General features: G+C 43.5%; 2 protein-coding genes and 2 long non-coding RNA genes across 11 annotated transcripts; 2 read left to right on the top strand and 2 right to left on the bottom strand.

Moving 5' to 3' along the window:
* The first annotated feature begins 48,565 nt into the window (after window positions 1-48,565).
* LOC102148720 (uncharacterized) lies at window positions 48,566-112,237 on the top strand. 7 transcript variants are annotated; one of them, XR_011436999.1, is made up of 10 exons: window positions 48,596-48,697; window positions 50,169-50,308; window positions 50,862-50,917; window positions 68,974-69,068; window positions 70,898-71,088; window positions 73,593-73,798; window positions 103,492-103,647; window positions 104,895-105,015; window positions 110,196-110,245; window positions 112,175-112,237. It is a non-coding gene; the product is annotated as an uncharacterized lncRNA (long non-coding RNA). The 7 variants fall into 7 exon arrangements; XR_011436998.1 differs by lacking the exons at window positions 110,196-110,245; window positions 112,175-112,237 and adding an exon at window positions 49,785-49,956 and having other exon boundaries at window positions 48,566-48,697; window positions 104,895-108,031; XR_011436994.1 differs by lacking the exon at window positions 112,175-112,237 and having other exon boundaries at window positions 110,196-111,468.
* On the bottom strand, window positions 95,946-102,263 carry LOC138923425 (spermatogenesis-associated protein 31D4-like). 2 transcript variants are annotated; one of them, XM_070262181.1, is made up of 4 exons: window positions 102,024-102,263; window positions 101,232-101,277; window positions 100,576-100,636; window positions 95,946-100,297 (listed from the first exon to the last, which is right to left on the bottom strand). In XM_070262181.1, exons 1-4 carry the CDS (start codon window positions 102,219-102,221, stop codon window positions 97,591-97,593), a joined length of 3,012 nt encoding a protein of 1,003 aa, XP_070118282.1. In that variant the 5' UTR covers window positions 102,222-102,263; the 3' UTR covers window positions 95,946-97,590. The 2 variants fall into 2 exon arrangements, with proteins under 2 accessions (XP_070118282.1, XP_070118283.1); XM_070262182.1 differs by lacking the exon at window positions 100,576-100,636 and having other exon boundaries at window positions 102,024-102,252.
* A 676-nt stretch (window positions 112,238-112,913) lies between the features above and the next one.
* Window positions 112,914-134,752, top strand: LOC138923426 (heparan sulfate glucosamine 3-O-sulfotransferase 4-like). The gene is made up of 4 exons (XM_070262183.1): window positions 112,914-113,565; window positions 132,147-132,160; window positions 133,054-133,468; window positions 134,559-134,752. Exons 1-3 carry the CDS (start codon window positions 113,047-113,049, stop codon window positions 133,286-133,288), a joined length of 768 nt encoding a protein of 255 aa, XP_070118284.1. The 5' UTR covers window positions 112,914-113,046; the 3' UTR covers window positions 133,289-133,468; window positions 134,559-134,752.
* On the bottom strand, window positions 125,306-127,229 carry LOC138923427 (uncharacterized). The gene is made up of 2 exons (XR_011437002.1): window positions 127,091-127,229; window positions 125,306-125,344 (listed from the first exon to the last, which is right to left on the bottom strand). It is a non-coding gene; the product is annotated as an uncharacterized lncRNA (long non-coding RNA).
* Window positions 134,753-144,179: the final 9,427 nt, after the last annotated feature.

Here is a 144,179-nt window from a genome sequence, read left to right as displayed (position 1 = left end):
CAGCAGTAGGGCAGAACCACTAACTTCCCAAGGCTCATGTCTCTAGTATGTGACAAAGCTAATGTCTGAATCCAGGTTTATCTGACGCTTTCTATTGAAACCCAACACAAAAGGGAACCCGTGTTCTTCTTAGCCACGTAATTAAAATATCTAGTCCTCAAAGCAAGCATCCAAGTAGTCTGAGATATGCCAGCGGCTCCTAGTTCTTGCCTTGGTGGTCTGACAGTGACGTCCGTGGTCCCAGAGAGTCAGCATCTTAGGGCTTTGAAGCTAGGCGTGAGAATTGTTCTTGGCTTCCTTCATGGTTTCTCACACAGCGATTTAAGGCTTCAAGGGGACGTCTCTGTAAATGTTAGGTTGTGAGGAAGGAATCCCCGGGCTCGCCAGCTCAAGCGCTTGTAAGGTGCGGGGAGCATTTTGCCTTCACGTTGGCGTGACTGAGGGTAAAGCAGTGCCAGCAGAATGGTGGTTCTTTCTCCACTGCCTGGCTCCGTCTTGCACCCTATGTGGCCCATTCCCAGGCAGGTGCTCCCCCTTGTGGGGTGGATGGCTCTCGCCGTTGTGATTCTTCATATTGTCAGTTGAAGTCCCGACCATATATGCAGGATGGGGTGGGATGCGAGCGACAACCTAAGCTCAAATGGAAGCCCTGCCATCTGAGACCCCTGGCTCTGATTGGCCGGCTTCAGCCATCTGCTCTCCCTGGAACACTCGCTGTTGTGAAGGGAATACGATAAGCTGATTGGCTGAGGCCGGGCTTGGGCGCTCCACGCCAGCTGCACAGGGGCTGCGCATGTCCAAGACACGGTTCCGGTGGGGGGAAATGGGGCTGTAATTGAAAGGATGGGGGGTGGATCCCTGGCTCTTGCGAGACTACCTCATGCCCTAAGGATATCAGTCCTCTCTTGAAATCCCAGTGACACCCACGACAAACACCAGCCCTGGGGAAACGCTGAGGTGGAGCCCCAGCTGTTTCAGGGGTCGCGTGGAAGGAAGCCAGTCTGCTCTAGAAACCCCAACACCGGAGTTCCCGTCGAAGCTGCACTTCCACGCACTGTGACACCTCAGGCACATCTTTTAGTCACTCCGGGCCTCAGCTTCCCTCTTTGTGAAATAGGAATGTTGATCCTGGGTTTGCAGTGCTATTGGTAGGATAGATGGGATACGGGACATAAAACCCCCGGTACCTGTCACACACCGTCCACGCGGTAACCGCCAGCAGATCCAGTGAGCTGCCTGGCTTTGAGTCCTTCTGCTCCTCTTAGTACGTTATTCAACTCCATTAGCTGTATGATATCTTCCTTTTTCCTATTATTACCTTATCATATTTTTCTTTTTGTTCTATGTAGTCTTGTTTGGTATTTTTAATCTTTTAGATTTATTTTTTCAATCTTATTATAACTTATTCTCTCTATTTACCCATTTTATCTTATGTTATCTACATAGCTTACCATTTCTTACGATATTGTAAAGAGAACATGATATACAGTGTTTATTTTCTAGTCACCATTTTTATCTTTCTAAGACTGCCTTTGAGCGAATTTCTTCTATTAGTAAATGCAATTAAGTTGATCCTACTTATTTATTTTTTAACCAATATTCGTTTCTTTAAATATGTTATTTGTTTTTAATGCTGGGTCTAAATACTTGGTGATTATCTGTTGTAATAATGGCACTGGAACTCTAAGCTGTACCCAGATACCCCAGCAACATTTAACAATATTACATTAGAGCCCTTTGCAATTAAAAAAATAAATAAAAGTACTTTAATAGCCAAGATCTTATTTTCGTCTCACAAAAGCTCTGCCAGGAAGAAGAGAAAAAATTAAAGTTCAGAAAAGTACACCCTCTTGACTCAAATTGCATAGCTGAATGGTGGAAGCAGAATTCTCTTTCTTTTGACTCAGAGCCCATTGTTCTTTCCATGTTAACATGTTCTTTTGCTTCAGGACCATGCACCTGTTGAATAAAGCCAAATCCTTGGGAACTGGACTTCACTGTTTTTTTCAGGACAATTGAAATATCATTTCCATTAAATTTCCCAGAATGTTCTTCACTAATCAAAGACAGTGTAGAGTTCACAGCAGGCTGAGGATGTGTCAGGTGTCACAGCAGATTCTTGAGTGAATTATACTATTTTCCTCCAGCTAAGAGTGTTTTACCAGGAAACAGGGCCTTGTAGAAAGATCATGACCTTTGGAGTCAAGAAGAAAGACGTTTATATCTTGGCTTTATCATTTCTTAGCTCTGTGGTGACTCGGTTAATCAAGACATTTTCCATACCAGGGACAGCAGCCCAATGTAAAGTGATTTAAGTAAATAGAGGAATTTATCAGTCTATGTATATGCAGAGTTCAAAGGTAGCATTTGCTAGGTCTCGTGCCTATCTCTGAACCAATCTCTGTGTCCAGGGAGGGAAACACAGTGATTGGCTCTGCCTCAGCCATGTGCACATGCCTGGATGCACAAGGACTCAGAATGGGGGTGGATAGTTTCTCAAAGAGAAATCAAGAGTCCTGAAAGGAGAGAACAGTCAGGAAGCTTCATCAAGAAAGTTATCACAATGACCTTGAGCAAATTATTTCACCTTGCTGAGCCTTAGTCTCCTTATTTATGAGACAGGAAGAATGACATACTTACTCTGCTTGTGGTTTGGATGAGATGTCAAAAATATTTTGCATGTAGTAGGTGAACAATAAGTTGGAGTTTTCTTACTCTCTTCTGATGCTTCCACCTCCATTTTTCCCAGACTCTTCCAGGAGTATGTATTGGAACAGCAATGGTGTGTCACCTTAGTAAGAAGCATAGTTGCTTTAGTTGATTTGTTCTTCCTCCTTATAAAAAATGGTATATTTGTAGATAAGATGGAGCAGGAGATAATCAGTAAAAATAATGATACAGGAAATTCTTTCCTTGCTGAGAACCAAAAAGGAAATGTGATCCGAGACCAGATAAGATTTGGGATGAAAATGCTTTCTAATTGTTGTTTATAGCAATTCTCTGCAGACATTGGTGGTGGTAACATTCTACCCTGATACCTTCCTAGGTTCTCAGGAGAATCCTTAATTTGTTGTATGACTGATTGCTTTATACCTGTCCTCTTCTACCAGAGGGCTGGGATAAGACTGAGGACAAGAGAAAGTGCTAGGAGAGAATAGAGCTGTTTTGTGTGGTTTAAATATCTAGAGAGATGCATATAATTTAAAATTATAACATAGGATTTAACTATATTATTTTTTCTTTACATTTAGATTTTTAATCTATCTAAAATTTTCTTTACATTTAGATTTTTAATCTATCTAAAATTTAATATACAGTATAAAGTAACAGATTTCATTTTTTTCTCAGATAAAAGGCAGTTGTGCCAACACTATTTGTTAAATAAAAGTATGCTTTGGTTACTGGCATTTTTCATTATTTACAATTGTCATCTATAATGCAATTTATCTCAAGGTTCACCCCATCTATTTATTTATTTATGTTAATACCGCATTGTTTTTATTATGATAATTTCATTATATGTTGTAATACCTTCAAGGCATGTCATTCCTCACTATTCTTCTTTATTGTATTTTTGGTTATTTGGGGAAATTAGTTCTCCAAATGAAAATTACCATCATTTTATAAAATTGACAAAAGTTTGGTATCCAAATTGAAATTTTATTGAATTAATATGATAATTTTCAAATAGTTGATATTTTAATACGTTGTCATGCCATCCATGGACATTTATCTTCCCACTTACTGTATCTACATTCATATTCTTAAATACAATTTTATAGATTTCTTCATTTAATTCCCATATCTTTGCGTTTAATGCATTTCTAAATATTTCCTAGCTTTTATCATGTTTATGAATATGTTTTTCCCATTTTTATTTCTGAGTGCTCAATTCAGAAATGTTTTGATTTTTGTGTATTTATATTACATCCAGTCACTTTATCAAATTAAAATGTTTTTGTTTTTTTTGAGGAAGATTAGCCCTGAGCTAACTGCTGCTAAAATGGTTTTTGTCTGTAGACTCTTAGACTTTCTATATTTATAATCGTATCAGCAAAGATAAAAAAATTTTCTCTTCTTTTACAATAGTTCAGCAATCATTTATTTTTCTTGTCTTATTGTATTTTATAAAACCTCCCCCAAAATGAAAAATAATGCTTGTGTGCAGAGCATCTTTACCTTGTTCTTGATGTCAATGAAATGGTTTTTGAGAGTTTAAGGAGAGCAGTCATGATGTCCATGTGCCATTTCAATTTCATAATTAACAGTTCCTTTACTCGTATCTCATAAGACATGTTTTAAGGTTGAATCAGGTAGAAATCTTATGGCGGCAAATGGCAGAAACTCAACTTAAACTAGGTAAAGAACATTTGTAAATTCAAATAACTGAAATGTTCATGTTGGCTTCAGGAAAGATTGGACCAAGGTTCTCATTAATGACATCAGGAACCTGTCTCTCTCCATCTGTGATATTTTCTCCACTGGCTTCATGGCCACACTGTCCTCTAGTAACCCCAGACTTACGTCCCGTCAATGCAGCAAGCCAAACAGAAAGTGCACATTTTCCTAATAGTTCCAACTGAAGTCCTGACCTGATTTGGTGATCATGAGCCTCAAAACTAATCAGTCGCTTTTGCCCAGAGGCTAAAACTGTGAAGGGACATGCCTGGATTATATGCCTATTGCTCTGGCTGATTTTAAGGCCCAGAACATGGGCTAAGAATGGGGATGGGAGAGATGATTCCCTAAGGAAAAATGAAGTGTTGTTCCCTAAAGAATGAGAATCGGCAAAACAACACGTTCCACCGAGTGACTCCTCATTATCCTAGTCTTCCTCTGGATATGTTCTCTCTCTTTTTAAGAAATTAATATTCCTTTAAAACTGAGTACTATATTAAAGTGTACTGACCAGAACACTGTGGAGGGAGACTATCATCTTCTTCTTTCTAGACAGTATACTTTTGCAGTATAACCTAAGATTCTTCACGTTTTTGCTAACCACATCATATTTCTGAGTCCTTTTGAGTTAGTGTTGAATAACTGACATCACAGATGTGACTACTTTCCTGGTCTTATCTACCAAACTTTAGTACCATATTTGGTATTTTTAGAATCAGCTCCATCACTCCAGATTATTGGACTATTTTCCATTCCTAGTCTGACATTTAGTCCTTTTTTCATTCTTTTCAGGCTTGTGTCATTTGATGAATATTTATTTCCTCCATGTATTCATCCCTCCGAGCCTTTGCCCTCCAGATTCCCATTGTCTGGGATGAAAGTCCCTCTCCCATCCATTTGATGAATCCATAGTCTAATTTTGAGAACTAGAAAAATGCTCCTGCTGAAGTGCCCTGATAAGTTTTTAATATTTCTCTGTGAGCATTTATCACATTATGCTTTAAAAGAATGTTCTATAACAGATTAAATGACATAAGACTTTTCTATTTCTTGAAGATTTGACAGAATTCACTTCTGAAGCTTTCTAGGCATGTATTTTTTCTTGCAAGATTGGATTGCCTCTGTGTCTGAGACTCTTTCTCCATTCTTCGATATTGAGAATTTGAATTTTGTTCTTCTTCTCTTTATTAAGTGAACAGATTTTTTTTTTTTCCCAGAAAACCATGTTTGGAGTTGTATTCATCATTTCAACTTCTTTTTTTCTATTTCATAATCGGGTAATTTCTGCTTTGATCTTTGGAAAGTGCTGCCATCTGTTTTCCTTGAGTTAGGTATAATTTATTTTCATTTGTATAATTTAAAATTCATAACATTTAGAACTATGAATTTTCCTCTGAGACCTCCTTTGATACATCCTAGGGGTTCTCAGGAATTCATATTGAACTTTCTGTTTAAAGTATAATTTTAAATAATTATGTACTTACATCTTCTACCTGACTAATCATGAGCAAAGCTGAACAGTGTTTACAGAAATATGTGAACGCAGAATCTAAGAAATGTTCATCTGTTCTGTAGATAAATGTGCACAACGTTGAAGAGTAAGTGTGTGTATTATCATCTGAGTCTGTTACCATGCTTGGACTTCAGCAACACAGGCAGTATGAAAAAAGAGCATCAAGTCAGATTCTTGCAGTTGACAAGTTAGCTTAATCCACACAGGAATTTACCCACTCATGCAACTGAAAAGTCCTGGCTAATGAAGGATTCAGGCATGACGTAATCAGCTGCTTAAATGATGTCATCACATATCTCGTGCTCTCTTTTTCTCTTTCACACACACTTCAAGTTGTAGCTATGTTTTCCCTTATTATCCTCTCTCTCTGTATTGTAATAAGCTGCCCTTCCTCTACAGATCCACACATGCACTCCTTATAATTCACAAGGCTTGAGGAAAAGAGGTACGTCCTGTGAAGTCCGGAGAAAGCCCAGGACAGCTCAACTTGGGATATGTGCCCATCCTTGCATTTCTGTGGCTAAGGAGAGGAAGGACCTTGATTGGCCATTCCTGGTCCCTGATGATATCTCTAGAACCACAGAAGTGGGATCTACCCCATGGAAAAAATGAAGATTGAGCAGCATTAGTAAGGAATTCAGGGTTGGGGGGGCGTTCCCCAAAGGAATGGATGTTGGACAGGCAAACAGATTCCATAATGGTTGATCCCTAGGTGTTCAGTCAGACAGGGTTCATGGGTAATATCAAAAGGAGGAATGTGTGGACTCTAGGAAGAGTCAAAATTTAGAGACCTTGAATGCCACATTGAAAATATCTGGGCTTCCTAGACATGTCACCCTAAGGAGGACAGGGTTTTACTTATGTGGCATCCAGTCGGGGAATGGTTCATTTAAATCTCATCATGAGGAAACATCAGACAAACCCAAATGAGGAAAGTTCCATTTAAAAGAAAAAAATGGACTCTACAAAAAAAAGGTCAATGTCATAAAAGATAAAGAAAGGTTGTAGGAATGTTCCAGATTAAAGGAAACCAAAGAGACACAGCAACTAAATGCAATCTGTGATCTACTACGTCCTGTACTAGAAGGAAGAAAACTGCAATAAGGGACTTTATTGGGTCAATTGACGATATTGGAATTCAGACGGTAGATTAGATAAAAGTATTGAATCAGTGTTAAATTTAGTGAAGAGGATAACTGGACAGTGGTGACATAAAAACACCTCTTATTCTCAGAAATACACACTGAACTATTAAAGGTAAAAGGCCGTGATATATACGACATACTCTAAAGTGGTTCTGGAAAATAATTGTGTGGTGTGTCTGAATATTTACATAGAGCAAATGATAACATAAAATGTTAGCAATAGGTAAATCTGAGTAAAGCATATACAGGTATTCTTCATAATATTTTTATTCTTTCAACTTTTCTGTAAGTTTTAAATTATTTCCAAATAGAACGTTTAAAAATATATTGGGATTTGTCTTTCTTTAGGCAATAGCAAAGTAATTGAAGTTTTTCAACAAGCTTGTGATATACGATACATTTTTAAATCTATTTCAAAAGACACTGCAATTAAGGTCAACTCAGCCCTGATTCAGAACGCGATTGATTTCATCTTGTTGGCAGAGATATCACACCATGCTCTTATTGGTTGTTTGAGGGCATTTTAAAGGGAATTCAGGAAAGGGTTTCCTCACTGCTTGTATCTGCTGTGCCCTTTTCTCTAAAAATCGAAAACACCTTTTAAAGAGAGATTGTGCTGTTTACGATGGTGAGGGCACATTAGAATGGAGATGACCTGGAGGTGGGAGGGTATTTAGTGGGCTCTTGGCAATAGTTCTGCCGAGAAACAATGAGGGGAAGAAAAGAGAGACCGTCTCTGGGAGATATTTAAGGGAGTGTTGTCAGGACTTAGTAACTAATTGAACATGGATGCCGGTGCAAGGATGATGAAAAAGCCAAGTCGTCTGCTGTCGAATCCTGAGTGAATGATAATGCCGTTAGCGGAACTGAAATAGAGGTAGAGAAGTGGGTGGATGGAGCTTCTGGAGCAACGTGGAAGAGAATGAGGTTGTTTTGGCGTTGTTGCCATAAGGGATTTCCAGTTGCACGTATTGAGTAGGAGATTGGAATGAGAGGTATGGTGTTGAGAAGAAGAGTCAAGACGCCCTGTGAAGTTTGTGGGTCCTCAGGGCGTAGGTGGTCATAAAGCCTTGGGGACGGCTGGAATTCCTCAGGAAAAGTGGAGGCATGAAAAAGGAGAGGACTCTGGGATCATTGTTTTTTATGGATCACTCCAGAGCTCCTGGGACAATAAAAATTTACCACGCTTGAAATATATCTCATGAAGCCAAGTGGGACAAGTTGGGCAAAGTCCTAGTTTGTTTATTATCGAGGAAATAACTCAGAAATAGTGGAAGAGGTTAAGACTTAAATTCCTTGCTGACCAGAAATCTGAGTAGCTGGCAAATCCAGGCGAATGGTGGAAAGGTGGGCCTAGGTGTTGGGGGCTATCCAGAAATAAGAGCTGTTGAACACATGCCTTTAGAAAGAACACAAGAATTGGATTATTCCGTTTCCAGAGAAAGGACTTTAGCTGCCCAAATGCATCGCTAGAGTTCCTTACTTGAAAACGAGTCACAGAAGTGTTTATTAAGGCTTTTACACAAATAGTCTTTCTCTGCTTGTCAGGTTCCCATCAGTAAAGATTTCCGGGTAGACGAGATAGTTGACTGGTTAAGTCTCTCTCCGACAAAAGGGACAGAAATCCACCTCCAACTGACTTAAACGAGTGTGTTGACTCACGGAACTCACCACCAGGGATTGTACAGTATAATGTTTAAACTTTTAGGCTCTGGAACCTGACACCCTGAGTTAGAATCTTTGCTCCACTACTTACTTATCCAAACAGTTTTCTCATCAGGAAAGCAAAGACAATTATAGTACCTACGTCATAAGGCTGCATGAGGGTTAATTGATTTAATATCAGTAAATCTCTTAGAACAGGGTCTGACAGAGAGTAACTGCTAGTAAGCGTTGGCTAATTTTATCCCGGAGTAACTGGTGTTCCAACAATGCCCTGCAGGAATCTGCCTCTGCTAGTTTTTGGACTGGCTCTCCTGTTGACATTGATCTCAGGCAAGCTCTCCCCTGCGCAAAGACCACCACCAGAAGCTGCAGTCTCGATGCTACCGGGTTAGCAATCCCGGCAGAAGGAATGTGTCTTTTGCTTAATATTTCCAGCAAAAGTTCCGAGGGGCCGGCTCCGTGGCTGAGTGGTTAAGTTCGCGCGCTCTGCTGCGGCTGCCCAGGGTTCGGATCCTGGGCGCAGACATGGCACTGCTCGTCAGGCTACGTTGAGGCAGCATCCCACATCCCACAACTAGAAGGACCTGCAACTAAGATATACAACTGTGTACAGGGGCGGTTTGGGGAGATAAAGCAGGAAAAAAAAAGATTGGCATCAGTTGTTAGCCCAGGTGCCAATCCTTAAAAAAAATTAAAAAAAAAAAAGATTGGCAACAGTTGTTAGCCCAGGTGCCAATCTTTAAAAGAAAAAAAAAGTTCCGGGGGTGACTTTCACTGGAACTAGGTAAAAAGGCCATCTCTGAACTGGTCACTATGGGCAGTGGAATGAACTAGACTAATGTTCCCTCTGGAGCCAAACACTGTGTTTGCTTCTCTTTCATATTGCAGGTATTTTCATCGTGACACTTGAGAGGGTAGGTTGGAAGCGGATGAAGGGATGGCCTGGCAGTGCAGGACGAGAAAAGTAGACTTTTAACCAATCCTGCCGTATTTAGCTTTATGCCATGCACTCACCTCTTGCAAGTGCCTGGTACCCCCAAGTCCCAGGCCTTCCATGTTCCTTTGGAACAAATTTGCTTGCTCCTTTTTCGTGTCTGCCAGTGTGGGTGCTTAGTTCCAGCTTTTTCCATCCTGCCAAGTCAGTTTTGTCACCCACTCTTGTCCCCTCTCAAGTTCTGTTTATCCGTCTATATTTACGCTACTTAACGTATATTTACAGTCATGTTAGTGGACTTTCTGGAGAGAAAGGAGAAGAATGCACCTGTTTATTGCACCTTGTAATCTTGATGCCCTACAGAAAGTTTTCTTAAGGCGGTGATTCCTGCCGTGCTGACAAATACTGTTCTTGAGTTTAACGGTTTCCCTCAATAAGATGTGTTGGATAAATAGGAGACTATGGATTCTGCCTGCTTCCCTGAGCAGTGAGGACGCTTCTTTCTCTACCATTGATAGGAGGCACAGCAGAACTATGCTTTAAGAGCAGCTGGTGAAGAAACTGGTTAGTAAGTACCCTTAAAGATGCTGTGGTAAGGACAGCATTTGGTAGAGAGATGTACAATGGTTAAGATCATGTGTCCAGTCTTATTAATCATAAATAAAGGTAAAAGAGCCCTTAAATGAGATCTGTGGGGAAACTCAACACAAGAAGCAGATGCTTAACTTCTGCGGGCACTTCTGGAAGCATCCATTTCATGGCCAATGTCTCTGCGTTACATATGCAACAGTGTTTCTAGGTGCCAACACCTTGGGCCAGCATGTGGGATATGAAGGTGAATAAAACAGAGCATCCACTGGGGTTTTGTTTCCCATTAGAAGGACTAAAATATTTTGGTAAAATGTGATGCCTGCCAAAATAGTAAAATGCCCACTGTGGGATATGACATATAGCATGTTATACAGAATAAATTAAAATACCTGGTCAAAGTGATTTCCTGATTACGTTTTTACAGACTCTTCAGTCAGTGGTTTCTACCTGAACTGGGAAGATATTTCTGTTTTTTTGTCCATAAGCATCAGCTCAGTGCCTATGGTTAATGTTCAGAGTTAACCCATTTTTATTATAATGCCTGTGGTTTTTGAATTTGTTGTTGTTACTTAATATCCGAGCTCATCTTCCCATTTAATGTCTTTTCTTTCAAGCATAAAATTTCCCCGCCTATGCTGAAATAGCATTTTAAAGAAAAAGGGTTCCCATATGAGTGTGTATTTTTAGGGCTAAAAGCAAAGATCCTGTTAAGGTGAATACAAAAACTCCACTCTCTAAGTTAGCCTTGGGGCTGGTTAAGACCCAGAAGGTGGCAGGTAGAAGGAAGTGCTCAGGCCGGTTTGGGAAATCAATGGGAAAGTGTAAAAGTGGAATTTCTTAATAATACCCCATCCTGAAAACTAAGGTGACTTTGTTTTTACTCAATAATATAATGAGTTTTATTTTGAGTGATGCTGGATTTAATGGCTAAATCAATATGTGTATTTAGCGTTGGGCTTTATTTCCACAGTAAGTGACAGGAGATAAGCAGCCTTAGAGTGTGTTAATTGGTTTGTGTTTAGCATTTAGGCTAATCAGCAGTAGCAGAGGTGCCCCGGGCCACTTCGGGCCTGGTAATGGGCTTTATCTAAACCAGGCTTTGTTTACATTATTGACTGGAGTTGAATTGCTCCTGTTTCTCAGACACTTGAACGTTAAGCTGGATTTGCAAGTGTAACTCAAGAATTAGCCCAGGTCTGGAACAAGGCAAACCAAATGAAAAGCAAGTATCATGCCATCCCTGGCATAGGACAGCTGTGAGGGGTAATAAGAGCTGGAGAAGACTTAGCTGGGTGAAGAAAACTTTAAACCAGTCATCAGAGCTCGAGGGACCACATTTGAAACCAGGATTTCTCAAATTCAGCACTATTGCCGCTTGGGGCTGGATAATTCTTTGGTGGGGGTTATCCTGTGCATGGGGGGGGATGTTTAGAAGCATCCCTGGCCTCCTTCCAGCAGAGGAGAGTAGCACTCCTGCCCCAAGTTTTGACAAACAAGTGTCTCCAGACATTGCCGACTATCTCCTGGGAGCCAGCATCACACTGGATTGAGAACCACTGGGTTAAATGAGGCTCAGATATAGCTTTGGTCCCTGCAGAGGTAGGCATGTATGTATGTGTGTATTTCTATTAGATGCTAGAATTTTAATAGTTTGGAGATTTCACGTAATTATCTGCATTTTGGGGTTCTCCTGAAATATGAGGAGATCTTGCCTCAGTGTCACATGGTAATTACCAACAGGAGGTGGTTAGTAGCTGTCCCTTTTCAAAAAGACACATGCTGTCCAGGCCCCCCTCTGCTGTGTCTCTCCCAGGCTGCTTCTCTCATTTGCCTGCACTGGCTCCTGGAGGCATTTGCTTTTCTAACTCCTGCTTTAACTTTTGCACTTTTGGAAGCTTATCCCTCCACGCCAGGAGGATTTGGGATCAGATGGAACTGAACTTGGGTCTTGGCTTGACCATTAACCGCTTTTGAGACTTCTCTGTGTCTCAGTTTCCTTATCTGTTGTATGGTTTAGCCTCAGGAGCATCTGCAAAATGGGAATGTTAACATATTCAATTTAGAGAAGTTAGAGACTTAAAAGGGACCATATCTGAAAGCCCTAGAACTTAATAAATGTTGCTCCCCTCTCTCATTTTTTCAAATGCCCCTGGGCTTCTGTTCCAAAGGTGCACAGACTCATAAGATTAGGCCATTTCCTCCCTTTCTCATTTGCATCTTTTCAGGCACTGGCCACCGGAGCCTCTATCCATCAGCTGACAATGGCCATCAGGGCCACCACACTTTGTTTTTATGAACTATGAGGGGAAATGGGGGTTTATGAGGCAATATCAAGGGAAGCTGCTTCAACACTACTTTTCTCTCTTTCCCCTCAAGGACAAACGTCTGGGGACCAAGGCAGTTAGATACGGTGCCCCCGTTACACACACACACACACACACACACACACACACACACACATCAAGCAGGAAGTCAGGAATTCAGTACACGCAGCCATGGATTCAGACTCAGCTGGCGTCTGTGAATTAGCTCCTAGGACCTTGAGGTCCTGAGTAATTTCTCCTGTACTGTCTCACATGGCAGCTTCCGTCCTGCTGATGGTCAGAGAAAGTGGGACATTCTGAGTTAGTTTCGCTGGTGCTTTACTGGCCTTTACGCAGCTCCTTAAACCGTGGGGTCTTGTCCTGGAGTCTTTGCACATGCTGTTCCCTCTGTCTCACGTGTGCCTCTCCTCTCCCCCAAACCCTCTATCTAGTTACTTGTTCCCTTCCTTCAGCTCTCTGCTCAATTGTGAATTCCTCAGGGAAATGTCTTCTGATCACCTGATTCTGTTAGTTTGTTTCATGGCCTCATGCTCCTCCTCTCAAAGCATCTGTCATTGTTACGCTGTAGTCTCTTTAATAAGTATTTGTCTTCCCCAATAGACTTGCACTTCTCTCAGGTCAAAGGCCATATCTGATTTTGCACACTTTTATATCCTTAGCTCCCAGCATAGTGCCTAGAACATATTAGGTGCTCAATAAATATTTGTCAAGTGAATGAGAGAATAGGTTTTCCTGGAGTAGCAATCTCCAGATTCCAGTGGCTTAACACAGCAAAGGGGTCTTTCCCCTTCAGGCACGCTTCTTGTCCACAGCAGTAGGCTCCAGCCTCTGCCACATGTCATCCTTGTTCAGATCTGTAGGCAGAGGCAGCCTCTGCCATCTGGACTGTTGCATGGTCAGTGTGGCCAAATGTGCACCAGCTTTTAAATAGCCTTCCACCCAGAAGTGACATATTTCACTTCTACTCACATTGTATGGGCTAAAGCAGGTCACATGTTCTTGCCTAACCTCAGTGGGGTGGGAAGTGCAATGCTCCTGTGTAAAAACCAGTTTAACCATCTTGGCTATAAGACCTGTGTGAACTACAGCCACTGACCTTGGGGAATCAACTCTGCCAAGTCAGCCTTTCATTTTAGCTTAATTTATCCTGGCAGCGTGGGCCACATCTCCCTTGTTCTTAGGAAGCCCACATTAGCATCCATTCTTCCATTCCTTCAACTAACATTTTCAGAAACTGCATTCTGGGCCAGGCCCAAGGTGAGCAATGAGGCCAAAGATGAGTAAGGCGTGGTCCCTGCCTTCAAGAGGTCTATAGACTAGTATGGGTGGGAGTCTTTAATGTGTTTATAGTCTAAGTGGCTTTACAGTGTGGAAAGTGTAATTTTTAAATATAGTTTTGTTTGTTAAGGTAGGGCTTTTAAATTGAGGTTCAAGGAAACCTGGCAATCTCTGGATATATTCTTGGATGTCTATCACTGTCAAGTCTGAGAAGTATTCGTCTAGGGGGATATTTACATGGAATCAATTAAATGCAACAAAGTCTGATGACTTCACAAAGACACATTGTGTATAGTGCTGAGGGAATACTCAAGAGGGAATGACTAATTCTGCCTGTGGGAAGTGAAAGAAGCCTTCACAGAGGAGAGATTGTCTGAACTGGGTATTGAAGAAGAAGGCAGAATGACTAGATAACTTGTTAGAAGAGAGAGTATGTTTTGGAGCTGATAGCTGATTCCTAGTCTGGGATTTGCCATTGATCAGCTACATGATATTAAACAATTCTCTTAATCTCTCTAAACCCGGGTTTCTCTTCTGTAAGAATGGACTTGACAACACTCCCTGTTGTGAGAACGGTTAGCACACATACCACATTCACAGCTATCATTACCAGCTTGAGAAGGAAAAAAGAGTCCAAGTATGGAGGTACGTGTGCATTGGCAGAAAGCTAAGACACAGCTTGGCATGGTTAGGAAAGTGGAAGTAGTTTAATGTGACTAGAGCTATGGATTGCTAACTCAAATTCCTCCAGGGCCCAGGCAGGTAAGATCAACAAGTGAAACCAGAGAATAAAGATGGGTGGAGACTATGGCAAACTGGAGAGCCCACCTATTGCCTGAAAACATTGAAATTTAACTGTTTAAAACACACGAGCAGGTACAATAAATCATGACTTCAGGCTGGGTTTGGCTGGTGGACTGCCAATAACAGCCTGATAACAGGTATGTGTGTGGTCATGAGTGTGTGTGCTTGTGTGCGTGTGCATGCAGAAAACGGGCTTGGAATGGAGACAATGTGAGGGATTATGATAGAAAGGGAGGCAAAATTACAAGGGCTATATGAGATTGAGATCTGAGTTACAGAAGTGAGGATATGAAATCTATAGATTCCAGGCTTCCCTTCCCATGTGTTATTCAAACCAAAATTAATGAAAGCCGGGCCAGGGTCAAAGAGCCTTTGGAGTTTCTGAAAGAGATTGAGAGGGCTGTAAAGTTGGAGAACAGAGTAGATTCTAGACCTGAATAATCAGTTAATGCCTTTTTAATGATTGTGAAGGAGATATGTACAAGTTCCAAGTCAACCTCAAGGATTAATTAACCAAGGCAACAGGGCCTGTGTCTCAGCAGATAAACCAGCAGAGAGTGGCTTGCAGACAAGCCCTTTTTACCGTCAAACAGGAAGACACAGATTCACGTCTTACCTCCTCTCACGTGGCATCTGCGGAAAGGACTCAGCATTTTCCTGTCAAAGTGTATGAGTTTGAGGAGCAGGGAGAGGAGAAATGATATGCAAGAACACTAAAAAGAATGGAAGGTTTGTTCCTCATCCAATGAGCCAAATCTAATAAAGAAAGCTCCAGGGAGAAGAAAATCAAGATTCAGGCAGCTGAGAAAACCTGGTTAGCGGAATCTTTTCTAAGCGCTATTGAAGATTTCCTGAAATTTGTAATTACACTACCATAGCTTTTTGTTTCTCAGAAGCCACTAATATTTTTTCCATTGTTTATGAAAATGTCCAGGTACCCTAGCAATAAATTTTGTACATCACAGCCTCGGCTGACATGTCCCTGTTGGGAAGACAAGCTGAAAAGCATGAGACAGTTAAATGGAATTTCGAGGCTTGAAATAGTACATTATAATTTTGCCCTTGTCTCTACCCCTGCACTCCAGGAGGTATAGAGGCTGGGCCACATTCTTTATATTCCCTGTGCCTGTTCAAGGGCCGGGAACCTGGCAGGTGTTTGATCAATGCTTGTTGAATAAATAAATTTATTAAATAAGAAATTCACAGTAAAAGCCCAAGTGTGTTTGGAGAGGTCGCAACAAAGAGACCAGATCTTAGATTGGAGCTATTGTTAAAACGTGCAGTTCAGCAGAGTGGTCGGGGGCAAGGTCATCGAGAGCCAACTGCCCAGTTCCTATTCCTAGTTTTACCACTTAAAAGCTGTGTGAATTTGGGCAATTCACTTAAGACACTTGCCTCAGTTTCCTCTTCTATCAAAATGGTGAAGAGAACGTTATCTCCCTCAGGAGGTTGTTGTGAGCATCACATACATTAGTTGATATTAAATCTATGGGAAGCACACAATAGAATTCAATCAGTATTATTCCTGGGGTGTTTTCTGGTGACATTCAACACACATTTATGCAGATACCTAAAAGATCCTTGAATTTTCATTTAAGTGCCAGGTACTGAGTTCATTAATTTTGTAGGCTTAATTTTCTTTAATCCTTGATGACTGTGTTTTTCTGTACTTCAAATATGCCAAACTTGTTCCTACCTAAGGACCTTTGCACAAATGATTCTCCTCAGGTGTTCTCGAAGGGCTCTGTTGAAAAGAACATCCACTCCTACTGTCCCTTTCTCTTCTCTTACCTGCTTCATTTCCTTGGTGGCATTTTTCATCATCTGAAGTTGTTCATTTGTGGTCCATCTCTCCTACTGGAATGTGAACTCCCTAAGGGCAGGGACCTCGTGTTGTTCACTGCTGTACCCTGGGGGCCAGTTCAGTGCCTGGCACATGGTGGGCACTCCCTGAATACTTAGTGAATGGACGAATGAAAGTTCTGTCATCACCATTTTACACATGAGGACAGCATGTCTCAAAAAGGTGAAGTCACTTGCCCACTATATATAAGCAAAGGGACAGAATTAGGGTTTATACTCATGATTCCGAGGTCCGGGCTATTTCCACCACACCTATGTGACTTAATGTGTTGGAAACTACTCCTGGCTGTTACAGTGAGCTAAAGCTCTTGAACACAGCCCTTCCCCCAAACGAGCTATGCTGAGCCACCAGAGAAAAGATTTTTAAGACAAAATTAATAAAATTGATGGTTAAATATAGATGACCCTATTACACCTGTACTTGGAGTTAGCCAAACGGGAGGTTAAGGATATAGTCTTCTAGATGCCCAGTCTGCCCAAGATTTCTGACTCCAGCCACAAGTTCAGGGATCCTCAGGGCCACTCTCACTTCAGACCAGCTGGTTACAAATTTTGGGGTTCCCACAACTACCCTCGGGTGCAATATTTCACCAGAATGACTCTCAGAGCTCAGGAAAGTGCTATACTTATGATTGTGCTTTATTAAAGCAAAAAGATACACATCAGAACCAGCCAAAGGAAGAGGCGTATAGGGCAGAATCAGGCAGGCAGTTCCAAATGCAGAGCTTCTGTCCTCCTCAGAGATGCCTCATCCTCCGGACATCAAGTGTGGCCATTCGCATGTGGTATTGCCAAGGCAGGATGTTCCTCCAAGCTTTGTTGTCCAGAGTTTTCATTGAGGCTCCATGACTTCGGCATGACTGATTGAATGATTGCCCATGTGGTTGAGCTCCATCTCCAGCCCTCCTCCCCTCCACCCACGTCAGGCTGCTGCTGCAAAGCTCAAAGCCTCTGAGCACAGGGTTGGTCTTTGTGGTCCGGGCAGGGCCAGCCTCCTCTCAGGCAGTTGGGTAACAGTTTATAAACTATCTCTGGGCCTGCTTTGAGGAACTTCATTAGCATAAACTATTCGGGTGCGGCCCCTCATGAATAACAGAGACATTCCAGTCACTCAGGAAATTCTCCCAAGAGCGAGGACAAAGGTCAGACCTCTCTCTAGAGGCCAAATTCCTTACTCCTCAAGCTGCCTCTCCAATTTTTTGGATTTAAGTTAAACCAACATTTCTCAGCTAAGAGTTCTTGGAATCCCACCCAGGGACATTGTCAGGTAGGAGAGACGTTTTTGGTTGTCACAACTGTGGTGGGAGGTGGTGCGACTGTTACCAAAATATGAACAGACCGATTTTGCCCTCTACACGCTGTCTTACTCCTGCAAACATAGCAACTCTGATGAGGCTGTCCTTATAGGTAAGGATATAGGAATCTGCCTACAAATGTGGTAGTCAGACCAGGCCCCAAATATCAGATTCTGTTCACCTAGACATGCTCTAGGTCAGAGCAGCTCACAGGTGTGAGTACGGCTGGTATATACTACATCATTCTAGAAGCTACGTGGACAGGGCGTTAAATAACACTGAGTCACATAATTAGGACATTACTCACATTTTACTTCTCTTTCTGTCTGATTTTGCCAAGGAGAGTGTCTGAGTTTGGGGCTAATGTATCTTTAACACCTCTCTATTGTTAGCTTACCTCCTTGTTTTTTATAAAGAAAGAGTGGTTTTCGACTTGGACCCTTTATCGACAATATCTACGTAAAATTTTAAAGTGTACTTCGTTTCTGTTTCTGATATATTTGTGCTTACCATCTATTTTTGGCAAATGATAACAGTTATGTTAAGTTTCCTTATACATATAATTTCTCTCAAGAAGTACAAGTTCTAATTTAAATGAGAGCTTTTTATGTAAAAGTCATTCAATTGAAAGACGATATTAAGTAAATGTGGTAGAAACTTGTGGTGCTCACTCATATCTGGTCCTCCCTTTGGGCATCCAAGGGGACTCTGTCCCGTTTTCCTGCAGGTAAACAGGGCTGGGACATTAGTCCTGGCTCAGAGGCAGGCTGAGGCAGGGAGTAGCCCGCGTGATCTCCCCACTGTCACTCAGCCACCATCCACCCAGAAGCCATGTGCTGAGAGGACCGTAAGCACTTTCTGGTGGAGACTCCCTGAGGTGGGGGCAGAGCACAGCTTCTGCCAGCCAACACTGGGCACGTGGCATGAGCAAGAAGTAGGCATTGTCTGCATTAGACAATTGACACCTGAGGATTCGTTTGTTATTACAACATAGCCTAGCTCTCTTTGCAACACAGAAATTAGTACCAGGAGTGGGGTGATTTTATAACAACAACTGAAAATATGCAGCATTAGCTTAGCAGTTGGAAGATGAGGCGCCTGGAAACTGCTGTCAGAGGCCACTGGCATGGTTCTCCCTGGTGGGCAGCAGCAAACATTTGGTCACACTGTCCCTTGTGATAACTTGGGAGGCAGACCATGCACCTGATTGACTGATGGCTCTAAGAAAGAATTGGAAAATAAGATACTAGGAGTGTGTGTTGGCTGCATGTGGCAATATATTGTGTGAAAGCAATGAGCTAGGAAAAAATTTGTCAGTTTGTAGTCAGAAATAAAAAATAAATGAATAAAGAGATTCCAGCAATTGTTTGCATAATCATAGTCATAGAACAGGAGGTATGTAGTTCTGGCCAAAACGGAAACCCTTCATGGCAGCGCTGTCCGGAGCTGACTCTTTCTGTTGAGGAGTTACTGTTTAAATGAAGTCCCCTGTGTCAGGAGGGCACGTCTCCAGGATCAGTCATCAGCAGAATCATGGAGTTCATGTGAAATCAGAACTAGGGTTCTTCAAGTTGGAAAGAGTCTTCAAGGAACTCCCTTGATGAATAAGGCTAAGATATAGGTTTAGGATATTTAATGCTGAAGGGCTGAGGGAGGCAAGAGCCTTGAGAAGAAAACACAATTTGGAAGGAAAGGCAGGCTCCATGGATGGTACCCAAGGGAGATTGGGACAGTCAGGATTGTGCTGAGAAGGACTGTCAGGAGGGAGCAGAGAGGGACTTCTGACATGAATTTTCAGAAGTCAGGGAGCAGCACCAGGATTCTAGAATGTGTTTTCTAAGGTAGGATTATGGGTGAGTTAGACAGCTGAGTCAAAAAGATACGCCAAAATGGCTCCTTGCACACATCTCCACTAGAGAGTTGATCACATGGCATTCCTCTTCCAGGCTCACTTGTTATTCGACCTCTCTAGTTTGGGTGCTGTTTGAGAGCAGAGCTAAGGTCGTTGTCTCTATGCCCAGTGCCCAGCACGGGACCTAACCTAGGAGAGTGGGACTACGTTAAGATTTCATAGATGAATGACTAAATGAGTGAAAGTGGATAAAGGGAAATATAAGTTGAGCAAGCAGCAGAGTTGGGGACCAGGGTTTATGTCTTGGTCAACAGGACGAGGAGTTGCAGAGAGAAGACTGGTCAGAACTGACAGTAAGGAACCAGAAGACTGGATGTTAGGACCCTCACTCATTCTTTCATTTATTCAGTCATTCAACAAACATTTTCTGTGCACTAGCTATGCTCCCGGCATGTTGCTGTGCTCTGGGGGGATCCTGGTGAGCAAAAGAGACATAATAATTGCCCTCAAAGTGCTTACAGCCTAGAAGACTCTATTTTACAAATGAGGAAACTGAGTCCTAGAGAGGGAAGGGTAATACAGCCAGCTATTGACAAGGTCAGGAAAGGACACAATATCCTGACCTCTGCTTTTAAGTATTAGAAACTACACCAAAGACTGCAACTAGTGCCCCAGGAGCCATATCTGCTCCTCAAAAACATTGTATTTGGCTCACATAGTGTTTGGAAAATTGGGAAATTTAGACATACATCAAGTTTTCGACTTTCTCTTGAAAATCAGAAGATCTGGCAATGCTGGGCCCATGCTTCCTCGTGGCGAAAAACTGACAGGAGCTGAATAGCAAGCAGGTGTTTACTTTCAACACAGTCATCCCATCTCCATTCCCTTTGTGGCGCCACCTGTCTCCCGTAGTTATGTGACTTTGCAACCCCTGCTCCACACTATCTTTAATTTCCACATCTTGGTGCTAAGGATTCTTCCAGCCGTCTAACAAAGGGTGGCAAACATCACATTCTTATCCTGCAAGTGGAAGCTGCCAGCTACTCAACTTTTCTTTCTCATCCTATCTCCCCTCCCTCTTGCCTCTCAAGCCTGACTTCTACTCGAGCATAGGAGCAAAATGGAGGGGTGAGCTGACCAGGGATTCTCTCCCCTCCAAAATATAGCAAAAGATTGGAAGAACTGAATTTCAGAGAATAAACATAATGCCAGCTCGTTAGAGACCTACAGTACCAAGAAGGTGGAGATCATAAACCTTGCTTACACCTTCAGAGGCGCTGGAACGGTAGAGAGAACATCGCTCCCTCCCCTAGAGTCTGCAATTGCTGCGGCGCAGGTCGGGAAGGAGTGGGGGAGGGGCCGCGCGACCGGGGGATCATCCAGGACTCCTGCTGCTGATTCAGTGGAGACCCGCTGACCAGGGCGGGGGGGGGAAGCTTCCATCCGCGGGGACCCCATAAATCAAGGGCCTTGGGAGACCAGAGAACAGAACAGATCTGAACCCAGACCGACGAGTGTGAGTAACAGCCTCTCCCCTCCGGCAATGCCAGTGGGCGCAGCCATCTTGCCCCAAGGCGGAGAGCTCATAACACGCGGATCTTGACCCCCATCTAGTGGCGACAGGCTGTAACTGCAACTGAATTCTACCACCATGCCAAAAAACCGCTCCTCTACCATCCAGCAATTTATAAAAGCCCCAGACCAGAAGGAAAACAATAAAAACACAGAATTAAGTCCTGAGGACTTGGAATTAGGTAAACTAAGTGATAATGAATTCAGAGCAGCTATAATCAAAAAACTCAATGAGGTAGAGAGAAAGATAGAGAAACAAGCCGAGTTCTGGAGTTGTTTTACAAAAGAGATTGAAATCATAAAGAAGAATCAAACGGAATTACTTGAGATGAAAAACACAATGGACCAGATAAAACAGAATACGGATTCCCTGAATGCCCGTGTAGACAATATAGAGGAGAAAATTAGCATAATCGAAGGTAGTCTGAATGGCGCCAGACAGAGGAAGAAAGAGAACTATGAATTAAAAAAAATGTGGAAAATCTCCGAGAGATAATGGATTCAATGAGGAGTAAGAACATAAGGATCATAGGAATTCCCGAGAATATGGAAAAGGAAAATGGAGCAGAAAGTGTGCTTAACGAAATTATTGAAGAGAACTTCCCAAATCTAGGGATCAACGGAGAAATGTGTGTAGAGGAGGGTTTTAGCTCTCCTAGATTTGTCAATGTAAAAAGACCTACTGCAAGGCACATAGTAGTAAAGTTGACAAATAGGAAAGATAAGTAGAGAATACTCAGGGAAGTAAAGGAAAAAAAGAGAATAATCTATAAAGGAACCCCTATCAGACTGTCAGTGGATTTCTCTACAGAAAACCTACAAGCTAGGAGAGAATGGAGTGACATATTCAAAGCTTTAAATGATAAAAATCTTCAGCCAAGAATACTCTATCCAGCAAGAATTTCCTTCAGCTATGAGGGAGAAATTAAATCTTTTCCAGACAAATAAAAGTTAAGGGAATTTGTAAGTAAAAGCCCTCCATTACAAGAAATCCTCAAGAAGGCTCTCATACCTGAAAAAAGAAAAAAGGGAGAAAGGGGACACAATCCACAGACTAGAGAGACCGATGGATAGAACCAGAACAGGATAGCAAATATTCAATTATAGCATTAGGGTCAAAATAAGGAAACTACCAAAACAAGGATGATCTTAGCACTCTAACTACAAATTAGTAAGACGAGTTGGAATAAAAAATGAAAATAATTATTTAGGAGGGGAAGAGCAAAGGGTCTAAATCAGTATTGGTCAAGTAGGTAAGAGACTGCCAGAGAATAGACTATATTATACACGAGATTCTAAATACAAACTTCAAGGTAGACACTAAAATAAAGTACAGAACAGAGTCACAAATCATACATAAGGAAAAATCTAAGAAACCCAGCATAAGAAATTGCAGTATTAAATGGGTAGTCTAAAGCAAACAGGAAAAGAAACACAGGAAAACAAGATAATGAGCGACAGATTAACAGCATTAAGTCCACATGCATCAGTAATCACTCTCAATGTGAACGGATTGAACTCTCCAATAAAAAAGACACAGAGTGGCAAAATGGATTAAAGAACAAGATCCAACAATTTGTTGCCTCCAGGAAACACACCTCAGCCCCAAGGACAAACACAGACTCAGGGTGAAGGGGTGGAGGACAATACTTCAAGCAAATAGCAAGGAAAAAAAGGCAAGTGTTGCAATTCTCGTATCAGACCAAGTGGATTTCAAAATAAGACAGGTAAAGAGAGACACAGAGGGACAATATATAATGATCAAAGGGACACTTCATCAAGAAGAAATAACGCTTATAAATATCTATGCGCCCAACACAGGAGCACCAAGATTCATAAAGCAACTATTAACAGACCTAAAGGAAGATGTTAAAAACAACACAATAATAGTAGGGAACCACAACACCCCACTCACATCAATGGACAGATCATCCAGACAGAAAATCAACAGGGAAATAGTGGAGCTAAATGAAAAACAAACAATTGGACTTAATAGACATATATAGATCACTCCACCCTGAAAGAGCTGAATACACATTCTTCTCAAGTGCACATGGAACATTCTCTAGGATAGACCATACGTTGGGAAACAAGGCAAGCCTCTACAAATTTAAAAAAATTGAAATAATAACAAGCATCTTCTCAGATCATAGTGTTATAAGGCTAGAAATTAATTACAAGAAAAAAGCTGAGAAAGGCACAAAGATTTGGAGACTAAACAACACACTACTGAACAAGCAATGGATCATTGACGAAATTAAAGAAGAAATAAAAAAATACCTGGAAACAAGTGAAAATGATAGCATGCCATACCAACTCATATGGGATAGAGGAAAAGCTGTGTTAAGAGGAAAATTCATTGCAATACAGGCACACCTTAACAAACAAGAAAAATCCCAAATAAGCAACCTTAAAGCACACCTAACTGAACTAGAGAAAAAAGAACAAATGAAGCCCAAAGTCAGCAGAAGGAGAGAAATAATAAAAATCAGAACAGAAATAAACACTATTGAAACAACAAAGGCAGTAGGAAGGATCAATGAGACAAAGAGCTGGTTTTTTGAGAAGATAAATAAAATTGACAAACCACTAGCCAGACTTACAAAGAAAAAAAGGGAGAAAGCTCAAATAAACAAAATCAGAAATGAGCGAGGAGAAATAACAACAGACTCTGCAGAAATACAACAGATTATAAGAGAATACTACAAAAAACTATATGCCAACAGAATGGATAACCTAGAGGAAATGGATAAATTCTTGGACTCCTACAATCTCCCAAAGCTCACTCAAGAAGAGGCAGACAATTTGAACAGACCAATCACAAGGAAAAAGATTGAAACAGTAATCAAAAACATCCCAAAGAATAAAACCCCAGGACCAGATGGCTTTCCTGGGGAATTCGACCAAACTTTCAGAGAGGATTTAATACCTATCCTTTTCAAGCTATTTCAAAAAATTAGGGAAGATGGAACACTTCCTAACACATTCTATGAGGCCAACATCATGCTGATGCCAAAACCTGACAAGGACACCACGAAAAAAGAGAACTACAGGCCAATATCACTGATGAACATAGATGCAAAAATTCTAAACAAAATTTTGGCAACCAGAATTCAGCAATTCATCAAAAGAATCATACATCATGATCAAGTGGGATTCATACCAGGGACACAGGGATGGTTCAACATCCACAAATCAATCAACGTGATACACCACATCAACAAACTGAGGAATAAAAACCACATGATCATATCAATAGATGCAGAGAAGGCATTTGACAAGAGCCAACAGCCATTTGTGATAAAAACTCTGAACAAAATGGGCATAGAAGGAAACTACCTCAACATAATAAAGGCCATACACGACAAACCCATAGCCAACATCATACTCAGTGGGCAAAAACTGAACCCCATCCCCCTGAAAACAGAAACAAGACAAGGATGCCCTCTATCACCACTCTTATTTAACATAGTACTGGAGGTCCTGGCCAGAGCAATCAGGCAAGAAAAAGGAATAAAAGGAATCCAAATAGGGAGGGAAGAAGTGAAACTCTCGCTGTTTGCAGACGACATGATCTTATATATAGAAAACCCCAAAGAATCCATTGGAAAACTGTTAGAAGTAATCAACAACTACAGCAAAGTTGCAGGGTATAAAATCAATTTGCATAAATCAAGCCTGACTTCTAAACAGTGATAGGAATGTCCAGGGGTCCTGTGGTCTTCACACATCCCTCCATCCCCAGATCCCGAGGCACGGCGTTGGTGTGTGAGGAAGGGCACCATCATCTGTCCTGTCATAGGGCACCATCATTTTTATATCCTAATCCTTCTGGTCTCTGAGTTCATTCATTATGTATGCAAAAATGGTAATATGCTGGTACTTTAATGCTCTTAAGCATAAATATTATTAAAACAAGTACCTTTTTTTCATCCCTAATTGAATGGTTTGGTTTATTATTGCTTTATAGTAGTGACTTTCCATTTCCATTTTCTATAGAGTGCCTGATTTTACCAGGAGGGCACCCAGAATCAGGAGGGCTGGCTGTACTAATTGCCTTCATTGTAAGAGCAGCTAGCATTCAGGCACCAGAGCGATAATGTTCCTGGGACCAGAGTGACAACACACAAGGAGGGAGGTGGATCCGTCTGGCTCCTGGGGATCCAGTATGCCATTTCTTATCAAAACAGATCCTGGATCTGCAAAATCTTTTCCTCAGTGGTGACAGTTTGAACATTAACATGGATCAAGGGTTATTTATATCAGTTTGTACATTTAATCAGGTTTTTTTTGCAGTTTTCAGCGAGATGTAAACTCTATCTCTGTCCAAGGTGTTTGGTTCAAATCAGCTGAGAGAGAGAATAATCAAGATTTATGATTCTCATTCTGACTCCCATCACACAGTCACTGCAATTGCTACTTTCCAGCTGCACCCTCCCCCCGCCATCCCCAGTCTGACTGACACCCACTTCACTTTCTCTCCAGCAAGTGATTTAATGTCCATCTTGAAAACTGTCAAAACGCTTCTGGTGCTCCAGATAACAGCTGTGTGGTTTCTGTGGTCCCCCGACACCCCGCCTCCAATTACACCCAGCTCCCACCAATCTTCCCTTCCAAAGGCTATGGACATCTGAAGCCAGGGCATGGGGGCTTCTGAGAGTGGGTGTCAAGCCCAGAGCACACGGTGGCAGTCACCTTTGACAGGTGGTAGTGGAATCAACCAGGTGACTTGAGTCAAACCAGGATAACTTCCTCTCGCTTGATCTTGGCCTGAGTGGAGGGTAAATGTGCAAAACAGAGACATTCTAAGGCCACAGCCCCTGCTTCTATTTAAAGAAGTGCTGCTCTTCATGAAGCGTCAGGAATTATAGATACACTAAGAGCCATTGGCACCCTCTGCTGTGTCTGCGCTACCCAGGCGAGAGTCAAGGTCCTAAGAGAGGGAGATCTGACACGGGTTACTTCCACAGGCAAGCTGGGCTCATCTGAAAGGGTAGGGCTGTGGGAGCCCTATGACTGAGGCTTTGCATTTCTAAGCACTCCAGCTTGCATCAGAACCATCTGGAGGGCATGGCAAACAGATTGCTGGGCCCCACCCCAAAACTTCAGGTCTGGGGCGGGACCTGATGAATTGCATTTCTAAGGGGCTCCCAGAGAGCGGAATCTGCGCTTACCTAGACCTTCAAATGATCCATGTCCACATTAAAGGGGGAGAGTTTCCGCTAAGAACACAAAGTCTGGACCCACGTTGCCTGGGTTCACACCCTATCTCTACACTTATGGGTTTTGTTATCTTTGGTGAATTACTTAACCTGTCTATGCATCAGTTTCCATGTCTGTACAATGGTGTTGGTGAAGATGGCCCTTGCCTCGTAAAGGAATAGATGTGTTCACATATGTAAAGCTCTTACAACAGTGCCCAGCATGTGACAAGCACTCATTAAACGTAGTTGTTAATATTTATCTGAGTGTCTGGAGCTTTAATACTTTGAAGTAGACCTTGTGTAAGGACGTGAATATCCATCAGGTATTCAAATCTATGTCTGTCAGGTATACGTCTGAGATCGTTGCGAACTCACACATTTGTGAATTTAATTTTAGCAGACTTGGACAACTTTTCAGCCTATGGACCAAAATGGTCTGGCAAATTTCTATTGTTCCATGTGGTGATTTAAAAAAATAGTTGCCAACTTTTGAATATGGGGAGATTTTTATGTCGCCTAATATCTGGATTTTCAGCTTCCTTAGAAACATTAAAAGATCTGGCCACTCTGGCTCTTCATTCCCACCGAGCAGTGACCAGCCGGGGGTGGGCAGCAGCCTCCGTCATTAGACGGATGGGATGGGCATTTTTTCCCATTTACCTCTGTGTCTATCACTGCCTGTTGTCTTACAAGCAGCCCACTTTCATCATTTGCATGATGTGTCTAGCGCCTATAGACGTTTGAGTTAGCAGTGCCTGCACTTTATTATATGAGTTTCACTGACAGTGATATAAAGTGGCCATTCCTGAGTCTGCAGCAGAAACCCACAGAGCTGCAAGGCAGTGCTCGAGGCCTCTGAACACAACCCATGGAGGTTCTCATCTCAGTAAAACTGGGAATACACACCTCACGGGTGAATCTCGGCTGGATTCAAGAAAGCCAAATCTAAATGTGTTAGTGGGAGGTGAGTTCTAACGGTACTGATTTCTACTCTTTATCTACTGTTCCCACAGGACTAATACTGAGCAATGGGCAAGGGGACATGTTTATAATTGCAGCCCTCTAAGTCTGGGGTCAGCACACGTTTTCTGGAAAGCACAGATAGTAAAGATTTTTAGGCTTTAGGGGCTAAGAGGCCTCCTGCTCTAAACCTTTGTAGCATGAAGGCAGTGACAGAGTATACGTAAAGGAAGGCGCGTGGCTGCATTCACACGCTCTACGAAACAGGCAGCACGTCAGACCTGGCCTGTGGATCTCAGTTTGTTCATCCGCTCTAAGTCGATAAGAAGGCCCTGTTTGCAGAGTCCTTTCTAGTCTATGAAAATGCTTTCTAAATCACTGTGGTCATTTCAGTGCACATACCTCTTGGTATTTTTTCTTTTTCGTTATCTCACTTTATTTCTCAAGCATTTTCCTATGTTTTTAAAACATCTTAATGATTTTCATGGTTTATGGCTACAGATTATATCATATTGATGTAAGATTTGTGCCACGTGCTTCCCTATAAAGACAATGTATATCCATGGGTCATATGTATGCGGACCAGATATATATATGTGGGTTTTTCTCCTGCCTCAAACATTGGCACAGCTGTTTTGATAAGAGGAAAGGTATTTAAATGAACAGAAGGACAGAATTTTAAAAAACAATTTTTTTTAAGATTTTATTTTTTTTCCTTTTTCTCCCCAAAGCCCTACAGTACATAGTTGTATATTCTTCGTTGTGGGTCCTTCTAGTTGTGGCATGTGGGACACTGCCTCAGCATGGTTTGATGAGCAGTGCCATGTCCGTGCCCAGGATTCGAGCCAACGAAACACTGGGCTGCCTGCAGTGGAGTGCGTGAACTTAACCACTCGGCCACGGTTCCAGCCCCTAAAAAACAATTTTGATTGCATTGAAAGTCTAATATGCGTAATAAAGGAGCCATCGGACTTCCTAGTTGATATGGCTCAATAGAGCAGAATGAACATGAGGTTTGCAGCTGGACACGTGAAAGTCTGCACCCTGGCTTTGTCACTTACAAGTCGTGTGATCTCAGCCAGTTGTTCAACCTGAGTCTCCATGTCTTCATCTGAAAATGCTTTTCCTGCAAGGTCATTCTTGGTATTAGAGGCAGTGTATAGAAAACACTTGGCTCAGTGCATGGTATCCAGAAGGTGTCTATAAATGAGATCTCTGAGTATTATCATAGGTCGCTCAGTGTTATATCATGACCCAATTTAATAGTCCATCTTCCCTTTAGAACTATGACACAGTCACATGTAAGAAGAGCGCCCTAGAACTATTTTGTCTGTTTTTGTTTTTTTAAAACACGTCTTGTTTCACATAGTGCTTCATGGTTTATAAAACACTCTCAATACCTCTTTAATTGATCTTCGTATAATCCTAGCCTTAGCCAATTGACAGAATATAATCTAGCACAGGCCGCAAGTCAAGTGCAGCATTCTCATTTTTGTGGGTAAACCAAAGGCCAGATTATCTTAGTGACCTGCTTAGAGTTGTGTGGCCAGCTAGGAGCTTATCTGTAGGATACGACTTATCTTGATTTTGTGGACCCCCCTTTCCCCTTCCATTAGTAGTAAAGTTGCTAATGGGTAAGATTCTAATTTTATTTTTTTACTTAATTCCATCCTATCCATTCCAGACTGTGGGGTTCATGTTGCTCTTTTATAGATTTGCGGAGAATAAAGATGACACTCCTAAGCCACCTCTGATATACGAAACTACGTATAGTGTTGCTTTTTAACAAAAAGGTCAAATTTTTCCAACAGGAAAGTACTACCCTATCACCTGGTGTTCAGATCGACCCCACTTGTGGGTGTGGTTGGTCACCAGGTTTCTCTGATTGTCTCACTACCTGTTACTATTTCATTCTTACCCCGAGTTCCACATCTAATATCCAAAATGCTCCCCAGGACTCAAAGTGGTCTTTGGTCACCTGGCGATGTGCCATTGGGTCTTCAACTGTTAGCTAGCAAAGAGAGGGTGATGAAGTCAACTCTTTAGCAAGAGTTTAAGGCTAGGATTGACTACTACTGCCTCTGTAGTATGGATGGATGTCACATGCAGGATGGGCAATCACAGGGAATCAAGTTTCCTAAGTAATGAAAGGCTTAGAAACAACAGTTTTTGTTGATAAACTTCCTTATCTCTCCTTACGTTTACAGCCAGGACCAATTCTTTGATTTCAAAAACTGCTATATTAGAGCTTCATCAGAAAGCGTGCTTTTAGCCACACGTAACAAAGAGCTTTGATTCTTTCAGCTTACTCAATAAGAACAGTTCGTTACTGCACATAAGGAGAAGTTGGAAGGTAGGGTGGCACTAAGGTTGGATAATTCAGCAGCTCAATGATGTCACGGGTGATCTGGTTATTCTTGGCTTTCTCCTCTCCTGTTGTGATAGGTCAGTTTTCTGTACAAGCTAGCTTTTCTTCATGGTCGTGAAGTAGATTCAGCAATATTAGGCATCACACCCAGAATCAACACCATCCAAAAGAACAAGAATGTGAAAAACAAGATATGACACCACATTTCTGGTGCCATTTTTTTTTTTTTTTTTGTCAGAGAGGAAACCTTTCTTGGAAGCCACCCAGCTGATTTCTGCTCAAGTCTGTTCTCCAGAATTGGGTCACATAGCTCCCCTGCATGAATCACTGGCAAGAGAAATGGGATCATCATAATTGTTTTGGATTAATCAGATGTGTCCTCTAAGGCAGATGGGGAAATGGACACTGGTGCTCAAGCCATCAAAGAAGGAGCCACAAGAACCTGCTGCCAAGGGCAAAGGGGGGAGTAGATGTCATTATGGGTCACTTCAATGATAAATGACAAACCTTTTTATGTGCATACATCTGTGGGCTAAGCATTTAGAAAATATCCTGCGACACATGATAGAATCCTTACTCCTAAGTCATTGTCTTCCCTCCTCGTTCAAAGGGCCCCTGTTTATAAATTTCTACTGCCTGAGTCCCAACTATAGACCTTTGGAATATGAAAAAATACCCTTTTTAATTTCAGAAGTAAAATCTGTTTTACCTTTTCAAAAGTGAAAGTCAAACTCTGAGCTGGAGAATATTTGCATGCAGCCATGCCGTCGGGGAACTATAGAGAGGTCCATTCTTAAGAGGTAGTGTGGCTTTCATTGGCCGGTAATTGAAACACTACCTACTGAGTGCTTACTGTTCAGTCTAACAGCCCAGCTTAATATTTCCTCTTCCAAGAAGACTTCCTTAGTTCACCCAGTCTGAGGTCCTGTTTCCAGTTCTCTGTGAACATTGTCTTCTCTGTAGTCTAGTTATTTAGGTCCACGTTTACCTCCTCCTTGCTGACTAGTCTGTGAGCTCCTCTGGATCTGGGCCTCAATCTCATTCTGTTTCTCCAAACTGTGGTGCAGAGCTGGACATAGGAATATGCAGCAATATTTCTATATGTTGATAAATGAATGAATACGTGACTGAATCAGCAGAGGAGTTAGCTGAGAACAACTTAATAACACTACTGCCAATCACGCCACTACTAATTGTTAACACCCATGAAGCACGTTACCAATATGCTGGGTGCTTAAGAGTCGCATCCTTATGAACTGGGCATTCCTTTATTACACGATGAAGAAACTGAGGCTTAGGAGAGGTTTGATACTTGCTCGAGTTGACACATCTGGTAACACGAGGGCCTGGGCCTAAACTCAGTTATGCCTGACTCCACGGTCTTAAGCACTTTGCACATCTAAGGATGTGGTTGGATTATGTTCCATCACATGGGAAAGAAACGACCTGGATAACAGAGTCTTCTTAATTTTGGTCTAAATGGACTAAATAGGGTAAAAGAGTGAGTGGGTGTGAACTTGGGGTTCTGTTTTTAAACCCCCTTAAAAATTGTGATAATTGAATAGAAAACTCTGATGCCTTGAATGGATGTGTTTGGTTATCAAGGAGAGAAGCTTCTCAATCTGCTTGTTGAGTGCAGCGTGGAGGCCTGGTCCCTGGGATAGCCCAGGGATGAGGTGGCCTCGGCAGCAACAACAGTTTGTTAAGAAGTTCAGGCTACCTGGCGTCTCCAGTTGGGTTTCCTCTCTAGGCTTTGGGAAGATGTTCATGGCACTGGATGGTTGTTGACATGTGTTGATTCCATCTCTCAGCAAAGCCTAACTGGTCCAGGTCCTTTTTACAATCCAGGCACAAAACCGTCTGAAGTCGGGATTAGACACAGAAGCCCTGAGCTGTGGGCAGGAGGCACAGTAGCAGACTGTGTAAGAACATGGGCTTTGGTGTCAGAGGATCTCAGCTTTGAGCCCCGGGACTCCACAAATGTTATGCATTAGTTGTCATTTCATTATTATTCTGATCTTGACATGGTTACTAATTCCTAGAACTTGATCAAGTCATTCTTGGCCTTACAGATTTAGTTTCCTCAGCTGGAACTTGGGCATGACAATACTCAGTTCCCAGAATTGTCATGAAGAAAAAATGAGATAAGGGAGGTGACGTTGTAGCTCAGGGAGACCAGGGGCAGGCCTGGCTTTGTGGGCATGTGGCCTGTGCAGTTGCCACAGTAGGAGAGCTCCACGCTTGGTTTAATGATCTACTGTCGCCATCTTGAAATTCTTAATAATTTCTGAACAGGGGTCCTCACGTTTTCATTTTGCACTGGGCCCCACGAAGTCTGTAGCTGCTCTGCCTGGAGATCCCCTGGACATGTTACATCACCAGTCCCAGGAGGAGAAAGATGCTCCCCAGAAGGAGCTGGCCAGGGAGGGGCTCTTCCTGGTTGGGAGAGCACCGTTTCCACATCTGGTGTCAAAAGGATTGAGTGATCATCTGGCCCATTTTTTGGGGAACCAGGATGTGCTCTTCCTTACCCCTGGACCTTTGCACACCCTTTCCTCTTGCCAGTAACACTTTTCCCCTGCATGCCTGTCAAGACTGAACTCTTAGTCCTCCACATCTTTTGCTCTTTATGAGAAAAGACCTTTCAAACTTGCGAGCAAGTGGCATGATAGTATAGTCCTGGGGACGTTTGGGAATCTAGGCTTTCTTTAATGCAAGATTAATTTGTGTCTCATCTTTGAGGAGTGAGTAGACATAGTGGGGAGGAATTGGACCCAGCACCAGCCAGCCTGGGTTCACATCCCAGCTCTGCCCCTTCCTAGCTCCATGACTTTGGGGGAGTTTCATAAACACTCAATCCTTCAGTCTCCTCATCTGTAAGAAGGAAATAATACTAAAATTACCTACATTCATAGGTCAGCTAGGAGGAGCAGATGAACCCATGCAGACACAGCAGCTGGAGCCATGCCTTTGCAGAGTGGGTACTCTTGTCCATAAGCTAGAATTATGATGCTTTTCCACGCTCTGTGACCTGATTAACTGAAAGACCTTTAGAATTAGTAAGAACCAGTTTGCAACTGCCCCTGGGAACTTGCTAGCTGTGCGAACCCAGGCACAAGCTGTTATATCTTGATCTTACCCCTTCAATCATAGGAATTCTGGGAGTAAGACCTGCGATCAGCTGCAAGAGGTAGGATGTAAGGGAAGGAGCATAGGTTCGGGTCTTAGAAGCCAGCACGTACATTTCATCTCTTCTCTTTATCAGCTGTGTGAAATTCCAAGTTATGAAAACTTCCAGAACCTTATTTTTCTCTTTTAAAATGGGGGTAGCAGTATCATTTAGAGAGGTGCTCCTCCACAAAAGAACACGAGTTCCACAAGGAGAGGGGTTTGCTTGCTTTGTTCTTTGCTGCATCCCTCGGACAGTGCCTAGCACTCAGGAAATGCAAAATAAATATTTGAAGGAAGGGATTGTTGAGAGAATTAAATAGCATGATTTATGTAAAGTACCTAGCATGGAGACAGGCCCCTACATAGCAGACGCTCAGGAAAGCAGTGGCTGTGGATATTTTCAAGTCAGGTGGGTGGGAACACTGTGGGTCTAGCCAAGGGCTCCATTCGGAGCAGGACTGCCTGTCCCTGCTCCTGCCCAGGCGTGCTGCTGGGATTGAGAAGAGGGATCTGCCAAAGCAAGGATGAGCAGAGTTGCTGAAGTGAAAACCAGGTGCATGGACCTCTCCAGCAGAACGAGGGGAAGCAGATGGCTCTAGGTCACGTGGCAGTTTCCACTTACGCAGCAGCAGGAAGAATGCCCCCCGACTCCGTCAGGCAGAGATGAGGCTCTCATCTCACTCTTTTCTATCAGAGTAAGCTTAGAATCGTGGTAGAGCTTAGCTTACCTGAGGAAGGTGTTTGTATTCCAGCCAGGGAGGGGCTGGGGAAGGCTGGCACCCACTGCAACACGCTGCACAAAAGCAAGCTCTGATTATCACTCCATTTGTTTTGACTAGGCAAGTGTTAGATCCTAATCAAGCAGAGAGGAGCAAATTGGTTCCAAATCTAAAAAATGAAAGAGAAGAATGATCATTTAGAAAGCATGTCAACAAGGGGCGCTGGCCTGATTCACCGGCAGCATGGCCCAGCAGAGAGTAAGGTGTGGTTTGAGTTCTGATTTCGACTCTAAGCCAGAATATCCTCATAATACATTAGGAGAAAGTGGCTCTAGCTCAGGTGTTCTCTTTACACTCACTGGAGAGTGTGTATGAGGTGAGACCCCCTCATCAAGACCTTGAAGAGAGGCTGTGAAGTTGAGTGGAATGAACACAGGCTGTGGAATTGGGCTGGTCTCGATTTGATGCATGCTCCACTGCTTGCAGGCTGGACAATCTCAGCCTCTCTGAGCCTCAGTTCCTTAAGCAAAAGTAATAAGAACGCCAGTGTGCAGTGAGAATTAAGTGGACATTACATACAGTCTTGCTTAATAAATGTTCCCTGGGTCCATACCCCCGCAATCCAGAATCCCAGGTTCCACAAACAGATTTCAGCTCTGGCTGATTCTAGGAAAGCCAATGAGAGCTGCAATAAATGATTGAGAGAGTCTCACCCCTGATCGCCTCTTCTCTAGGACCTTCCTGGAGTCTCTGGTGTCTGACTGAATTCCACAGGTTCTTGGGAGGAGGGTAGGGTGAGGGAGGGACGGCGGGAGGCAGGCCCATGGATATCTTGATATCAGGGGCAAGACACTGCTGGGTTCTAAGTGCAGATGCCCAACCACCGAGGCAGCACTTAAGGGTAATATGTGCCAGGATGTCTGAATGACATCTTCAGCATCCTCAGCCAGGCCTCATCACTGCTCCGTATATTCATCATCTGCAGAGTTATTAACACACATTTATTGAAGCCCGCTTTGTAACAGGCCTGTCCTGGCCCAAGAACACAAGAGGTGTAAGTCATGGATCCTGCCCTTATTCTTGGGACCACATGGAATAAGTCAGATAATATCCCCAAGTTACCTTGCTCCCCATCCTGCATGGCTTCCAGCCTGCTCTCTGTGCCGGACCCTTCTCCACAGGACATAAACTAGTTCATCCATTCCTGTCCTAATGTGTAATCTCCCAAACTGGAGATGCTTCATGAAGTATGGAATAGGAGGTCTGGACGCATAGAGTACAGGGTTTCAGATTCCAGATGCCTGGTGTCTCCATTTCAAGAACCAATAAAAGACAAAGTTGAATTAGCCTCATCGTCTGCCCAGATCTCTTTTGCCATCTCTATGCAAGGCATTGCTATGATTCTGCCATGAAAAATATTTAACAAAGTCAAAATACCATCTGCAGAAATTAGCAGGGGGGGAATATTGGGTTTAAGTAGGAACAAGTCATGGGTGCATGCATTTTGAGAGGTAGAAAAACCAAGAGCATAAATGTAAGATGGAAAGAGAGAGTTGTCGGAGGGAACACAGAGGGGACAGTTATGAGGTTGGTCTCTGGCTCACTCTTCTCCCCTCACTGATACAATGCACATCTTTGGCTTTCTATGTGGACTGGCAAGTTAATATTTCCAACTCAGATACATCCTCAGTGTTCCATATTTGTATATCCAATTGCCTCTTAACACTTTCTCTTAGGTGTTTCAAAATACTCCAAACTGAAGCCATGCTCTTCATGACTCCCTTCCTCGAGTCTGCTTCTCTTTCTGATTTCCCTCTTTCGGTGAAGTCACCGTGATCCATTCACTTGCACAAAGCGCAAACTTAGGAATCATTTGTGACATCTCTTTCTCCCTCCATCCCCCATATCCAATTCATCACCAGCCTGTTGACTTTAATTCCTAAAAGTCACTTGAGTCGATCTACTTCTCTTCTACCTCCTGCCAATATGCTAGTCCAAACTGCCATTTCTTTCCTCAGAACTCCCCACAGTCTTCCGGCTGGTCTTCTTGCATGCAGTTTCTTCCTCACCCTACACCCAGAGGGATTCTACCCAGATGCATCTCTGATCACATCATCCTGCCATTGACTCTGTCCTCATAGGGACATAATAAAACTCTTCAGTGGCGGCTCCTTGCTCATATGATAAAGATAGGCTCTAGAGCTGGAGACAAAGTGAGCTCCCCTGAGCTGAGCACGGAAGTGGGAGTGGAGGAAGGGTCCTTTATCAAGGCCAGATACAAAACTGTTACACAAGGGGAAGTGGATGCTGGTCATGGAGAGACAGCAGACATCCACCCCAAGGGCTGTCTCTCAAGGGAGAGTTTTCTCAAGGAAGAACTTTGCAAGGGATTAACAGGATTTCAAGACCCTGTACAGGTGGGCTGAGATAACTGTTTCAGCAAGAGACTGAGAGACCTTATAGGCTTAGGGAAAAGCTGACTGAGTGGAATCAGGGCACGTATATGAAGTTTAGGGCAGCGTTAGTAAGACCACACTAGTGGTGAGGCCAAGGCACCTAATATGCATCTGACTGCTGAAGACTTCCAGTTCATGGAGCTATACAGGAGCAGGCTGGGGCTGACAGGAGTCTGGCATGACTTGGTCATACTGAACCTCCGTTGGCTTCTCCCTGCTCAGAAACCATCTGTTCTATAATGTCTTCTAGAATTGAACTGGGATTTGATGTTGTACTGCCCCATCTCTAATTCCTGGGAGTCGGCCTTGAATCTTTGTTCTTGCCTGAAAATGAGCTCAATTGCTCATCGCCAGTCTCCTGGTGTCTCTCTCACCTACCTACCCTGAAGATTTCTTCTTTCCTTCTTGAAGTTGAACTTATATTTCATAATAGGTGCCTCTGTTTAATCCACCGTTTGAAGTGCTGGAGGAGCAAGGAAGGCCAGACAGAGTGTCTTCCCTTCCAGCCCATCTTCTGTGTCTCTCTAGAGACATTAAAAAAAAAAAAGCCAGCTCTCTGTTTAAAAGCCTCCAATTTTCTGCAGACTAAAGTTCAACCACTCTAATGTGGCACATGGAATTCTTTGTAACACAGCCTGCATCTTGTGGGGTTTCTTGGTTACAGGCACAGTAACTATCTCTGAATGGTGCAAGCCTTAGAAAGCTCATGGAATGGAAGGCATAGCTGATCAAAGAAGCCTAAGAAAGGACTGGAACCAGGAGACCTCCAATAATCCAGAGAATAGGACTTAAGTGACAGTCTCTTCAAGACCCTGTGGCTGGTACAAACCAGCTCCAAGACATTTCCCTCAGCCCCTCCGTTCATGATTTAAATTCCTAAGAACCACCTCCCACCACCATTGTGTAGCTTCTTAGAGGAAATACCAACCAAAGTGTCCCACGTCCCTTGGGTAAGGAGCAGTGACCTAAGCTCAGCCGGCTTGATTGAGGAGGGCAGCGCCATTCTTAAGCCCATGCAGAAAACATCCCTGCACTGAGTCATCCACCCTAGAAGTCTCCACTCTAGTCCTTCTCCCATCACGTCTTCCCACGGGATAAGGAGGCCACAGGCCAAGGGCACTTGCCCACCTCAACCTGCACCCTCCCTTCTGGACCATTCTCTTGGTCATGGAGACCCTGGACTTCCCTGCCCAAGTTGGCTCTTCCCTGGATCTGTCCTCCCGAGGGCACATGGCACATGAAAGCCAGAGGGGATGTAAAGACTGCTGTCCACCCATTTTCACTGTGCAGGTTATGATGTACTCACACATGTACAAAAAGCCACTACAGTGATGGGCAGAGCTGGGAGTAGGAAGAGAAGTGGGGAACAGGCGGAGGGTAGGGATCCGGGAGCCATAAGCCAGGAGCCAGCTCTCCCCATGCTGCTATATTCTGGCAAGAAAATCTGAGAAGTCAGAGGATTCCAAATTTGAACTTGGCCTTCCGAGTCATTTTGAAGATAGGAGGATAGTACGTATTTTAAATGACACTTTAATAGATTGCTTTATAACTTTCAAATCCCTGGGCATGTGGTATATGGCCCTTCATTTGTACTCTTCCTCTGGGTCCTGCAAGGGTATAGGCAGGTCGGTCAAAGAGCATCAGGATGCTGCTACCCGAGGAAGAGGCCAGTGATGTCCACGTGCTGTTGAGATTCCGTGTTCCCACCCCTGTATGTAGTGACCCAGCGCCCCGTGACTCAGCTGCCCAGGCCCTGAGCAGACCCTGCAAATGCCGGAGGCTCCCAACTGTCTCCCTGCCTCCACGTTAGCCCCCTGGAGTCTTCTCAGTCAAGCATCCAGAGGTATCTTTGAAACATATAATGAATCAAGCCACTTCCCATTTTAAAAGCCTACGGTGACCGCTCCCCACCCCCACCTACCCGCCCAGAGGAAAAGTCAAAATCCTTTCCACATTTCACAAAGCTTTGCACGACACCTCCCAGCCTCCATCCACCGTCTCTCTGTTCCCTTGCTGACCCACTCCAGCCGTGCTGTCCTTCTGGTGGTTGCTGGGACACGTCAAGCTCAGCCCTGCATGGGGTCCTCTGCACCTGCTGTCCTTGTGGCTGGAACATTCTTCCCTTGGTTGTCCCCATGGCTAGCTCTTTCAGCTCCTTCAGCTCTCTGTTTATGCTACTTCCTAGCACAATCTTCTCTGGTGACCCCAACTAAAGTAGGGGACCCCGTTCCCACCGCAGCATCTCCCACCTCCTTTCCCTGCATTATTCTCCGCACAGCACTCCCCGTCACACTATGCATCTTGATTGTTTCTTGCATATTATCTATCTAGACAGACTAGAAGAGAAGCAACGTGCGGGCAGGGACCTTTGTCTGTCTGTTCCCTGCTGTCTCTCCAGCACCTGAAACACTCCTGAGCTCAGAGGTGACACTCCACAAATGTTTGTTGAGTGAATAATGGGATGAATGAATGAAAGCATACATGCCATGCCCCTGAGCCCCTGCATATGGTCCCCTCTCTTTCTGGGATGCCACCATCATCTTCTCCTTCAAGGCCTAGCTCAGCATTACCCTATCTCTGCGGCACGTCCTCCTCTCCATCCCACCCCAGCAGCATTGTTTTTGGTTCCCCCATCATACTTTACACATACTTCTCTAATAATACTCACTACATTCAATTATTATCTGGTGGTTTTTTCTTTTAAAAGATGTACATAAGCAGTACATGAATACATTCACTTTATTAAATATTCAAACAATATAGTAAGTGAAAGATCTCCTCTAGGCTACTCTCAAAATCTAACTTTCCTTTCCAGAAGTAATCTTGTCTGGGGATTTACATACACATACATGGATAAAAAAGTAAAGTTTTGTTTTGAGTGTGCATGTGTGTGCTTTATTATACCTATGTTCTGGCATTTTCTATGATTTGCATCTTTGACACAGAGTACTTTGTGTGATTGTCCGTTTTGTACCGGTATGCATTTAAATCACTTCAAAAAATACTTTAGCATTGAATTAGATAGAATGGAGGCAAGAAGATTTAGTTGGCCATTCCCCATCTTATGGGTATTTAGATGGTTCACATTGCTGCAGCCATGCCACAGTGAAAGTTCCTACACAGGTCTGTTAGAGCATATGTGTTTCTCCAGACTACATACCTAGAAGGGAAATAGAGGATTTGAAAAGCATGCAGAGTTTAACCTGCCAATTCACCCTTTAAAAAGCCTGTAAAAATTATGCTTCTGTGAAGGTGGGATATTTTTAATATTTGCCTATTTGCTGGGAGAAAATGTCTCATTCGAGTTTTGTTTTTCATTTCCCTGATTATTGCTGAAGTTTACATGTTTGTCTATATTTATTAGAATTTAGTTTCTCTTTTGTGACTCGTTTTTCCATCTTCTTGGCCCGTTTTTCTTTTCTCTTGCTGTCACTATCTTATGTACCTGTTTGTTTTACTTGACTGTGAGCTCCTTCAGGTGGTCATCACATCTTATTTATCAAGGTTTCCCCTTCCAGAGCACACAGACAGTGCTTAATGAATGTATATCCAATTGCATTATTGAAGCCATAGGCATTACCCTCTATCATGGTTATCATCATTATCATCCTCCTCATCACTGCCAGTACCATTTATTTAGTCTCACAGGATGCTAAGCCCTGTCTCGGGAGGTGTGCGTATATTGTCTCTCATCTTCCTAATACCTCTCCCAACAAAGTGACTATTGGTAGCTCTGTTTTACAGATAAAGCTGTTGAGACTCACGCAAGTTACACGGGCTGCCCAAGGACACTCAGCCGGATTATGAAGGGAGGGATTATGGAGCAGAGTCTTTTCAGCCTGGTTCCAAAGTATGTGCAGTCTCCCTTAGAGCAATTGGCCTCTTCCTGGCCACGCATTAGAATCACCTGAACAGGCTTTTAAATGATAGCTATATCCAGTCCTACCCCAGGCCAATTGATTCAGAAACTCTGGGACTAGGTCTGGGGAAGTGGTGTTATAAAAATCCCTACATGATTTTGATGTGCAGAAATGGTTGAAAACCTTTGGTCTACATTGGGAGTGAACCAGCTTTTTTTGTAAAGTGCCAGATAGTAAATATTTTAGACTTTGCCTGCCATACAGTCTCTGTGGCAACTATCCACCTTTGCTGTTGTAGGGTCAAAACAGCCAAAGACAAAAATGAACGAACATGACTGTGTTCCAATTAAAACCCATTTACAAAAACAAATGGCAGCCAAATTCGGTCCATGGGCTGTAGTTTGTGGACCCCTAGTCTATATCATAATACTTCGAAGATCTTGGAATTTCGGATTGTCCCAGTCAAACCACGACATCTGGTCACATTAATTACCTTGCTAAGTCTCAAGGACAGTGGCATGAGAATCCTTGCCCCACCTCAAGAGATTCTGCTTCAGTAGGTTGGGGCCTGGGCGTCTGCAGTTCAACAAGGGATGCAGCTGATTCTGATGTAAGCAGACTTCGTGGATCCTTACTGCAAGAATCACTGGGCTACCGAAGCATAATGTTCTTGGCAAGTAGCGAAAGCTTGGCTGGAGAAGCAGAACTGGTTCTTATCCAAAAATTCTTTAAGCTCATGGATAGACATTTTGTGCGTCCCTGCCTGCCTTATGTTCCAGCATCCTGCCTCCAAGGTTCTGGAACCTTTGGTGCCCCAGCATCACATCTTCCCAGTCTGCACGTTGGCAGAGAAGGAAGCCGTCCTGCCTCTTCAACTCTGAAATTAGTAGAAGACCAAAGTCCTTGTATATTTCAAAATATTGAAGAAGAAAGTGACTGTTTAACCACCTACGTGATAAAACTGATACTGGCATTTATCAGTCTGTGTGTGTGTGTGTGTGTGTGTGTTTTAATAGTTCAGTAGTTAGAAAATGGAGCCTCCATTTCCCCCTCATCCACTTTGAAGCTATGTAGTGGGTGAATGCCATCATTTCTGTTTCCAACCTCTTTAGCATCCATTATTTCTCTGTTGTCCACATCTAATAGTCTGGATCTTTTTAGTTGTTGATGGCGCAGCGATTACTGGGGCTGCTGCTTTAGGATGACATCCAAATGCCTCTGAACAGTTGAATTTACTTACTGCTTCCCTCCTGAAAGCTTTTTAGCATGATCCAGCTGGGGTGGTTTCATCGGGAAAACCATTATTTGTGGCTCTCTTTTTTTGAGGAGTAGAAATAAATTTCCCAAAAGATGAAAGTGGACGCTGTTCATTGTGGATCTGCAATCTTACTTTTGCTTCTCTCTCCTTCTTACATTTCATTTGCACAGTTTTTCTCAGGAATGACTTCTTTCTGGGGAAATGGAATGTTCTAACTTGCACGATTGAGTCAAATCAATGTTTAGAGTGGTTTGGACTTTTAAGCCTTTTGCTGGATTTTGGCAGTATCATTTTATACTGTAAAACCCCTTTTTCCCAGGTAACCTATAATATTCATATTGAACATTATTCACAGCTTTCTAACACCCCCTCATTTCACTTAGCTATCAGCTAAGCAAATAGTGCTCAAGAGTTAAAAATATGCTATTCTTCCTCTACAGCACATGCACTTTTATGTGAAAGGGGAACAGTTCTGTGTTCCTAATCTATATACATATCTATCTGTGCATGTAGTAGCTTTCAACACTGTAATTAGACACAGAAACCACACCGTGCCAACACAGTGCACACATGCAGGTTTATAGAGCAGCTGTGACAAATATATAATATGGTAAAACACCTTTTCACTAGCTGGGACAAATTCTAGAGTATACAAGGAGAGTTTCAAATGAAAATTAGGTAGAGGAATCTGAACTATTTCATTCAGGAGGACTGCACAGATGAAAATATCTAGGACGCCTCTCTGGAAGAGTGTATTTGAGAGGCAGTGTGCAATACTGGAAGGCTGATAGCTCAAGGAGTCCAATCCTCTTGGATTTAAATCCCAGCCGAGGTGCTGTGTGATCTTGGGCAAGTTGCTTTACCTCTCTGAGACTCAAGTACCCTGTTACATCACAGAGATAATAGCAGCACGTTTACCTCATGGGGCTTGTGTGAGGATTAAGTGAGGTAACAAATGTCAGGCTGCAGACACACTTTCGTCATCTGAGGATCGGAACCACAGTGTGGTGATGAAAATGAAAGGAGATATGTCATCATTACAACAGAACTCTCTGGAATATGCCCCTCCCTGCCACACACACAGCAAATATGAGTCTCTTTTGTGAACTGTCAATGTTAATAGCATCCACATTTACTCAGCTACACTCATAAAAAAATTAGGAGCTACACTTAAATGGTTTCTCTCTCCTCCTACCTGTCCCCTTCTTCTCGTGCCTGATCCCCCATGGTCACTTGGTACAAAATTGTGCCATTCAGCCTCCGAAATAACTTTCTAATTCGGTCTCCTCAGCTTCATCCTCCCTGTCACTGCCTCAGTTCAGACCCTTATTGTCTTTTGTCTGGATTAATGCAAGAACCTCTTAACCAATTTCAGTATCTTCGGCTTGGATCCTCCATGATCCATTAGTAGCCCCATTTTACAGATTAGAAAATTGAGACAGAGAGAGGTTCAATCAAGAGCCCCAAATCACACAGCTAGTAAGTGGTGTTATAGGGATTCCAACCTCAGCAGCCTGGCTCTAGGATCTCTGCCCTTTCCTACCTTGGAGCTTGGTGCAGTGCATTATTTGGTTGTGGAAATCGGCAGTACCTCCTACGTCTGGTAATTGCCTCGAGTGAGTCCTGTTTCCCCCTCACCAGATGTTTCCTTAGAGCTGCTCTAACTGATACATCGATCCTGCAGGAGCTCCAAGGAGCAGCCAAGCCATTCTGCAGGAAGAGAGTGGGTGAAGGAGGAACAGGCAGAAATGTACAAATAAGTTCTGGTGGGAGACCATCAGTGCATCGTGGATGCTGTCCAGAGGCTGACGTGGGCCACGTATAGAAAGAGGAGGCTGAACTAGGGATGGAGAAAGTAGGGATTCAGGTCCATTTCAGCATTTCAGGAGTCTGGTCCAGTGGGTGGGGCCTGGCATGAAGAACTGCCAGGGGGGATGATGCTGGGATTCTGGCAGTAACAGAGGCTGCTGGTTTAGAGCAGGATCGCAGGCAGACGTGATGCTGTGGTACCACAGGGACAGATCATCCATGTTCCCGTGAAGCCACAGCCACTCTGAAGCCGGGGCCAGGGCTTTCCCACGCCCTGTGGTCGTAGGCACTAGAGTGGCAGGAAAAGTAAACTGAGAAACTACAAGTTTCTCCTTGTAGAAACCTTACTCATTCTTAAAACTCACTTAAAAATTAATATTTATCTAAGGAATCCCTGCTTGTGCCTTTAAAATCAAATAGTACTGAAGGCTTTATAAAGAACCGTGACAGGCCCTCCCCAACCTCACAACCCCAGTCCTTTCTATCCCCCCAGTTCCATTCCCCATGGAAACCACTTTAGCCATTTCTATCATAGCTGTTCTTGTGTTTACCTCCATTTATATAACTAGTACGAATACTTGTATTTAAAAGTAATTTTAAAATATTAGATACTAACTTCTTGCCATGGTAGATAAAATTTGAGTAGGTAAAATTGCAGGTGGATGAAATTTGGTCGACACCCCATTCCCCTCTTCACTCTTCTCAGTCTGTCCTCACTTAAATCTTTATTCATGCAAAGTTCATCTTGGCATGGAAGGTGACCCCTTTCCTGGAACGTGTTCAGAGACTGCTCCTCCCCTGCTCCCACATAGCTGTGTATCTCTCTTAGTGCACTGTTCCCCTTGCCCTTCCACGATGAGGTTATCTATAGAACAGGTCACACAACTGTGGTCTTTACTGCTGTGTGCCCGATATTGGTAAACCCTGCTCTTCTTCCCTGTCCCTAGCCATCTCTATAGCTCTCTGCTTTGCCAGTCTCTGGGTGGGGGGAAACCAAAGTGGGTACTTCATGTGTGCCCTGAAAGGCTGGGACGCTGGTCGTTCACTCTGCTCTCTCTTTCCCTGAAAGGAGAGCTCTTTCTAGCTGAGGAGTTCCCTCTTAGCACTGAGTAATGCCAGCTTAAAGGACGGGGTGATGCAGGCAAAAGGAAGCTGCTGTTCTTTCTCTTTATGTGTGGTTATCCTCACATTTTTTGTTCTGCTATGTTGCTAAAGTTTCTTAAGGGGCTTTAGAGCTCTCCCAGAACTCTTTTTGATCATGGGTAGGTAGCAGTCTAATTGTTGATCTTTCTGGGAGGACAGAGGCTAAGCTCTCCTACTGCCCCATCTTGGTGACATCACTCACTAACACATCGTTAAGGATTTTTCATTTATATTCATGAGGGATAGTGGTCTTGTCTTTGCATGTGATGTCTTCACTTGCCATTGAAATCAAGGTAACTCTGGCCTAATAGAATGATGTGAGACCAGCTCTCTCCTTCGATATTTTCTGAAATAGATGGTGGGAGATTGGGATTATTTGCTCCATTAATAGTCAATGGAATTCACCAGTTGAGTCATCCGAATCTGGGCTTTTCTTCCCTGAAAGGGTTTTAATTACTAATTTAATTTTCTTGTTTGTTACAGATCTATGGAGATTTTCTATTTCTCTTTGAGTCAGTTTTGGAAATTTGGATCTAAGAATTTGCCAATATCTTATAAGTTGTCTAATTTGTGGCATAAAGTTGTTCATAATATTCTCTTATAATCCTTTAATTTCTCTGTGGGTGGCCCTTTATAATTTCTGATATTGGTAAATTCTATCTTCTCTCTTCCTTGGGGATGCTAGCTAAGGGATAGTCAACTTTATCTGGTAAACAGCCAATTTCTGGTTTTATTGATTTTTGTGTTTTGTATTTCACAGACGTGTTCTAATCTTTTGTATTTCCTTTCTTTTGCTTGTTTTCAGTTTGGTTTATTTTCCTTTCTTTCCTTTCTTAGGGTGGGAACTTAAATTATTGATTTGAGACTTTCCTCTCTTCCACTATAGGTGTTTAATACTATAAATTTCTCTTTAAGTACTGCTTTAGGCACATCCCATAGACTTTGATATTCTATTTTTTAAATTTTCATTCACTTCAAAGTACTTTCAAATTTTGTTCCCAATTTATTCTTTGACTCATGTGTTATTCAGATGGATGTCATTTAAGTTCCAAATGTTTGTGGATATCCCAGATATATTCCATTCTTGATAGCTCACATTCCATTGTGGTTGGAGAACATATTTTATATTATTTCATTCTTGCTAAATCTGTTGAATTTATTTTATGGCTGAGTACACGGTCTATCCTGAAGCATGTTCCATGTGCTATTGAAGAGAATGTGTATTTTGTAGTCATTGAGTGCAGTGATCTATACACGTCACTTAATTTAATTTGGTTGATAGTGCTGGTCAAGTCTTTTATAACCTTGCTGATTGTCTTTCCTCTTTTTAATCCATTATGGACAGGAGGCATTTGAAATTTCCAAGTATTGTTGTTGAATTGTCTCTTTCTCCTTTCATTTCTGTCAAATTTTACTTCACGTATCTTGAAGCTCTGTTGTTACATTTGTAAGCATTGATAATTTTTATATCTTTCTGATGTATTGACATTTTGTCATTTGGATATGTCCCTCTTTGCTTCTAATAATATTTCTTGTTTTAAAGTCTGCATTGTCCAGTATTAATACAACCCTCTAGCAATCTTTTGGTAACTATTTGTATGATGTGTCTTTTCCATCCTTCTAGTTTCAACTTCTGTTTGTCTTTTAATCTAAGATGTGTCTTTTGTAGATCACATATAGTTGGATCTTGCTTTATTATTCATTTTCCCAATCTTTGTCTTCTAATTGGTTTTCTTTAGACCATTCACATTTAGTGCAGTTATTGATAGGATCAGAGTTACATTTGCCATTTTGCTATTTGTTTTCTATGTCTTCAGGCTTTTTTGTTCTCTGTCCTTCCTTTATTAACTTCTTTTGTGCTAAATAAATCTTTCAGTACATCATTTTAATTCCTCTATTGAACATTTTTTACTGTTTTTGAGCTATTTTCCTAGTGTCTGTGCTAGGGATTCCAATATGCATTTTAACTGACTATGGTCTATTTCAAACGAATATTAACTTAATTCCTATGAAATATAGAATGTTTCCTCCAATGTAACTCTATTACTTTCCCCTCTTGTGCTATTATTTTTATATATATTATATCTATATATGTTACCAAACCAATACCACAATGTTACAATTATTTCTTTGTACAATCTCATGTCCTTTAAAGAATTTAACAGAAGAAATGAGAAAATATATTTATAGATTCTTTTTTTTAAAACCCAGAAATTTATTACTTCTAGCTCTCTTAATTTCTTCCAGCTGATTCGAGGTACTGTCTGATGTCATTTTCTTCCAGCCCAAAGAATTTCCTTTAGTATTTCTCACAATTCAGTTCTGATATCAAGAAATTCTTCCAGTCTTTTTAAATTTAAGAATGTCCTTATTTCACCTTTATAATTAGTGGATAGTCTTGCTGGATAAAAAAATTCTTCGTTACCATTTTTTCTTTCAGTATTTTGAATATGCCATTTCTCTGCCTTCTAGGGTCTATCTTCTCTGATGAGCAGTTAGATATTATTTATGTTGATGCTCTCCTGTACATGTTCAGTTGTTTTTCTCTTTCTTCTTTTAAGATTTTTTCTTTGTGTGTGGCTTCCAACAGTTTGACTATGATGTGTCTAGGTAAAACTATATCTTTGTATTTATCCTACTTGGAGTTCAGTAAGCTTCTTGGATGTGTAAATTAACATTGTTTCATCAACTTTGGGAAGTTTTGGACATTATTTCTTCAAAAAATTACAACTATAGGATGAATCTCAAAATCATTATCCTGAGTGAAAAAAAAAGCCACACAAAAATACACTGTATGATTCCTTTTGCATGAAACCCTAAAAAGATAAAACTAATCTAATATTGACAGGCATAGAGAGAAACAGTTCCCAGATGGAGGTGTCTGAACACTTTGAAAAGTGATCCAATATACTGGGGCTCTCAATAGATTGCCTCAATTACTCACTCAGATAAGGCTTGAATACAAGAATATCTTCAAGAGGGACATTAAGTTCCTCAATATTTTATAAAATGATCACTACCCATATGAGGGTGAATGCCAGGTAAGTACACCTCCCCCAATTACTGCTAGAATGGACTCAGTGTGAGGTCAAGATTAAGGTGAATAAATTGTATTCCTTCACTTACATGGATTTACTGAGCATCTAGGAAGCCCAAAGTTATTATCAGAGGAGAAGGATATGGTCAAACATATACTACTAGTTGGTCAGAACAGATATTCTATACTCTGTGCACTTTGCCTGGCAGGTGTACACTTGCCTCTGCACAGCTTTGACGCTTATTAGACAGTTCAAGTTTGTTGTACCTGCCACACTCTCTGCAATTTTAAGGCCTTTAAGGTATACTAAAAGTCACTGCTTTGAGGAGCTTAGAAAAAGAAGTGAAGAGTAACTGAATTCTGACAGTGTCTCTCTCACTTCTCTCTCTCTCTCCAAATCCTAAGGGGTGATCCTAGTATAAGTTACCCCTGAAGGAGATACACACTATCCTCAGGCCCTATCCAAACTTCCTTACTGGCTCCAGGCCCATAATGGGAATAAAAAAACAGCTATGTTCAGAGTAAAATTGCAAGAAATCCAGAAATTAAAAAACCAAAAACACAAAAGGAACTCAAGATCTTGCCCAATAAAGCAGAAACTAGGTAGCACATAAGGGGGTGGATCCTTACCATATTAGATTAGGAAGGATGAATTATGTTTGGATAGGCTCAAATTAATCAATATGAGTATACTCCCTGTGGACTCAGGAGCAGCCCATGTTGCATTTCAAAGCAATGAAATATGTATTTCCTCTAATGGGATACTGACAAATGTTTTTTAAAACTCTTAGAGTGTTTCTCATGTGCAGCCATCTTTTGTGGTGACATGGAGCACCTGTGCAGACCCTCAGTAGAATCTGCACACTGGGCCCCAGGCGCGCCAGGATGGGGCTCAGGGGTTGGTGGGTCCGGCGGCTGTAAAGGAACAGGGTGGAGGTCCCAGGTTGAAAAATTGTAAAATTATAATTTTACAGCTATATAATTTAACTACTTCAGTCATCATGTCTTTTTCTTTTTACAAAGTCAATTTTCCTATATAACTCCAAATTTTTTTCACACCATCTAAGTAATATTTTAATATTTTCCATATCCAATCCGTATTTAAATTTCCCCAATTACCTCCAAATGACTTATGAAAAAAATGCTATTTTAATCGGGAGCCAATAGAGGATTACCCTTTGCATTTGACAGCAGAGTTCAGGCTTAACCCTTAACCTCTTCAGGCTCGGAGGACCCTGGGCAGGAGAGATTTAAGAACACCGTCCCCCCGCTTTCGCGGAAAGGCCAAGAGTGACTTGAAATGTAGACGCGGAGGCCTATGGGAAATGCAGTTTTAAATAGGTGAGGTTCACCGCCTGGACTCTGGGAAGGGGACGCCACGCTCCTTCTGCGCATGTGCAGCCGTAGCCTCCTCGTTTGTCTTCTCAGGACTCCAGAGAACCGTTGGGGAACTTTGGGGTGTGCTCGGAAAATGCAGGGTGCGCACCTAGGGCGAGGGACTAGCTGGGAAGGGTGTGCCTGTGCTTGGGGATGGGAGCAGGAAGTGTCTGGGACCTCGTCGCCCCCCGCGGCGGTGTATAAACCCGGGCGGGCCGTCAGAGTGGTTAAGGCCGATGGGGGAGACCCCGGCCCTCGGGATCCCGGGGCGCAGGTGTTCGGGGCGGTCCGGGATGCCCGAGGATCGTGTGACCAGCCCGCCTGCAGCCCGACCGGAGAGAAGCCCGTGTCGGCGGCGGTGGGTGCGGGAGGGAGGAGTGCGTTTATCAGGCGGACGGTGACCCGTGGGTCTGCGGTGGAGCCCGAGCTCTGGAGCACTACAGGCCCGGTCAGTGCCAGCTCTGTCACCTGTAAGCAGGGGCGACAGAAGGAACCTGGGCGAGAGTCAGGGTTCTCATCTATAAATATTAATAATGATTGTTTCACGGCGGCGTTTGGAAACATAGATCACTATTTTAGACAAGTGCCAGGTAGGAAGCCTTAAGTAAGTGACAACTGCTGTTATAGTTAGAGGACACTTTGTTTTTTGACTGGATAGTTTAATGTACCCTGACAACCACTTCACCAGAAACCGAGGCTCGGGTCGGTGGCCCGATGTGCTCGAGTCAGGAGCTCCCAGCCAGGGAATTTGGATTCGAGGGCAGGTGTGCTTCGCTTCAGTCTCAGGCTTTGTCTGATGTCACACCTGCCCAAGACTGGCATTACAGCCTTCACAGCACTTAGGAACATGGCCTGTCCCTGCATCCCCAGGGATGTAAAGGAAAGGATGTGGATGGAATCCCACCGTGTGTCACATGCATCCTGGGATTTCTAGTGTCTCTTCAGGTCCCTTGGGTCAGACAGAGGTGCCTGGCCCCCTCTGCATTGTCATGCTTTCTGTCCTTGAAGTCTAACGTTATAATGAATTCCAAGAGTCAGGCTTTTTGCCCCTAAGATGAATTTATTTCTCAGATCCATGTCCCAGTTGCCTTGAAACAAACCAGCCCTTGTGAGGCAGGAAGCAGGGGGCCTCTGTGAGGGAGTCTTACCTGGAAGAGAGCGCCCCTCTGACCTTAGACCTCTCTCCAGAGCTTCAGAGCAGAGACAAGAGCCCAGAAAGGAGCAGATGCTAGATTTGCAAGATCAGAAGCAGGTCTTGATCCTCCTGCCCAGAATGGGCCAGACTTGATGATGATGCCACCTTCAGGAGCCACCACACTGTGTGACAGTGGGGCATTTGGGCCGTCCCTGGGAAGTACAGGTGAGCTTGGGTGGCCCAGGGGCAGGCTGCTCAGGAAAGGCTGCTTTGTTGGAGAGCCGTGAGGGCAAGGTCTGGGGGTAAGGGACAACCAGGCAGAGGGAGGAAGTTCTGTCTCCAGTCCCCTTAAATGGCCCCCGCTATTTACAGATGCGCTGCTGTCACACATGTCCACCACCACATGTGACATTAGTGACGTTATCCTGATCTCACAGGATCCAAGAATGATGATCTGTGAAGAGTTTTCCAAGGTCACCTACTTCTAACTCTTTTGAAAGATTTAAAGACATGGGGCCTGAAAATTTCAGTGACTTGTCCAGGGAAACGCAGTTTGTGACAGTTCACTCTCTCACAGGTAAGTTACCAAAAGCATCTATCAAAAGGGCCTTTTGAGAAATACTTCCCAGCTGAAATGAACAATTAAAAATTCCTGCCTTAAATCCTCCCATCTCTTTTACTAGGCTTTCCGTGGATTGTGTATACCAGGGGTTAAATAATATTACTGAGAAAAATAGATAAATGATGCATACTGAGTATTTTTCTGCTAAGTTAACTTTAATGAAGGAATAGTGTCTTGTCGTTTGGCGTACTTTAATTCAACTAATCGGTTGTTTTTATTTCTTTCTGTTATTCAGAAGGACGCATGCGTTATTGTTAAATCAATCGAGTAAAGTTTATGTTCACTCAGTAAAAAACTGCAGATTTCAGCTCCATGGTCATTTCAGAATCACACAAAGACAGGTGTTGCTGCCTGTCCATGATCCTTCTTGTGCCTTTTCAAGGCCCAGAGGGCCCTGTGCCTATGGGGAGGATGATCCCCAACTGGGGTGCTGAGATTTGAGGAGGTGAATCTAAGAGCTGTAAGACAGCTAAATCTCAGGACCCCTGTCTTCTTTCTGTCCCCTCAGCTGAACCACAGTCCTCTGTACTCGCCCAGGAGCCACAGAAAGTGAACATCCCTCAGGTGAGCTCTTTATTCATTCCCCACTTTATGTTGTAATGGATTTATAAGGTTTAGCAGGATCCATGCATTAAAGGAAAAGGAGAAGTAGAAATAGTAGAAATCAAGTCAGTCTTGAGGAAAAATATACCGTGTTTTACTATTAATTGTGATGTTGGCTGTTAGCTTTGAGTGGGTAACCTTGTCAGGGTAAGTAGTTTCCCACTAAGCTACCTGTTTCAATCTCTTTACTTGTGATTGGGCTATTCAGATTCTCTGTTTCTTCTTGATTCAGTTTTGGGAAGTTGTATGAGTCTTAGAATTTATCTGTTTCTTCTAGATTGTCCAGTTTGTTGCTATATAGTTTTTCATAGTATTCTCTTATAATCCTTTATATTTCTGTGGTATCTGTTGTAATTTCTCCCCTTTCATTTCTAATTTTATTTATTTGAGCCTTCTCTCTTTTTTTCTTAGAGAGTCAGGCTAAGGGTTTGTCAATTTTGCATATCTTCTCAAAGAACCAGCTCTTTGTTTCACTGATCTTTTCTACTGTTCTTTTTTCTTTTTTGGTTTCAATTTCATTTATTTCTGCTCTGATTTTTATTATTTCCCTCCTTCGGCTGACTTTGGGCTTTGTTGGTTCTTCATTTTCTAACTGTATTTTAAGATTGCTTATTTGAGATCTTTCTTGTTTTTTAAGCTGGCCCTGTATTGCTATGAATTTCCCTCATAGGACCACTTTTTCTGCATCCCATATGAGTTGGTGTGGTGTATTTTCATTTTCATTTGTCTCCAGATATTTTTTGATTTCTCTTTTAATTTCTTCAATGATCCATTGGTTGTTCAGTAGCATGTTGTTTAATCTCCACATATTTGTCACTTTCCCAGCTTTTTTCCTGTAGCTGATTTCTAGTCTCATAGCATTTTGGTCAGAAAAGATGCTTGATGTGATTTCAATCTTCTTAAATTTATTGAGGCCTGTCTTGTTTCGAAACATATGGTCTGTCCTTTGAATGCTCCATGTGCACTTGAGAAGAATGTGTATTCTGCTATTTTTGGACAGAATGTTCCATATATATCTATTAAGTCCATCTCGTCTACTTTTTCATTTAATTCCACTATTTCCTTGTTAACTTTCTGTCTGGATGATCTATCCATCGATGTAAGTAGACTGTTGGGGCCCCCTGCTATTATTATGTTGTTTTTAATATCTCTTTTTAGGTCTGTTAATAGTTGCTTTATGTACTTTGGTACTCCTTTGTTGGGTACACGTATATTTATAAGTGTTATGTCTTCTTGTTGCAGTGTCCCTTTTATCATTATATACTGCCCTTCTTTGTCTCTCATTGCCTTTTTTATCTTGAGGTCTACTGTGTCTGATATAAGTATTGCAATAACTGCTTTCTTTTGTTTGCCATTAGCTTAGAGTATCATCTTACGTCCCTTCACTCTGAGCCTGTGTTTGCCTTTAGAGCTAAGAGTGTTTCCTGGAGGCAGCATATTGATGAGTCTTGTTTTTCAATCCATCCCACCACTCTGTCTTTTGATTGGAGAATTCAATCCATTTACATTTAGAGTGATTATTTATATATAAGGGCTTAATGCTGCCATTTTATCACTTGTTTTCCAGCTCTGTATTTCCCTTGTTTCTTGTCTTGTGTATTTTGGACTGCCAGTTCAGTTTGGTAGTTCTCTATGATGGTTTTCTCAGTTTTCTCTTTTTTGTGTGTGAGGAAGACTGGCCCTGAGCTAACATCTGTAAGCAATCTTCCTCTCTTTTAGCTTGAGGAAGATTGTTGCTGAGCTAACATCTGTGGCAATCTTCCTCTGTTTTTTGTATGTGGGATGCCAGCACAGCAGGGCTTGATGAGAGATGCATAGGTCTGTGCCAGGGACCTGAAGCTGCAAACCCTGGGTGGCTGAAGCAGAGCATGCGAACTTAACCATTATGCCACTGGGACAGCCCCTCAGTTTTCTTTTTTTTGTATCATTTGTGTCTCTGTTCTGATTATTTGTTTAGTGGTTACCATCAGGTTTGTATAAAAAATCTTGTAGATGAGATATACCATTTTCTGATAGCCTCTTATTTCCTTGGTCCAGCCAGTTCCATCCCTTTCCTCTTCCTCTGATTTGTTGGTCATAACATATTCTGTTTTGTGTTGTGATTTTGTGGTTAAAATCACAAGATTATAGTTATTTTTGATGTTTTCCTTCCCTTTATCTTTCATGTCATAATTAAGTTTTTGCTAACCTCTTCTGGTAGACAGCTGCAATTTTCTGACTTTGGCTGCCTATTTATCTCCTTGCTCAAGGCTTTGTGAACTCTTTTTTTTCTTTTTCAGGTATGAAGGTCTTCTTGAGCATTTCCTGTTTGGGGTGTCTTGTGGTGATGAACTACCTCAGCTTTTGTTTATGTGGGAAAGTTTTTATTTCTCCACCATATCTGTAGGATATTTTTCCCTGGATAGAGTATTCTCGGCTGAAGGTTTTTGTCTTTCAGAATTTTGAATATCTGATTCTACCTTCTCATAGCCTGTAAAGATTCTGCTGAGAAATCTCCTGAAAGTTTGATATGGTCTTTGTAAGTTATTTTCTTCTGCCTTGCTGCCTTTAAAACTATTTCTTCTTTGTCACTGACTTTTGCCAGTTTTACTACTCTATGCCTTGGAGTAGGTCTTTTTACATTGATGTAATCAGAAGTTCTGTTAGCGTCTCTTACTTGTAATTCCAGCTCCTTTCCCAGGTTTGAACAGACTTTCTGCTCCTTTCTCCCTCCCTTCTCCCTCTATAATACCCATAGTTTTTATGTTGCATTTCCTAATTGAATCAGATATTTCTCAGAGAATTTCTTCGTTTCTTTTTAGTCTTAATTCTCTCTCCTCCTCCATCTGAAGCCTTTCTATATTTCAGTCCTCCAGATTGCTAATTCCGTCTTCCATAATGTCAGCTCTGTAATTCAGGGTATCCAGATTTTTCTTTATCTCATTGTGTTTTTCATCTCCAACCTTTCTGATTGGTTTCTCTTTATAGGGTCAATCTCTTTTGTGAAGTATTCCCTCTGTTTATTAATTTTATTCCTGATTTAATTGAACTGTCTGAATTTTCTTGTAACTCGTTGAGTTTTTTAATGTTAGCTATTTTGAATTCTCTCTCGTTTACATTGTAAATTTGTGTGCCTTCAGGATTGATTTCTAGGTGCTTTTCATTTTCCTTCTGGTCTGGACTATTAATATATTTCTTCATACTATTTGATGGGGTTGGTTTGTGCCTTCACATAGATAGTATCTGGTTGCAGATTCCACCTGCCACCACTGGAGGAGGTTCAGGAGCTGTGTATTCTGAGCCTGCTGTGATCCCTGGTGTCTGTGCTTGTCCTTTGGAATCTATGCTGACAGGACCCATCTGCGATTGCCTGCTTGTAGCTGCTGCTTTGCTAATGTATGCACGGGCACTCTAGACGGGGTCCCTTGCTCTGGCTGACTGGCTGAGCTTGTGAGCCCAGCAGGGGGAGGGGCACTTCTTTTGCATGTGCCATCCCGTGGGTGTTCTCTCTTTGCCCTTGCTGTCTGTCCTCCTGGCGTGCTGGCTTCATGAAGACAACCCCACAATAGCTTAGCCTCCTCTGTGGAGCTTTCCTATGGGATGTGAGGGAACTTGGAGAGCAAAGGCATTCCCACAGAGTCTCCCCCCAGGCCCCTCTTTTCTCAGAGCTGTGCATGGTCCTGTGCCCTAGGTCATTGCTGGGGAGGGAGAGGAGATCCCCTTACTTCCTCCTTCTTCCTCCTGGGGGGTCCAGCACCTCCACCTTCAGACATATGGCTGCATGGGTCTCTCAGATGTCTTTTGTGTTGTGTGCCTGTCCTCTTTTGGTTTATGAATGTCCTTTTCATTGTTTCTTAGGGAGGAGAGTCTAAGGGAAGATCTCACTCCGCCGTGATGCTGATGTCATGCCTGGTCATTCTATTTTTAAGTTTTTGAGGAATCTCTGTACTGTTTTCCACAGTGGCTGCACCAATTTACATTCCCACCAGCAGTGTATGAGGGCTCCCTTTTCTCCCATCCTCTCCAACACTTCTGTTTTCTTTGTAAAGATTGTCACCTGAGCTAACATCTGTTGTCTATCTTTTTTTCCTTCTTGTTCTCCCAAAACCCTCCCAGTACATAGTTGTATATTGTAGTTATATGTCCTTCTGGCTGTGCTGTGTGGGATGCCACCTCAGCATGGCTTGATGAGTGGTGCCGTGTCCAGCCCAGGATCCAAACCGGCAAAACCCTGGGCTGCTGAAGTAAGTAGCGCACGCGAACTTAACCACTCGGCCATGGCACTGGCCCCTCTCCAACACTTCTTATTTCTTGTCTTTTTAATAATAGCCATTCTGATGGGTATGAGGTGATATCTCATTGTGGTTTTGATTTGTATTTCTCTAATAATTAGTGATGTTGAACATCTTTTTACGTGCCTGTTGGCCATCTGTATATCTTTGGGAAAATGTCTGTTCAAATCCTCTGACCATTTCTTGACTAAGTTTGTTCTTTTGTTGTTGAGTTCTTCATATATTTTGGATAGCAACCCCTTATTGGATAAATGATTTGCAGATATCTTCTTCCAATTGCTAGGTTGTCTTTTCATTTTATTGATGTTTCCTTTGCCATACAGATGCTTTTTAGTTTGATGTAGTCCCATTAGCTTATTTTTTCTTTTGTTTCCCTTTCCTGAGGAGACATATTCAAAAAGATACTGCTAAGAATGATAGCAAAGAGCTTACTGCCTACGTTTTCTTCTTTGGAGTTTTATGGTTTCAGGTCTTACATTCAAGTCTTTAATCCATTTTGAGTTATTTTTGTGCATGGTGTAAAATAATGGTCTACTTTCATTCTTTTGTGTGTGGCTGTCCGTTTTCCCAACAGTGTTTATTGAAGAGACTTTCCCTTCCCCATTATATGTTCTTAGCTCCTTTGTTGAAAATTGGCTGTTCCTAAATGTATGGGTTTATTTCTTGGCTATCAATTCTGTTCCATTGATCTGTGTCTGCTTTTCTGCCAGTATCGTGCTGTTTTGATTAATACAGCTTTGTAGTATACTTTGAAATTAGGGAATGTGATGCCTCCAGCTTTGTTCTTTTTTCTCTGGAGTGCTGTGGCTCTTTGGGGACTTTTGTTGTTTCCAATAAATTTTAGAATTCTTCTTTCTATTTCTGTGAAAAATGTCATTGGGGTTTTGATAGGGATTACATTGAATCTGTAGATTGCTTTAGGTAATATGGACTTTTTCACTATGTTAATTCTTCTAATCCATGAGCACAGAATATCCTTCTATTTCTTTATGTCTTCTTTAATTTCTTTCAACAATGTCTTATAGTCTTCAGTGTATAGGTCTTTCACCTCATTGGTTAAATTTAGTCCTACCCACTTAATTCTTTTTGTTGTGATTGTAAATAGGATTGTAGTCTTGATTTTTTATTTCTGCTAGTTTGTTTTTAGTTTTTTGATGGATTCTTTAGCATTTTCTATATGTAAAATCTCATCATCCACAAGTAGTGACAGTTTTAATTCTTCCTTTCCAGTTTGAATATGTTTTATTTATTTTTCTTACTTGATTGCTCTGGCTAGGACTAAGAAGGGTGAGCATGGGCATCCTTGTCTTGTTCCTGCTCTTAGAGGGATAGCTATCAGTTTACACCATTGAGTATAATGTTAGCTGTTGGTTTGTCATATATGGCCTTTATTATGTTGAGGTACTTTCCTTCTATAATTATTTTATTGAGAGTTATTATCATAAATATGTGGTGAATCTTGTCAAATGCTTTCTCTGCATCTGTTGAGATGATCATGTGATTTTTATTCTTCATTTTGTTAATGTAGTTTATAACATTGAGAAAGAATACTGTTGTAATCCTTTGTATTTCTGTTATATTGCTTGTGATTTCTTCTCTTTCTGATTTTATTTATTTGAGGCTTCTCTCTTTTTGTCTTATTCTACCTAAAGGTTTGTCAATTTTGTTTATATTTTCAAAGAACTAGCTCTTAGTTTCGCTGATCTTTTCTATTTTCTTTTTACTCTCCATGTCATTTATTTCAGCTCTGATTTCTAGTAGTTCCTTTGTTCTCCTGACTTTGGGCACTTCATTTTTCTTCTTTTCTGATTCTTTTGGATGTATTGTTAGATTGTTTATTTGAGATTTTTCCTGTTTCTCAAGGTAGGCCTGTGTTGCTAGGAACTTCCCTCTTAGTACTGCTTTTGCTGTATCCAATAGATTTTGGTACACTGTATTTTCCTTTTCATTTGTCTCCAGATATTTTTCCATTTCTCCTTTAATTTTGTTGTTGTTCCAATAGTTAATGAATAGTACGTTGTTTAGGCTCCACATATTTGTGACTTTTCCAGCTTTCTCCTTGTGGTTGATTTCTAGTTTCATACCATTGTGGTTGGAAAAGATGCTTGATATCTTTTCAGTCTTCTTAAGTTTATTGGGAGTTGTTTTGTTTCCCAACAAAGTGTATCTTTGAGAATGTTTCATGTGTACTGGAGAGAAAATGTATATCCTGCTGCTTTTGGATTGAATATTATATATGTATCTGTTCAATTCATCTGGTCTAGTGTTTCATTTAAGATCAACGTTTCTTTGTTGATTTTTCTCTCTAGAAGACCTATCCGTTGATGTAAGTGGGGTATTAAAGTTCCCTACTCTTATGGTGTTGCTGTCAGTTTCTCCCTTTAGATCTGTTAATAGTTGTTTTATAGACTTTGGTGCTTCTACGTTAGGTGCATATATATTAATAAATGTTATGTCTTCTTGATGGATTATCCCCTTTATCATTATATAATGCCCATCTTTGTCTCTTGTCTTTTTTGGCTTGAAGTCTATTTCGTCTGATAGAATTATGGCTACACTCACTTTTTTTTGGTTGTCATTTGGTTGGAGTATCATCTTCCACCCCTTCACTCTGAGCCTATGTTTTTCTTTAGAGCTGAGATGGGTCTCCTGGAGGCAGCACATTTTTGGGTCTTTTTCTTAACCTGTCCAGCCTCTCTGTCTTTTCATTGGTGCATTCAATCCATTTACATTTAGGATGATTATGGATATATAGGGACTTACTATTGCCATTTTATCTTTTGCTTTATGGTTGCTCTATATTTCCTTTGTTTCTTTTTCCTTGTGTTTGTCACTACAATTTCAGCTTGACGGTTTTTGGTGATGTGTTTTTCAGTTTCCTCTTTTTTTATGTTTCGTGACTCTGCCTTATTTTTGTTTTGTGGTTACCATGAGGTTTGTATAAAAGGTCTCACAGATGAGATAGATCTTTTTCTGCTGATAGCATTTTTGCTTCATTTGACTAGGCAAGTTCTGTCCTTTTCTTCTTCCCTTGCTATTTTTGTTGTCAAAATTATTTCTTTCTGTATTGTGAATTTGTTACCAAATTGGAATGGTTAATGTTATTTTTAATGCTTTCTTTCCCTTTAACCTTTGCATCATAATTGTTTACTAACATGTTCTGATACAGAGTTGCAGTTTTCTGATTTTATCTATTTATCAACTTGCTTAAAGTTTTGTATCCTTTGCCTTTTCATTTCAGACAGGAGAGCTCTTTTTGACATTTCTTATAAGGCAGGTCTAGTGGCGATGGACTCCCTCAGTTTTTGTTTCTTCCTCACACTATTTCTCATCTGCGGCAGTGGACCCCCAGCCGTCGCAGCACCCAAGGACACAGAGCTGATTATTACAGTGTTGCTTAATACAGTCCCTAAGTAGCTCTCAAATACTTGTACTTTTCTGCATCCTTTCTGAAACCACCCTAGTCGAAGTAAGCAACTAAGTAACTGGATAACTTTAATGACCTCATGTCTCTGATCCTCAATTTCTTGGTTTGTGAAATGAGGCAGTTAGAAGGAACACCAAGTTTCTTCCTTCTCTATATTCTGTGATTATCAGAATCTACAACTATGGAGAGGCTCAGGGAGAAATCAATTCCAATGCTTTGGGAAACCATCTCACTTTCTCCATTTAAATTAACTCTTGGGGTGACTGAGATTGTGCCTCATATCCTCTCATAGCACTGCTCTTAAGGACAGTCTCAGAATCTTCAAGACAACTTAAAAGAAGGCCCTTTCTCTTAAATAGGAATCTGCCTTATGCCATGTTTTGAGCTGTAGAAAATATTTTAGAATGAGATTCTAGTGTTGGTAACAAATTTATCTACATTGTTAATTCATCTGAAAGCTCCTATTCTTGAAAATGTCCCATGTGGGGGTAAAGAAGTTCCATGTAAAGGTTTAGTCCATTTTTGTTGACAATCTCTTGAGTGTATGTTAAAAACCTGGATAACAGGATAATGTTAATGGAGATTGGGGGAGGGACAGTGATGAATGAGTTTGGTTGACTTTCAGCAGTAGTAAGGTCAAAATGAAAGCATTATAAAAGAAGAGTAGAGATTTAGGTCAGGGCTTTCTATGAAAAAAAAGTAAAAACCATAAGCAGATGGAAAAAGTTTAAGTGACACAGTATGGCAGATTCCACTGATGAGTTTAATAGGCAGCCATTTTAGTGGCAGAGAGAATAGACTGAAAAGTGAGGAGAAGTTTGGAAAATTCAAGGGACAAGAGCCAGAAAAGCAAGGGGTCCCATCCTGCCCTGAGGATTCTTTTGCTCTGAAGTGTGTTAGCCCAGCTGAGTGAAGACCTGGGGAGGATGTCGTAGATCCTCTAAAAGGGGCATCCATCAGCTGCGGGAAGATGTGCCATCTCTCCCCAAAGCTCATTAGCAGATTGGAAGTGGCATGCTGCATTACTCTGATTAGCATTAATTTTATAATTCTAGGCATAGAACTTTCCTCCACATGAGTCAGCCTTCACACAAAAACACAGACTCACATGGTGTGGATAAAACACAAGTAACCTTACTGCTGCTTCCCATCTTCCAAGGACCCAGTGGGAAGGAAAACGTGGTTCCCTAGCAAAGAGGAGAGTTAAGGGCTGGAGTTTTCCAGCTCTCCAAGCTGGGTGCAGGTCCCACAAATCGGGGAGAAGTGCAATGCCATCTTTCTGGGAGACCAAGACTTTGGGAAAACTGGGTCCTTCTGATCTGGTTAGGGAAGACGCAGTACTTCCAACAGCCACTGCAGCAGGGCAACAGCAGCATTACAAGTGAGATGAGGAATGTTACCTCAGAGCCTCCCAGGGAGAGAGCATTTAGGCCCCTACTGTTTATTGGGATAACTGGTTCCTGGCCCTTTGGAAAATACCCAGTCATCCCAGGGCTAGACTTCTCAGGAAAAGTAACTTGCCAATCCCTTTAAAATTTGCAACTAAAACCTACCTACACTTTTATTTGTTACATATATTGTTGGGGCTTCATTTCAAACTGTTATATTACAAAACTGTTTCAGATAACTTTAAATCCATGGCAGTGACTTTCAAATTCTTTTGATGGCAACTCACAAAATAAATCTATAAATTATTTTTTATCGTAAATCAGTATATACGCACACACACCAAAGGAATATAAAAATTTTATGAAACTGTTCTTACCTTTTTACATGTAATACACTCTAATATTATCTATTCCATTTTGTTTCATTGTTTTTTAAGTGCTTGTCACACCCTCTAGAATTATTTCATAATCCACTAGTGGGTCAGGACCTGCAGTTTGAAAAGCACTATTTTAAAATTATTGCTTCCAGGTACCCTAGCCGGTAGTCTGGTATCCAGATTTTTAAAAGGCTTATTAAAATGCGTCATCAAAAAGCAATATTTGCTAAAGGACCCTCAGTCTCTATAAAGAGCACTCTCTTGGGGATTCCAACCACAAGTTACCAGATAAATAACCAGCTTTCCTTTGCAGAACTGAGATGTGAGCTCAACACCAAGTAAAAATGACATAAAATCAGAACAAAGTTGGAAAAGGAGGACCACCTCCAAATGCAATATGTGGTCCTTCTGGGAAACATGAAGCAGTCTAGAGTGAGGTGAGGGGGACAAAACAGAACAAAAACATTAATGGAGAAAAAATCAAGCTCGTAACTGCTGTCTCCAGGCTTCACAAGGTGCACTTGTACTTACAACCCTGAGAGACAGAGTGATGTTCAGCATGACTCCATAATCCTGTGGCCTTGAGAACCTCAGCAGACATCAGTTAAGTCATTTAAGGATAACTGAAAATTAAATTAGTTCATCATAATTATGCAAAAATGATAAATTCAAATAAGCAAGGTAATTCAATTCTGAATTAAAAAATTTTTCAATCACTTGACATCTCAAATCAAAGCAAATGGGTAATGTTACCAATTATATCAATTCGACTCTATATTTCAATACATAAACATATGATGAACAATTAAAATTCTTATGTGATATGCATTTAACTTGTTAACATTTATGCTACAGTAGGGAACCACACTCGAGAAACAGAGTCATGTCCTTGAAAACCAAAGAAGGTTATCACAAAAGAGTCTTTGTAAGAGTCCAGCAACAGAATGAGTCCCCAAAATCTATTAAGTAAACTATCCCACAGGAAAAGTGAGGCAGATCACACTAGTAAAGGCAAAACTATGGAAGCTTATGAAATAGTTATCAAGGGAAACGTTTGATACATAATAAAAATATTTAGTTTTAGGAAGCAGTATGATAGGCTCTGATATGGTTGCACTTATGAGTACAGGACTTTCATAGGAAGGAAAGAAATGGAAATTCACTGAATGTCTGTGTTTTGTCATGCATCACTAAATACCTTCGATTACATTATAGCATTGGAAACTAGGAAGCAGAAATGTTAAATAACTTGTTGTAGGCCACACAGTAATAAATGACAGAACTAGGACTTAAACTCCATCTTCTAATTACACATCCATTATTCTTGTCACATCAATACCACTTTATCCTGAACTAGTACTCAAAATATGATAGTGCTTAAAATATTTGCTTAAGCATTTCTTAGGATTTCTGATCAAGGTCAATTCAAATTCCAATTTCAAGGCTAATGAATAAGAAAGTGACCTTTAAAAGGAAAAAAATACGTAAAAAATATACATGCATTCCGGGTGGCATTATGAATCTTCAAACTTTCGATATTCTTTGTGTCTCGTGTAAGGATGAAAAAAGTTATCTATTGCTGTATAACAAACCACAACAAAGTGGAGTAGCTTGAAACAGTAACTTATTCTTGTCTCTTATTGTTCTGTGGATTGGCTGGGATTCACTGGGCAGTTCTTGCTTGGGGTCTCCTAGGAAGTACAGTCAGATGTCAGCTTGGGCTGAAATCCTCTTTGCCTCTATTGTGCTGGATGTCAAGATGGTTCATTTCTGTGTTTGCTGAGGATGCTGGCTGTTATCTTATTCGGGGCTGCCAACTGGAGGGCCTGCATGTGGCCTCTTCATGTGACTTGGGCATCTCTCAAAGTGGTGGCTGGGTTCCAAAAGAAAGCATCCCAAGAGGAAATATTCCAAAAGACCAGGCTTCTTACAGCCTAGCCTCAGAAGTCCCAGAAAGTCACCTCCACAGCATCCTATTGGTTGAGCCAGTCACTGAGACCTAGGGGGAGGGATGTAGACTCCATCTTTTGATATGAGAAGCAGCAGGCAATAAGGGAGGGAGGGAGGCTGCCCATTTCACCTTAGTCTTTAGCCTCCCATCTGGCATCTCTACTTTACCCAACTGAGTTAGAAGGGGAAATAGATGATACAACTACAATAACACAAATTATTGTGTGGTGTTTTCTCTATCTCTTTGGCACTCTCTCTTTCTCTGGAAACACAGCACTTCTTGAATGAATGGATAAATGAGTCTCTCCCTTTTCCTCTCTACTCCTTTTTTGCCTCCTCACCTTTCTTTTCTTCTTTTTAACTGCAGATGAAAGGTTAAAAAAAATGTTTTAAGCAGCAACATACTCTAATTAGTAAATCTTACAGTTAGTTTCTACTCAGATCTCCCATTTGATGTCTACCTGCCTAATTCAGTCATTGTCCTATCAGGGAAGGTGATAAGAATGCAAGCAAAGGAGAGAAGAGAGGGAAAAATGGGAAAGCAAAAGTAGATTATCAAGGGAAGAAGGAAAATATAAATGGGAAGGGAAATAAATCAGGAGCACTGAACACCGTTAAGCCCAAATGGCTGAAAAGACAAAGGGAAAGAAGCAAGTTTTTCCCTTATGATGATGCATCCATCCTTCCTTCCTTTCCAATCCATGGCCGCCATCGCCAGCCTAGTCTAACCTTATTTCTTAATGCCTGAATTTTTGCTATATCATCTTACCTAATCTCCCTGCCTAGTTTTTACCCCTTAGAAATCATCAAAAATGGGGCCAGCCAGGTGGTGTAGTGGTTAAGATTGTGTGCTCCTCTTTGGCGGCCTGGGGTTTGTAGGTTCCCATTCTGGCACAGACCTATACACTGCTTATCAGGCCATGCTGTGGCAGGCGAGCCACGGATGAAATGGAGGAAGATGGGCACGGATGTTAGCTCAGGGCCAATCTTCCTCCAAGAAAAGAGAAAGAAATAAAATAGATCATCAAAAACACTCCTTTCCTCATGGTGCTCTCAATTACAAAAAAAAGAAAAGAACACTAAATGACTTCTGAAGGATTAAGTCCAATATAAACATTTTAAGAATTTTCATAATCTGACCTAACTTTCCTTGCCACTCTTGTTTCTCAAGTCTCCCATATGTGAAACTCTTTACTCAGCCAGAGCACTCTACTCAATGTATCCAAATACAGAGAAAAATGAGACTAGATTTCACTATTACATCATGAAAAATACAAAACCTGAATCAAGGAAAATAACAGACAACAAAAATATTACATTACAGAAAGCAGTGTGGTGACATTATAAGCTTATAATTATAGCGGTTATGGTCCAGCTCACTTCTCACGAATACAGCCTTCTCCTTTTGTCTTCTGTCCTTTGCTCTAAGGATCCTATCACCAGGAGCATTCCCCGCTGCTCTCTGCCTTCCTAAATCCTGTCTCATCAGGACCCACAACATTAACTAATTTGGAAGAAGTGTGATTAACAGAATTATTCTGGACCTGAAGTCCCTTGTTAACACTACAGCATCAGATTTGATTCTCAATGGACACCAAGTCACTCAAATTCCATCTCAGTTTTTACTCTGTAGATTTGTTCAGTATACAGTTGATTAAAGGACCATTCACCCCAGTTTGGTAGATAATTCAACCAGCCTCCAATCCAAAGTTTGTACAACTTTGATTTGTAGTAATTACAAACAGTAATTACAGAAACAGTTAAAACATTCATTGCTAATATTGTAACTCTTTGGGAACCTGATATAAATGCAGTTTAAAAAAAACAGGATATTTGAAGATAGTAACATACACCGTGATTAACAAGATTTTGTGGTGAGAGTAGTTTATTGTCAGGTATAATTAAAGCTGTAGATGCTATTCTGAAAGTACAGACTTTAGGGGGCAAGGGAAGAGAGTTTTTGAAGCAAAGTACAAATTAGGAATAATTACAATGATGGTTATGGAATGTCAACATCCATTTCATCATGATGAGCTCAGTCTCCTTCAAAATTCACTTGAGTCCAGGAAAGCATTAGTGTAAGACAAAAGGCAGCTTTGGGAAAAATACCTTTGAAGTATTAAGGAGTAGAGTGATTGGCAGTCAGCAAACATAAAAATGGACGAAAGGGTAAATGTCTTGATCACCTACGGAAAGTGTACACTTCAAGTATCTTATTAAAAAACCAGTTTTCTTTTTCATGTCCAATGTTGAATGCACCTGCAATTGTTGCTTTTTAATCTATTTTGATCCCCAAACTGGATATAACTAAATGTTTTATGGGAGTTTATAAAGGTGATGAAATTATAAAGAAAAGTAAGTGAAAGATTATCAGACAGGAGAGTGGAGGCTTCTAGGGTGATATCAACATTGTATGATTTGACATGAGTGGTGGGTCTGTGGGTGCTCACTTCATTCTCCTTGTTTATGGTTTATGCGTGTCGCTGTTTACAAAGCAGTTATGTAGAAAATCCGCCGAAACTAATACCTACGACAGTTCATTAGCCCAAGGATGTCTGTTATGCTTTAACCAGGGCTTTGCTGACGTTCCCTTTTGCCCACATGAAGCCAGTTGTGCATTAAGAGATGACACAAACATCTCTTGAAACAAGAGATTTCTTCTTGTTTTCTAGAAGAAATAGTGAAGCTGGTCTAGCACTTGGTGATATTTCCAAACAGTCCTTTTGTGAATGGCCGTGAGAAGATGTCCTTCTTCAGCCAAGGATGAAGTCTTATACTTGGTATTATTTAAAGTACCTGATGCCATGCTACACAACTAGTGTGTGTGCATCTTTCCATCTGACAGATATTTATTGACTCACCTACCAGCTGACTCCCTGGGAAGCCAGAGCAGTTCGCCAACTAATATGGTTAATTGGGATTTGATAAGTGCTATAAAGACACCAGAGATTCAGCAGTTTCTCCCAGCTATCGAACTTATTTTGGCTAATGGATATCACTCCCACTCCCATTTCAATCTTACAAATGGATGCTAGAAGAGGATTGACCAGTCAGAAGGTGGAAACTTAATAAAAATTGAAAGTCAGAGACGGGAGGGAATGAAAGCAGCAGAGGAAGAAGGAGGCAGAGACTGGACGGCCAGCAAGGCCTCAGTGCCCTGTACAGTTTAAGCTGAGCCAGGTATTCTTCCTGTTTCCTTGCTTGATCTTTGCTTGATCCTCCCTCTTGCCGACGCCCTCACCTGGAGGAGTCAAGCCCAGCACAGGTGCCACTGAGACAGGTCAAAGCCAGGGAAAGGTCCTGGGATCAAAACTTGGCTAAGTATGATCCAAACTTCCAAGCAGTCAGAAGTAGAAAGAGCCAGAAGATAAACCTAACCCATTTTTGAAGGGGTGCCAAAGGTGAAAAGCAGGAAAACCAAAATTACTCATCAAGTCTAAAGGGGGAGCACAGAGCCAGAAGCTGAGAGGAGAAGAGGAGTCAAGCAAGTCAGTGCCAGATAAAAACAGAAATAGAGAGTTGAAAAAAAAAAAACAAAGCAAAGCGAACTGAAGGGTCCAAGACAATAATTGGGAGCACTCCTTGGGGTTTGATAATGGATTTTATGGGTTAGCTTAAGTTAAAAGCAAAAGATGTGAGCGGGTACCTTCCTTCCTTCTGACATTATCTCCCACCTTATCAACAGTCCATTGTTACCAAGGCATTAACAACACTTACCAAACAAAGTCTAGAAGCCCTTTGGGCAGTCTTGCTAAAAACCATCTTAGCCTAGACTGATTTGGCCTTGAGGATGACCACATCTCCTCAGGACAGTTCTCCCTGGATTCCTTCATTGGCTGTTTTGGGAAATGACACACTTGGACAAATGGTCTACCTAAATGAATGATTCAGGTCTGAGCAGCATGAGACACTGGCAGATAGGAATGCCTCCCTTAGCAGCAGGAAATTCAGCACTTACCACGTCCCATGCGGCATGCTCTCCCAGAATACTTTTAATATGATATCCCAGTGTATTTAACATTTTAAAATTACTCCATTTGGTTAAAATCAATTAGATTTTTTTGAGGATCTTGGTCTTTCTCCAGCCCAGTTTAAACCATAATTTCCTGAAGACTAGGATTATCTCGCCATGTTCTTTTTCACGTCCCCGTCGTTTCTAGTCAAGCCTCAAAACGTGAAGTCTGCACTGTGGGTTCATAGCACCTCAGAGATCATCTCGATTCTCCCCATCCCGCAGTGGGAAAGTGACCTCAGTCAACGTGGAGTAGAGTGTTTAGTATCAGCCTTAAAATAAGTGTTTTCTTTTTTATTGTCTTTTCTTCCTGTCTGTTTTTCAGAGTAGAAGCAACAGTAATTTAAACTTTTCTGCTATGTGACCTACACTCCACAGGTACCTTATAATAGCTGAGCCAGGGCTTAACAAAGGAATTGGGTGTGTGTGGTATTTGTGTGAGCATGTGCTTGTGTGTGTGTGTGTGTGTGTCACAATCTGATTGCCGATGTGGGATGGGAGATGGGAAAGAATGTTTAGGCACTTGTGTATTTATATCAAAGAGATGGTAGGACCCACAAAAAAGAATTCATTTTTTGTGATGTTAATGTTATATTTTGGGGGGAGGTTTTGGGGGAGGAAGATTTGCTTCTAAGGGGTGGACTCATATCTCTGTGTGGGGAGGCTCAGTTATAACGACAACTGAAGTCTCTCCTGGCGTTGGCATATTTCATTCTCGTAGGGAGAAATGCAATGCTCATCCCTCCTCCCTCACACCCCCCACCACTTCCTTGGTGCCCTTCCAAGGTAGGGCCCTTGGTGCTGGCTGCTCATTCCTCCCCCAGGGGTGGCTTTCCAAGGCCAAGAGGGCCAGAGAGGGCTGCTGCCAGAGATGCTTCTGTTCTGGCTCCTTCTCACTCCCCTTCCTGTCTGCTGGGGCTTTTGGTGGCAGCACCTAGTCCTGACGGGGTTAGAGTACCACCCTGGAGCGGATGGTGTGTGCACCAGCAAGCATCCAGTCAATTCATGAGTTATCCTCTGTGTGAGCTGGGCTGTGATGTGCCGTTATCTTCCTGCTCCCATTTTACACTTCACACACCAGCTTTCTCTCCAGACAGTTGTTTGATCACTAACTACTTTGAATATCATGACCATAGGCTCATTTATTTTTTTCTGTTTTAAAGGATGGTGCTGGTGTGCACAGGGAGCAGCCACGTCAATTTACACATTTGCCAAGGTATCCGATTGTGAGCTGCCTATCAAGGTGCTGACTTTAATAAAAGCTTATTACCGTGAGCATTATTTAGCATTTATGTGGCTCCTCACAATTGTTTACCCATTATTTCTCAATGCTCCCCTGTCCAGGTGATCAGTGTTAGCAACCCGCATTGTAGAGGCAATAAATCCGGGGTCCTGGAGAGGTTTTAGTAATATCCCCAAAAGGACACAAAGTGAATAACCACAGAACAGTGACTTTCCTGGAACCCCTTGAAACTGGCCTGGACCCCTCTCCCTGTAGCATACTTGGCGAGTTCACTCATTCCATCCTCTGGTTTGCAGACCTGCACAGGGTGGGCTCTTCTCGCAGATTGCAGCTCAGATACCCTGAGGCCTTCCCTGGCGACCTTATCTACAACAGCATCCCCTCCCCAAGGCTCTATCACATTCCTGTGTTTATGGACTCCACAGAGCTTAGTGCCACCTGAAGTTATCTCGTTTATGTGAAGTTGTGTGTCTTTGTGTTTGTTGTCTGTCTGTACCATTCAGGAAGGTCATCACTATGAAAATAGCAGTCTTGCCTGGGTTGTTCATTGCTGTGTCCATCCTCTTTGTTGAAAGCACCTGTCATTACAGTAGGCACTCAATAATGCTTGTTGAGAGAATGACAAAGACAGACCCTGTAAATACTGTTACTCACACATCATTTTCTTTGCCTTTTCATCTCTTTCTGGATTTTCTGGCCATAATCACACATACAGTCAGTTATTCTCAATTACGCTGGAGCTAATGATCCAGGCTGTGGATGGCCCAGGTCCTTGGCTTCCTTCCTTCTCTGGCTTCCTCTCCTCTGGAGATTCCTTCAGATCTTTTGGTCTTTTCTGGCCTTAGTTGAGAGGGGTCGAGAGGAGAGTAGGGCAATGAAAGTCCTATTAGACAATTTTGCAAGTTCTAATAGCTTTTGACAGGTACAAAGTTGAAATTATTGATCTTAAGATTTATTTTTTACCTTATTTGTGGATTTAAAAAAATGCATCTGTTTTATATATGCAGTACAGTGAAAAGTGCTTTGAAGAAGTTAAAAGCACTGTATAAAATGTAAGAGAGAATTATGTATGCATGTAGTCCCATTAACCTTGGTAATTGAGACTTGGTTGTAGATTTAAAATATAATTAGTTTTGATAGAACAGTAGCTCACACTTTTCTAATGGGTAGAGCCAGACAAGGCTTAGAAAATGTGCCTTTGGTAGATTTTATTTTTGAGCCATCAATTCAAGACAAAGCTTACAATCCCTTCAGAGGCTAAAAGGGTGGCAGTAGTGGTGATTTCTCATCAACAAGTCAGAATAGGCAAATGGTCTTAAATGATTGAATTTTCTTGTTTCAAATTTCAGGACAATGAGAATACAGTTTCCTCCGAAAAAATCTTAGGCTGATCTTGGAAGAAAGACCCCCTGGATCATCTAAAAATAAACTTTTCTATTTAAAGGTTGGTTTTAATGTTCATTATAGCCCTATGTGCTACCAGAAAATGGTTTGCCTTTTTGTTTTAAACATAAGGAATCAATGTAATGCCTTATACCTGATAACCTGTGCTGTTGTATTTGGTCCTCCCTACAACTCTGTCCATAGATATTATTGTTGCCACTTTATAGATGAAAAAACAGAAGCAAAACCATTAAGCGCCTTCCCCAAGGTCTTAAAAGAAGTCACCAAGAAGGTGGTGTGGCTCAAGTCTCCTGACTCCAGTTTACTATTCCCCACAATAATGTTGGAAAACCACATTGGAATGGGAAGACTCATTCCAAGTACTGCTGTCACACCAGCAAGCTTCAAAGGTCAGGCAGATATTTTACTTTACGGTTAAATTGGCCACGTTTGCTCAGTGTGTACTATATCCTAGGCCCTGTGCTTTGCCCCGGGAGGATTCAGAGAAAGTAAAAGATGGATTAGACGTTCCTGGCTCTTACAAGCTGGTGGGAATGGGAGACACATACATACAAATGTGGAAGGGCAAGGGGAACAGTGCACTAAGAGAGATACACAGCTCTGTGGGAGCAGGGGAGGAGCAGTCTCTGAACACATTCCAGGAAAGGGGTCACCTTCCATGCCAAGATGAACTTTGCATGAATAAAGATTTAAGTGAGGACAGATTGAGAAGAGTGAAGAGGGGAATGGGGTGTCTACCAAATTTCACCCACCTGCAATTTTACCTACTCAAATTTTATCTACCATGGCAAGAAGTTAGTGTCTAATATTTTAAAATTACTTTTAAATACAAGTATTTGCATATTAGTTATATAAATAGAGGTAAACACCAGAACAACTATGATAGAAACGGCTCAAGTGGTTTCCATGGTGAATGGAGCTGGGGGCATAGGAAGGATTGGGGTTGTGAGGTGGGGGAGGGCCTGCCGTGGTTCTTTATAAAGCCTTCAGTACTATTTGGTTTTAAAGGGACAGGTATGGATTCCTTAGATAAATATTAATTTTTAAGTGAGCCTTAAAGAATGAGTAAGGTTTCTCCAAGGAGAGGGAGGAGGTGGGTATTTATAGCAGAGGACCCAACATTAACAGAGAGAGGCGGCAGGAGAGCAGAGGGAAGAGCAGGTAACCCATTAGGATGACTGTGGAACACACCTCCCTGCGTGGGGACACCTGAGCTGGTGCTTGATTGCAGAAGGCCTTGGATAGAAGGGCACGCACAGACATGCACACACACACACACTCATGTGGTTGTCGGCAGGAAAGCAATAAAGGGTATTGGGCAAAGGGGTGATATGCTCAGAACTGAGCTTTACGTACAGCAGTGGTTCTCACCTTGGAGATTACCTTGCTTGTTAAAATTGCTGGGCCCCACATCAAAGTTTCTTCTTGAGTAGGTCCAGAGTGAGGCCCGAGAATCTGCATTTCTAATAAGTTCCCAGGCAATGCTAGTGCTGCTGGTCTGGGAACCACAATTTGAGAAGCAATAATAGAGTAATCTAGCAACAAGGAGAAGTCGAGACTAGAGTAGTGGGAGAATGAAGGTCAAGGGACTGTTCCACTAGGACAGAGCAGAAGGAATGGGGCCCTGATGGGGAGTGATGGTGAGAAAGTCCAGAACAGCAATCAAGAGAACAGACTAACTGCTTCAAAGGATAGAGGACCATTGGGCCATGTTCTGTGTCACACCAAATCACAAATCACTGTTAAATCTCCAGTGCTTGGGCCAAGTATGCCAAGAAGCACCTGAAATTCATTTTTTTTCAAAGATTTTATTTTTTCCTTTTTCTCCCCAAAGCCCCCTGGTACATAGTTGTGTATTCTTCGTTGTAGGTTCCTCTAGTTGTGGCATGTGGGACGCTGCCTCAGCGTGGTCTGACGAGCAGTGCCATGTCCGCACCCAGGATTCGAACCGACGAAACACTGGGCCGCCTGCAGCGGAGCGCGCGAACTTAACCACTCGGCCACGGGGCCAGCCCCTGAAATTCATTTTTAAAGCAGCAATCCTGTCTAGAAATTAAGCTGTGAGTTTTACATTACTTTCCCTTTCTTCCCCATCTCTAACCTCATTCTAGTGTAATTTAGGTTACAAAAGCATCTTCCAGGGAGAGCATTCATATCTGCATGGTCAGAAAGTGTATCTGTCTGTATATATAAAATCGTATTAAAGCTGGTTTCCTTATTATTTCATTTTAGAACATCCCTGTAGCTAAATGGTGTTCAAAGTAAACATGGAGAACAGAAAGCATCCATCTGTACCTAGTGGGGCAAAAAATGACTGAATTCCCATACCATATAAATACCCCATGTAAACACAGAGGAATCCTCGATCCACCCAACATTCACTGAGTATCTGCCTCGTGGCAAGCACTGCGGATGTGCTTGGATACAAAGATAAATAAAACGTGGGCTCCACTCCCAGCAGTTCAACATCTAGCAGTCTTTGTCCCATGCTCTTAAATCTTGCTAAGGATTAGGTTTTGTTTGTAATAGAAATTCTAAAGCAGGGACAGAAGAAGTTATCTTTCCTAAATTGCCCACCTCTGTTGTCTAATTATTCCACTGAGGAAAACACTTGGTCCTGGGTTACTTCGCTGAGCTCAGATATGTTTTGCTGACACACACAGTCTGGGCAGCATCCAGCCCCCCGTTTACTCCCTGGTCTTTAAGTCTAGTAAGTATTTTATCATTTACACCTTTCGATGTCCAAAGAGAGTGCCGCTCGGGGTTTAAAACATGTAATTTCCTTAACTACCTCCCCAAATAACGGGGTCATTTCAGGACCAGGACAGTTTGGCACTGGGACGTGTTTCCCAGAAGTACTAATAGTTCGAGAGAGGAGCAAGTGTCTTCACATCTGCAGGTCTGGGTGCCGAACTTTCTACTGTCAGTGAGAATCATGTCCCAGTGAAAATGTAGAAGTGAACCAACCCTCAAAGGGATAAGGTGACAGGGAGTGGTGTTTACTTGAGTCAGAGAGTAACTGAAAATGACTTCTGCAGCTGGAATAAAACAAAGGGTTGAAGGTCAACTTCCTCTTTGATTTTGGCTAGTCAGCAGTTCAAGCAGCCTTTTCAAATGTTTCATGTCTGCTGACTTGTCCAACTCTATAAAAGACCCCACATCTTGCACCAACATGTACCTCTTGGGCACTGGAGTGAAACAAAAGGAAAAATGTTCCGTCTTATTAGAATTAATGAAGTCATGCCACTCACATCCGTCCACGTTACTCCACTTTGGCCACCACCATTGTGGTCCATGCTGACATCATTTCTCTCGTAGATTACTGCAGTGGCCTTCTCACTGGTCTCTCACATCCTCTTTACCCCATCCAAAGTATTCTTCACATTAAATCACTGTAATTCATTAATTCACAGTATTAATTCACAGTAATCTTTTGGAAACTCAAATAAGACAACTAAAATCTGAATACCCTACACATATAAATAAATCCTAACTTAAAAATTTCCCCTGGTTCCCCATTGCTCCAAAGACTTAACTAGTTGATTTGGCCCAGAGAACTCTGCTTAATCTGTGCCTCCCACGCTTTTCCCTCTTCTTGTTGCATCACATTCCTCCCTCCTCACTCTCTCTGCTCTCATCACCCAGATTCCTCTGCCTGGAACACTTCTCCCTCCCTGCTTTGCCAAGTTGTCTCCTACTCACCTTTTACCTCTTAAGCCTTATCAGCTCCTGAGGGATGGGTGAGGAAGACCCTCTTCTCCTTGGTTAGGCCAAATCCCCATGTTTTAAACTCCCTTGGCACCGACAACCAGCTCATGAACCCTTCATAGAATGTAACATGGGACATTTACACAATCTTGTATGATTAATTTCCATCTGATCTCCCCTCTAGACTGTAAGATCCATGAAGGCAGAGACTCTACCTTTTTGTTTACCACTGTATTCCAGAGCCTGGCATAGTGTCTGGCACATGTTAGGTACTAAATAAATTCATTCTGAAGGAAGAATGCATGAGTGGTAAATTGATACTTCTAAAATAATAAACAGGAGGCCTAGCATTTTAAATGAGTGATAATAATGGGTAGCACATATTAAACTTCTAGTGTTAGGTAAACACTATTCAAAACTCTTTACTCAGTCATTCCAGTTCCGAGGACCAACCCTATCAGTACACGTCAGTATCTGCACATAATAGATGAGATCTGAGACTCAGGCTACTTGTGCAAGGCCAGGCAGCCAGTGTAAGGTGAAGCCTTAACAGTTGTCAATATTGTTACTCTATTTATTACTATTCTCACCTTGGTGGAGTTCCTAAGAGTGCCATCGTCAAAGGGGGTGGTGCTGGGCAGGCACAGCCCTGCCCCCAGGCCTCTGAGCACCTTCTAAGGCTGGGCCTGGAGTGAGACTTTGGGGGCTCAGGGGCTGTGAGGGCCTGCCCACCGCAATGGAAATGGCAGATGGAGGAAAGTATCCTTCAGGCTGGGCAGTGGGGAAGGTCACTCAGGCATCCAGAAACCTTCCTCAGAACCTGTCTTTGAATTAAATCTCAACTCATATCTTCCAGAAGCCTGAGGTGAGATGTCTGGCCATGTTGCTGGTGCCGTCGCCCTCAAGAAGCCAAACAGGCTCTCAGAGTTTCTCAGGCCCTGCCCTCGGACGTGGCCCCACCCCAGAGCATGCTGGGCAGGACCTCCCCATAGATCCCTCCCATTGCCAATGTATTCCTCCAGAGGATTCTGAGCTCTGCTTGGTGTTTCCAGCTGTGATGAGGTAAATGTAGTCTTGGTCCTCTGGAAAAGTAGATAATTAAGGCAGATAGTCCACACATGTGAAAGTGTTGTGACTTGGAAAGGGCGGGCAGATCCCAGGTTGGGAAGATTAAGGAAAGCATTGAGGGAAACCTTTCAGTATGGTGGGAGGGAAGGAGGAAAGAAGAGATGGAGGACCTCATTTTGGTTTTGGTTTTGTTTTGTTTTGAAGTTTTTATGAAGAAAAGTTCCCATCTGATGACTTCTCTGTTTCCCTCTGGTGGTCCAGCACATATGATCAATGAGCGAGGAGTGTGGACAAGGTGTAGGAAAGTGGAATTGTTTTGAGAACTTAGGCAAGTGAGTTGACTGAGAAAACAATCGCAGAAGCTCCCCCGAGACAGGGCCTCTGTTTGTTGCCTCCACTGGGTGTCCCAAGTGCTTGGAAGAGCGTCTGGCACATGGTAACACAGGAGGAATGACTGGATTCTGAGGCAGTGGTGGAGCTGAGCAACAGATGTAGAACAGAAGTTTATGGGGCACAAACACACTTGTGTGATTTTATCCAAGAGGAAGCAGGCCCTTATTTGAAGGCAGTTTTAAAACAGGCAGAGTTGGATTTTGCTAGACAGGACGAATGAAAGAAGGGGGTAGGCTGTTTAGAGCAGAGCAGTATATTTAGGTTTAGGATTAAGTGATGCCCCACGAAGTTTTCCTTGGAGAGAGAGGAAATGAAGACAAAGGTTGTCAGGTGAGTAGGGGAAAGTATAGAGTGGCTTGTAGTTCCTGAATAGTTTAAGGAATTAGCATGCTGAGGGCATAAGCTGAGAGGATAAAGGGTGGAATGTCAGACTGTATTTTTTCAGAACACACAAGTGTTGCTGGTGTTAAGTTCTAGGATATGGCCATAACTGAACTGGAATGAAGGTAAAGGACTCTAAGATGAGAAGGAGCAGACAGTGAGAGATCAGATCATTGGATGGTCTATCCGCATGGATGTTGGGGCCTCTGATTGATTCCTTCCACTTTGAGTTCCTTTCCTGTCCTCCACAGAATTGGCATTTCCTCTAACTCTAACCTTCAGTCCATGGCATGACTCTGGACAAGAAGGCAGAAATGGGGTGGTGAGAGAGAGGGCTGAAGTAGACATCCGTTTTGTTTTTGTTTTTATTTTGACACTCAGCATTCACTCACCTTCTAAAAATAGTCCTTCTTTTGCCCTCTGGGGATCTAACCCCGTTGTCAGTTTCAGTCCATGTCAAGTGGAGTTGTTTATCACTAACGCTCTTACTTTAAAGGAGGGCATTGAAGTCAGGCTTGACCAAAAAGATTGGTCCATGCTTTTGGCAACAGTGATTGGTCAGGGATGGGCATGTGACCCAACTGGAGACAATAAGGCACAGTGGGACTTTTGAAGGGACTAGTGGGAGAAACAACCCATTTTTAGCTTCGCTTTTAGTTTGGAAGATGTACCTACGAACTTGCCAGACAGACTTACAAGGTAGCCAGTCCTGAATCTAGAGCAGAGAAATGGATAGAAACTGAAACTTGATGACATCAGCTGAGCCCCAATATGAATCCTCCTGCCTGAGGGCAGCCTTACTCCCAGAGCTTTTTCAGGTGCCTGAGTCAACAGATCCTGTTTTTAAAGTCAATTGAATTGTACTTGCCATCATTTACATCCAAAGAATCCCTCACAGCGTAAGGGGGCTCTGCATCCCTGGCTCCCTCTTCTGTGCTAGCACTGTGAATATATATTACCTTCTCTGTCCTTCAGGTCGTGCCCTTCTATAAAAGAGGGTAAAGAAACCTACTTCAAAGCATTGTAAAGTTTAAATGGGATAATATACATAAAAAGCATAAATTTATTTCACAACATTCAAGTACAATAAGCAGTACTTAATTTTTCTAAATTAAATTAAATCTGGCTCAAAGACCCCATTTTAAAGGGTAGGAAGATATACAATAGTAGTCATTAATGGGAGCTTTTTGCCTATTTAGTTAAGTATTCACCATCAAATATGTAGGTAAGAGCCTGTGATCTTGAGTCCATCTTGGTTGCCCCTGGGATTTTCATTGCCCAAGCCCTTCAGGCCCATTGAAAGGCCAGTGGCTGCACAGCCTCTGTGCTAAGTGTGAGCAATGCCATGTCTTGTGACAGCTCTCAAGATGATGGGGCTTGATGATTAGTCATCTCAGCATCATCGCTTCATCCCTTAAAACATTGTGCTGTCTCCTAGAGGACTGCCACACAGAACCCGTCCACCTAAGGGACTCGTCTCTACATCCTGATTCTCAGGGTCTTGGAGCCACTGCTACCTTTAGGCAACTCTCCTTCTCTCACCCCAGCACTTGTGTCAACCCCCATCTCCTCTCTCGTTGGAGCAGCCAGCTAAAGTCTCCTCCCACATGAGGGTCTGGGCAGGACTGTACAACAGGTATCTCACAACTTCTGCTTGGGTTCAGGAAACATGAAAGCCATTAATAACTCCTGAACCCAGAAGCCCAGAACTTCCTGTAAGACAAATGAGGAAAGGTAACTTTTATTCCTTCTGGAGTCCCCTCAGGTGGAGGGTAGAAACAGAATTATCCTGTTTCAAATGAAGGTTGCCTCAAGCTGGGCAGGAATCCCTGCAAAGGAAAATTACCTACTCTTGTCAGCCCAACCCTCTCCCACAGTGAAGCATTGCTAAACTTGCATAATACTCAGTTCCTTCTCTACCTCCTGGCCCCCATAGAAGGAAGGAACAGATGCCGAGTCTCCTGAGAGAGATAGGGAGGCAGCCTCCACAAATCTCTGAGCTTCCACTTGGCCTCCCTAAGGAAGACCAAACGTGTCCTTGTGACCCCAGGAAAATAGCCTAATTTAGGCTCTGATCCAGGGCCAATGGAAGTTCCAGAGGAAAGGCCTCAAGAGGAGCCCCGGGGCCGGCCCCGTGGCCAAGAGGTTAAGTTCGCACACTCTGCATTGGCGGCCCAGGGTTTCACTGGTTCGGATCCTGGGTGTGGACATGGCACCGCTCATCAGGCCACGTTGAGGCGGCGTCCCACATGCCACAACTAGAGGGACCCACAACTGAAATATACAACTATGTACTGAGGGGATTTGGGGAGAAAAAAGAGAAAAAAAGAAGAAGAAGATTGGCAACAGTTGTTGGCTCAGGTGCCAATCTTTAAAAAAAAAAAAGAGAGAGAGAGAAGAGCCCCTTCTCATAGCCTGGGCCCCTTCATTGTAGCTGCAGATTAGGGCACAGTTCTGAGTGTTAATCCATGTGAAGGCTGCCTCAAGAAAGATGATTCCCTTAGGCAGCTCCTGGTACCAGAGAAATTCACAGTGCCTGAAGCTGGGATCTGGGGTTCCCATACCCAAGCCACATCAAGGTATCAGTCAATTCATGCATTTTATTTGCCCTGACATTAGGTTTGGAGTGTGGGCTTGAGGGTATAAAAATTCAGGTAACCCATTCCCATCACATTCTATGTCACTGAAAATTCTTCAGGTGCCACAGAATATCATGTAAATGAGACCCCCCACACCCCCCACACCCCCCAAGCTGCACAGCACTGATCTCTGGGTATAAGCAGCAAGCCCATGAAATCTGTTTCTAGAGAAATTCATCCTCATCTCTCCAGTCACTGTTCAGCTAATACATTTTCCTTCTTTTGCTAAGAGTCCTGCTTTCCCATAGGAACTGGAATCTGGGAAAAAGGAAAACAGTACTAGAAGCAGAACAAGAGTGTGGGATCACTCCTGGGTGGTACTGTCACCTCATTTGGACAGTTCACTGCCTAGATGTGCTGAGTGTGCAAATTCTGTCTCGTTGACTCATCCAGTGTTTCTCTGAATAGAAGCAAATATCTGGGCACCAGGTATGACTTGTTTTGTGACCCCAGCCAGTAAGTCAGCCCTTTTGAGCCACCACCTCTCCCTTGGTTAGAAGCTCTTTGGCAATGGGTTCATGCAAAACATCCCAGAATGGGAGCAACATGCTGAATTCCCTAATACTGGCTTTGCCATCGATTGTGTGATTCATTCTCTCTGATGTTCAAGCTGTGAGAAGCAAATTTGAAATGATGGATGTGCTATATTAAATATATCAATAAGAGCAGAAGTTAAACCTTGCAAGCTGTAGGGTTTGCTTCCTCTATCAGCCTGGCTATCTCTATGGGAACTGAAGGTTGCTTCTTTAGGCCTATAGTCGGGGAGCTAGAGCAGAGTGGAGATACAGTGGCGCAGTGAGGATGAGCCGTCTTGCTCCTAATTTTTCCTCCCCTCTAAGTCTGAATACTGGCAGTGGTGAGGCAGGTGGTTCTAAGGGCTCCTTTCACTTTACCATTCATGATGACCCCACACGGCCTTTACCTCCATGCCACCTTTCCCTGCTTCTTTGGATGGTCCAATCTCCTCACCAACAGAAACCATGAATTAATAAATACTTGGTTTTTTAAGCCACTAACTTTTGGGGTATTTGTTATATAGTAACTAACACACCCCTAAATTACTGTAACCTTGGTGTAAGATGTAGCATGGCTGGGAAGGCAGGCACCAAATGAGAGGACAACCTCCTTGACAACATTCCTGGAGATACTGTCTTCAATCTTGAAGACTATCCCAAGTTCTCTTAGCTGCAGTGGTATCATTGTGCTCCCCCAGCCCTGATTAGTCTCCAGGAGGTGAGGCCTAGGTAAGGTAGTGCTGGGTGGAGTGGATGGCCAGGATGTGGGGTGTTAATCTGTCTGGAAGGGACATTTTGAGCTCGAAGTGACCCTCAGGGATCATGAGGAGTGATGATAAGGTCATTCTTCCCCTCCTCATTTTTTTCTACCTTTTCCACTCACTCCACCATTCCTTTTTCCCTACTTGTTGTCTCCTTTTGCCCCAAATTCTGGGTGGCTTCCCGATGACCATTCCTACAAATGATAGCCAGGTGATCTCTTGGTCTTGCAATAATTCTACCAAGCTGGGCATCCTGAGGCAGTTTCCCTCGGGAGCGGCTCTTCCCATTCCTTGAGGTGTCCTCACATGCAGGGAGACCTCATTGTTGAGCTCAGAATGTGCCTTCCAGACAGATTAACACCCCACATATAACAGATTCTTCGGCGGGACCCACCCAGTTCCTGGACCCTGCCCTGGCCACTCCAGTGTCCACAATCGCAAAACCCATCCATACGCACACCTGCACTGACTGCTCACCTGTGAGATACTCAGGAATCAGCAACTTTTTCTAAATGAAGGTAAGTAACCGTTTTCAGGAAAATATTCATATCTCTGGTCCTTTTCAGAGCTGCAAGTTCTCTCCTCCCTTCCGCTCCAGGAAGGGTAGAGGAAGGGGAAGGGTGAACTGCTCCCCATTTTCGTTAGGGTCAGCTGAGGCGTGGGGACGCGGCCCACCACCCAGACTTCCTGAGGGAGAGAAAGGCTCTTAGGAGCAGGTGAAATTCATTCCTCACCAAGAGATCCAAGAGCAACATTTCCCCCTGCCACTCACCTCAGGGCCTAAACACCCCCACACTTCCAATTCCAAAACTTTCTGAGGCAACAAGGGGAAATTCTGGCTGTATCCTTCCAGAGGAACGCATCCCACCCTGCAGCTGTGTATAGTTCAGGATAGTGAGGGAGCAGATGGAAAGACAAGTTGAGCCAAGTTCTGGACTTGAAGGGTTTTTCTCATTTTGAAAAGGCCCGGAAGTTTTTAGAGTAAACTTTTTGTACTTTTTATGAAAAAGTAAAGTGTTTTAAGTACAGGATATCTGAATAAGGTCAAATACAGGACCCAAGATAAAACTGAGAAAGCCACTGTCAGGCCCCCTACTAGGGACTGGTCATCTTGCAGAAACCAAAAGAGGAAATCAGTCAGAGCTGACTTCCCTCCTTCCTTTCCCTGAGCATAAGCGCTGGGAAACCCAAACCCACTCCCCCAAAGCACCACACAAAGAACACTACTCTCTCTTAGCAGAAACATTTATTGAGGACGATCAGTATCCTTGGTTGTGCTAACCATGGTTCTCATCAGAGAATGTGTTCTCGTGAAAACTGCAATGCTTTCTCAACAAGGACTGAATGGTTTCTTTGGGGACATTTTTCCTCCCTGGAAGTGTTGGAGAAGCATTTCCTGTTTGAATAGAAGAGTCAGATCTCTGAACACAGTGCTTTCATTAGAGGTGAGGGTGGCCGGAGGGACGTGGCATACATCATGCATGCAAGTGGGTCTTGGATGGGGCACAGACTCCCTGTAGGGTGGGGAAGGGTGTTGATTCTGGCATAAATGCTGGTCCTTGAAGGCCACAACTTTCCAGGGCTGTCTGATCCTGTCTCTTTTCTGTCTAACCCTTGTATGAAAACTCTTGTCAGGAGGGACAGCATCTTGGCTACAGGATGTGGTCCTTGCCCATTCCCCTGTCTGTGGGTCAGAGAGAGCCCGGAATTGGAGGGACGTCCCTCATCAGGCTCTACCTGGGCCTGCAGTTCCCCCTTCTGCTGACTTAACTCTGCAGCCTCAGGTTCGCATCTCCATGCCAGTTTCTCCTCTAGGATCTTCCCGATGGCTGCCATGAGCTCATGAGCTTCAGGAGGCCCACAGCTCACGAGAGCTGCACTTTGAGCTGGGTCTCAGAGCGGTGCAAAGGTTGACGTGAACTTGGCTTTTTGCTGGGGACTTTCCTGCCCTGTGATTTTTTTCTTGGAATTAATCCACTGAAAAAACTGCCTCATTATTTTTCTGAAGTAACTTTCAGGAGGAAACTGTTCATTCTGTGACAGATATGGGGAAGTGCCCTCTAATTCTCTGTCCTCAATAGAGTGGCTCTTCTTTCTGGCTTTAGACGTCCCAACTCCTGAATCCTCGCTTCCACATTCTCCTGCTCTGGAGTCCAGAGGTCTCACTGTCTTTGCAGCTGGTGGGAAATTCCTATCCTGGCATTTCCATGAAACATGCTTAGAGGCCCAGGGTTCCCGCTAATCTCCATTGTCCTCCAAGTGGACTTGCAGCACCTGGGAAGCTCCCATGTCCCCACTGGAGACGCTCTGGGACTGAGTCAGTGAGGAGTCGAAGGCAAGCTATCTGAAGTAAGGGATATGTCAGCAGGAGAGCCTTTAGGCTGGCTATGTTCCTTGCTCTTCAATTGAAACTTCAACTCGGTAAGGAGCTGTTTTTTAATGTCTGATGGTTTGGAATCTTGGGGAACTGGTATTTTTGGTGAGGGATGTTCATTGGTCAGGGTAGTTTCTACTTTGCTCACATTGATATTTACCATTTGGGAGCTTCCCAACTTGTTGGTTGTCAAGATGTCACGAGATTGTGATGTAAGCACACACAGCTCCTCAGCCTTGAATATCTCCCTGAAGTTCATGGTGGACGTGGAAAAATGTTTTCAATTCTTCTCCACTATCTTTTGGCCCTGAATCATGTCCTCTCTATCACTGGAACTCACATTCTCATCCCTTGGCACATGTCCAGCCCCAGCTTGCCTTGTGGACACCTCTCGGCTGCATCTGTTATTGTCTAGTGCAGTCTTACTGTGACTCACTTTGTCTATAAAGCTGTGTGTGAGGATCTCTGAAGTCTGTCTGCCATGCTCGATTGCCTGGATGTCCTTGGCAAGCTCCTGGTCGATATCAGAGTGGGATGGTTTTAGGGCCCCCGTCCTTCGTTGCCCACAGATGAGGTAGCAGGGAGTGGAAGATCCAGGATGGGGACTGAATTCGTTGTTTTCACCTTATTTCCCTGAAAACTTTTAGAGCTTCCCTCAAGGGGCTTGGAAACCTCAGCTTTTGGAATCCACCCCAGAAATATAGGTGGCTGAGGAGAGAAAGTCAAATTGGGGAAGAGGCCATGTTTTGGCTTTTCTCAACTTATAGGATTTTATGGATTCAATAACTTTGAGGGGTAGGCCCCACCTCTGACTCACGCGAAACCTTATAATGTGGGCTTCTAGCACCTGTCGGGTGTTGGGATCCAGAAAAGAAAGCTCTGGAGTGGTCATCTGGGGGTGGACCCCACCTACTGTTATGTTTCTCAAATTTCTGTTTTCCATATTGTTCTGGGAACTCCCAGAAGGAGGGGATGGGTTGTCCTCAGCCAGCCATGAATGACACACCCCGAGGGGGATCCTCCCCGCAGTGATCTGCCAAAACTTCTGGCTTAGATGTAATCTAAGAATGGTTTTCATTCCATCCTGGTCTGTGTCCTTCCTTGAGACATTTAAGAGTTCATTCCCTGAGTAATTCCTTGAGTGACACACACAGCTACTTTTTGTCTCTGAGGCAGCCCTCAGACTCTTTCGTAAGTAGCATTCTGAGACCCTTGGAGGACTATCTTCTGGGCTCTTCTCTAGGATATATCCAAGATTCCTCTTCATGTCCTGCCTTAGTTGAAACTTTGTTGAGATCGTCTCATGGAAGCTTCCTGGGAAACTCAATTCAGTCTCTGCTCGATCCTTGCTACTCTGGCCCTGAAGCTGACGGAGCTGTGAGTGAGCATGTCTGCCTTTTTGTTGAGATGTTTCTGTGCATTTACACAGAGACTCTAGATTCCTACTGGCATGGAGGCAGCAGTGTGAGAATAGCCTCCTTGGAATGTGGAGCTCCATTTTATCCTGGGGTTCACGGGTGATATGAAAATGGCCAGGAAGGACAGAGACTGGTACATAGGCATGGGAGGACTGGCTGACCAAAGGAGGGGTGAGAGCTTGAGGACAAGTGGCTTCTTGAGATTTTTGGAATGCAGGGACTAAACCCCACAGACTTTCTTGTTGCTTCTGCAACATGTGCCATTTCAGGTGTTGATTTTCAGTTGAGATATGAGAGTCTGACTCAATCTGGGATCTATGGAAAGACACTCCATGGTCCCTAATCTTGGATGGAGAAGAAGATGGTAGGATTGAGAGTGGGGGTTGAAGGTGGGCATGGGGCTGGACCTGAGTGAAAGGTGGGGGCTGGGATTGGGAGTTGGTCTGAGAGAAGGGTTGCGGATGTACATCGGGGAAGGGAGGAGGGTGAGAATGGGGAAGTGGTGGAGATTCTTGATCCCACATCTTGACTGCAGAAGCATTACAGATTCCATTGAATAAGACAAAATGCGACCCTAGTGGGGCACTACTACTAGAAACCAGGAGAGTGGCCACCAGGGACTCACTGTGCAGAGAGGGAAGACCCCAAAAGAGCTGGGTATATTTCTGCTGCAAGTTTTCTCCCAAAGTCTTGACATACAGTAGCTGTTGACGAATGCTCAGCTGCTCTGGTTTGCCTGTGATGTCCCAGCCAGTTTTGGGGTCTGTGGTGTCTTGTACGTCAAGTGGCTGCAGTGAATTCCCTGAAGACATCCGTTGGTTTTCTGAGCACATTTGTTTTGAAAATCGTCCTTCCTCCTTTTCTATCTTCTCTAAAATCTGGAAATCCATTCTCTTTTTTATTTGTCTTGCCAAGAATGCCTGGCCGTTAAGGCCAAGGAAAGAAAGGCTGCTGGCCTCCATGTGATTGGTAGCAGAGTCTCCCCAGAGACAGGTCTCCGGTAGATGGAGGGAAACTTGCTCTCGTTGAAAATCAGAGTGTGATAATGTGGGGAGGAACATGTTCTTGGCAGGAGCCTGACAACAAGAGAATTCTGAAATTGACAGACTTGAATGGTCAGTGCCTCTGACTGTTGGGACATAAGTGGAGAACCCACCAGCGCTATCTGGAGATGAGTTCTCTGGAGCAGAATTCAATAAGATGGAAACCGATTTAGATTGAGTCACAGTTAAAGGGTGGTCTGTCGGTGGTGAGACAGACAGGCTTGGTGCTGCGTGATGACAAGCCAGTGAGTCATTGGGATTCATTATCTGGGACAAATTTGTTAAGGGTTTAATATCTTGGGAAAGGGTGCGGTCAAGAGAGAAGATCGTATTCGGAGACAGAGTGGCCTCTGGTTGGAGAAAAGGATCCGTTGCCTTGGTGTCATGTGGTGGGAGAGGGAGAAGGTCAAGGGGTTGGGGTGTGGAATGGTCTCCAGGGAGTTTGGACTCCAAGGGAGGAAAAGGCTCTGGTGGCATAGAGTGAGCCGGTGGTGAGGGTGAAAGAAAGTCAGCTAAGGGTGTCATTGGTTTAGGTGAGAGAACAGAGGGGGGCGGTGGGGAAGGGTCAGGTGGAGGGGATGGTGTTAGGTCTCCTGGAGGGACTTCTGAGAAGGCAGAGGACAGAGTGAATGATGACTCAGTCCCAGAAGCTGTGGAAGCCATAGAGGACACAGAGGCAGTATCATCTTCCAGGTCCTCCAGGAACAGCAGCCGATTGACCTCCACGGTTGTGCTATTACACACCTCACAGGAGGGGTCTGGACATAGCAGTTGACGAAAGCAGATGGTATCGCGATGCTGGCCCCGGGGACTGAAGGAGACAGGATATACATAGCTGCAGCCAGGACCAGAACAAATATATGGGGCCCTGGCAGGTCTGACAGAGGTAGGGGCACCCATTGCATACTGTCCTTTCACATCCCCCCACTTCCTTGAGCTCACAATCTATGTTGTTTCCTTCTCCCAATGACTTTCACAATCTGGATTTCAAAATCTGAGGATTTTCCCTCCCTTATCAATCTCACGTTTCACTGAGGCCCTAGAAATTCTTAGACCCTGCTAAGAAGCGGGATACAGGAAAGAAGGATTGTGTTTAGTCACCTTTGCAGCAGAGAAAGCACCTTCCTTGCCTCCTCTGCTTCGCTCTGGCAAGCTCTCCCACCTGGGAAACCAGGAAAGTGATGAAGACAGAAGCAAAGAGATCTTTTAGGAGGCAGAGTAGAATGTCCTTTATGGTACCCTTGGTAGATTGGACTTGGAGAGCTCCAAGAATTAGGATTCAAGATCGCACGGTTAATGATAATAATAAAGCTCACGTATGTATGTTGCTTTATCATTCACAAAGGGCTTTCATTCATATAGGTATGTCATCCCATGTGAGGCTCAAAAACACCATGTGAGGAACATAGGTCACTGGTTACTTCAAGGAAGAATCTGATCATCCAGGAAGTCAAAGTACTTTCACAAGGTCAGGAGACAGAAGTTCTGACTCTTGACATCTCATACGGCCACTTAAGTGGGAAACGCCCATTGCCCAGGTCCATCACTGCTTCATGCCCAGATGTGGGCAGAGCAGGAATCTGAGAAGTGTTTCAGATTCTGACTGCTTTCCCATGATCCTCTCCTCTGAGGGCTCTGTTTTCTGAGAGGGACTGTATCTAGTGACTGACATCCTCAAAGACCATGGACCTGGGACCTCATGGAAAGGACAGGAAGGGTCACCCTTGGAGAGCGCAGGTGGGATAGGTAGAACCTTACCACTTGGTGTTCCACCTTTTCTTCTCCTCTTGGCTCTGCCCTGACACTGAGAACAAAAAGAAAAGAATGAGGGGCTGGGACTCATTGGTCTCATTTCTCTGTTTAGGAAAGTCAGATATTTGTTATCCAAGAATAATATGACTCTCTATTTTAATTCGTATAATTTTGCGTTCCTTCCTTTTATTAATTTTTAAAGGTGATAAAATACTTTCAGTTTTTCCTTCTTTGAAAACCTCGAAGGAGGACTTTTGGCTGGAGTCCACACTTGATCTTCTCAGTCAGAAGTCCTCTGCTCAAGGAGGGCATAGACTCTGAGGCCCACAGTCACATCTGTGCTTCCTCAGATGGGACCCTGTATCCTGGGACAGAGCTCTTGCTCCAGCATCTGCTCGGAGACTCAGCTCTGTTCTCCTGATCTGCCCAACACGAAGGAAGGCTTGGCAAGTGGCACCTGACATGGCAAGATGACTCATGATCAAGTGCTGGGAACGGTGTTCTCCTACACAGATCTGAAACGCTAAATAACTGAATCAAGGACTACAGAATCACTGTTTGGGATTTTATTTGGGAACCTACCAGCACACCCAGATAGTCTGTGAGCTTTAAATGGAATCCTTAGTCCTCCCTGAAGCCCTAGTTCTGCCTGTTCTCTTCCCCTAAGAGAGCAATGGTCTGTCCTCTCCTCAGACTTCCCATTTTAGGTGTCTCTCTGGCCCAGCCAAACTCGTTTAAAAATGTGAGAAAGAGAACAGGAAAATAAAGAATTATCCTTTGAGGAGTGACTTTTGGTTCCAGCTCCAACACTTAAAGAGCTTGGGAGTCTTTACTACGGTCCTTAGGAGAAGCAAAAGCTGAGCAAACTGAAAATCAATGGCTTTTCTTGAAGTCACCAGAGAATTGAGGTTGCAGGGCAAACTACTACCCAAAATCTTCAGAGAGGGTGAATGCAGAGAATCACAGTTAAGATCAGCTTACCTGGAGCAGAAGCCACTAGAGCCATAAACTGGTAGAAACACGTAAAAGACACTGACAAACTGCTGAGGATGCATGTGGGCTAGCATGAAAGTGAGAAACTCCTGGAGGACCATTTAAGGGGAGGGCCCACCTACTCGTGAGTTTTACTTCCAGGAACCCTACTAAGTTCTCACAGTGAAGAACCATGAAGAAACTCTGATGTTTCTGGCACGGGAGGGTGGGGGAGAAAGGTTACCATTTTGAAAGGATTTTGAAATATCCCCTGAGTGTGCTCCATAGTAGAAGCCTCCTCAGCAGGGGAAAAGACTACCAAGCCTTATCCCACGTGGGGAAAGGGCAATTACCCAACTGCAGCCCCCTGTAGCCTTCCTGTCTCATCTAAAGAGTTCAAAGAAAACAAAAAAGCTTAGAAACACTTGTGAACGTCACAACCCAGGGACACAGGCCCACTAAAAGATTTAATTATATCCCCTCCCTTAACACCTTCCCACCGCTTCCCCAGGGCTGCAGTATAGTGATGGGATCATAGCTGAAAGAGTTGCAAGGCATAGGCTCTGTTTAAGGAGGAGATTTAGGGGAACCTAAAGACACAAGAAACACAAAAACAAGGACACTAGAGGAAATTGAAGCCTCTGACATGCACAGCTACGGTAAATATTAAACACAGCCCAACACCTAGCCAGATGAGCATAAAACTTCACACTAAAGGTTTATTTATTTCCGTTCCTATTTCCTAATACAACATGTCTGGCTTTCAACCAAAAATTACAAGGCATGCTAAAAGGCAAGAAAAAACAGTCTAAACAGACAAAGCAAGCATCAGATCCACATTCACATTGACACAGGTTTTGGAATTATCACACATAGAATCCAAAATAACCATGATTAGTATGTTAAGGGCTCTGATGGAAAAAATAGATGGCACACAAGAACAGATGAGGAATGTCAACAGACAGAGGGAAATTCTAAGAAAGAATCAAAAGGGAATGTTAGAAACCAAAAACACTACAAGAAATGGAGAAGGCCTGTGATTGGCTCATCTGTAGATTGCATACGGCCAAGGAAGGAATATGTGAGTTTGAATATACGCCAATAGAAACTTTGCAAACTGAAATGCACAGAGAAAAAGAAAAAAAATTTTAAAGCCCAGACTATCCAAGAACTGTGAGACAGTTTCAAAATATGTAGCGTGTGTAATTGGCATACCAGAAGGAGAAAAGAGAAAGAACAGAGTAGAAAAATATTTGAAGTAATAATGGCCAAGGATGTTCCAAAATTAATGACAGGTTAACCATAGATTGTAGAAGCTCAGAAAAGACCCCAACAAGATAAATACTAAAAAAGTCTATACTTGGACATATCGTCTTCAAACTGTAGGAAACCAAAAGATAAATCTTGAAAGAATCCAGAGGAAAATAAACACCCTACATCTAGAGGAACAAGGATGAGAATTGTGGGATTCTCATCATAAACCATGCAAGCAAGAAGAGAGTGGAGTGAAATATTTAAAGTGTTGAAAGAAGAAAAGCACCACCCACCTAGAATTTTATATCTAGTGAGATTATCATTCAAAAGTGAAGGAGAAATAAAACCTTTCTCAGACAAACAAAAACTGAGGGAATTCATCAGCAGCAGACCTGATCTGCAATAAATATTTTTTAAAAGTTCCTCAGGGAGAAGGAAAATGATAACTTGGATCTTCATTAAAAAGAGGAAGAGAAGGAATAAATTAAGGTAAAATGAAACTTTTATTTTTCTTATTCTCAATTGAGCTAATAATAATAGTGACAATGTATTGGGTGATTATAGTATATGGATAAGTGAAAGGAATGAAAACAATGTTACAGAGGACTTACATTAGTTATAAACGTATATTACAAACTCTACGGCAATGACTGAAATTTTTTTTAAAGAACAATTGATATAGTAAGAGATGAGAGAAAATGGAATCATATGAAATGCTTGTCTAAAACCAGAAAACTCAGAAAAAGAGAAGAAAAAAGAATAGATATAATGAATAGTAAAGAGTTATAGACATTGTAGATATGAGTCCTACCGTATTTTTAAAAAATCACTAAATATAAATGGTGTAAATTCACCAATTAAAAAACAGAGACTGTCAGTGGATTAAAAAAACAAGACCCAATTAAATGTTGTATACAAAATGCCCACTTTAAAAATAAAGATACAGATAGATTACAAATAAAGACAGAGAAAAATGTACCATGCCAACACTAACCAAAAGAAAACAGGAGTAACTATATTAATTTCAGACAAAGCAGACTTCAGAACAAGGAAAACTATCAGGGATAAAGAGGGGTATTACATAACCATAAAGGGTCCATGCTCCAACAAGACACACAGTCCTCAACATGTATACATCTAACAACATAGTGTCAAAATATGAGGCAAAAACTGGTAGAACTGCAAAGAGAAATAGTTGAATCTATTGTTATGTTTAGAGATTTCACCCTCTCTCTCAGAAATGGACAGATTCAGCAGGCAGAAAATCAGTATAGATGCAGTTGACCTGAACAGCACCATCAGTCAACGTGATCTAATTGATATTTTGTAGAGTACTTCATCCGATAATACACATTCTTCTCAAACTCTCATGGAACATTCACCAAGATAGACCACGTTCTTGGCCACAAAACACACTTTAACAAAAGTAAATAGAGATTGTACAAAGTATGTTTTCAGACCATAATGGAATTAAACTAGGAATCAATTACAGAAGGATAGCTGGAAATCCTAAAATGTTTGGAGATTAAACAACATGCTACTAAACACATTGGTCAAGGAAGAAGTCTCAAAGTATTTTAAACTAAATGAAAATTAAAATAGAACTTATTAAAATTTATAAGGTATAGCAAAAGCAGCACTTAGGGGGAAATTGATAGCATTGAATGCATCTATTTGAAAAGAAAGACTTGATATTTCTGAGGGACCTGATTTACTTACCTGATTGATGTCTCTCTCTTTCCGAAATATTGGGAAACATGGACTCCTCTTTAGGTAGCACAGTGACAGAAGAAGGAGCCCCACCCCACACAGGAAGGCAGGGATGGGAATACCTAGGAGCTCAAGCTGGAGCTCAGCCATGGTGCATTAACATTCCTCAGAAAAAGAGGGTGATCTGAATCACCAGAAGTGCACTGCCACCTCAGGCAGCTGGGCGTTAAGAGTGCACATTCTAGACTAGAGTTCCAGGCCCACATCACAGAGCTTTAGCATAGACACCAAAGGTTCTTGAAGGTCTGGGAGGGGAAAACACAGAAGTGATGAACCCACAACCCTTCCCCCACCATCCAGGCCAGCAAATCAGTCCACCCCTCTGAGGCCCTTTAGATACTTCCAACTTACCTTCCAACTCCACATATTCACCATAGCATATATTTCACCTTGGTGAAATTTTCTATTTATTCTGTTACCCAGCTATTACCTAAGAGCCTTTTATTGCTTGGTGATCTCCTTTTGGACCCCCACGTCATCTTTGAAAGTCGGTCCTGTGCCCAGGGATTTACATCCCCAAGATCTACTCGGCCTTCAACTAAAACTTCCCCTCATACATAATGTGTTTTTACCTGTATGAAACCAGAAATACACTCAGCAGCAGCCCCACCTCCCATTATCTCCTCAAAAGAATCCACTATCACCAAAAAGCATGAGAGAACAGAGTAGCCTGTATCAACCAACAGAAAGCATGAGAAAGAGGGCCACAAGGGCGTGGCACATCCGTGGACCCAGGGCAAACAACTTGAAAATGTTTGGTAGTTCTTCTTTTCCCCGAATCCCTCTTAGGCTAGTCAGCCTCTAAAGGTTCTCAAATCTGGCCCCCTCCACCCATACGGTGTCTCACCCTGCTGCTCCCTCTTTTTCTCTGCCAAATCCCCTCCTCCCAGCAAAATGTTAAACTTTTCCATTATTTTACACAGCAATTGTGCTGGACCATGACCTGCAGGGTCAAACTCATCTTGATTTAGGACTAGGCTTCTCTTTAGCATAAGTTCTAGTGAGCACAGTTGTAATCATATTTGACAGTACCTTTAGATTTTTTTTGAATCACACCTATGGTTACTTCTTCCATGAAAGGTTTTATGATTTTTTTCCCCATCTACTTTCTATCTTTTCCCCAAAATTCCCATTGACATCTCTGTACCTTTTTAAACAATAATGTCATTTTTGTTGATGGTGTATATGTATTTATTTCATCTCCCCCCACGCTAGCTAGTCATTTAATAGTTATAACTTTTACAGCTTCATTGTTTAGTGCTAAACTGCTGGAATGAAGCCCTGTGTCATGTCCTCCCTTTGCCTGCCCTCATTCCCTCGCTGAGTCTGATGAATCTATCTTGGCCGCAGACACCCAATCCTTTCCCTCCCATGTGAGAGGGTTTACCAGTAATGACAGCTCCTTTCTTTCCCTGTCTTCTCCCTCATCCACAGCTTCACCATCGTCTCTACCCAAAAGGAAGGTACACTTCAAGCCCACCCCTCTCATGTACCCTCCCTCGACTGCAGGAGGTCTCTGTTCAGACAAATCCCTCTATGTATCTTTGCTTCTCTGGCATTGTTTTTTTTTTTATAGCAAGTCTGGTCCTGACTGCCCCTAAGGTCCCCAGGACTCAGGATTGTAAAATCATCCTTTAAAGTCCGAGCAAGATCAGCTCCACCAACAATAGTTTCAGGTGGGGCCGGCCCCATGGTCGAGTGGTTAAGTTTGCACACTCCGCTTTGGTGGCCCAGCGTTTCGCCGGTTTGGATCCTGGGCGCGGACATGGCACATTCATGGACATTCATGTGTGTGTGCGTGTGTGTGTGTGTGTGTGTGTGTGCTGATATAGAGAGAAAGGGGAGGGAGGGAGTGGAGACAAAGACAAAGTGGAGAGATATCGTAAATGGGTCAAAATACTAATGGGTACACCTGGATAAAGGGTATATGGTTGTTTACCATCCATGCAACTTTTCCACAAGTTTATCTTTAAATAAATACATTTTAAAAATGGACCGTTGGCTGTTGTCCCAAATTTTGCCTAACCTTTGAGATTTCTGGCTTTGATTCCCGCAGCTGCCATCGCTAGCGTACCCAGACCCCAGAAGTGTGCAATGGTGACTTTAAAAGAGTTGTCGCAGGTTCTGTCCCAGGCAAGAAACCCTGGATCCTCTTTGCACATTTAAAGTGTGCTAACATTTCAACAGGGTTTCACAAAATACTGGAAAGGAGCATCCTCCCCAAAAAGTTTTTTTTAAAAAATTATACATAATATAAAACAAAAACCAAAGGAAAGAACAAAATATTCAACATGTGTACAGCATGAAACCCTTAATTTCTTCCTTATCTGGTGCCACTGGGTCGTCCGTCTTCTGGGGTTTTGTGGTGTGAGTTGGTTTGCCGGCACTTCCTCTGCTCTGCTAGTCAGTTACCACTCCTGCACCGGATTTCCGTCTTCAAAAATTGTGTTGACATCTTTTGTCATATCTTCTCCCCTTCTTGTCATCCTCAAGGGCCTTGTTCTTTTTAAATCCTTTACTTGTTTTAGCAGCTTTATTGAAATATAGTTCACATACTATACAACTTACCCATTTCAAGTGTATAATTCCATGATTTTTAGTATATTCACAGATGGGTAACCATCACCACAGTCAATTTTAAAGCATTTTCATGACTTCAAAAAGAAACTTCATAACCTTTAGCTGTCATGCCCCTGTCCTCTCATCCCCCCAGCCCTAAGCAACCACTAGTCTACTTCCTCTCTCTCTAGATTTCCCTGTTCTGGACATTTCATATGAATGGAATCATATGAGGTTATTTGTGACTGGCCTCTTTCACTTCTGTGTAATGTTGTCAGGGTTTGTGCATATTGTAGCATGTATCAGTACTTTTTATTGCCAAAAAATATTACATTGTGTGGATATACCATAATTTATTTACCCATTCGTCAGTTGATGGACGTTTAGGTTGTTTCCGTCTTTTGACCGTTATGAATAATACTGCTATGGACATTTGTGTACAAGTTTTTGTGTGCACATATGTTTTCATTTCTCTTGAGTGTATAGCTAGAAGTGGAATTTCTAGGTAATGTGGTAATTCTGTGTTTAATTTTTGAGGAACTGCCAGACGGTTTTCCAAAACAGCTGCACCATTTTTCATACGCACCAGCAGCATAGAAGGGTTTCAGTTTCTCGGCCTTCTAACACTTGCTATTATCTCACTTTTTGATTCTAGCCATCCTGTGTGTGAAGTGCTATCTCACAGTGGTTTTGATTTGCATTTCCCTGGTGGCTAATGATGTGGAGCATCTTTTCATGTAATATTTTACTTTTGGGGAAGGAGAGGAGATAAAAAAGTGTTTGATCTCCTGTCTTTAACTCATCATACAGTAGCTCGTTTTAAATGTATTACAGGAAAAAAACTTTCTTCTAAATCTTTGAAAACACTTGCATGGTGATGTGAAGTCCTTATCACATGTACGGTTTTCTCCTTCTGTGCTCTCTACGTGCTGCAGTCCCTGTGTGACTGAGGGACTGCAACACCGTGCACTGCATTTGCTTAGGAAGATTCCTTTCTGCGTGGGGTGGAGGGAGGAGTTAACTCAGTGACTTCTCAGGCTTGACTACAGGACTGAGCAGAACTGATGGCCATGGCCAGAGCATCTAAAGCTCAGTGCGTTTCCTCCCCATGGCTCTGTCCATCTGTTTTGGGTCAGTGAGCTCCACAGGTAGTAAATGTCAAAGAAACATGAGAGCTGTGACATGGGCACAAAACATACACCTGAGAGACGGATGGCAGGATATTCCCATGGGCTTTTGCCCCTTAACCGTAGTGTAGGAGACGGGCCGTATCACACGTGCCAGATGATGACTGTGACAGTGGGGTCAGGGGTACATGGAAAGTTCCACTGCTCTCGTGCATGTTTAAACATTTCTGTAATAGAAAGCTTAAAATAATGAAAGAAGCTGGGTGCCTCCTAAAGAGAGGGAGGGGACGAGAGGACACCTGGCAAGGGGGCTCAGTCCGTCAAGACGAGGGTTTAGCTCTCTCAATAAGGACATTTCAGGAAGTGTAATCATTGAGGTTAGGAAGGAAACCTCTTTTCATATAACAGGAAAGAAGGAAAGGAGGAACGGGAAAAGGTTTTTGTGAAGCTTTATTGACGGAAAGTTCCTGTCTCATGACTTCTAGTTCCTCTGTGATCAGTGGTCCAGCACATCTACTGAGCAAATGGAGACAGCCTAAATTTGAGGAAAGTGGAGGAGATTTGAAATACATTTGAGTGCCCCTGGAGAGAGAATGGAGTAAGGAAACAGCGACCTAAGCTCCATTTGTTTTGTTCTCATGTTAGTAAGCATGGGATAATTCTTTGTGGAATGAGTGAGTGATTTCCAGGTAGTGCTGGGGCTGAATTTACTGTGGCATCGGTAGACTCCATTGTGAGATTTAATCCAATAGTGATCAATTAGTTATAGGAAGGCATTTCTGGGAAAGGCAGAGAGATGGGATTTTGCCAGACAGGAAGGATTAAAAGGGATTGGATGGGGCCCATTAGTAGCGGAGCTTTTTAAATGTTGGTTACCTGACAGACCATCGAGTCTACCCCGGAGAGGGAGGAAATGTAAACAAGAGCTTGACGGACAGACAAGGAGTAAGTGGAAAAATGAATGGCCTGGAGCTGAAAAGTTAACAAGGGGCATGTGAATCAGAAGAATGAGAGACGAGGCCAAAGGGTGGAATGTCTGACTGTAATAATCTGGATGGCTGAGGTGTTCCTGGTGATAAGCTCTGGAGTGTGGCAGTAACTACACTGGAATGGAAGGAAAGGACCCTAAGATGAGATGATGTAGAAACTGAGAGGCTGGTCTTTGGCTGGTCTATCCACATCGATGGTAGAGCCCTCCATGGCCTCCTCACCTCTTCAAGTCTCCTGCCCTGGGCCCCATCCCCCTCCCAGGACCTCCACAGAATCTGCATTCTTTCTTTGACCTCAAGTTTCAGACATTGTGGGGTCAATGGCATAACTCTGGACAAGAAGATACAAGTGTGGAGTGAGAGAGGCTGTAGTGGACACCGGTTTTGTTTCTGGTTTTTGTTTTAACACCTAGCATTCACAAGCCTTTCTGGGAAAACTACCTCCAGTGCCCTCTGGGATACTCACCCCATTTGTGTAGAGTGTGTGTGTGTGTGTGTGTGTGTGTGTGTGTGAGTGTGTGCGCGCGCGTTCGGTTTTGTTACAATAGTTACCATTATACTTTTATCTTTTCTAATGTCCTCAAATACCTTTCCCTTACTTGGAGTCTTATTTCGTTTGTCACCTATATCTTGACCCCCTCTTATTACTTACAGAACAATCATTTTATTCTATTTTTCCCTTTTTCTCCTCCCTTCCATTTTTAAAATCATGTTGTTTTTAGAAAACAAAATTGGTATTTTATTTTTCCACCCTTGTAACCATCTTTATTTTACTTAGACATCTGCAACTTAATGTATTTAACGCTCACCATCATAATGCTTCTTGAATTTTGCCCCAGTTGACACTCAGCCAATTTTTGAGTCCCAGTCTGTCTAAGTGGAGTTGCCTTTCCTCCAAACCCCTACTGTAAGGGTGGGTATGTGTGCAGTCCATGGTGAGACCCCCATATATCTGTAACCTGGTGCATAGTCTGAGACTCACCTCTGGTTCATGAGCTGCAGGTGTTCTGGGGGAGACCAGCCATGGCTCCACCAAGGCCGTGAATATCAGAGGCGGCACTTCCATCCCGATAGGTGAACTGTACACACTAAGGGCAAGATCTTGTATATTCCTATTAAGCATAGATGGAAGGAAGGCAGCAAGATCACCTTCCCCAAAGAGGGGGATGCCATGCCTGATGACCTCCCTGCAGATATTGTTTAGTATTCAAAGAACAGCCCAGTGCCTTTTTGGAATAAGGCATCAGTGTGCTGTGCAGTGCCTGGATCTGCCTCAAGGTGGTGATGCCTGGATCAGATTGAGGAGGGGGCGGGGGGAACAGGACAGGGTCACCATATGGATGATGAGGCATAAAGCTTTGTTCTACCAGCAAGGTCCTTCTTTCCCCTCTTCATTTTTTCTTCCCTCCTCGCTTACTCCAAGTCATCTTTTCCTTACTCTCAGCTTTATTTTATCCTGGGAGGTAGGTGGCTACCTGGTCAACATTGTTACTACTGGCAGCTGAGTGATGCTTTTGCTCTGCAACAAAATATCATTTGGCAGTCTGAAGAAATACCTACAGAGGGGAACCACTTCCCCCAGGTGCCTTTCCAGTAGGGAAACCTCAATGTAAAGTTTAAAGTATTCTTCCCTAACACATTAATATGACTCACATGACAGATTCTTAAGGAGTGTCTGTGCTGTTCCTAGCCCCTCCCCCACCAGCCCAGGATCCACTGCGGCAATACCCTCCCCCACCCCCCAAATCCCATTCAGGGTTCACCCACCTGTGGGGTCCTCTGGTCGCTGACCTCTAAATCATGATGAAGCCACTGTTTTTTCTTCATTGTTGTTTTATGAATTGCATACCTATTCTTGACCCTCTTCGGATAGAGAACACCTGTCTTTCCTACTCTCTGAAGGATGTAAAACATTCAGTGAGCGGAAGGTGTGGGCTGCTCTACACTTTCGTTAAGGCTAAGCGAAGAGGCAGGAGGCAGAGCCCACCTCCTCAAACTTCATCAGGGAGGAAATGGGCTTTTGGGGGCACGTGATATCTCTTTGTCAACAAGAGCTCCAGAGCACTGGTGACCTTTTAGAAGCCAGAGGAAGCAATCAGTAAGAGCTGAACTCACTCTTCCTTTTCCCTAAGCACAAGCCCTGAGTTACCTGAAACCCATGCCCCCAACACAGGACACAGAAAAGACATCACTATTATTAGAGAATCATTTATTGGGGAGAATTAACATTCTCCACAAGAAGGAATTATTTTGCGGTGGGAAATTTTCCGCTCTGGAAACGCTGGAAAAGCGTTTTCTGTTGACATAGAGACAGATCCCTAAACATAGTGCCTTTAGCAGTGGTGAGAACAGCTGGAGGCCCCTGGGCCGGCTTGACGCCTGCAGGTGGAGCTTGGATGGGGCACATGCTCCCTGCGGGGCACAGATAAGGGACGCTTCTGATCCAATAGCTGATCTTGAAGCGCCACGACTTTCTGAGGGTGTCTGTTCTGGTCTCTGATCCGTCTAGAACATGTAGGATAATTCTGGCCAGCCAAGACAACTTCTTGGTGGCAGGACTTGGCGTTTGGCATTTTACAGGAGGGAGCCCTGTAGTTGGAAGGATGCCCCTGGACAGGCTCTGCCTGGGCCTGCTCTTCTGCCTTCTGCTCAGTTTTCACAAACTTCCTCAGGCAAGGAAGGGGCTCTTGAGGGCGGGTGACCTCTGTTGCACACCGCTGCCCCAGTTTCTCCACTGGGAACTTCCCAGGGACCGTCCTGGTCTTCTGAGCCGTGGTGGTCCCAGTAACGGCAGCTCTCCCTTTAACCAGGCCTCTGCTCTGTGCAGATGATATGGGGCTGCCCTTTTCCTGGGGATGTTCTTGCTTTTTGCCTTTTGTCCCAGGACGAAGCCATTGAAAAATGTGGTTCATCTTTTTTCTGAACAGACTTTCAGGAGGAGGCTGTGCCTTCTGTGATGAGGTCTGGGAAGACTTGCTCCCAAGCGTCTCCTCTGATGCTGTGATCTGAGTAGGGAAACTCTTTCTTGTAGGTTGGGATGTCCCCAACCCTGCATCCCCTCCACCAAGCTCTTCATTGTTGGGGCCCGGAGGGCTCACTCTCATTGTAGCTGGTGGGAATTTCTTATCGTCGGACCTCTTTAGGTCTTTCTTAGGGACCCAAGGCTCCTGCCGCTGCTGCCTGCTGATCCCACTGTCCTCCAGATGGACATGCAGCACCTGGGAAGCTCCCATGTCCCCAGTGGAGACACCGTGGGCATGAGTCAGTGAGGCCTTGTAAGTCAAGCTCTCTGAGGCAGCGGACCTGTCAGTGTGTTGGCCTTGGACCTGGCTCTGATTCCTCTTCTCTAGTTTCGACTTTAATTCCCCAAACAGATGTTCCTTAAGATCCGATGACTTTGGGTCTTGGGGAACTTGTCTTTTTGGTTCAGGGCTTTCAATGGTCCCAGTAATTTCTGTTTTACTGTGATTCTCACGTATCATTTGGGAGCTTCCTGGCTTGCTGGTTGTCAACACATTACCAGTTTTTGACTGCAGAACGTTGAGCTCCTTGGCCCTGAATATGTCTCTGGCCGTGTTGTGCACGGAAGAGGGGTCCGACTTCATCTTTTTGTCCTGTCGCCCTTCTCTTCTATCACTGGGACTCACTCTCTCATCCTTTGTCTCATGTTTGGCACCAGCTTGCCTTGCAGGCAGCTCTGGGGGGCATCTGTTGCCTAGCTGAGTAAATTTCTGACTCGCTTTGCCTGTGATGCCCCATGTGACAGGCAGATGAGTCTGCCTGGCACCCTTACTCCTCTGAACAATCTCTGCAATCTCTTGGTTGATACCAGAGGGTGATTATCTCGGCACCCCTTGTCCTTCCCTGCCTATAGGTGAAGTAGCAGGGCAAAGACGATCCAGGACCAGGGCTGAATTTGTTGTTTCCGCTTTTTCTTGAAGAACAGATTTAGAGCTTCCTCTATGGGGCTCGAAGCCCTCGGATTTGGAGTCCACTTCCAAAGTTGGGTTATTTGAGGGGGGACAGTAGAAATAGGTCAAGGACTGGGATGCAGCATCTTCCAATTTAAACGCCTGTATGGATTCAAGGACCCTGCAGGGAAGGCCCCACTCCATTCTCATACGAAAGCTTTTAATATGGCTTTCCATCATCTGTTGTGCACTGGAATCAATGAAGCAAAGCTCCTGGAAGGTATTCAGGGAGGAGTCCCCACCCACTGAAGGTGCCAAACTCCTCTGTGTTATTTGGGTGCGGGATTTGTCAGAAAGCAGCAATGTCTGCTTGCTAGCATGCCATGAACTGCGCACCGTCCCAGGGAGCCGAGCCTCACTGATTTCCTCAAACTTCTTGCTCAAATGTGCTTTCAGGACATTTTCAAGTTGTTTCTGATCTAGACTTTCCTCCAAGGCCCTTGAATTTTTCCCTGACAGACTTGCCATGTGACTATTTAGGTCTTTTTCAGAGTCACATGCCGGATCCTTATCTGAAGAGCTCTCTGGGTCACTCAACAGATGAGCTTTTGGGCCGTTCTCTGGGCTGTGCCCCCGATCCTTCCCCATCTCCTTCTCTACCTGAAGCAGTTCTGAACCCCTCTCATGGAAGCTTTTGGATTGGCTCAATCCAACATTTAGATCTTTGTTCACCGAGATCCGTGAGAGTCCACGATTGCTCTCTGACTTAGCTATCTCTGAGAAATCTCTTGGAGGCATCATCAGTGACAGACACTCACAGATCCTGCGGGGCAGGCCCCACCGGTGTTGGATGAGCCTCTTTTGAAGGTGATGTTCCAGTTTCTTCCTCAGCTCATCACTGAGAGGAAACTCTACGGGAAGGGTGGAGATGGAGACATGGGCCTGGGAGGCCTCATGGTAAGGAAAGTTGGGAGCTGAAGAACAAAATTCTTCCTGAGATCTTTGGACTACAGAGGGGGAACCCCACAAACTTTCCTGTTGCTTCTGCAACACTTTCCATTCCAGTTGTTGAATTTCAGATGAGGTGAGAGACTCTGATTCATCCTGGGGTCTATGGTAACACACTCCACAGATCCTTATCTGGGGTAGAGGACCAGATGGTAGGATTGGGAGTGGGGTTTTAAGGTGGGCCTGGGACTTGACCTGAGTGAGAGGTAGGGGCTGGGATTGGGGCAGGGTTTGAGGCAAGGGCTGGGGCTGGATCTCAGGCAAGGATGGAGGTGGGCGATGGAGAGGTATTGGGGATTCTTGGCCCGTGGAGGCATTTGAGATGGTATTGAAAAGGAAGACTGTGGTGCAGTCACTTGAGTCCCGGATAGCAGAGGTCAAGGACTCGCTGTGCAGAGATGGGAGACCCCAGAAGAGCTGCATACATTTTTCCTGTGAAGGGTCCTCCAAGATTTTAGGATATAGGGGCTGCTCATGCATGTGCAGCTCCTTTGGTTTGCCTGCACTGCTCCAAAAAGGAAGGGAGAATGCTGAGTCACACTCATCAGCATTTGACTCTAACATTTTCCCCGAAGGATTTAGTTGGTAGCCTGGCCTAAGTTTTCTTGGAAAAGAACCCTTCTCCTTCTCCTTTTCCCTCCACATCAGGAAATCCCTCCTCTTTCGGACTTGTCTCTCCAGGAGTGCCAGGACATGAGGGCTGAGAAATGAGAGGTTACCAGGCTCTATAAGGTTATCTGTAGGGTGTCTCTCCAGAGAGGACTCTGAGGAATGGAGGGCAAGAAACTCTCGATTAAAATCACGTGGTGCCAAGGTCGAACGTGCTAAGAACAAGTCTTTGGCACAAGCTTGCCAGCAGGATAATTCTGAAATTGACAGGCTTGAATGGTCAGTGCCTCTGATTGTTGGGACATAAGTGGACAACCCACCAGGGCTATCTGGAGATGAGTTCTCTGGAACAGACTTCAATAAGATGGAAACCGATTTAGATTGAGTCACAGTTAAAGGGTGGTCTGTCGGTGGTGAGACAGACAGGCTTGGTGGTGCGTGATGACAAGCCAGTGAGTCATTGGGATCCATTATCTGGGACAAATTTGGTAAGGGGTTAATATCTTGGGAAAGGGTGCGGTCAAGAGAGAAGATCGTATTCAGAGACAGAGTGGCCTCTGGTTGGAGAATAGGATCCATTGCCTGGGTGTCATGTGGTGGGAGAGGGGGAAGGGCAAGGGGTTGGGGTGGGGAATGGTCTCCTGGGAATTTGGACTCCAAGGGAGGAAAAGGCTCTGGTGGCATAGAGTGACCCGGTGGTGAGGGTGAAAGAAAGTCGGCTAAGGGTGTCATTGGTTTAGGTGAGAGAACAGAGGGGGGCGGTGGGGAAGGGTCAGGTGGAGGGGATGGTGTTAGGTCTCCTGGAGGGACTTCTGAGAAGGCAGAGGACGGAGTGAATGATGACTCAGTCCCAGAAGCTGTGGAAGCCAGAGAGGACACAGAGGCAGTATCATCTTCCAGGTCCTCCAGGAACAGCAGCCGATTGATCTCAGCAGTTGTGCTATTACACACCTCACAGGAGGGGTCTGGGCAAAATAGTTGACGAAGGCGGGTGGTATCGCGAGGCCGGCCTAGGGGCCTGCGGGAGACAGGAAGTAGAAAACTGTAGCCAGGACCAGAACAAGGAAAGGAGGACCTGCTGGCCTGTCAGGGGAGGGGCCACCTGAAGCCTGCTGCCCCTTCACAATGCCCCACGTCTATGACTTCACCATACACTCAGCAGCCCTCACCCCAAGGCCTTCATTCACATACCCGTTCCTATGGCAAACCCCTCCCATGACTACTGCAGGCTGTACTGAATCCCTGGAATTGCAGAGAACATGTTAAAGAGGGATCAGGAAAGAAAAGACTAGTCACCTTTTCAGAATAGAAATTAGCCTCCTTTTCTCCTCTGTTTCCCTCTGGTAATTTCTCCAGCCTGGGAAACCAGAAGAGTGAATTACATGTAATAAAGGTAGAAGCGTAGGTGTTACACAGGAGTCCCTTTATGGGAGACCCTTGGGATATTAACGGGCTATTAACTCTGAAAGCCCCAAGAATCAGTAGATGTGGTCAAACGGTCAATGATAATATTAATAAGGTTCACATGTGTTTGTTGCTTCATTTATAAAGTACTGTCACATACATTATCCCATGGGATGTTCAAAACCACCATGTGAGGAACATAGGTCAATGGTTACCTCAAGGAGTCTGATCATCCAGGAAGTCAACGTAGTTTCACAAGGTCAGGAGACAGAAGTTCTGACTCTTGACGTCTCCCACGGCCACCCACTGGGCAACACCCATTGTCCAGGCCCATCACTGCTTCATGCCCAGAGCTGGGCAGAGCAGGAATCTGAGAAATGTCTCGGGTTCTGACTACCTTCCCATGAGCCTTTCCTCTGAGGCCTCTTTCTTCTGAGAGGGACTCTATCTAGCGACTGACATCCTCAGAGACCATGGACCTGGGACCTCATGGAGAGGACAGGAAGGGTCACCCTTGGAGAGCTCAGGTGGGATAGGTGGAACCTTACCACTTGATGTTCCACCTCTTCTTCTCCTCTTGGCTCTGCCCTGACGCTGAGAACAAAAAGAAAAGAATGAGGAGCGAGGACTTAGTTGGCTTGCTCCTCTCTTTAGGAAACTCAGATATTCATCCAAGATTCATGTCACTCTCTATTTTTATTACTAGCACTTTGTGTTCTTTCCCTTTCTGAATTTCTAAAGGTGATAAGATACTTTCAATTTTTCCTTCTTTGAAAAACTCGAAGGAGGATTTTTGGCTGGAGTCCACACTTGATCTTCTCAGTCAGAAGTCCTCTGCTCAAGGAGGGCATAGACTCTGAGGCCCACAGTCACATCTGTGCTTCCTCAGATAGGACCCTGTATCCTGGGACAGAGCTCACACTCCAGTGTCTGCTCAGAGGCTCAGCCCTGCTCTCCTGATCTGCCCAATACAAAGGACGGTTTGGTCGAATGACGCCCGACATGGGAATGTGACTCATGATCCAGTGTTGGGAACAGTGTTCTCCTACACAGATCCCAAACTCTCTAAATAATCTAATGCAGGGCCGTGAAGTCACTGATGGGATTTTATCCAGGAATCCTCCACCACACCCAGATGGTCTGTGAGTTTTAAATGGGAAACAGTCCCAGCTGAACCCCTAGTCCTGCCTGGCCTATTCCCCTAGAAGGATGATGTTCTATCCTCTATTCAGACTTGCCATCTTAGGAGTCTCTCTGGACCAACTCATTTAAAAATGTGGGACTAGAAATGGAAACAACAATAAAAAATCCCTGTTGGTGGCTTGCCCAGGGATCCTTACCTTTTGGTAGATTTTGGTTTTCCAGAAGGTTGGTAAAGATGGAATCCCCACCAGGAAGCACAGGAACAGAAGAAGCAACCACAACCCACACACGATGGTGAGGTTGTGGTCACTATCTAAGAATGTTGAGCAGATGCTCAAAAACGACTCAATATGGCTATTCAGAAATGAGAGAACATTCCATTGACTGAACTCCATTTTCTGAATCGCAAGGCTGCCTGAGGCAACTGAGCTCTGAGAGTGTCCGCACTCTCCTATAATCCCAGGCCTGCATCACAGAGCACTGAAGAGTCACAAAGGGTTTCAGAGGGTGGGGGAGGGGACATGAAGAGGGTGTGCCCATGGCCCCTTCCCCCCACCAGCCCAGCTGATCTCTCCATCCATCCTGGGCCCTCCAGGTCCCTCTGCCCTACCCTGCCATCCTATTTTCCAACTCTGTCCGTTCATCATATCATACAATTACATTAATGGAATTTTCTGCCTGTTCCACCTGTACTCCAGATATTACCTGGGCCCCCTTTACTGTTTGGAGAGCTTGACTTTGGTTTCACCAATTCCACTGCCTCGAAGTCTGAAATGCTCCCTGGAATTTTTGCTTGTACCCAGACATTCACACTCAGAATCACATATGTCCTCAAATCCATCTTTCCTTTAGAATGTTTTTGCCTTACATGAACCCTGATATAGAACTTAAAGTTCTTTACTCATTTGGTTTTGTGAATGTTGAATAACAAATTTTAGTTTTTTGCTTCAGTCAGCCTTTACCGTCTTCAGCCAGTGGGGCTGACTCAAATAATTGAAATGAGTAATTCATTATTCAACATTCACAAGACTAAAATCAATACGGGCATACCTCACTTAATGAAAGGGACATGTTTTGAGAAATGCATCATTAGGCACTTTCACTGTTGTGTGAACATCACACAGTGTACTTACACAAACCTAAGTGGTAGAGCCTACTACACACCCAGGCTATGTGGTGCTACCCGTATGGGACCACTGTCATATATGTGGTCCATTAGTGACCGAAACATCGTTAATATTGTTACGTGGTGCGTGACTGTGGTGGATGACAATGACAAAATGGAGTACCATTTTCAAGGCTTCTAAAATGGAGCTGGGAGGCCATTAAGGAAGTGGGGCTTATGCTTGTACACCACATCCACCACCAGATGTTAACTGGACTTTTGAGCTTTACCTGACAGCAGAGGTCACATCTTGAAGTGTTTCCTCATTCCAAGAAGGGGCAGTCTGCCTAGGACCAACTATATTCTGGCAAGTCAGCTCACCCCATGCCAGAACCAGTCATTAACTGTTCACTGTAGACCTTTGTAAGCCTGTGTCCTTTCCTTTTATCTACCCCTGCCTCCTTTGTCTTCCTAGGAGCACATTTGAGCTTCTACTCGAATCTACATCTCCTGAATTGCAATTCTTGAGACCCCAAATAAACTTTTTGGTTCTTTTGCAGTTTATGCCTCTTATTTGCTGACTTTACATGGTGACAGAAGTGGGATCCCTAGCTACTGACCTTCAATTCCGGTGCCACTTCACAGAGACAAGCAAGGTGCCTGCAAAGAATCTTTTGTGCTCTGTCGTCTCCTCCTGGTGGCTCTGGTTCCTGGTGGTAAGTCCTCCTGGGCCTGGACCTCCCATTTTTGGTAGAGGTCCAGACTCTTTATGTAGGCGTCCTTTGATACTGGTTCTGGCCATCCTTCCATTGTCAGCTTTGTTAGAAACTTCTGTTTCTTTCACTCCTTTTTTGGGCCTTTGATCCTTTGGTAAGTTCATACAAATGAGAAATCCATTTTCTAAGAGGACCACCAAAGAACAGCCCCACTCTGGGACTCCTGCTGGTTTTGTCTTTAAAGAATACAGACCTTCTACATGTAGATTTTTGTCCCACTGGGCTCAGATTACTCAGGGTGATTTAAGGCTTCACTGGCCTAAATGGGGCTCCTTTGCAATTCCTAAATTGGTTTATCTGTGCACTCAATTGGAAAAAGCCTATCAAACCAAACAAATAAAATGGGAAACTTTTTAAAATTGGTATCTTGAGGCCTCTAAATGAAACACTGAAAAGGACACTTCCTTGCAAGCCATAACAATGTCATAACTAAGAATTTCAAATGATTAAATGTAAATGCCATCGATAAAAGAATATTAACTCCTCCTGCATTTGTCAGGGTTCTCTGGAGAACCAAGGAGATTATCTACATATATATAATATATATTAATATTGATATATAATAGAATATATAATCCATTGTATCTATATTTAAATTCATTTATTTAGTTCTATAAATTACATATATACACATAAAATTTATATATAAAAGAAACTTTGGCCTCGCCCCTAACTGCCTCAAAGAATTTAAGACAGAAGGCCTGTTCCAGGAAGGAGCTGTCAACGTAGGGAACTCTAGATGTGGTAGAGAAGAAGGTACCTAGCCGGGCCCATTTTACACAAGTTCTCTCTCATTTGTTTAGAGATGGCCCAGCAAACATTTGGTTTTCTGTCTCCCTGTGAATTGGCTTCCTCCTCTTTGAAGTCCCAAACCATGACCCCCAACCCCGCGCCTTTGTAAAATATCTAAACCCTAACCATAGGCCTGGCAGACACGCTGTGGACTGAGCAGCAGCATGAAGACCAGGGTCAACCTGATGACATTGTGGGTGGGACTACTGGCTGTTTGTCCACATCCTTGTCCTGGGTGCCCAGGAAGGCAGTCACCCAGCAACTTGCAGTGAGGTGTGGCGTGTGACTATGTTTCAGCCAATGCAACGGGAGTGGAAGTGGTGTGTGCCATTTCCAGGTTGGAACTTTTGAAAGCAGGTGTGTCTTCTCCGTGTTCCTTCTTTCTCCTTGTGCAGATTGGTTGCAGACAATGATACAGGCGTCAGGAATGGCAGAGCCAAGAGACGGGAATTCATGGGTGACTGACACACCCTGTGGAAGAGAACCACCTGCCCAACGCGAAACCCACCTTGGCCTGTAAGGCAATCACACATAAATTTCTACTCTCTGGTTATTCTTTTTCGGGATCTGCTTGTTATTTTCTTAACTATTATGGAAATATTTCAAATATGCAGAAGAGTACATAGTATGACCTCTATCTCCGGCCCCAATACCCAGAAAGAACAGACGTTAAATTCTACCCTATTTGCTTCCGATGTTGCATTCATTTGCTGGGGCTGCCATGACAAAATGCCACACGTAGGGTGGCTTAAACAATAGAAATCTATTTTCTCACGGTTCTGGAGGCCGAAGTTCAAGATCAAGGCGTTGGCCGGTTTAGTCTCTTCTGAGGCCTCTCTCCCCGGCCGCTTCTCCCTGTGTCCTCACACGGTCTTCCCTCTGTGTGTGTCTGAGTTCTAATCTTCTCTTCTTACGTGACTATCAGTCACATTGGATTGGAGCCTACCCATGTGACCTCAGTTGACCTTAATTACCTCTTTACAGGCCCTCTCTCCAAATACAGCCCTATTTTGAGGTCCTGGAGTTAGGACTTCAACATATGAATTTTCAGGGACATGATTCAGCCCACAACGATATCTCTGTTTTTAAGAAGCAAAATGTTGCCGTCACACCTAAAATTCACATTTCCATCCCGTTCTCCTCCCTCCCTCATCGTAGGTATCAATATCCTAAAATTAATTACATTCTTTATGATTCCAAGAATATCCATGTGCATGGCTCCATTAACAAAAGATTACATTTTTATGCATAGTCAAGACATACATGTGTATGTCTCCGTTAACAAATTCTTACATTGTTATGCACTTAAAAAATGTACAGGAACAGCATCACACTGCACATGTCCTTCTTTGATTGGCTTTGGGCTATAAATGGGGAAGGAAAAACAGCAGCTGAGGGTAAGAGAATAAATAAACGGCTTATGCATAAAAACCCAAAAGGACAGATTTCCAAGAGTGTCCTGGTTGGTGACCATGTGGAGGTTCTGGGAGAGTGGTTACCTGGAGAGGGCGTGGAAGCTCAGTGCCCTTTCCCCATGTCTTGCCCTATGCGTCTGTTCCATCGAGTTATTCCCGAGTCATATCCTTTTCTAATAAACAGGTAATCTAGTAAGTAAGAGGTTTCTCTGAGTTCTGTGAGCCGCCCTAGCAAATTCGTCGAACCGGAGCAGAGAGTCTTGGGAACCTCTTACTGACAGCCAGTTGCTCAGAAGCGTAGGCGACAACCCAGACTTGCTATTGGCACCTGCAGTGGGGGCAGTCTTGGGGGACTGAACCCTTAACCTGTGGGGTGTGATGCTGTCTCTGGGTACATAGTGTCAGAATCGAGTTGAATTGTAGGACACCCAGCTGGTGTCCCAAGAATTGCTTGTTGGTGGGGGGACTCCCCCGACCCCCAACCCCACACACATTGGAATTGGTACCAGAACCTAGGAACAAACTGTGAAAGATAAGCATCTTAGCTTGGGTTCCTATAACAAAATGCCATAGCGTGGGTGACTTAAACAACAGAAATTTATTTTCTCACCATTCTGGGGGCTGGAAGCCTGAGAGCAGGATGCCAGCATGGTCAGGTTCTGGCGAGGGCTCTCTCCTCAGCTTGCATAAGGTCCCCTTCTCACTGAGTCCTCAGATGGTGGGGTGTGTGTATGCGTGTGAAGAAACAGAAAGAGCGATCTCTTCCACTTCTGATGAGGCCACAGTCCTATCTGATTTAGGTTCCACCATTATGACTTCATTTTCACCATAATTACTTCCTAAAGACCTCGTGTCTGGACATGGTCACTAGGGGGGTCAGGGCTTCCATATATGAATGGCGGGGAGAGAGAATTCAGTCCATAGCAATAAATAAAGAGCAAATAAATAGAAACAAAGGTTTGGCATTTCTCTTTCTCATTTCCTTTCTTCCTGACTTTACTGTCTTGCTCTTTGTCTAGCTTCTTGAACAAGTAGCTCATTGGTTTCTAATTTTTCTTTTTAGATACGTATGTTGAAGGTATCTTTCTTCTAAGTATTGTTTAATTCCATCCACCAGATTTTGTCATGTAGTGCTTTCAGCTATAAATATTTCCTGAGTTCCATATGAGATCCCTTTCAATGCAAGGTTCTATAAGTTCCCAGCCATTATTATTATTTTCTCATCTGTCGCTCCTTTTACAAGTATGTAATGTTCCTCCTTGTCACCATGTTGGTTTTGTCTGGAGCTTTACCTCCAGATTTCTATAGATATACTTTTTTATTGACAGGTAAAGGACAAAATGAGGAAATATTTTTGCTATATATAAGCATGGTATCTGTCTACACTCCTGGGACAGTGTAGACTTCTAATCTGTCACTTATCCACCTTTGTGAAAAGGAATTCTAATATTGGCTCACTGAAGTCATTTTTGATGAGGATTTTTAGGCTGCTTAATTTTAAAATGGCTTACGATGAGGATTTTTAGGCTGGTTAGTTTTAAAACTACAGATGAGATTCGGGCTCCAAGGAATGGAATTTGTTTGCCCCTTTGTTGGGAAACATTTACATTTCTAAGGGAAACCTCTATCTGTGAAGATGCCTCCCTCTCTGTGCCAGGAAGAAGGGGGGATGGTCTTATCTCTAGAAGCTCTTAATCAATGCCAGAGGCAAGAACTTAAGTTGGTTACTGTCTGGCAACCTCAAGTAACTGACCCCCACCCCTCCCCCTCCCACAAATCCTCCTTTGTCTTTAGCCGAGGATAAAATTCAAGCGGTGACTTCTGCCATTTACTCAATCCGGTTTGATTCTTGTCTAAAAGTCATGGGATCACCCAATGATCAGATCCCACCTGCACTGATACCATTTTAACTTTTTTTCATGTTCTTTCCTTTGTCTTGTAAAGAGATGAATCATATACCTATGCCTTAAATTTAGCCCTAACCCTCAACTAGGGGCAGCAGCAGGAGCTCTGACTGCCGGTGAGTCTTGTCCCCACGCACCAGCTCTGCCTGCCCATGGGTCCTGTCCCCATGCTATTCTATACTATTCTCTAAATAAAAGAGCACTACTGCCAGATCTTGAGAGTCTAAGAAATCTTTCTTTCGACTCCTCGGCTCACCGACCCCGCATCATTTCAGTCAACAGCACAGGAAGTTGGTAATATGTATGTGTGGGGACCTGGAAATGGCCACCCCAAGATATGTCTCTTTGGCATCAGGATTATTTGAGGCTGATTGCTTTTGATAAACTGGGACAGGGAAGGAGGAATGGAACTTGCCCTTTGTTAGGGCACATTTACATTTGTAAGGTAAATCTCTATCTGTAAAATTTGCCTCCCTCTCTGTACCAGGAAGAAGAAAGGAGATGACCTTCCCTCTAAAAACTCTTAATCAATACCAAAGGCAAGGACTTAAATCTGCATTTTATTGTGCAAGTCTGGTAACCTCCTGTAACTGACTTTCCTCCCCCTCCCAACGTTGGCATTTCTTAAGGATTAAGCATTTTTCCTTAGGCTAGGAACTGATTGCTGTGCTCACCTGTGACCGCCCAGCTCCAGACAATCGACTTGAGTCCTGCTATGCCCACTGAGATAGCAGACCCACTACCTGCTGTGTCCATCAAGTGTGACAGGGCAATCTTGTGACTATTGTGGGAGGGACATTTCAATCACATGTGAAACACCCTGTTTGGCGGTATATAACCACTATGTGCACCCCACTTCTTTGGTGCCCTTTCTTCCTTCAGGAAGAAAGGCACCGGGCCACGGTTCCTCATAAAGCTTTGTTTAATTTTCTCTTGCTATTCTGTCTCATGTGAATTTAATTCGTTCTCCAGCCAGACGAACCCAAATTTGGGAAGAGGAAATGTCTTCCTCCCCTACATATGTTTTCATCAGTCAGATAGTCCATGTTGTGCTGTATTCACAACAAACTCCTACGTCTCAGCTAAAAATAACCAAGGTTTATTTCTCGAACATGCTCCATGTCATCAGGAGCTGGCTCTGTATTATCCTTGCTCAGTCTGGAGGATTAAGTAGATGGCAGCTAAAAGATGCTCGATCCAACTTCTTGCACAACTGCCAGGCAGGAAAAACACACTCCTACTGTTTGCCAAGGTTTGTCTGGAAGAGACAGCCTCATTTTTGCTCAAGTTTCATTTGCCAAAGGCTCACAAAGTCACATTTGACTTTAAGGGGCCAAGAAGATACATCCCTTCTGTGTGCCAGAGAAGAGCCGACAATATCTGGTGAACGGCAGTAATAATAACTATACACTGTGCTCTATTGTGCCTTCCAAAGCTTATTTTTGCTTTTTGTTTGTTGATTTTTTCAAAAATTCCCTTCAGTTATGTGAGTTACCATAAATCCTTCTAGTCAATTTCTTTAATAAGAAAACTGAAGTTAGCCAGAGTTAGCTTCTTTTGCTTAAAAAAAAAACGATCTAACGCATTAGACTTTGCGTTATAAATGTCACTGAGTGGCTTAGGAAAGTGAACTTCAGTTTACACCTTGGGCTGGTTTTCAAGAAAGGGTACACACCGATTTTTGAAGGATAAGGTTTTAATAGGAAAAGAAGCAGGGCATGGCATGAGCCAATATTTAGATCCAAATAATTATTGGTGACTGCAGCATGTCAGGCAGGGAGCCAGCTGTTTTTGCATATGCTCTCTAAGTCAATTTTAATGCTTTATAAGAACAATATGAGGTGAATCTTACTATTCATCACTTACATATGCAGAAACTGAGGGTCAGGGAGGTGAAATGACCTGTGCAAAAGTCACTTAACTAGCAAATGATGGCTTTGTTTCAAGTCCATCATCTGATCAGGCAGAGGTGAAAGAGAAGAATGCAATGTGTGTTTTTGGGTAATGGGTACTGTTCGGTTTGGCAGGACTGTGGGATACATGAAAGGTGGAGGGGCCCTTGAGTGCTAATGAAGAGAGTTGGAGTCTATCAGGTAGGCAGTGAGAGGAAGGTTTCTGCATCAGAGAGGGCACTGGTGGAGCCATGCCTCAGAAACATTGATCTGCTATTCTCCTCTACGATGAAGAGAAATGAGGCACGCTGGAGGCTTGGAGACCAGTTGGAGGAGCATTGTAAAAACTCACCTAGGCCTGAATGGGCATGGGTGTTGGCAATGGAAAAAGAAAAAAGTATTCTATCCAGTCTCCAGACGTGCAGGGAATTGCTGAACGAAGTCTGAGTTCTCCCTATGTAGATAGCTCGTACTTTTCATTATAGGTTTCTCAAGAACTTGCTCCCAGAAAAAACCTGGATGGAGAACAAAACAGGTAAGTGCCCAAGTGAGAAATCTACAAAGCTCCTCTCCCCCAAAATCACCTCTTCCCCATCAGTTGTGGGGCCTAACATTTCACCAATGGGGTTCCGTTCTTTCAAGAGTCTCTTATTTAAGTAGGACTGTCTGTGGACAAGAGGGAGAAGGGACACTGGGAAGTGTCCTCATTAGCAGCATACAGGCAAGTAACATAAATGTATGAGGGCACTCTGGGGCGGGGGGGGGGGCACCATGAAGAACAGGGCACATGCTCCATGTCAGGGGGGTCTTTCAGTTCTGGCTGAGGGGCCCAAAGTTGCTGGATCCACTATTTCAGCAGAAACCTCATAGCCAAATTTTTTGGGAAAGTCCTCAATTTTAAAACATGGCAACCAGTTTAAACTTCTAAATATCACTGTGCTGGCCACATTCAGCTCTTAATTTGTTACCAGTTTGCCACCTCTAGGTTAAATGTTAGTACCATTTTATCAAAACCTTTCCAAATTTGAAAGCACATGTTTAGCAAAACTAGCTACAGAGCAGGTTCATTTGGATTGCCGAGAGCGGGCACAGAGAAGTCTGGGAGCCGGGCAGGGACTGTAGGGAGGCCCCTGGACCACGTGCTGGGCATCCTGGCACCTGAGCTTTGAAAGGGAGATGGACCACGGCAGTGACAATATTTGCTGCAACCGGGCCCTCCTGGGCGACCACCCAGAGCTGGGCTTGGAGCCGAAGGAGGGATGGGCAAGCTGTGCTGCTCCCAGCTCCAGTTGGTCCCTTCCCATTAACATTACAGGAGTGCAGTCGCGTGGAGCTTGAAAAAGCAACCCTAGTTCCACGAAATGATTTACAGGACACCAGACTCTGCATTTCAGAGGTCTCCGGTGTACCATAAAAAATATATTCTAAAGGAATAATCTTTATCTGAGCTGAAGCTGCAGTGAAGGAAGCTCACGTCCAGCTGAGAGCAGCCGTGAGCTTCTGTTCACTCAGGGAAAAGTCTGTGTTCATGTTATTGGAGTAGCATTTTTTTCTCTCTTTGGCACTAGGTATCTAGTTAATATTTAGACATTATATACATTTTCTTTCAACCGTTGTTCCTGTTATGTGATCAAACAAAACCGGAGATGCCAAGCACATCAGCCCTGTAGGCGAAAGCAGACCCTCCAGGCACCCAGCTGTGGCTAGCAGGGTAAACAGGACTCACTGGAGCCAGCCTCTGGGAAAGACTGGCGCCAGGTGCGTGCAGGGCCAGCCCCTGCCCCCAGGAAGCAGAGTCCGCTGGAGTGCCTCAGTTGATAGCTCTGCCTTTTCCTGCCATTCCAGCCTCGCGTTTCCTCCACCTCCCTGAGCAAAAGGAAACAGGAAGCAAAGTCTAGTTTTGAATGTTCCAAAGCCTTCTGATGTTCACCATTCCCCCCAGGAGAGGGAGGTGAGGGACGGAAATCTCTCTGCAAAGAAGATACTTTTTAATTCAATGAAGCGATGCACAGACACAGCAACACAGCTTCTCTCTGCTTATAAGGTGTTCAGAGCGATGATAGTCTCAGTCTATTTTGGTCCAGGGAAATCTGAACTCCTTTAGCGGCAATGGCCCCCAAGGGGCGCATGTGCATCTGTGGTTCAGGGTGTCGAGGAGGAGACAGCCTCTCTTTTTGGAGCAGAAAGCACAGTCAACCAGTGGCGGGACAGAGGCAAAAGCTCTAGGGCAAGGAAATCTGGGGGTTTGTGTCGAAGCTCCACCAATCAGGAGCTTCAAGCTAAGATGGGGAGGCTGGAAAGATGGAAGTTGGGATGGGAAACCTGGTACGGACAAGAAATTCCTCCTGGGTCAAAGGCAGGACGATGTCCAGGGAGGGAGAAGGGCGGGTCACGGATGGACCGAGTTTGCCTGGAGTCCCATGAGAAAAGGGGAAGCGAGAGCTCACCACCTTGTGGCCCCAAGCTTCCTGTTGGGCGGCACTGGAGGCAGGCGTCGGGCTCTAAGTCCCTGAAAGTATCTGGAGAGAGAAGGAGAAATTGGCGTCCCAGGCTCCCAGGGGAGGGGAAGCACGCGGGGTTGGGCGGGGAACCTCTCCAGCATGAATGTGGTGAGGGGCGGGGGGTGGGCGGGGGAGGGGGTACGATCTCCGCTTTGCCGGGTGCCCCAGGCGTAGCGCACGCCTCTGTTCCGCGTCCCCCTCCGCAGGCGCACGCGAGGCGCACTCCCCCTTCCCTCGGCGGCGCGGACCGCGCGCCCGGGCCCCTCCGCCTCCCCTCCGCCTCCCCTCCGCGCCTCTCTCTCCCCGCAGAAAGTTAGCAGCGGAGAAGGAACTCGGGGCTGCAACAGGGCGCGGCGGCGGCGGCAGAGGCTGAAGCAGGAGCCGCGTCGGAGCCGGGGAAGCGGGGGCGCTGCAGACGGAGCAGGTGCAGCCGGTGGGTCCGCGCGTCCCCCTCGGTCCCCTTGCCGGAGGCTGAGGGAGGTGGTGGGGGGTCACCCGGACTGCGCGGGAAGAGTGGGGAGGGGGATCATGCAGCCGGGCTCTTCCCCGGCGCAGCGAGACAGCGGCCAGGGCCGGGGGTGCAGTGGCGTCGCTTCATGCAGCCTGGGCGGGCGGGGGCGCTGGCGGCGGCTGAAACCATGTCCGGGCAGCGCCGGGGTCTGCCGCCGCGAGCCCGGGGCCGCGATGACCCCGTGGCCCGCACCTCCTCCGCCTCCACCTCTGGCCGCGCCGCCGCCGCCTGGCGCGCAAGCTGCTTTTTCTCTGCGCCTTGTCCCTGTCTGTCACCTACCTGTGCTACAGCCTCCTGGGCGGCTCGGGCACCCTGCAGTTCCCCATGGTGCTGCAGGAGCCGCCCAGCCCGCCGCCACCCTCTCTACTACCGCCCCCCGTGCGCCTCGGCACCCCCTCGCAGCCGTCCGCGCCGCCGCCGGACAACGCGAGCCGCGGGGAGCCCCCGGAGCCCTCCAAGCAGCCCCCTGCCCCCGTGGCCGACGGCTGGGGGCTGGCGAGCGGCAGCGGGGGCGCTCGGGACACCTGGCTCCGGATCCCGGTGGCCCCTGTCGAGATGATCACGGCGCAGAGCGCGCTGCTGGAGAGGGTAGCGCAGGAGTCCAGCACCACCCACGACGAGCTCGCAGGCCGGAGAGCGGTCAATGGGAGCAGCGAGAGGGTTGGCGCCCTCAGCACCCCCAACTATGGGGAGAAGAAGCTGCCACAGGCCCTCATCATTGGGGTCAAGAAAGGAGGCACCCGCGCGGCTGGAGGCGATCCGAGTCCACCCGGAGGTGTGGGCGGTGGGCATAGAGCCGCGCTTCTTCGACAGGAACTACGAAAAGGGGCTAGAGTGGTACAGGTAGGACTCTGGGCTCGGCGCAGGGGATAGATGCGTGGGGAAGACCCAGAGGGAAAGCTGCGGCTTCCCACGCCCTTCGACATCCAGGCACCTCTCCGAGAGCCCTTCGCCCCAAGAGGCCTCTGCGGACCCTGGCGGGGCTGCTCGGGGGAGCGCGGAGAGGGCTGGAGGCTGGCCAGGGATCGCTGTATTTCAGGGCTAGGGGAGCTGGTGTCACACTGCCCTGCCTGCCTCAGTCCCCTCACCCAGGGAGGTGCTTTCTGAAGCTGCCTAGCTCCATGCCTGGTAATCCCCAGCCCAGGTGCCCGCGGGGTGTTTCCCAGCCCAGGCTCTTGTAGGGCTCTGCTCTGCTGCTTTGGGGACGCTAAGGCATGAAGCAGGATAGCTAGATTGACTGAAGGGCTTTGAGTTCTCCTGGAATCTCTCAAAATCGCCCTCAAATGTATTTGCGTGTCTGGAATCCGACTTTAGTATTTTCAGGTTAGAGCAAAATGAACAGGGAATGGTTAAAAAGATGACGCTGGTGAGTTTTGGCTTGGTAGAAAAGACTGAGGATGTTCCCCATCTCCAGGACTTTCTATCCCCAGGTGGCTGCAGGAACCCTGGGTTGATTTTGCATCAGGAGCATCAAGGTCTGCACGACAGTCGGTGCCCTAAGAGTTTTTACATCCTGCACCCCTGCCCTTTCTAACCGGCGCCTCCTTCGCAACAGATGTTCATCTCCCTTCTCTTCCACAGTCTCCTAGCGATGAGGGAAAGGAGACGAGAGTAGAAAGTTAAGTGCAGGTAAAATAAATTAGTAATCCGGCTTTCTTGCCAGCCATAACATTTAAAAAACACTGGAGCAGATGCCCCAAAGGCAAACATCCTTTGCTCCCCCCCCACCTTTTATCTCTTTCTGGAAAACATCTGGATGGCTGGTCCCATCTCTGTTGCATCTCAGTAATTAATTGGAGTTGTCAGCCAAACACAGGTTTTGTCAGCTAAAGTGATATTATCATCTTCACAAGGCCAATAGGTAAAATAAGGATTGTTTTCCTGACAAGGTGCCTTGCTGTTGAAGAGATGTGCTTTCTAAGTTTAAATTACAGCCTGCAAGAGTTTTAGAAATAACCTAACTTCAGAAATATATAGTGTGTATTATATAATAATATATATTACTATATGTGTGTATTATGTAATATATATTATATATGAATATATAATATGTATTGATTGATTTCTTCCACTTTAAAAAATACGCCTTATGCTTTCAAAGCTTGAGAGAAGTACATTTAGGCATAAACATTCCAGCCGGTTAAATGGAAACAGTAAACGTGTCTGTCAATATCTTGTCTGTTTCAACAGCGAGAACTAACTAATTGCAACATTTTAGGAGGCCTCAAACAGCCCCTTCCTATCAAAACAGAAGCCAGTCAATGCCTACTTGAACTGGAAAATCAGTATTTATAACATTGCAAGTCATGGCTTCCAGTTTGCGATTAGAATTACAAAAGGTGTTAGGAGGATTAATGCAACAACAGCAAACCAGAGAAAGGAGGAGATGTTTGGGAAGGTTTCGGTTGTTTAATGTTTGGTTGTAGGAATGTTCTGATTTCTGCTATGGGGTTCCTTCAGCCCTCTGAGGGTAACTGTGCTCTTTTCCAGTTCTAATTTCAAAGCTGTGTATCTTGTGAGAAGTGTCAGATGCCCTTTGGGGGAGAGGAAGGCCTGAAGATCAGACCTTTCCAACATGTGTTGTGTTGCTTTGTGGCAGCTGGAAATAGAGATGGGGTGTTTGATTCAGGTGACTTGAAGTTGATGTAGGGTGCATGGTGGAATGCGTGTCAGGAGGTCCCATCGTAGGGTCTGGAGAATTTTCTGAATGAAAGGATAGAAGATGCCAGATTTTCTCATGTTCTTAAATACTGCTGTTGGGAAAAGAAGGTATGAACCGGCCTCGCTGTCATGACATGGTTACTGAAGATGTCATTCCAGCTTTATGGTTCTCTCAGCCATCACTTGTGATATTTGGGGCATGGTGTCAATATTTGGTAGCCGCCGTATAACTGTTACGCTGAAGACACATGGATAGAGCTAGATTCCCTTGATCCTCACTTCAGAGGACCACATGGTATCTCTGTGTCCTCGATCTGCTACTCCAGAAACTCACCCATGCGAGACCCTTATGATGCTCAGTGGTGCCGATTGGAAGTGCTGGAGGAGAATCTCTCCAACATAGAGGGAATCATTAGCCACCCAAACCTGTCTGTTGAGAAGACTCCCAGAAACCCCTTGGACCCACAGTTGCTGAGTGTGCTGGGACTGGCCTTGGATAGCTCTCCAGCCTTACAAGGGACAGCAGTGTTTTGAGGACATTTGTGGGATTTTCATTAGCTCTGTCTCTCCTCTCTTTCTCCCATGTAGGAAGAGGGGATGACAACCTCACTCTGTTGTAGAAAAGGAAACAGTGGCATTGATTCAAACCAGTAAAAGACACCTCTTGGTTCCCTGGTACAACTCCGTCTTTTAAATGGTGACATCTGTACTTAAATGGTTCTACCAGGTATTCTGCCTGAAATCTTACTCTACTGTTTGAGTAGTTAGAGATCCACAGGTTAATTAAAGACTTTAATTTTCCCCCCATTTATTTGTTTTTGTATTTCTTTTTGTTTTTGGTGTGCTTACCAATAGCCTACTAATTCTGCAAGTGTTTCTGGTTGCTGTGTTTTCAGCAAGAGGGAGAGCAAGAAGAAATTAGGGCTGCTCCCAGCGCAGCTGGCTTTGGGTTTCCTCATATCCAACTAGGCAGCCCTAGCAGATTTATTTCTGGTGTCACTCCAGTTATGTTTAAATCTAGGTTTTGCTTTCTCTCATGCCATCAATCTAATGTGATTTAAAAACACATCTGAGATGAGACCATGTGCATTTGGTTTTCAGGGCAGGATAGACTGATGGATTAGGATGTGTGTGTTAAAGCTACGGAGAAGCAAGCCTCACTTGGTGGATGGACACAGGCCAATGATTAATAAGTGGGAGTAGGCTGAACCCTCCACTCCTTCCTCCCTTCACCCACCTCCCCCAAGTAAAAGGGTAAAGCCACAACACATCTTTCAGTATGAGCTGATACACAGTGACTGGGCAGAAAACTTAAACTGATCTAAGGGATGAGACCTTGTGGCAGGCCAGCTGGCTGCCACGGCAGAACTCATCAAAGTGACAGAGACGACTCGAGCTGTGGCCTCCCTCGTGGTTGACAGACTGTACAGTAACCACGACCGCTTTGCTTTGGAAACCACTCAGCTCCAGGGCAATGGGAAGTCACCCTCCATGGTTTCAAGTTGTCTTCATTGGGCCGCCAAAGAGGAATGTGCGAACTTAACCACTGCGCCACCAGGCCGGCCCCAAATTTATCTTTCTGAACAAAACAAAAATATTTCCATTGTTTACCTTCTTTACTGAAGCATACACCTGGCTTTTGTTGAATACAAAGATGTTTTCCTTATTAATTTTTAGTAGAATTTTGAACCCTTACAGACCTTAGTGAAAACTAAAAAGTAAGCAATTATGTACTATCTTTTATATTAGCATTCTAAGCGCTTTTTATAATTTCTAAAAACATGTTATTTCATAGTACAATCTTTAAAAGAATACAATATCTAAGCATATTTTAGTTTCTCTGTAATAAGAAGCCAAAAGTAGATAAACTTAGACGTGTTTAGTGACAATGTTTCAATAGGTTACTGTATTTGAAAATTACCCAGATATCTAAAGAGTTTTTTATCATTTAATTTCACCTGGCAAAACTTCAAAGTTTCAAGTTAGCAGAAATATTTTGGAAGTGATTTTAAATACACATGCCATAACACATAATTGTTAAAAATTTCACCGAACACTCTTATCTTTTTCGTGTCTATTTAGTTTACTTGTTCCCAATAATTATTTAGGTTGCCTGCAAAACTTCATGAGACATTAGACAAAATTAGCCATCATTTTCACTTATTACTTTGCTAACAAATTTGGAACAAGGATAACATGGGCTTATTTGACTAGTAAACCTAGGCTGCCTGTCTGCATCATATCCAATGTTGATAACTTTAAGGACATGCTTACTTTAATCAAACCAACAAACTTAACTAAGCTTCTCTTTACCAAAGATTATTTCATATCATGTTAACTTGAAAGACATTTGGGTGGTTTCTATTCCATCTAGAAATAATTTATGTAAGTGCTTACTTTAAACCAGCTGCATATAGTTCTTTAGAAATTATACCATCTGGAGATAAAATATTACACATATAGCACACATAGAGACAAAGAAAAACTCCACAGCTATTGTTTTAAAATTACAGCTATGAATCAGGTACAGTAATACAAAGCTCCCTGGCTATGAATCCAAGTTTTGTTTTAGGCCTTTTACTAATGTTTTGTGGAGAAGACACTCAAGATGCTAGATTTTTGGCTAAGCTGCTCTTATGGCCATTTTTCTTTCCTTCCTTTTTTACTTTTTTCCTCAGTCCTAGGAATTAATGATGGGCTAGATATTCCCTGGAGGGTTGGCAAGCTCTTTGAGGTAACTGAAATGGGTGGAACCTGAACTGTCTCTAGAGCTGCATTCCCAGTCTTGCAAGGATTTTTTTAAGGACAGTTGCTCTTGATTTCTGAGAAATTGGGTTGTACCTCAAATGACATTATAGGTTGATCTACCTGTCCAACTACATCACAAAGGCACAGAGAAACCACTCAAGTATTCTCCAAGATGGAGTTTCTGAGGCATAACTCATCCAATTGAAAGTGTTTCACCCAAGTGGTGAGTCTCCGGGGATGCTTGGGTTGTCCCCCATGATGGTAAAGCCAGTGTCAAACTGACAGTGGGCCTGGAGAAGGGTGCAGAGCCCAACTGCACGTGTCAGTATACTTATAAGATTTAGTCAAGTCCCATTCAACCTGGGCACTTAGTCCCTGAACCAGCACGAGGCAAGCCAGGGAGGCAAGAGCCAAAGGCTTGGAGAAAGCTGGGAGCTGGGGCTCCCAACGCCAGGGTTGAGAGTTAAGTCCCTGATAGAAAGTTTTTCAAGATTTTGATTTTTCAGAAGTTTCAGGTTCTGCTCAGGTCCAGCTGGAATTTAACCTTGACTTGGTGACAACAGAGGAGGGGATGAATGAGATAGACAACTAAGGGAAAGAGGTGACCAGGCCTCGCCCTCATGGCCTCTTCCCAAGGGTTATCAAGATAACATAACATGACAAACATCCCTACAGAAGTAGGGGGCCGGTGTGGAAAGGAAAGGGGCCGGTGGCTGGCTCCCTTGTGCCTCCCTTGTGCACAAACTAATAAACTTTTACTTTTCTACTCCCATTTGTTGTCTCTCTTGATTTCTATCCTGGGGGACAACAAGAACCCAGTGCGCTGGTAACAGCTTCAATAGTCATGCTCATGCCTCCCAGAGGAAAGTGGTCCCCAGCATTATTCACACATGGTATCTGGAAAGAATGAAAGAAGACAGAGGAGAGGCACTGGCATTTCTTGAACCCTTGTGATTGTGGTGGTGGTTGCTTTATAGATATGTTATCACATCGGGGTGTCATGATGAGGCTGTGAGTTAAACAGCAACAATCCTGGTTTACAGGTGGCTCCTGGAGGGTGAACCACTTGCTCAAGTTTGCTCGGCTGGTCATTGGTTGAGTTGACCACATCTGTCCAATTTCAGAGTGCTGGTTTCTTTCCCTGTACCACGCTGCCGCACAGAAAGTACTAGAATGTCTTTTCCTTCTTTCATTCTTCAAACATTCAATAACGTTTACCAGGTGCCCAGTACTGTTTTAGGTACTGAGGATAAAGTGGAGAACAAGACAGAGGGAGGACCTGTTCTTGTGGAAATGGCATCTTTTAGTAGGGTGGTAGAGGAGACAGCAAACAAACGAGTCTTTCTTTTAACCGTTTTAATGTGGCTATAGAAAACTTAAAATGACACTTGTGACTCCCATTGCATTTCCATTGGGCAGGGCTCCTGTAGAGCAGTGCTTTTTAAACGTGAAATGCACATGGATCACCTGCAGTGTTGTTAACATGCAGATTCTGATTCAGCAGGACTGGGGAGGGGCCTCAGACTCTGCATTTCTAACTTCCCAGTTGATGCTGATGCTGCTGATCCCTGAACCTCACTTTGAGAAGCAGGAGTCTAGAGAGTAATTGGGGGGGGGGGTGTGTGCATGCACAGATATTATTTTAAGTGAAATGGTTAGGGGAAACCTCTCTGTGGAGGTGATGTAAATGAAATGAAAGAGTAAGATCCTGCCATGTGAAGATCTAGGTGGAGAGGTTTCCAGTAGAGGGAACAGCAGGTACAAAGGCCCTGAGGTGGAAACAAGTCTCATGGGTTTACAAAAGCACAGTGTTTGGAGCTGGCTAAAACTGGGTTCATAACCTGGTTTTGCAACTTAATAGTTGGATGATCCTGGCTGGATAACCTATTTAAGGTCACTCGGTTTCAGGTTGTTGATCTGAGAGTAATTTCTTACTTGCAGGATTTTTGGAAGGAGTAAATGAAGTAAAAGTGAACGTATTTTCTAAACAAAAAGTGAGTATCCTAGAGCAGAAAACCAAATGGACCCAACTACTGGGTTTTTCCATTTCTCAAATCATTTTGGTCTCATATGCTTTACCTTCTATCACTGCTATCATACTACTGACTGAAGAGTCTCTTATTGGGAATATTTTTGGGAAAAGTCTAATAATGATTTGCTTTGCAATCTACATCTTCTTAATGTCTTAAACAAAGGGTCAGCAACTCAGATGCCTTCTGGGCCCACAGCGATTATATAAATGAATGAAATAGACCAGGTGGGGAGAAACTGGGACGCACATTCTCTGCCTAAACCGGCAGCCACTGCTCCGTTCCAGCTACTCTTTTCCACGTGCAAATGTGGCGTCAGGGTTATCAGATCTTCCACTTAGTAAGAGAAACTGCAAAGCCAGGTTTAGACGTGAAATTGTCTGGTTCTTAATGTTGGCAACAGATCGAAATTTCTTCAAAGCGTGGTGTGGGCCAGGACTGCGGACAAACAAAACCCACCTGTGGGCTGGATACAGCCAGCCGGCCACCAGTCTGTGACTCTGGCTTAAACTCATTTCAGAAAGTAATTGGCACACCCGTACCCTTTGTAGTTGTCAGAATTATGGCTTCCATGTGCTATTTTAATTTAGTTTTTTTTCCCCTCTTACAGATTTTGCAACAGCGTGGGGGAAATACTCCCAGATATATTGCAACCCCAACAAAAGGAGCCCGATAGAAACAGAAGCATTGAGGCAGAAAAAGACAATTCACAAATAACTATCTCATTTCTTCCCAATGAACATTTTCTTGAAGGCAGGAAAATTCTCAGCTGTTCACTCATGAATCAGGAGTCCCATATTTGATCCATATAAACTACTTATAAAACAGATTCTGGTCAGGTGGACTGAGTATGACATGAGAGTTAGAAAAACTGGGTCTGGTTTTGCTTTGCCAGATAGTTTTATTTGATGCCAGGTTACTTAATATTAATCTGTTTCTTTCTTTCGTTTTTTTAAATCTGTTTCTTATCTCATGAGGTTACATTGTCTCCATAGGGTCCATGCACCCACTATAATACTATGGTTCTAGAACAAACCTCTGTTAGACCCTTCAGAGGAAGGAAGAGAGCAGTTAGAGGCAACATTGTTTGGTGCCTGTTTTTGTATCTCTGAGTCAGAATCCACTGCATCCTCTTTGTGTGACCCTGGACAAGTTACTTAATATCACCAAGCCTCAATTTCTTCATCTGCAGAATGGGCTCAATATGACTGATTTGCAAGGGATTATGTGAGGATGAACTGAAATGGCATTTAAAGTGCCCCCACGCAGAGTATGTGACATAAATTTCTTCCTCCTCTTCTCTCCCCTTTGTCTAATTTTCCTTTGCTTTTCTTCTTCATTTTTCTTAGTTCCTTCCTTCTATCCTGCCTATCAGTATGGAAGGCCCAACAGAGAAAGCTGTAATGCATTTTTCATTAGGATATCATCTTTTATTTCAAGATTATGTCTGAATGAGGGATTTCAAGCCCTTAAGCAGCTCTTAAGTAGCTCTCCAGAGAATAATGCAAACCAGATTCCAGAATTTGGTCTACTGTAACTTGAGCCAAAGGAGGAGAAGAGTCTGATTTCCTGGGGTACCTGCAGCCAGCCTTCTCCACTAAGGGGACGGGGTATGGAAGGGGGCAGGCTCTGCAGGCTTTCCTGCTGATGTTTTCTTGAGCCCACAGTAGGAATGGAGGCCGCCTGCCCTGGAGAGGGACTGAGGCATTTAGAATGCCGAGGGCATGCTTTGCCTTCCATTTTTCTGCAGAGCTGAAGGCATTTGAGAAGGTAGGACTGTTCTAGAAGACCCTGCCAAACTCCCATTTGAGATCAAACTATGTTTGAAATCAAACTATGATGAGATTTGGCCAATTTCACTGGTGTTCCCCAGACATCATAACATGATTTAATTATTTTTACATTTGTAAGTCATACCAGGCATTTTTCATTTTAAATTGAGTCAGGAGAGGGGCCTTGAGACTTTAGGTGAATGAGAGATTGCTAGGGTTGTACGTTAGAAAGTTTTCAAGGTTTTGGGTTTGCATAATGGATGGTATCTCTGAAACGGATTGAACCACTGCCCTGTTCAAGTCATCTCTTGATTCCATTGGTTTCTGTGGTTTGACAAGCTCCTCTATAACTGCCTTGGGAATTTCAATCTAAAATTATAATTCACTAAATCAGCTTTTCAGCCCATTTGCCATGAATTAAAAGCAGGCGCTTGATTTTTTTTTTCCTTAACACTCACTAGTTAGGGTTGCTGTTGTCCGCAGCCGCAAAGGGTGAGGAATGATAGGTACCGCCAAGGCTATTTGGTTGTTTGAGCAATCAGAGTTTATTGATAAAGGGAAAGAGAACAAGGAGCGGGGATAAAGAGGAACAGAAGAAGGAGCGGGGAAGCACACAGCAAATTAGTACTTACAACATCCACACCACAATCAGCCAGGAAGTCCCAATAGTTTGTACGGCGGGCGGATTTGCCTACAAAAGACACACACAGAGTTACAAAATCAAATAAAAGATTAACGAAAACATCTGCAATAGAAAGGTTGACAAGGGACCTTCATCAAAGAACATATCTTTATGTCATAAAGGGTTCCTATAAATTGAAAAGAAAAGGAAGCAATTCAACTGGGAAAAAAAGGGCAAAGGAAATAAAAAAGGAAATTTACAAAGTCATCCCAACAGCCATGTAGGGGCACTACCCTGAGTGCCCTTTAAGAGCCATGTGTCGTCCTGGGCAGGATGCCAACCATCTGGACAGGACGCCCAGCTGCTGAAATTTGTAAGGATCCCAAGCCTGGCCAGCCTGGATCTTACTTTATCTCACTCAAAGACCATCATGTCTTAAAGAAACACAGAGCCCCTCCACATGAACTACTGTTCCTGGGAATGCTGGCCGTAACAGGGACAGCTCCTCTTGGCAAGCATATAGCCTTTGTGCCCCTTCCTATAGAAGCAACCCCCTCCCGACCTGAGGTAGCAGGTGCACACTTCCATCTAGCCGGCCACCACTGGACATTCCCTGTAAGTAACTCCTAATAAACCCCTATGTGTTGTTTGCCATCTCCAGGTCTTTTCTTTGGTCTGTCTGCAGCCTATCCCACACCGCTCACCCAACTGGGCATGGGGCCAGACAGGCCAATAAAACTAAGGAAAGATACTCCAGCCACCTCACTAGCCTTCAAAGTGATAGAAAGCTTTAAAATAATAGGACATCATTTCAGCCTATCAGATTGGTAGAAATTTTAGAAAATAACAATACCCAGTGTAAGTGAGGGTGTAGGGAAAGAGAATCTTGACCCACCTTTGTGAAAGTAGGAATTCATAAAGAGGTCTTGAAGAACAGTTGGGCAGTAGCTAAAATTCATAATGGCCAATTCTTTGAGCAAACAGTTCCTGCAGATATGCACGTATACATACGTTTCCTACAATCCTGTTTAATACAAAAACATGAAAAAGACAGCAATCTAAATGACTATCAGTAGGAAAGAGATTAAATGGAATTTCCACGCAAAGGAGTACTATAAAGCCATTAGAAATAATGAAGTAGATTCCTACAGGCCGACATGAAAAGACAGCCATGATTTACTGGGTATGAAAAAAAGCAAGTTGCAAAACAGTATGTATAAATTATTCACTGTTAATTAAAGTTCCATGTAATCTATAATTCAACAAATACACAGTGAACTACAACATATATTTATTCGACGTGTATATACATTCATTCAAAAAAGGAGTACTGAACCTCTTTTGTGCCAGGCCCTGGGTTGCATTTAAGTGTGCATCTATTTACCTGTCTCTGGGTATACTGCTCATCTGTAGGAGAACACACTGAATAGTGGTTATCTTCTGGGGGTGGGTGAGATTATGGAGGGTCTTTACTGTCTATTTCATATATTTCTACATTATTTCATCCAAAGGAACTCAAAGTATTAGATCTTTTGTTACAGATAACCATTCTGACACAAATATTAACCAAATATGTAGAAAATGATAGCAAAAGTGTGGAAAAGCAAAGAGGCCAGCAAACGGCAAAGCCTGAATAGGTTCTACTTCCAACTGTATGAGGGAAACCAAGGATGGGGGAGATGTTTTCTGTACAAACTTAATTGTGAATGTGATTAGCAGAAGGAAAGAAGGACTGAAGCACTGTGGCTGTGTGTAAAAGGCAGCTTATCGAGCTGTGATGTTCCTGATGTTATTGTGTTGACCATCCGAGAAGACCATCCTCTCTAAGCATGTTTTCTGACCTGATTTTTTTTTTTTTTTGAGGAAGATTAGCCCTGAGCTAACTACTGCCAATGCTCCTCTTTTTGCTGAGGAAGATTGGCCCTGAGCTAACATCCGTGTCCATCTTCCTCTACTTTATACGTGGGACGCCTACCACAGCATGGCTTGCCAAGAGGTGCCACATCCGCACCCGGGATCGGAACCGGCGAACCCCGGGCCGCCGAGAATATGCGCACTTAACCCCTGCGCCACCGGGCCAGCCCTGATCTGAATTATTAATAACCCCATTGATCTTCTCTCTGTCAGACAAAGACTGAAAATGATGGCAGATTCTGGAAGAGGTTTACCATAAGTTGAAAGGCTTAGAAATGAGGAAGTGTTGTTGGAAACACTCATAATTAAAACTTGAGGGGAAAAGTTGACTGCAGGGGCTGAGGAGGTAACAGAAGTGAGGGAAGTAGGTAAAGTATAAGACAACGGGGAGGGGTGAGGACAGAAGTGGAGAATGCACGACCCCTCCCAACGAGGCGGCCGCTGCTCAATTATTGCCACGTAGGAGTTCGGGTCTAATGTTGCCAGATGTAACTTTTCCAAGGAAAGCTGGAAATCAAGATTCTCATGGAAAATCTCCTGTTTTTGAAATGCTGGCAGCTAATTTAAATTTTTTTAAAAAGATTTAAGATTGGGGACCTGTGGACATTTAAGAAGAGTCATACGAGCAATTGTTCTAAATTCCTCCATGATAACTGCAATAAAAGTCTAAATGTATCAGCAGAAGCACATGCTGTATGACATCGTGTATGCACACACATGCCCACAGATACAGACCATCTTTAAGAAGGAAAGGGGGGAAAGCCAAAACAGTTACATAGTCCGTACTGTATCACTTAGGTCAAGGATACTTACCCATTTGAAGTGTCTCCTCTGAATGTAAGTCTAAATTGGTTTTTGATAGGAGAGACTTGAATCTATGGGAAGATGGGAGAGAGAAGGCTAAGTCAAGCAGCTCATTTACTCTAAAAATGCAGAGGCCCACTACAGAGATGGGACTTGTATACTGCTACTGTTCAAAGCAAGGGCCACTACAGAAGGCCTTCTGTTTAATTACATTTGACCACGTACAGCAAAAATCCAGCAGATACAGCTCTCGGGTTAGGTCAGCTAAGCATTACACTCAGAATTTGATGTCAAATTGCAAACTGATCATGAAATACTTAGAAATAGCTACAGATAGGCTAGCACGCATTTTCCAAATGTTCCAGCGTTTTTCAGGTCATCCCAAGTTTCTTGCCTCTTCTCAAACAAAATTTTTAAGATAGCTATTGTTTCTCACAGATAACAAAAATTGACTTTCACTCAGACCTAAAGTTCAGTAACATTTATGTGATAACTCCCTCAATGAAGAATATGTAAAAAATCAGAAATCCGAGAGCCAAATTCATTATACCAATAACCATACACAAACGCCACTGCGTTTTTCACCCCAGGAAACCGTGTCTGGCCTTGATTTAGAGCCTACTTACTCTTACTTCACTCAGAGTTTTAACAAGCTTAGTAGTACTTTGCAGTTCCCAGAGCATCAGAATTGCCATATATCATCCAAAAAGCCTATTTAATGTAAAATGCAATTTTATATTTGGAAAGGGTAAAAAACTTATTTTCCTAGGATAAACTAGAAAAGAAAAAACATTTCCAGTTTGTGAGGATTAGACATCTCTAAAGGACAGGTAGAAACTTTTGCGTTTATTAAAATGTTGTTTAAATATAAGAATTAGAATTTTATTTAAATAATTTTAAAAGGAGAGAGTACAGGTTAAAACTAAGTCACACACCACATAATGACGTTTCAGTCAACCACAGACCACATACGTGCTAGTGGTCCTTCAATATTAGCACCATATAGCCCAGATGTATAGTAGGCTACACCATCTGGGACTGTGTAAGTGTAATCCACGACGTTCACACGACACTGAAATCACCTAGCAATGCATTTCTCAGAACGCATCCCTGTTACTGTTAGGGGACACACGACTGTACTGAGAAACCTTGACCTTGGGCTTGAAGTCAGGGTTTAAAGCTCAGCTCCACCCCTTCCTAGCCAGGTGACTTTAGGCAAATTAACTTAACTTCCTTGAGCCTCAGTTTCCTCATCTGTAAGAAGGGGCTAATAATAGCACTAATTCATGAGTCTGGTCTGAGGATTGAATGAGACAATCCAAGTGAAGCATTTAACACGGAAAGCTCTCGGCAAAGATGAGCAAACTCATCATCTACAACTTTGCTAACTCCTTGAAACCTCGACTCAGAATGGCCCCCACATATATATAATAAATGATTAAGTTCAGTTTCCCATTCATTCATTCATTCAAAAAATATTTACTACATATCTTTTCTGGACCAGGTACCTTTCTGTGCCCTGGGATAAAGAAGTAAACAAAATACACATTATGTGAATTTTAATTCAGATTACTAAACTATGATAGGTCACTTTTTAAGTGTTCAGAGAAGTTACATGAATGGAGAGAAGAGTCACAAGGGAGGGTATTTTTCATTTTGCAGACTGCAAGACACACTGGAATGAGGGTCTCGGGGCAAGAAAGCAAGTGAGGAGAGCAGGGCCCTAAAATGAGGTCTCTGGCACTCAGACCTGCTGTCTACTGAAGGCTGGTTCTGAATTCTACCAGGCTCTCTCTTCTGGCCAAAGCCACACTTACTTGATGCTGTGTAGCTTTCTCGCGACTATCACCGGAAAGTCAACTTCAAAATATTTCCTTGGGAGAAGACCCTCATCCTGAGAAAAAACACAGTTATCTTTATAATTATTTATTCAGTCATATATTCACTGATCATCCTCACAGACCAAGTACCAAGGCCCGAGGAGCAATGGGGTATTTAAGGATTTTAAATCAGGGGATGATATGGTCAGAAATGCATTTTCTAAATTACTTTGGTCTCAGTATGAGGAACAGATGGCGCAAAAAATTAGGAGGTTACTGTGGTCACCTAGGCAAGAAGTAATGGGCAGCCAGAACTGGGGACGCGTCCACTGGGATGGAGTGGGGAGGAGCAGGAGGCACTCTGGACGTAGGATGTAACAGTAAGCAGCTTGAGACCAATTAGAGAGAGTCAGGAAATCAGTGTAGTGGGTATGGACAAGAATCTTTTGGATGAAATGAAATAAAATAGCAAATATCAGAAAGCATCACATGAGGTGAGGGTAAGTACTATTTTGTAATATATTTATTTTTTTCTCTGACAGTGGAGTATACTGGGGTGGTAAAGGACAGGGACTCTGCAGCCCGGGTGGACAGGGTTCAAATCCCAGCTCCACCACTTGTTCACTCTGAGGCCTTGGGAAAGTCACTAAACTCCCTGAGCCAAGGCTTCCTCATTTGAAAAGTAGAGAAAATGACGCCACCTCGTGGGGTTGTGAGGATTAATGAGGAAATACAGGAGTGAGAGAACAGGGCCTGCACCTAGTAAGCACGATGTGTGTGCCCTTATTATTTACAGACATCAGTACATAGATGTGGGTGCTAGATTGGGATATACATTTATTTTTTACTGTGAGCTGCAGTAAAAAAAAAAAACTGTGAACACCTCACACATAGAGACACACACACGGCCCTGCTTCCCCTTCTGCTTTCCCTAGCTGGGCTGGTACTATCCCCTCCTCCCCACAGTCACTCACTGGTCATCCTAGAATTCTCTCCATCTCCACCCTGTTTGATCAGTCACTCAGCCCTGCCTGCTGACTATCCTAGAATGCATCCTCTCCTCTTCCGCTCTGTCCCCAACTGCACAGACTCTAACAACATCCCTTTGTGATCTCTTTCAACGACACACTTCATGTTGCCTGCAGCAGCTCTTCCCACCTCTAAGATTGAGCTAAGATGCTGGGTGCTCCACAACCTGGCCCACCTGCCCACCTTCTGGCCTAGTACTCTTTTAACATCCCTGCTCCCATCTGTGCTTATATTCCAGAAATGCAGAACTACTTATTTAAAAAGAAAGTTGCTGATATCCAGAACCTGGTGGTGGTGTCAATAGAGGGTGGAATAAAGAAAAAGGAGGAATAAGGATGGCACCCTTGTTTCTGCCCTGAGCAACTGGGCAGGAGAGAGAACCATTTATATAGACAGTAGTAAGAGATGGAGAGCAGTATGGAGGGGCAGCAGACCCCCTGATGGGACAGCATGATGGGAATGGAAATCATGAGCAAGCATTTCCTAGTAGGAAGGTGACCCCTAAGGGCAAGTGTCAGAAATGTGAGATCCAGCTCCCCCACCCTATGCAGACACTAGTCCTCAGTTAAAGTCCTAGGGGATCTGGAGGGGTGGGGGAGGAGGAAGGAAGAGAGGGAGGGAGGGAGAGAGGGAAGGATGGGGCAAGAGAAAGAGAGAGAGAAGAGAGGAAGGAAAGGAAGGTACGAGGGGGGCAGTGGCGGAGGGTGGGGGGAGGAATAAACAAGACAGTTTCCTGACATCAGAGGAGCTCCGGCCTATCAGCAGAGTAGGGCTATGTAATCTATTTGAAGATCCGTGGAGGACGTGTTTAGAGGATGTGTGGAAATCGCACCTCCCACCTGGTGTGGTCCCCTGGCTGCACCAGCAGAGGCTTAGCTGCGAGTCAAGGCCTTCTGCTGCCACTGCTACATGAACTTGATCTGTATGACCTCAGGGGCCCAGGACTGGAGCGTTGAAGACTCCCATGTTCCAGCAGCGGGCAAGGGAGAGCCAGCCGGTATTGTCATAAAGAATAAGGAGTGAGTGAAACCCATTAAGGGGTTTCCTGACTTTCTCTAGGAAATTCTACGAGACCTTTCAAGAACTTTTACTCGCAGGGTATGGAAAGTTAAAGATAGTCTAAAATTCCAGAAGACAAAGAGAGCAATTAAAAGCAAATGAATGACAGATAGCATAGAGTCCTACAACTCAAATGGGTCTTCTGACTTTGTAAAGAGCTTTCCCTGCAGTAGCTCACTTGATCCTCCCAAGGATTCTGAATAAGAGGGCACTGTGGAAGGGAAGCTTCCAAAAGGCACACCTGGAGCTTTTAAGAAACAGACATCCTCTTTCTCGGCTTTCAGAAAAGGGCAAAATGGCTGTGGGAAGTGATACTTTCACTTTTTAGTCTGTGATTCTCTAGGCCCTTCTGACACTCCACTCCCAAGTAGCTCACACGTCTCAAGGAGGCAGGGGAGACACCCAAGACTGACTATAAGTACCAGAGGGCAGCCAGGAGCAGCCAGGAGGAAGGGTACCACTTAGTCTCAAAGCAGATCCAACATGGCCGACTGTTTCACAGGCCAGCAAAATTGACAATCCTTCCCCTATGTACTTGACCTTTCAGTTTGTAGAAACAGAATTCAAGAGACACCAAACAACTGAGGCCCCTTAAGAGTTTCACTCACTCCTTATTCTTTGTTTGTGACAATACCGGCTCTCCCTTGCCCTATTCTTGCCCGCTGCCCGAAGATGGGAGTCTTCAACCCTCCAGTCCTGGGCCCCTGAGATCATACAGACCAAACTCATATAGTAGTGACAGCAGAAAGCCTTGACTCACAGCTAAGCCTCTGCTGGGGCAGCCAGGGGACCATCCAAGGTGGGAGGTGCATGAGACAACAAGACCAACAGACAAGATTTTCCTCACTCTTTTATAGGAGCACATATATTTCTAAAACAGGGATTAGCAAATTTTCTGTAAAGAGTCAGAAATAAGTATTTTAGCCTGTGAAGGCCAGACGGTCTGTCATAACTGCTGAACTCCGCGGTCACAGTGCTAAAGCAGCCACAGAGAATATGGAAATAAATGGGAGTGGCTGCATCCCATAAAACTTGATTTCTAAAAATAGGTGGCAGGCTGGATTTGGCCCATGCAACCTCGGCTCCAAAAGAGCAAACATAATAATTGTTTTTCAAAAAAGGAGGAACTTTAGATTTTAAAAAATCCCTTCAGACCAATATGATTATCAAACAAAACAAAAAACTTCCACAAAAGACTTTCAGACCCTGTGCTACTCTCCTTCCTCACTACTGACAGACAGCCTTTTCCTTGGAAGGAGCACGTAAGCCTCTGTGTACCTTGCTCAGAAATAAAAATCTCACATTTATTAATTATCAACTCACTTGCAAGACGGGGAAAAAACCAAACCATGGGACCAGTCAAAAAGGTGTCAGGCCCAAAGGAGGGATTTCTCCAGCGGCCCCTGTGAACACTGACACTGCACATTCGCTTATGCTGCATTCTCTTCCAGTTCCTTCTGCTACACCATGGTCCCCGTGTTACACAGGCACAATCAACCTACAGAAAAGAACCCCTGGAACACCCACAGGGCTGTGTGTAGAGGAAAGGGGAAGGAGTCTGGAGTTCGATGAGCTGGGCTCCAATGTTTGTTCCACATTCCAGTGCCACCAGATATCCAATTTAGGGAAAGACACAAGCTCTCGTAGCCCCACTTTCCCCATCTGTGTAAAGCTCTCCCCTCTCACAGAGATCTCATGTTAATTCGTGAGGCCATGTATGTAAAAGCACCTCATAAATGTTAGTTATCTTATCCTAAATGAAGAATGCAGAGGCAAACCTTTAATACTAAGACCATGTTGATGCCACCGACTTCTCGCTTGAGTTAAGAGAAAGGCTGGGAGCTCTGATGACTAAAGGCCATCTTATCAGGTGAGCTGATTAGGGACAAAACAGATATGCAGGTCGGGTTATGCCCTCACACTCTAATTTATCTTGGTGTACATCTGGAGAAATCTGGGGAAATGCACATACCCATTACTGCCACATGACTGACCTGATAGAAGACCCTAAAAAAATCTGTACAAACCTACAAAAAAGAAAATACGATCAGTGGAATCTTCGTAGGGCAAAGGTTTGAAGGCAAAATTCCACCCCAGGAGTCAAAGCCCAGTGCTTTAGTCCTGCTTCTGCCAGTAATGAGACCCAAATTTCCTGTCCTGTGAATGCAATTACACCTGCTCTTGAATCCTAACAGAGCAGGTAAGGGATCAAATCACAGATTGGCTACAAAAGGGCTTTGTATCATATTATCATCGCCCAGAGAAATTTTACCTAAACGCTGCTATGCTGACAATAAAATCTTAGTTATTATCAAAATTACAAAGGCATGTTCTCTTTGTCTCAGCAGTTCCACTGGCAGAATTTTCTCTCCTGATATATTTCCACACATGCAGGGGGAAATATATACAAAGATTTTTTTTATAACCCTGTTTGTAACAGCAAAAGATGAGAAACAACCCACATATCCTTCACCAGGGCCCCGGTGAGATAAAGTATGGGGCTGATGGGGGTTGTGGGGGGGCTGTGCAAGCAGGTGGGGACAATGGTGGGAGACAGGCTGTCACTGCATCCCTTTTAATATAGTTTTAAAAGTTTTGAATATGGTGAAAATCTTCACAAAATCAAATTTAAACAACTGGGGAAAAAAGAGGGGGGGTATTAACTTACCTTTAATGTCCAGAAGGCGGTATCCATCCCAGCCCCCAGGTTTATAATTTGGCACTGACATTCTGTCTTCTGTAGAAATGCCTTTATAAGCTGCCTGATGCCATGGACACGAGCAAAATATCCTAACAGAGAGAGACAGAAACAAGCTGTCACTCAGCGATGAGAAATAATCCCTGCAAAGCTCTCTGCAGCAGGAGAGCCAAACAGAGCACTTCTGCCCTTCCTCGGGGTCAGCGGATTATCCGTGACTTTATAGGAGAAATAGCAAATTTTAAATTCTCTTCTTTTTTTTTTCAGCCGTTTGAACCAAAGTAAGTACAATCTATTTAATGGCAGAATTAACTATCCTAAGAAAAATAAAATGCACTATAATTTTACTTATGAAAGACAAGTATTTTACATGAAAACATCTGATCTAAATGTTCCTCTAGGAAGTGTGCCTTTTCATAGCTATAGTAAAAGCTACTTAGTTCTGTGGTAAAACTCGAAATTGCAAGGTCACATGGAAAATAATATTTTTAGGTCAGGATATTGGATGGATGAGTGTCGAAGCAAAGAAAGCCACACTTCTTATTGTGTTCCTGTCATCTCCACCCTGTATAGGTTAGAGCCTCGGTGTCTGTAACATGGCATCACAGATTGGGGGAGGAATGCTTGTCTAACAAATTGACTTGTTAAGCTCTGGGGTGGGGAGCTGGGCAAAGGAGATGAGAAATAAAGAAGAACAAAGGAAGATAAAGTCTGTCTGTGTTGTAAGGCTGGCTGCTCTAAGTGTGACTATTTTAAGAACAAAATTTGAGAGTGGCATTTAGAAACTTTTATTGTGGGGCTGGCCCTGTGGCTGAGTGGTTAAGTTCGCATGCTCTGCTTTGGCGGCCCAGGGTTTCACCGGTTTGGATCCTGGGTGTGGACATGGCACCACTCGTCAGGCCATGCTCAGGTGGCATCCCACGTAGCACAACCAGAGGCACAACTAGAATATACAACTAGGTACCGGGGGGCTTTGGGGAGAAGAAAAAAAAAAAAGAAGACTGGCAACACATGTTAGCGCAAGGTGCCAATCTTTAAAAAAAAAAAAGTTTTATTGCAATTTGACACAGGAATCTTATGCCTGTTGAATCTACTAATAAATAATTTGGGCTTGTATTTTGCATGTCTTATTCATTTTATTTTGCTAGTAAATCATTTTTATTGTATTTTACAGAAATGTCATCCACAATGGATTGGATATTGGGGAAAAGAGATCCTCACCACACACTGTTTGGGAAGCACTCTCCTATTGGGCTGCAGGTCCCCAGTACAGAGGCAAACCCAGGCAGAGGAAGAAGGAAGGAAGGAGGGCTGACATGCTGCCCGAAGCACAGAGTCAGGCGCCATGGTGCGTCCCTCTGCAGCATTCCGAAGGAAATGTGCCTCAAGAGCACAGGAGGGAGGCTTAAGGCCTCTTTGCCAGGCCTCGCCCAATCTTACGGATGCCTGGATTCACCCTCAGCTCAAAGGAAATACCGTGTCCTTATTCTCAGGAACCTCCACTTCAAAATTTCTTTGTATTTCTGAAAGAACCTACCTCAGGATCCATCCTTAGGGCCAAGATTTCCAGCACACACAGGAATTACCTGGTCAGTTTCTCAGCCTGGCTGAGGCTACGCCACACTCCTGTCTCAAATTCTGTGACTTCTTTGATGGAAATTATTTGCAGAGCCTAATACTGTTACTAACACTTTAATACGGCAGCAAAATAGACCATTCACAGTAAAATGGCTTTTAAACATATGAAAATGATCTTCAATCTTACCCGTAAATAGGAGGAATATAAAATAAAATTACTATAGCATTTTTCAAGTATCAGATTAACAGATTAAACAGTTCCATAATACACTGTGTTGGTGAGGATGTTGGGAAATTAGCACTCCGTAGACTAGTGGAGAGAGTGCACACCGGAACTCTCTAAGAATGAGTCCCTAAAACCTCAGGCCTCTCGGCTGATGAGGAGATCCTGGGAGGGGGATGGTCACTTGCCTCTGTTAATCTCAGGGGCCTTCCTCTCTTTAGACAGTCTCACAAAATGCTGGAGGTAAGGGTCATGCCAGTAGCCAATGCTTACTGCAAACCTGAAAGGGATGAAAAAGGAGGCAGATGAGTAGAGAACAGGTTCAGGCCAAGTTCCCAGGAGCCAGGTCAAGGATCCAGAGGAAAATTATCTCCCTCAAAAGGCCAATCAATGCACATAGAGTGCTCCTCTACAAATTTAAACACACTCATCCATCCATTTTTTATTCATATACATGCCCATCACGTTTCCCATAGTGGTCATTTCTTACCTCTCTCTTTCCTCATGTCGCTAATTCCTTTCTCAGAAGCCTAAACAGCAAATAACCTCCCCTCATACTTCACACAGATCACTTACAACTATTTACTTACTTAGCAAGCTCCCTGGCCAGATCTAGTCACATAACTCCACTCAACCAAAAGTTCTGGGTCCAGAGAAGGGAGACCCAGAAGTATCTGGCAAACATCATTACTAACTCCCTAAGTGCTTCTCCCAACTCTGTGCTAAGTGCCAGTCATTTCACGTCCCTTAAGGAGGTCATAGTGGAGAAACCAGGGGAAAGTAAACAAAACAGCTACAACCTGGCAAATGCTATGGTAGCCTAAACTCTCTCTCAGTGTACATTACAAGGAATTAAGGTTTTAGTGTTCCAAGCCTAGGAGCTGAAGCCCAGATTACCACTGGAAGTCTTCTGGCAACCATGAGTGGAACCAGCATCGGGACAACTGAGAAGTCATGGAAGGAACCTGGATCCCTAAGGCAATGCCACGCCACACCCCTGTGGACCTGGAGCCTGCTCTACCTCTCAACGGATAGTTTGTGAGATAATAAACGTCTTCACCATTTGAGTCAACTTGAGCCCGGCTTCTGTTACTTGCAGGCTGTAGCATCCTAAGTGATATCCCAAATAATACACCCATCTCCATGTTGCTTGATAAGTAAGCTGAAAATTAAGATATGGGTGTGTGCGCGTGCGCTCGCGTGTGTGTGTGTGTGTGTGTGTGTGTATGGGATCTCACCCAGCTGGATTCTGAGGCCCCAGAAGCAGATACTATATCTTTTCTTTCTATCTACTCACAAGGCTTGCTGCTGCCTTGACTGCAACAGGTGCTGACTTCCCTACAAACATGTCCCCCACAGTCTCTCCATCCATATTTGTACATCCATAGACACTCCTAAGGAAGCACATGTTCAGCTACTCGATGCAACAACTCAGCACAGAAACACACAAAGACTCACTAAAGGACACAATTTGCTATAAGCCCAGATGTCCAAGGAAAACAGCAGACCCACAAGTTTTACAGAGTAAACCTGCTCAGTTATCTAAAAGAGTGCTTTTCAAACAGTGAGCTGTTTTAATATGAAATCAGTTGAATACTATGCAAGTCTGCATTTAAAAAAACAAAGTAAAACGGAAAATATAAGCATGCATTACACATAGTAAGGGTTAAGACTGTTTTGTGAAGCTTTTGTTTCAAGCACGTGTTGGGGGTCTAAGTGCAATGAAATGTGTTTTCTCACTGTTGGTGGCCATGTGATGAACACTGATTTCAAAGGAATCCTCTGGTGCCATCTGGCGGTAAAAGCCATACCTGCAGTTGAGGCAGGAGTGGTAGAGCAGTGATGAGAACACAAACCAAACAGGTTAAGGGTAGGAAGCAGACTTAGAAATGATCTAGTCAACTCCAATATCCAGCGCAAGAATGCTTTCAACAGTATTAAGCCACTGCTTGACTACTCCCCACAAAGAAGGCACTCACTCCACTGCTAAGCAACTGCTGAAAAGCTGGTCAATTTGCCTCCCTCTAAGCGCTCCTTCCTAGACTTATTATTGCCTCTTGGATAACAAGGAGCAGTTTCTATTCCTCTCAGTTCTGTATTATCAGTCAATTAAATACTATTGATTCAGTCAAGCAACATTTATTGAGTGTCTGCTAAGTGCGAGGCATTGGGGATACAGTGGTGACAAGACAGAGAAGGGACAGAGACAAACATAAATAAGAGATTATAACAAATGAAGGATTCAACAGTATGGAGGATAGAGGGACCTACTTTAGAGAAGGTGAAAGGGAAGGCCTCTCTGAAAAGGGGATGCTGAGTTGAGTCCTAGGGAATTGGACAAAGTCAGCTGTGCAAAAGGCATTCCAGACGGGAGGAACAGCAGATAGAAACGCTGCGGGGTGGGAATGGACTGGGAGCGTTCTAGTATCAGAAAGTAGGCATGGGGGCTGGAGAACAGTAGAAAACAGGAGAAACCAGAGAGGACTCTAGAGAGAGAAGCCAGCTGAGGTCACAGAGGGCCTGGCAGGAGCCTGGGACTGATCTCAACAGCACACTGGACGTGGTCAGTGATGCGCAGCACAAAAGGTGGGGAGATGCAACAGGACGGAACACAAGTACATCTGATCCTAGCTCCCACAATTCCTGCTTCCTGGTGTTTCTAACACGTGTTTCTTTCTGATCTTCAAATCAAGATGACTGACAGTGGTTCCCCTGTCTCGAGGAAAAAGGACCTCACTGATTTGCCTATGAGATTGGCCAAGATAAAAAGATTTACAACACACTGTGGGAAAGAGTAAGGAAGAGAGTGCTGCTGGGCACTGCTCATGGGAGTTCTGAGGTGAATGAGCATGTTTCAGGACTTACAGGCCATCAAGTGGCGATTAGCTTAGCAAATCACAGTGCATCCACGCAATGAAATACTAACCAATCTTGAAAACATAAACTAAAAGAACTGGACATGGCAAGATGGTCAAGATACGCTTTTCAGAGAAAAAGCGAAGACCAAAAATACATGTAGCGTATGTGCCACAAATAGGTGTGTTACCGTGCCAGGCTCACTTTTGCCTGCCACCTGGAAAGCCAAATACAGAGATGACGAGATTGCAGCAGAGAGAGAGTTTAATCACAAGACAGCCACGTGAGGAAGCGAGAGCATGAGTCTCAAATCCACTTCCCCGAAAATAGGAACTCAAGGATATTTATGGGACAGGGGGGCAAGGTGGTCTGAAATGTGGAGATAAGTGACTGGAGGCGAGGAGAGGTGAAGTAATTGTTGATGTGTGCATGCATAGTCAGACTTCATGCCTCTTTAGAGGACACATGCTCACAAAATGGCAGTGTGAACATGATGTGTGGATGGAGTTTTTAGCCTCCTGACATCAAAAGGTCGCCTATCAGATATCTGCGTGGGTCCAGCTGATGAGTTGGTGGTCTCAACTGGCCTGGAGTGGACAAAGGGGTTCTAATTCCTGAAAAACAGTTTAAACACCCATTACCATGGTGACCCAGGCTCCAGGGAGATGTTATCTATAGGAACCTAGAGGGAGTCAGATAGCATACTGCCTAAACAGCACAGTTAACAATGGGTAGGATAAACTGCTAAAAGCTATAATCAGTAATTGCAAAAAGGAAAAAGAATATTAGTTCCTAGCTACTTAATCATCAATGGCTAACTGGTTGCCAGTTTCATATGTGTATGTCTGTAAATACAGAAGTAGTGGAGGACTAATTGGTATCAAAATGTTAATGATTATCTCTGAGATTTCTGGGTTTTTTAAAAATGTATCTATGTTTTTAAAATTTGTACACTAACAACCACATGCCATATCTCATTATATCTAAGATGCAATCAATTGTAAGACTGAAAAAAGAAAGAAAATACACTGCCGATTAGTTTTTCTTATCGCTTAGAATTTTAATTTTGTGGTTATTGAAAAAGCTCTTTTAGACTTCTTTAAACAGATTACCATCATCTCTCTCTCTTGTACACACACAAAAAGAAAAAGATGAGGGAAATAAGTCGATTAAGTTTTCACTTTCAGGATATCTGTGAGTTTCCACACAATAGCGACCTTCATACCATCGAGGGTGTTGGTGACGCCGCATTTCTTAAAAGACCATCATCATCTTTCTCTGAGATTTTCTTCCAAGCTGCTGCCCCTCACTCTGTAAGTTTTGATACCTTTTCTTGATCCCATCAGAAGGTATCAATGGATGGTTTTCAAACAGCAATCAGGATCTGTGCTCCTTCTTCAAATGGCCTTTAAATGGTATGGGGACAAAAGCATCCAGGGGCTGTGGTTGCAGAGGTCCAGCCCTGCCACCAGGAATAACGACCATGTCCACTTGCACAGGTAATGACAAATCTAACACAACCTGACAGTGACTGCAGGACACATCAAGAATAAATCACATCTGATTTCAAAAAAGTTAAAAGGCAAGAACACATGTGTCACAGAATCAATCAAACACAGCATTGCTTCACAAGAAGAAAACAGTAACAAACATAAAAGGCAAATATTAAACTGGGAAAAATATCTGTGACACACCACAAAGTATTAACATCCTTTCAGTATAAAGGACTAGTAAATTAGTAAGAAAAAACCCCTAATATCCAAGAAGGAAAAAAAGGACAAAAGACAAAAAAAAAGAACAATTCACAAAAGAAATCCAACTGATCAATGAACACACATATCAGCTCTATCAATAATTTTTTAAAAAGCACAATGAAAGCAAAAGCAGAGAGCAGTACTTCTCCTATCAAATTGGCAACAGAACTATTTTTTAACAGAAGCTGGCGCTGGAGAGGGCTGAGGAGGATGGCACTCAACACCGCCGCCAGAACAATCAACTGGCACAGGCACGTCCAAGGCACCGTGGCAACAGGTACAGAAAGCCAGAAAAGCATGTGTACACAATGACAGAACAACCCCACTTCTGGGATCTTATCCTAAGGAAACAAGAATGGACACAAAGATTTTTGTACAAGAATACTGAACCTGGAATTATCGCATCAGGCGAACAAAGCAGAATACAAAATTACATATACAGGATGTTCCCAATTTTGCTAGAATGAACATATACATATACATAAAGACTGTCCAAAGTAGATACCAAAAATCTAATACTACTTATCTCCATACCACGATCCTGTGCATCTTGTTTGCTGTCCATTCCCATTAGTCCTCTGTTCCCAAAACCCAGAGAACATCCCTTCTACTTGTATGTCCTAATTTCATGTTTGAAACCCAGATGCAAAGAATCAAATATCTCAGATTTAGACAGACCTCAAAGATTTTCTCAATTTCATTCAATCCACTACTACTCTAAAAATTTTCATGACATTCACATACCACATGTTCAATTTAATATGTCTTGAAATCAACTATCTTTTTTTTAATACTCAGAAGAAGATATCTGGTAGCATATCAGACCTAACGCATTCTGTAATAAATACCTAATTATTTAAATTTAAAATACCAGTCTGTGTACCGCCTAAAACCATCTCACATTCCTCCCGTGGGAAACACTGACCTGGCCCAACCTCTATCTATTCATCCAAGAAAGATTTACTGACTCTGTCCCATCTGCGTGGGTGTCAACTGCCACAAAGGGAATTTCATGGCAAAGGTGTGAAAAAGCCTCCCATAGGCATCCCTTCATCAGAGGGTTCAGGGCACGAGAAGGTGCCCTCTCTGCTCGCTGGCTGATGAGGATCAAGGCTGGGTTGGTTCATTTTACTTCTAATCAACACTCATGAGTGCTCACTAGGCGCCAAGCATTATTCTAAACGCTTAACACATAGGAACACATAACCCTCCTAACAAGCCTACAAGGAAGGCACTGCTTTACAGACAGATGTTAAGGTAATTTCCTCAAGATGTGCAACCTTGCAGAGAACTTCATTCTGCTGCTTTTCAAACCTACCTACCCACCTGATCTAGACCCCTCTTCCAACACTTCAGTTGTTTACGTCATGTGTATCTGTTTGTGAGTGTGTTTGTGTACCTGTTTGTATATACATACACATGTACAATAAAACACATACACGTATATACACGTGTGCATGTATACATCATCAAAAATGCGCAGTTTTGGAAAGACAGTTCACAAAAGAAGATACAGGAATGGCCAACAGGCACATAGAAAGATGTTTAACATCGTTAGTTGCCAGGGAAATGCAATTTAAAACCATAATGAAATGCTATTTCACACACACTGACAATACCGAATGTTAACAAGGATATGAAGCAATGGCAGTTTTGATATATAGCTGGTGTAAACTGATAAACCACTTTGGAAATTAGTCTGGCAATTAAAATACATACCCACCTTCTGACTAAGCAATTCCACTCCTAGACATTTATCCAAGAGAAATGAAAGACATATAAAATGTTCATTGCAGGCTATTCACAATGGCCAAAAACTGGATACAACTCATCCATAATCAGGTGAATGGATGAACTAATCAGAGTATATTCACACAACATAAAAAGGAGCAAACTACTTTACACTGACAAAGGTTCTCTCCCTGACCAAACTCTAGCCAGGCTCCCCTGAGCCCTCTTCTCGACAGGCCTCAAACTTGGTTTATTCTATAAAGACTTGAACAAACACTAAGATAGCTTCTAACAGCTCAAAGCCACACCCCTAGGATGACGCTAGTCCCCCTTGAAGTGCCCGCCTAAGAAAACTCAACGCTGGCAAAAGCATTTACTGTTTGTTCCAACCAACACTTAAAGATAGGGCCCCAGTCTTCCAGTTAGCAATTTCAGATGGTTTCACATGGACCGATCCCTCTTTCCCACTTTGTGTAATTTTTCTCTTCTCTGACTCTACTCATTATTCTCCTTACTCCCTCATTCTCCCTTTAAAATGCCCTCTGGACAAATCAAAGTTGGGTTTAGTTCACACTGGAGTCTTTTCTTTATTGCAGTAGTTATTAGTGATTAAAATCTGTCCTTACCACTTTAACTACTATCTGGCTTTGCTGATCTTTGACAGTGCACACAACATGGACGAATCTCAAAGAACACGTTGAGTGAAAGAAGACACAGAAAGAATACATATCATATGATTCCACTGACATGACATTCAAGAATAGGCGAATCTAATCAATCGTGGCCGAAATCAGAAAAGGACTGTTAAGTGGAGGTTGGAAGACTAACCAGAAAGAGATACAGGGGAAATTTCTGGAGTTTCAGAAATATTTTATATCTTGTTTCTGGTGGTGGTAACAGATATATACAGTTGTCAGCACTCATCAAACTGAACACTGACAACTTGAGCTTTTTATTATATAAATTATCTTCCTCTCTCCCCCTCCCCCCACCTCCCTCTACTTCCCCGCCCCCCACCTCCCACCCCCCAATTTCTCTTAAGAATACCTGGGGAAATTTGGGGGGAAAAAAGATAAGATGAGAAATGTAGTTGACCCTCCAAGTTCCCTTTTCAATATCCACTCACCCCTTTCTCCTTACGAAGAGGGACCCAATTTTGTTTGAGGTGTCAATCTACCCAAGTAGAAATTCTCACCTCCCCACGCATTCCTGCAGCCAGGGGTGGGGCCACATGTCCTAGTTCTGGCTAAGGAGAAGTACATAGAAGCCTACAGGGTAGGGTTTCCCGTAAAGCTATTGCTTTCCTGATGAAAAGGGACAGACTCAGACACGTCTTTTGTTAGTACCCCTTCCTTTTCTTTCTTCCTGGAGCACAGCTGCTCAAACAGACTAAAAAATTCTGATATTCCCTGGTACAAACCTATTCTTACCCTGTGAAACAAGCTATGGGAGCTCCGAATCAATTCACAGCTAAGTAACTTTGTGAGTCAAAGTTTTCAGGCATCAAAATGAAAAAAAAGCAATATCAACTGGAACTCAAGAATGACAAATGTATTGCTGTGTTAAAATATATATAAGAATTTAGTATATAATCCAAGTGATGTTTCAAATCAATGGGAAAATAGAGACCATTCAATAGATGGTGTAGGGACAACTGGCTAATAATTTGAGATAAAATTAAGTTAGACTGCTACTTTATAATATATAAAATAATAAAGATAGATGAATGATCTAAGCATAAAAGTCAAAAACATAAAAGTGCTACAAGAAAATGTTAGAATGATTGAGAATATGGTCTTTCAAAGCATTACCTGAAATCCACAAGCCATAAAGTTAAGTTGTCAGATTCTGCACCGTAAAGATTCACAATTTCTGTATTATGAAATGGACAATACAAGCTAAACTGAAAGACAAGCATGAGTTTGAGAGAAAATACTGCAACAAATACAGAGGCAACAGATTACTATCCCTGACATAAAAAGTTCTTACAAATCAATAATAAAAACACAAATAACCAAACAAGTAAAAGACAACAGCCCACTAGGAAAATGATATGGAGAGAGGGCTCACATAGAAAATATCAATCATAGTGAGCAGATTAAAAATTCTGCCTCACTAGTGATTATAGTAATACAAATTAAAAAGAAGTATTATTTTCCAGCTGCCAGTTGATAAACAATTTAAGAAACTAAGAATATTCGGTGATTAGCATCTTATTCACTACAGATGGGAATGAAAACTAACATAACCTCTTTCAAGAACCATTTTACAGAAACTTCTCCCCTGAAATCCATCTCATAGGAAAACTCAAGCCACGTGCAAAAATCCAACAGAAGAGCAGTCAAGTAAATTACAACCACACTACGAATACTGTGCAGCCATTAAAAAGAATGAAGTGGATCTGTGTGAAACTACATACAATAGGTTCATATTATGCTACTGAGGGGGAAAAAGTATTCACTTTTGTAATTAATTAAAAAAAGTTTTTAAGAGAAAAAAATGATGTGATGCTAATATTCTAGATCTAAGATCATTATCTTTCACAGATATTTTCCAAAATTTAATTCCTCTTTTTAAAAAATGGGAAAAAATCCACAATTTATTTGACTTTCTTGATGGGCAACTTTGGCAGCTAATTTATCCTCAATAGAATGTTCTAGTTCTAAAGTGACATATCATCTCCAGGGAGGAAAGCAGCAGCCACTGTCGTCAAAATATTTCTGATGAAAATTTCAGCCCTGCTCTCTGGGGCACAGCTGTGAAGATATGATTAGTGTGCTGGAAAGGCCGAGGCCCCCAGGAAAAGGCCGCCTTTCCTGAGAGGTGACACTGTGGCCTGCCTGCATGTCAAGAGGGGCATTTTCCGATTCCATTGGAAAATCAAATTAAACTCTGTAATATTCACAATGGAATTTCAGATTTACAGCCCCTGGACTGGTTTCTAAAACATACAGATAACTGAAAACCAGTAAAACAGAAAACCAGAATTTTAAGACCTCATCAGGAAAGGTAATCTTGACCATCTACACTGAGTTCCTCTTCACTTCAGCCATCTGACAAATTATTATGCGTCTACAATGCACACGGCATTAAGGCAGACATGGTCCTTGCTCTGTACCACATTTACTCTAGTCAGAGAAAAAAACATGAAACACTATGTCTGAATTACAACTGGGCTGATGACCACAAAGGCGATGCAGAGAGTGTCATGAGGACATATAACAGGGGCAAGATCTTGACTGCGGGCATCAGAGAGGCCTCCTTGAGGGTTCCTCATCTGAGAGAAACCAAAAACCTTGCAGTCATCATTGACACTTGAGTCTCCCCCGACATCCAGTCTGTCAATGCATTCCATCAGCTCAATCTACCTTCAAAGTGGACCCAGAATCTGACCGACTCTCAGCACTTGCTCCACTACCATCCTGATCCAAGCCACGAGCATCTCTGACTTGGGATATTCCAGTACCACTAACTCATCTCCCTGTTCTATCCTTGTCCTCTACGGTCTGTTCTCCACAGAGAAGCTGAAGCGATCCTGTGGAAATTCAAGTCACGTCACCTTCTTCAGTTCAAAATCCTCCAGTGGCTCCCATCTCAGAGCACAAGTTAGGGCCTTACAAGAGCCTGCAGCATCTGTCCCCACGGCCTCCCAGATTCCATCTGCTACTCTTCTCCCTCTCACTCATGCTGGCCTGTGGCTCCTAGAACAGGGGAGGCCAGCTCCTGCCTCAGGGCCTCTCTGCTCTCTGTTCTGTCTACCTGGACACTGTTTCCCCAGATATCCACAGGGCTCACTCCTCACCCCCCACAAGTCTTTCCCCAGCATTGGCCTTGTCAGCAGGGCCTTCCCTGGCCATCCCATCTCCAGTGACAACTCCTTCCAACACTCCCACTACATCTACCTCCACCTGACATGCCAGGTATTTTGGCTTCCTTTCTGTTTGCCCCCTGGAAAAAAAATGCACCATAAGAGCTCCAGTTTTGTTCACTACTGTAACTGCACTAGAACAGTGTCTCCAGAAACTGAGCAGGCACTCAATAAAGAGTGTTGAATGGATGCCTCCATCTGAGAGATGATGTAGAACTACTGAGACAGGAAGGCTGGGAGAAAGCCTTGTGGGCAGAGGGAGCAGCGTGCTGAAAGGCCCCACAGAAGGC

Source organism: Equus caballus, chromosome 3 (assembly GCF_041296265.1).
Source record: "Equus caballus isolate H_3958 breed thoroughbred chromosome 3, TB-T2T, whole genome shotgun sequence".
Lineage (NCBI taxonomy): Eukaryota > Metazoa > Chordata > Mammalia > Perissodactyla > Equidae > Equus > Equus caballus.
This window is presented reverse-complemented; position numbering and strand designations above follow the sequence as displayed.

What these genes read in the sequence shown, in the direction of transcription:
- LOC138923425 (XM_070262181.1), bottom strand. Translation starts at nt 102,221, where the DNA reads ATGGAGTTCAGTCAATGGAATGTTCTCTCATTTCTGAATAGCCATATT. An exon ending in AAACCAAAATCTACCAAAAG is followed by an intron (nt 101,278 to 102,023) that starts GTAAGGATCCCT and finishes TTTTGTTCTCAG; the next exon opens with CGTCAGGGCAGAGCCAAGAG. An exon ending in CTAATTTCTATTCTGAAAAG is followed by an intron (nt 100,298 to 100,575) that starts GTGACTAGTCTT and finishes TGTCTCCCGCAG; the next exon opens with GCCCCTAGGCCGGCCTCGCG.
- LOC138923426 (XM_070262183.1), top strand. Translation starts at nt 113,047, where the DNA reads ATGGTGCTGCAGGAGCCGCCCAGCCCGCCGCCACCCTCTCTACTACCG.